General features: G+C 32.0%; 4 protein-coding genes across 7 annotated transcripts; 3 read left to right on the top strand and 1 right to left on the bottom strand.

Moving 5' to 3' along the window:
* Nucleotides 1-5,890: 5,890 nt before the first annotated feature.
* Nucleotides 5,891-29,503, top strand: LOC139491351 (uncharacterized). Its single transcript, XM_071278983.1, has 16 exons — nucleotides 5,891-6,189; nucleotides 7,921-8,109; nucleotides 9,080-9,241; nucleotides 9,840-9,927; nucleotides 10,644-10,761; nucleotides 11,262-11,394; nucleotides 11,980-12,123; nucleotides 12,579-12,776; nucleotides 14,581-14,706; nucleotides 15,442-15,639; nucleotides 16,031-16,192; nucleotides 17,244-17,455; nucleotides 18,737-18,863; nucleotides 20,795-20,959; nucleotides 22,487-22,672; nucleotides 24,059-29,503. The coding sequence occupies exons 2-16, from the start codon at nucleotides 7,929-7,931 to the stop codon at nucleotides 24,376-24,378; spliced, it is 2,520 nt and encodes an 839-aa protein (XP_071135084.1). The 5' UTR covers nucleotides 5,891-6,189; nucleotides 7,921-7,928; the 3' UTR covers nucleotides 24,379-29,503.
* A 2,077-nt stretch (nucleotides 29,504-31,580) lies between these two features.
* On the top strand, nucleotides 31,581-61,308 carry LOC139491370 (serine/arginine repetitive matrix protein 1-like). 3 transcript variants are annotated; one of them, XM_071279010.1, is made up of 16 exons: nucleotides 31,607-31,884; nucleotides 34,979-35,068; nucleotides 36,231-36,356; nucleotides 37,473-37,584; nucleotides 38,453-38,623; nucleotides 39,169-39,278; nucleotides 39,897-40,184; nucleotides 40,844-40,999; nucleotides 41,270-41,437; nucleotides 49,244-49,307; nucleotides 49,721-49,853; nucleotides 50,228-50,360; nucleotides 51,305-51,373; nucleotides 52,319-53,393; nucleotides 56,400-56,516; nucleotides 58,724-61,308. In XM_071279010.1, exons 4-16 carry the CDS (start codon nucleotides 37,576-37,578, stop codon nucleotides 58,835-58,837), a joined length of 2,607 nt encoding a protein of 868 aa, XP_071135111.1. In that variant the 5' UTR covers nucleotides 31,607-31,884; nucleotides 34,979-35,068; nucleotides 36,231-36,356; nucleotides 37,473-37,575; the 3' UTR covers nucleotides 58,838-61,308. The 3 variants fall into 3 exon arrangements, with proteins under 3 accessions (XP_071135110.1, XP_071135109.1, XP_071135111.1); XM_071279009.1 differs by lacking the exon at nucleotides 37,473-37,584 and having other exon boundaries at nucleotides 31,581-31,690; XM_071279008.1 differs by lacking the exon at nucleotides 37,473-37,584 and having other exon boundaries at nucleotides 31,590-31,884.
* Nucleotides 61,309-68,064: 6,756 nt separating this feature from the next.
* LOC139491350 (solute carrier family 35 member F2-like) lies at nucleotides 68,065-81,015 on the bottom strand. 2 transcript variants are annotated; one of them, XM_071278982.1, is made up of 9 exons: nucleotides 80,880-81,015; nucleotides 76,266-76,436; nucleotides 75,318-75,424; nucleotides 73,755-73,948; nucleotides 72,627-72,792; nucleotides 71,176-71,332; nucleotides 70,380-70,435; nucleotides 69,328-69,482; nucleotides 68,065-68,661 (listed from the first exon to the last, which is right to left on the bottom strand). In XM_071278982.1, the coding sequence occupies exons 2-9, from the start codon at nucleotides 76,433-76,435 to the stop codon at nucleotides 68,536-68,538; spliced, it is 1,131 nt and encodes a 376-aa protein (XP_071135083.1). In that variant the 5' UTR covers nucleotide 76,436; nucleotides 80,880-81,015; the 3' UTR covers nucleotides 68,065-68,535. The 2 variants fall into 2 exon arrangements, with proteins under 2 accessions (XP_071135083.1, XP_071135082.1); XM_071278981.1 differs by lacking the exon at nucleotides 80,880-81,015 and adding an exon at nucleotides 78,703-78,742 and having other exon boundaries at nucleotides 68,408-68,661.
* Nucleotides 81,016-83,195: 2,180 nt separating this feature from the next.
* Nucleotides 83,196-98,562, top strand: LOC139491349 (uncharacterized). Its single transcript, XM_071278980.1, has 2 exons — nucleotides 83,196-83,513; nucleotides 93,381-98,562. The coding sequence occupies exon 2, from the start codon at nucleotides 93,440-93,442 to the stop codon at nucleotides 98,219-98,221; it is 4,782 nt and encodes a 1,593-aa protein (XP_071135081.1). The 5' UTR covers nucleotides 83,196-83,513; nucleotides 93,381-93,439; the 3' UTR covers nucleotides 98,222-98,562.
* The last annotated feature ends 3,951 nt before the right edge of the window (nucleotides 98,563-102,513 follow it).

Raw genomic sequence — 102,513 nt, 5'->3', positions numbered from 1 at the left:
TAAAACTGAGGGAAGCGCATTAAGTATAAGAGGAGAACAACGACACAACAATAAAATGTAACACACAGAGAAACGAACTAAACATTAGACCAAAATCCGATGAGAATAACAAATATAACATCAAAACTAAATACATGAATTTGGGATAGAAAAGTACCGTGACACTTGTCAGATATATAGCGAATAAACGGATTTTTGTCACTGAATGCTTTCCAAGAACAGTTTTAAAATTCCGTCTCTATTGATATATAACTTAGTGAAAGGCTTTCTTAAAAAATCACAAGAAAATAAAAAGTGAACCAAATAATTATTATAATTTTATCGAAATCTCAGTTAAGACTTATAAACTTTTGTATAGATATGTACAGAAGAACATATACATATATGTGTTGATATGTCTCTGGCATATATTATTTGTTTCAGAGCCTATGACAAAAGCACTCGGAAAGAATAGTTAATTGGAAGATACAGAAACAAGAGGCTCTCAAGAGCCTGAATCGCTCACCTGGTAAACAATGCCTTATTGGACATATTGAACCATGCCAGGCAAACATGTACAGCTAACAATTCTTCAATATTACAAATATATATGACTTACTGTTTATAAATAAAGAAAATGAGACCAAAACACAAACACTTAAAACTTAGCAATGGACTGTGAAAATGAGGTCAAGTTCAAATAAAACCTGCGTAACCGACATATAGATCATAAAATATTTTCATACACCAAATATAGTTGACCTAATGCATAAAGTATTAAAAAAATAGACCAAAACTAAAAAAGTTAACTTTGACCACTGAATTATGAAATTTAAATAGAGTCAGATTTTATTATGAAATTTCCGGAAACGCCTGTTATAAATAAAGGAAAAGTAGTATACCGCTGTTCGAAACTCATAAATCGATAGAAAAAAAAAACAATCCGGGTTACAATCAAACTAAAACTGAGGGAAGCGCATTAAGTATAAGAGGAGAACAACGACACAACAATAAAATGTAACACACAGAGAAACGAACTAAACATTAGACCAAAATCCGATGAGAATAACAAATATAACATCAAAACTAAATACATGAATTTGGGATAGAAAAGTACCGTGACACTTGTCAGATATATAGCGAATAAACGGATTTTTGTCACTGAATGCTTTCCAAGAACAGTTTTAAAATTCCGTCTCTATTGATATATAACTTAGTGAAAGGCTTTCTTAAAAAATCACAAGAAAATAAAAAGTGAACCAAATAATTATTATAATTTTATCGAAATCTCAGTTAAGACTTATAAACTTTTGTATAGATATGTACAGAAGAACATATACATATATGTGTTGATAAGTCTCTGGCATATATTATTTGTTTCAGAGCCTATGACAAAAGCACTCGGAAAGAATAGTTAATTGGAAGATACAGAAACAAGAGGCTCTCAAGAGCCTGAATCGCTCACCTGGTAAACAATGCCTTATTGAACATATTGAACCATGCCAGGCAAACATGTACAGCTAACAATTCTTCAATATTACAAATATATATGACTTACTGTTTATAAATAAAGAAAATGAGACCAAAACACAAACACTTAAAACTTAGCAATGGACTGTGAAAATGAGGTCAAGTTCAAATAAAACCTGCGTAACCGACATATAGATCATAAAATATTTTCATACACCAAATATAGTTGACCTAATGCATAAAGTATTAAAAAAATAGACCAAAACTAAAAAAGTAAACTTTGACCACTGAATTATGAAAATGAGGTCAAGGTTAGATGACACCTGTCAGCTAGACATGTACACCTTACAATCATTCTATACACCAATTTTAGTTGACCTATTGCATATAGTATAAGAAAAACAGACCAAAACACAAAAACTTACCCCTATGTTCTATTTAAAGTAAGGGCGGCCATGTTTTTTGACGGATCAAAAATCGAAGCACACACTTTGTGCAGGATAATCTAAGGAACTATCATGCTAAGTTTCATCCAAATCCATTCAGTAGTTTCAGAGGAGAAGATTTTTTAAAGTTAGCAAATATGATGAACAAATTGTGAAAAATTGTCATTAAAGGACATTTACCCCTTAAGGGGTCAACTGACAATTTTGGTCATATTAACCTATTTGTAGATCTTACTTTGCTGATCATTTTTGCTGTTTACAGTTTATCTTTATCTATAATGATATTCAAGATAATGACCAAAAACTGCAAAATTTCCTTAAAATTACCAATTAAGTGGCAGCAACCCAACAATGGTTTGTTTGATTCGTCTGAAAATTTCAGGGCTGATAGATCTTGACCTAATGAACATTTTTACCCCATGTCAAATTTGCTCTAAATGCTTTCGTTTTTGAGATATAAGCCAAAAACTGCATTTGACTCCTATGTTCTATTTAAAGTAAGGGCGGCCATGTTTTTTGACGGATCAAAAATCGAAGCACACACTTTGTGCAGGATAATCTAAGGAACTATCATGCTAAGTTTCATCCAAATCCATTCAGTAGTTTCAGAGGAGAAGATTTTTTAAAGTTAGCAAATATGAAGAACAAATTGTGAAAAATTGTCATAAAGGACATTTACCCCTTAAGGGATCAATTGACAATTTTGGTCATATTAACCTATTTGTAGATCTTACTTTGCTGATCATTTTTGCTGTTTACAGTTTATCTTTATCTATAATGATATTCAAGATAATGACCAAAAACTGCAAAATTTCCTTAAAATTACCAATTAAGTGGCAGCAACCCAACAATGGTTTGTTTGATTCGTCTGAAAATTTCAGGGCTGATAGATCTTGACCTAATGAACATTTTTACCCCGTTTTAGATTTGCTCTAAATGCTTCCGTTTTTGAGATATAAGCCAAAAACTGCATTTGACCCCTAGGTTCTATTTTAAGTAACGGCGGCCATGTTTTTTGACGGATCAAAAATCGAAGCACACACTTTGTGCAGGATAATCTAAGGAACAATCATTTTAAGTTTCATTCAAATCTATTCAGTAGTTTCAGAGGAGAAGATGTTTGAAAAATTGTTAACGACGACAGACGACGACGACGACGGACGCCAAGTGATGAGAAAAGCTCACATGGCCTTTTAGGTCAGGTGAGCTAAAAAGGGGTGACAAAATCAGACCAATGTCTGCTTATTAATCTGTTCGTATATAGAAATAAGGAGACGTGATGTGATTGCCAATGAGACAACTGCATACATCAGAGTAAAAAACACGTTGATGTCAGCAACACTGTCTAGATAACCGTACCGTGACGGGTCTTTACTAACAACGAACAAAACCCATACCGTATAGTCAACTATAGAATGTCCTGCCATGGCAAATTGTGAAACAATCCAAACTAGGAAACCAAAAGCCTTTGTTTTGGAAAAATAAATAAAAAGTATGACACGCAGCCTTGAACGACTACAACGGAATAATACAGGCTCCTGACTTGGGACAGACACGTCCATATAAGGATAAGAGTGAAGGTTGGTGCCTACTAAAAAGGACCTGACATGTCAGTCAAAATGTGAAACAATTCAAACTACGGAAACAATAGCCTGTATTTTGAAAAAATATTTTACAAATAAAAAGTGTTTCCCGTTTCTCTTTATTTTATATAGATTAGACCGTTGTTGGTCCCGTTTGAATTGTTTTACATTAATCATTTTTGGGGCCCTTTATAGCTTACTGTTCATTGTGAACCAAGGCTCCGTGTAGAAGACCGTACTTTGACCTATAATGGTTTTTCTTTTACAAATTGTAACTTAGATGGTGGGTTGTCTCATTGGCACCCTGCCGCACCCATACTAAATCTTCTCACATCTATCTATTATTTTATATACAGAATGTGGCGAGGTTAAACATGTCTATGAGCGCTCACTCTTCTCTAACTTGGGACACCTAGTGGTGTAGTAGCAAAACGTCAGAAAACCTGAAAAGAAGCCTCACCAAATTAAAGTTTGAAATAACTTGATATATATTATTGACACGAAGCACCAAAAACAAAAATATATATACCGTGAGACAATAGACAGAAAGTACCGGTCCAAGAGTACATGTAGTTGCCGAAAAGGTATAGTTTTAACGATCAGTTACAGCTAAATGCATTGAGTGTGTAGGTAATATATATCTTTGGCTAGCTTTGTTGCTTGTTAGCTGAACCGTGAAGTCATTAAGGTTAACTATAAGACCGTCCTTTTGGAGTAGTCTACTCCTATACATACAGATAGATTGGTTATATGTCGGACCAATCTACTCTCTTAAAGGAGGGTAGCATACCTAACATGATAATGGCTTCACGGTTCAGCTAGCAAGCAAGCTATAACCAAATATCTTACCTTTACCTGCATACTGTATGCATTCTGCTGTAAAACTAACAGATAAATCATGCTCTCCCGACAAATTCCAATCAGGACCCATCCAACATCTATTAGTATTTGTTAGTAATATATATACAATATTACATTTTTTTTGCCATTGATTTTATCAACAAATGTGTGTACAATCTTACAATTCCAACAAACAAAAGACATGCACGATGTTATCAAATATGAAACAATTCAAACAATAACCCAAATGACCAGATTTCTGAAAATAAAAATAAAAAATAAACCAAAAACAAAAATTACAGACTGCCTTCACTTACTACAAATGAATTACAGGCTCCTGACTTGGGACAGACACATAACGAATGCGGTTATGTTATACTTGTTTATGGGCGCTCTATTCTTATTGATAAGGATATGTTACGACACAATATCAAATGAAAAAAAATGTAAAGACAAACAGTTGGTAGTAACTTTATTTATAATATTGGCACACAGCACAAAAAAGTAGTTGCTGAAAGGTATACTAGTAGTGCAAAGTCAATTACAACTAATATATAAATTATGCTCTCCCAGGAAAAAACCCGAATCAACCAGTTCAGGACACATCCAACGCATTTAGTAGTAAGACGTTATCTATATACAGTCTGAGAAAAGCATGACCTTATATGATAACAAAACGTAAGTACAAAGTACGTTTTACAGGATTAGGGACCATACATTTTATGACTGTAACAAAATGTAAAATCAATATTACTACCTGAAAAGCAATATCCATTGACAAACGAATATATCAATGAGATTGACGGGCATAAAGTTAACGTTACTTGTCTATTTATTCAAAAGACTGTGATACACCGTAATACCCGACCGTGCGAGGGTTGTTTAGACAGTCATGATCAATATCGTTAAAAACTTCCATCATCATCATCATCATCATCATCATCATTAGATAGTACTATTATACGCATTTTTAGAAGGTTTTCTTTATTATTGTCAAATAAGTTATGTTAAAAAAGTATCTATGCAAATCTTCGATTTCAATTTCTACTTCCACACAGAATTTTGCATTTATAAATATTTATAGTTCGAATAAAATACGCGCCAACATTTCTACGGTTTTATACAAATTTCTACAAAAAGTGTCAAAATGAAAAAAAATAATTTTCTACACTGACTAGATAAATAATTGGCTATTTGATTCTAAAATCTTCGAAATTTCATAAGACGTTTTAAAAAGTGCGTATACTCTTGAATGCTTTTGGAACAATTATCTTAATTGTATGGCAACTTGAAACACCTGCATCTTTTGGATGACTGTCATACAAGTATAACAGATCATGATTCATCAATCAATCAATCAATCAATCAATCAATCAATCAATCAATCAATCAATCAATCAAATAGTGTGAAAAAAATAGATTTTCTTGGATAGGGCTTCAAACATATATTTAAACCTCTTTAAGAAGCATGCATTCCTCTTCAAGCTAAGGGAAGACATGAACTCGACAGATGGAAATATAGAACAACAATTTGGAGTCTTACTCGGATTTGTCACTATACTTTTAGCATTACTTGTCCGGTTTCATTTACGAATTAGAATAGCTGTAACTAGTTCCGGTTACTTGCTTACTTCCGCTTGTTGTAGCAACAACAAAAATTCCTTGTTCTCGAATTTCATAGCCTATTTAAACTACAATGAACGTTTTAAATTCAATTTCAATAGTTCATTTATGGAAAAGTAAATAACAGCACAACAGCTGACAATGTCAACACGAGGATTTTTTATTAACTTTTGATTTTGTAACGGAACAGTGCACCTGCTGAGAGTTAAAAATAACTGACAGAAATTTTAGATTAAGCTTGATATTGTGTACGTTTTGAATATTTGAATAGTTAATTCATTACTTCTCACTTAATTTCTTTTCTTCTTGGCCAGTTCTAATTGCTGAAGGTTATCATGTTATCATAGCCAGTAACACAGTCACCAGTTCGTACAGAATGGCCATATCACTTTATTTGTGAATCTGCAACACTTCAAGAGTCGTGGGCACAAAATTTGACTATTTTTTTGTTTGTTGATAAATAACAAATATCTTAAACTAACTGTATGAAGTTTAAAGCTCCTACCTTTTAGTCTAAGGTACTCTCGTATTTGGAAGAAAAATGATATTTATTTATTTATCTGACCCTATTCAGAATCCAGCTACATGCAGGGAGTATAAAAACATTGTGTCTGCTGATCATATTCATTCACATTCCAGTCACGTCTCAGTCATTACAGCTGAACGGACGTGCTGGGCCAGCTCTCCTTTACCCGCTATCTTCGATGAGGGTTTACAGTTAGGTGAACAACGACATACTACTTTAGATGACAGAAACCAATCCATGCCGTACAGATAGACGTAGTAGTTGGCGTACCTGCGTTAACATGCACTCCAAAACCATTGTATCATGGGGAGTGTTATGCCGATTAACGTCCGAGGGCTGTATCCTAGGCTGTTGGATGATACGACCTTCATTTCACTGCCTCACGGCCTTGGTCCTGATAACGCTTCCTGTCATCTTTAGAACTACGTCCACCATTCATCTACCAGTACTCACTCATCGAGGTTAGCCGGCTGCCAAGCTGACCAAACTGGCCCTGAAAGCAGCCGTTGTGATGAAGTTAAATCCAAAATAGTAAACAAACCAAAATCAACTCACCAAAACCAAGATGGCGGCCTCCATTCTGCGTCCTTACTACCTGTTCCTGACCCACGGCAGAAATTATTCAAAAGCTCATCAATCGCCTTCGGGCACCGAGCCGACCGTGCAAGGGCTGTATAGCCAGTCAAGGTCGTTAAACACTTCCATTTGTTGTCTAGCAGACACAATGTACACATTTTTCTAGTTTTATACTCAAGTGATGATCTGAATTGTGATGCATAGAAAATTGTCCTGAAAATAGATTACCTTGAAAAGAAAGCTATCAAATAAGGAATAAAAAAAATCAGACATTCTGCTGATTCTCTTGAATATTTCAAATGATTTAAGAAATGATTAACTTTGTTAAGGTTGACATACAAGTGAAGTACCAAAAAAACCTGTATATAAATACAAATTACATTGTTTACAAGTTAAACAATTAAACTATACTTACATGTTCATACTGAAAACACAATGTTTGACCTGCTGATCTATATTTCATTAAGCCCACCATCTTTAAAATACATGTATCTTATATATTTTGTGAATGTTACAAATTAAGAACGTTACAGTAAGTCTTAAAAGAAAGAATGAACTGATTGTTATATTTTATATTTTTACATGGTGATGAACAACTTGTGAATGATTTTCAGTGCTATAGTAAATGTAATAACTAACTAGGAAACAGACCCAAAAGGTTCCTGCTATCATTTTAGCAGCCTTTGGAGCTGATGATGTATAAATTTAACTTTTTGATGTTCAAAAACATATACATGTATATATATTTATAATTATGGAGAATTGTACGGGTCTCTTAATATTATCTTGGTAAGCTTGTGATGTTAGTTGTCTGTTTGATGTTTTCACAACCTTTATTACATTTTTTAAAATCCATAAAGTTATTTTTATATTTCAGGTTAAAATATGGAAACTTCAGTGTTATATCGCTGCGCTGGTGACATAATTTACAATGATCAGGAACCAGTACCAGGTCACATTAGTGATGTACAGCTCAAGATGTACTCAGAGACCAGTAACTTTCTACAGTATCTCAAACCACTAACACCACAGAATCCTTACTTCTTTGGACAGATTAGATCATTGTGTAAGTACAATGTACATGTATGTGGACAGAATAGAAAGGAAATTATTCTTCTGGGTTTATTGCTCATGCTGTGTGGATGCAGTAGAAATTGTCCCCTTGCTTGTGGTGTATGTCCTTATATTCTATAATTATTGGCTGTTTGGCTGTGAGAGTCAGCTTTCACAAGAATATTGACTTGAATAGAGAGTTGTCTCATTGGCACTCATACCACATGATCTTCTTATTTCTATGACACAATATCTTATATAATTACTGCTTGTCAACTTTGAGTTTGATTGACTGAAAGGTGCTTACTTAATAACTTGGGGCAAACATTGCATATAAAAAAGAAGATGGGGTATGATTGCCAATAAAACAACTCTCCACAAGAGACCGAAATGACACAGAAATTAACAATTATAGGTCACCATATGGCCTTCAACAATGAACAAAGCCCATACTGCATGCATGTTATGCACAATTATCAGTTTGAAATGGAGGAAGTATGTTGAGAGTGATTATTTGAAGGCTGAAGTGTTCTCCCCAGATATTTTATTTATCATCCTGGTAAACATGAAAATTTGAAATACAAATGTACCATCTTGTTTCTAAAAATTGTAGCATCACATCCATAACATAATCTATAAGAAAAACCAATTCAGAGAGCATCACATCAAGAAATATAGCATCACATTACCATGATGCTAAAAGGCCCTGGGGAGAACACTGGGCTGAAATTGCAAGAAGTATTGTGAAAGCCAGAAAGGCAGATTTATTTTGAGTTCTTGGTGTCATTGGTTGCTTTACAATTTAAGTGTATAATCCACAATCTATTCATAAAAAAATGATTTCACCTGGATTGGAAAACAAATTGTTACCATGAATAAATTTAACAGAATCATCCTTACAAGTTTAATTCTTTAATAAAATGTGAGATTTAAAAGTTATTGTCAGTTTTATCTGTCACTGATTATTCCTATTTTTTTCATAGCAACCAAAAGTAAGGTTACAATAGGTATTGCTGGACCAGACATCAAAGATGATGCTCATCCAGGGAACTGGAACAACACTGTTGGTTACCATAGTGATACTGGAAAATGTTACACATCGCACAAAGAAATTGCTAATACATATGGAGAAAAGTTTGGTATAGGTATGTATGGCAATACAATGTTTTAAAATAATAATAATATGGTTTCAAAAAGTAAAATCACAAACATACTAAAATCCAAGGAAAATTCAAAATGGAATGTCCCTAATGAAATGGCAAAATCAAAAGCTCAAACACATCAAATGAATGGACAACAACTGTCATATTGCTGACTTGGTAGTTGGTTCAGGCATTTTCTTATGTAGAAAATGATGGATTACAGCTAGCTAAACCTCTCACTTGTTTGACAGTCATATAAAATTCAATGATATTTACAAAGATGTGTGAACAAAACAAACAGACATAATAGGTGACCATAAAAATTTCAAAAATAGGAAACTGGAAAAACACTTACCTACAAATTATCGATATGAAATTTAATGGTGAATTAATTAGTCAAGCTGTTAATTGGCCAAGTACACATCACTTTAGAATGTGTGATCTTCTTTCAAAGAATATGTACATATATTTTTCAATTTGGGGAACATATTTAGAAGTAAATCAAGAATTTGTTTTTAGAATTATGGATCAGCCTACAAATTCTGTCATCTATTGCTTAAGCAAGCTGCATGATTTGACTACAATTTTCTGTTTCTGACAGGTGATGTGTTTGGAGTATGTGTAACCTACTTTGGACAACAAATGTCAACAGTTACATTTGTGAAAAATGGAAAACCTGTAGCTACAAGGTAAGACAAATCTGATTAAATTTAAATATTTTAAAAAGAACATGAGTGCTAATGTAACAACTCTCCATCAAAGTCACAATGTATAAAAAGTTAGCAATTATATGTCCAAGTATGGCCTTCAACATGGAGTCTTGGCTCCTTTCTACTTTCTATTTTGAAGACCTTTTTGAATACTCAGATTTTGAATTGAAAATACTTCCTTATTTTTTTTTTAAAGGTTTCGCTGAAGTTAAAATACATTATCAGATCTACATTATCTGCGTCCTTTCTTTTTACTAGTGAGCAAACTTTCATTGATTTACAATGAAAACAGATAAATGCATGCAATATTTTATAAATTATTAGTATCATGGCAAAATATGATTTTATATGTCATTTATATAGATATTTGCTTATTTTAAACACGTTTTAAAGTACTGAATACTATGCATTACATATATATATATATATGTATATATATATATGAATATAAGGATATATCAATGAGTCAGCAATCAAACAACATAACATAACCAAAAAGCATAGTACATAAATTTCTGTTTATACATATATTTCCCATAGACTAAGTTTGGCTCAGACAATTTTTTTGTACAATTCATGCCCTTATTTTGACAAGCTATCAGTAAATATTGCAGCGACTGCTACCCTTTTCCTATAAATGAAATATATACATGTATATATATATATATATGATTTCTGTTATCATTTATATGCAGGTATCACTTTGAAACAGACCACAGTAAGTTCCTGCCTACAATAACACTTGAGAATGGACCAATAGATTTAGGGATCATGTGGCCCCAAGCAGTTTTTGGAAGTCCACAGTTTGATGAAGTATGTATTTTTTGTATTTTGATATTACTATTTTTGAATTTTAAGATTGATTGAATGATTGTTGGTGTTTAATGCCACTTTCAGTTTCAGCACTATTGGCTATATTGTTTTAAATGTTGACTTATAATTTCGTGGGTATATGTTAGCCGTTAATTTAAATGTTCAGCATAAGAAAATTTTACTATTGAATAGCATGCAGACTTTGGCAAAACCGTTAAATCAAATATATCTATAAACAATTTTTCTTTAATCCATGAAAATTATGGTACAATTGAATTTTTTCGAAAACCTGAAAATTTCAAGTAACCACAATAATACAATTATTCCATAAACTGAGAATTTTGGCACATCAATACCAAAAAAGTAAATGAATGCACAGTAACTTGGAATAAGTACAGTTACCTCTTAGGTCGTGTTTACTTATAAATTTCTCCTTATTGATTATTTTTTAAACTTGATAAGAAATAATTTACATGGTATCTTTTGTTTTATTTCTACAGAAAAATATGTTACATTGGATGTCTGACCCCTCAGTTAACTTTGATATGTCAAAGAGCATGTTTATACTGGACAAGGCTAAAGATAAAATTATTGCTACAGCACCAATACAGAGTCCTATGCCATTGTGTTCAGGTAATTTAAGAGTAAAAAAAAATATTCTTTTTTGAAATGTGACAATATTAACTACATTTGTGTAAAATAAGTTCTTATAAATGATGAATTTTGTTTCAGTGGCTATAGACATGTTTTTTAATAACACATTTTTTTTAACAGTAAAGGAAAGATTTTTGTAAAAGATTCTTGAATTTTGTAAATGTTAAGTTTTTTCAGCCTGCTTCTAAAGCTTTTTAAATATGTCAGGTTATGCAATTCAAATTGCTAAAATGACAAAAATTTAGATTAATTTACCTTAGATTTACCTTTGATAAATCTTAATTTCAGTGTCTTTCTATTTATTTATTAGTTCTATGCAATCATTTAACTGACTTTCATTAATAAACTTATATCAGATTATAAGGGGGGATAATTCTGTGATTCAATTGTGATTTTTTTTAATTTTTGCAAAACCTGTCCTGTTGCAATTTTGTCAATAATAAAAACATTGCTTAAAATACCAAATTTACAATACTTTTTGCATTTTTTAAAAGTAAATCATGGATGATAAGATTTTGTCTGTACCAGTAATTGAATGTACTTTAATAAACTTCTATTTGGCAGGTTTTTCTCATTTTGAGGTATATATCAAAGAAACCACTGATGGGGCTGCAGCATCTGTAGGGATTGGTGATTGTAGTCCTCTAAAGCCGTCACCAACCTGTGAAATATTACGGGACTTCATGACATGGACGGCTGATGGCAAAGGTTAGTTGAAATATAATCCTCCTCTTTCAACAGTGAAGGGTTAGTTAGAATTCTCTAATTTTTGTGCTATTTCCACATTTCCTGACCGGTGTGAGAAAAATATTACTTCTCACTAGTGAAAAATCTGTTCTTGGCAAATGATTGGTTTCAAATTTAATTGTGATGTTAAATTTTCTTGTTTTCTTCTGAATTTTCTTATTGTGACGTCATGAAAAAAGGCGACCATGCCTGATGACGTCACATCAAAAGTACACAACTTTCCTCAAATCTTGAAAAGGAAGGATAGAAATCATTAGAGAAACAGATTCCACCACTGTAACTTGTATATTACGATATTTCTCTACTTTCAACAGTTAAATTTTAATTACTACTTTGATAAATGATCCTTCATTTTTGACGTTTTATTTACTTATTTTATTTTGTAATAAACTAAAACTAAGCGTTAAAATTTTTAGTAAACAAAGTAGAAGAAAATGATCGAGTTGGTATGGGAGTACACTACCATCCAGATTCTAGAGATAATCCAGGATACAATGACAAAGAATCACAGTTGGTGTTGTGTTTTGTTACCAAAAATACTGTTACTATCTATGCAAAGATGATCATACAACCAGAGGGAGGCTTCTATCCTCTTGTGCTGTTGGACCAAAACTGTAAGAATATGCTTATTTAAAAAAATTATTTATCGTATTAATTGGTTTTAATTTTCTTTTTCTTGCAAATTAATAACTAACTAGTCTATTAAAAAATTTATATACCTGGTACTATTAATTAAGAAATTTGTGCTTTTTTTTTATTCTGTGAAAAATTTAGATTGGGACAGGGTATTAAAATGGAAAAGTCAACTGTTTTATGTTTTCTATACACAACAAAATTATCACAAAAATTTCACCAATCGTGATTTTTCTTTGTTTATTTGATATTATTTGATTAAGTACAAACATTTATTTCTTATGCAGCAAAAATACTGCAATCTGATTGGTTAATTACTCCGATGTAAATAACACCCCACCCTGGTTCACCCGGGATAAATATAAAATTTCAGATTTTTTTTTTTTTTTTGCCAAGAAAAAAAAAAAAAAATAAAAAAAAATAAATAATCAAAATAAAATGTTAAAAATAAAAAAAAAAAAAAAAAAAAATTCAAAAGATTTTAAATAAAAAAATATTCTATTGACAGCCGCTACTCTTCAACTACAGTACTGTTACAGTACAGATCTAATGCAGTATTTAAAAAATTTTTCCGGAAAACTCAAAGAACACAAAATTTTTCTGATTTTTTCCAAAAATTAAGTAAAAAGTATTTTACAATGCACGGCAACATAGACATTGAAAAAAACGTTACACAGTAAATTTTTCATTACCATTTTTTCAATTTTACATCCTGGTTTCAAAATGAGTAAAGGAAATGTTCATAAGAAATAAATTCGTTATCTTGGTGTAATCAGGGGTGTACGGAATTTTACACCGTTGTTGAAAATTCTGTACACCCCTGATTACACCAAGATAACTAATAGTATCAAAATAACCACTATGTAGGTAACCTGTTGAATAATCAGAATAGTCAAAATATTCTATTGACAGCCGCTACTCTTCAACTACAGTACTGTTACAGTACAGATCTAATGCAGTAAAAAAAAAGGTGATACTTCAGACATACAAAAAAGTATAAATTTGAAATGAAGTAAAATTCTGCAATACTTCATGAATGATTTGGTTCATACATTTTTATGCCCCACCTACGATAGTAGAGGGGCATTATGTATTCTGGTCTGTGGCTCCGTTCGTTTGTCTGTGGTTCCATTCGTCCGTCTGTGCGTCCGTTCGTTCAGGTTAAAGTTTTTGGTCAAGGTAGTTTTTGATGAAGCTGAAGTCCAATCAACTTGAAACTTAGTACACTTGTTGCTTATGATATGATCTTTCTAATTTCAAAGCCAAATTAGACTTTTGACTTCAATTTCACGGTCCACCGAACATAGAAAATGAAAGTGGAAGTTTCAGGTTAAAGTTTTTGGTCAAGGTAGTTTTTGATGAAATTGAAGTCCAATCAACTTGAAACTTAGTACATATGTTCCCTATAGTATAATCTTTTTAATTTTAATGCCAAATTAGATTATTACCCAATTTCACGGTCCATGGAACATGCAAAAGGATAGTGCGAGTGGGGCATCCGTGTACTTTGGACACATTCTTGTTATAGCTAAGTCTGATTTCATACTGAAAGGAATATTCCTTTACTTTTATGATTCCAATTTGTATAGAATCACATCAAAACAGCTTTTTTTTACATTAGTGTTTTATTTTTAACTATTTTGAAAAATCTATCATTTGTAATCCAAACCATTCAACAGTTACTCCTTTACAACATGTGAACTGTAGATTTGACTATGAATTTTAGCAAATGAAAATGGAAAAAAATGTTACTTAAAAATTGCATTAGAATATCCTTTATTTTAGGTCGAAAAGTTTCAGTAGATGTTGAGTCCAACAGAACTATAGAGGTGTATGATAATTTAGACAGAGTGTTCAAAGAGGCTGTAGAAGAGGCTACCAAACATATCATTGAAGATTGTATAAAGAGAGGTTTGTTGACAATAAAGTAAAGAAATTAAAAATTAAAAACTGCTCCTTTTTGCTTATAAAGGTTAAAGTAGATATATATGTAGAAAAGAGAAATTATTTTTGGCAGATAATACAATGCAACTCATCAGGTATTCTTCAAGGTCAAAAGTATTGAAGGATAAAATTGAGATTGGAAATGGGAAATGTGTCAAAGAGACAACAACCTGACCAAAGAGCGGGAAACTCCCAAAGATCACCAATGGGTCTTCAATAAAGCTAGAAAATCCTGCACCCAGAGTCATGCTTTAGCTGGTCCCTAAAAAAAATGTTGACCTATTCAGTGATAATTGATGCTTGAATACATATTACAGTTTAAACCTGTGATATTTATTAAAAAAACAAATACGGTAGTGGTAATTTATGTTTGAGAATAATTCAGCACTATTCGGACTCTCAATGAATCCAATACCATATAGTAATGTGTAAAAGGCTCTAGATGGAGAAAATCGGAAACAATTTTATATAGAAAACTAATTGCCTGATTTACAAAAAAACAAGAAATGATAAACAAATAAGGCATACAGAAAGTATCAACAACCATTTATGTAACCGTCTATTTTGAAGCAATTTGAATTCTGCTTTCATGTGAATAAATGATTTTTCATGAATTTTATTTACAAACTATATGTTATGAAAGCATAGAAAATGGAAAAATTAATTAAAAATAACTGAAAACAATGCTTTTTTTCGTTGCAGAAATTCATATAAAAATGTTCCGTAAGTCTGATGCTTTAGTTTTGGATGTTCCCAAAGAACCGTCAACAGACATTGACCTGAGTAAACTGTACTGTAGAATAACACTACCTGCCGAGACTATGGGAATTCATGCCATACAGTTTTGCAAGCCTCTAACAGAAGACAACTCTTACTTCTGTTTAGATATAAAAACTCTGAGTATGCAATTGTTGATTTTATTTGAAGTTGTAACTTGTTTTCAAATAGCTAGTTTTCTTAAATTTATTATCAATGACATCATTGAAAGTTTATGGATAAGTTTAAAGAAGAACATTTTTCCATCAAAACAGAGTTGGTTTAATTTTATTTGTTAATGTGTTATTTTAGTTTCGTTTTAACCTTCAAAATAAAAATGAACAAGAAAACAATGAACAATACTGAAGTTCCAAAATAATTTTTTTTTCAATCTGGTTGAGGGGGTCAAAATAGAAAAGTATGGTTGAAGTGTTACTTGAGAATTTACTTTTAGTCAACATTTTGCACCTCAATCATACTATTAAAAGAATAAATATATTTTTTAAACCAAATTAAACATAAAAATTATTTTCAGATGAGGATTCTGTTGTAACTACTGGCGTTGCCGATAGCAATTTTGACTTGAGTAAACATCCTGGTAAAACAGAAAACACAGTAGGCTGGATGTCACAAAATGGTCGCATGTTCTACAACACCAGATATGAAGGCAATGTAAATGGGCAAAGATATGAAGAAGGTATTTATAACATGAATGAAGGGGGTAGACCTTGGTTCAGGGAGATAACTCTTAAAATCAGTTATGCATTTGTAGAAGTCAAGTTTCATCAATGTATTTTAAGCATTTACCTGAAACAGATGGGAAATAATCTATGTAACCTAGAAGTTTAGACTATATCAATGGAATTGGTTGACACAAACATACTTATGATTTTAAGAGTTATTTTCCTTCAACTTAAGGCAATGCATTTATCAAAACTGAAACATTCTCTGGCTTGTATCCAAAACTGAAATAAAATTAAGAACTTCTACATTTTTTTGCTTTTTTTCAAATTTGAATCAATTCAAGAACCTAAACATATATTTGAGAAATCACTGGTTGCTTGTTCTGAAAACTTGAATAAATTCAAGAACCTAACTGTGTAGTTTAGATATTGGTATGTTCTTACATTTTGGGTCTTGTAAAAGTATTAATTCTTTAGTTTAAGCAATGTATGCCTTTTGCTACAAGAATTGGTCTATTGTAATCAAAAAGCTGAATAATATTTTAATTTTAAAGGGAGATAATATTTAAATTTTATGCAAGGGAGATAACTTGTTGACACTATTTATGAAACTGTTCTGAATTTAACTTTTTTATAGTGGGTCTCATTGGGGTCTAAGCGTGACTTGGGATTGCCGATTTTTGTAAGCATGACACGTGAAAGTCAAATTATTGTGAAAACGGGAAATGAAGTCTAGTGGGAAAATTACAAAAAAATGAGAATTGCTTACATACATAGTGTAAGCGAGATACGGAAATCATACAAAACAGTTAGCGGGATCCGGCATCAGAACCCCCCAATGAGACCCCCCTATAGAATAGTGATTATATACATGATATAACTTGAAGGAATACCTGAAGTAGTGATAGAAGGTAGTGATAGGGTAATTAACCAGTGGATCAGAAATTTGAATGAACTGCAAAAGGTTGAGTGAAACACTTAACAGTCATTTTACAGGAAATAGAAAGATTAAATCAAAGATTTCATGGACTTATCATACATTTCTTTGCATACTTTCAATTTCAGGTGATACAGTTGGACTAGATTGTTCAGTGTTTGAAAGTAGTCTTCCAGTAGTTTTGTTCTCAAAGAACTATCATCCTATAGGATTAAGATACCTGATGGCTAATGATCCAAGTCAATATTTTCCTACTATTGCCCTCTGTGGAAATGGTTATGAGGTTGTGGTTGATGTTTTCTGGCACACTAGACTATGTGTTGGACCTACATTTGAAATTGTGAGTTTGTGTATAAATTAGAATTGTGACCTGACTACCATTGTGTCCTATTATATAAATTCTGTTAAGTTTACAACCAAAATTGTAAGGCGGTTAGTTCTAAGATTACTCAGATGGATTTGTTTTTAAATACAGCACAATAGATTTATTCAATTCAACTGATTATTTGCTAGAAAATTTGTTAACATGTGTATAGTTTGCAGTGTTGAATTTACCTGTATTGTCTGTATTACAATGGATTTATGACTTACAAAATTTAAATGTAAATTGTGGAAAGTTAGAATGTACCAATAGTTTTAAATTGCTATTAAATTGTCAAATTTTTAATCATTGGAACCAAATCGTGGATTAAGACAAACTGGCATTTTTGTGATTACTTGATCTCTTGGTTTTGCTATAAATGTCTGCATATAACCTAATGCCGTTGTCACACATTGGCGTGAAGACTGGCGTGCACCAGACGTACAGAGAAAATTGACAAAGTCGGTATACAGTAGTTGCACGCCAGAGGAACACTAAGCTATTGTTAAACGTGCATTGCATAAGTTTGAAGTAAGTCAAAATGCAAGGGTATACCCTTGGTGAACTCCAGGAAAGTTTTATGCAACATAAAAATTTTCATCCAACTCAAGCGTTTGTCTAGCATATACCTGTACGCTACATGCAGGTAATACACATGCTACAAGCGTGTTGAAAAAACCCTACAAATAAGTTTGAAACACGTTTAGGGCACGTTATTTACGCTTCAAGATTGTTCGACTTTCACTTAAATGTATGGGGGTATGTTTGTAACAAACACTCCATAATAAAACGTCACAGACACATCGAAAGCATGGATTATCGTCCAAAATACGACAGAGATGCGGCTCATATATGTTCAAGAGCCTTTTTTTTCGTAGCGTGCATTCCATCTACATTACACAAACGCCAGGCATACACCAACATATGTTACTTGAACACCAAATAAACGCTGAGGTATGCTTCTCGTAAGCCCAATACAGGCTTGTGCACACGATACAGGTATGATTGACAGTTGAATGCATCCAAACTTACTAGCGTATTGAGGGTGTACATAATGTTTACCACGCCTGGCGTATGTCAGAGCTATACGCTGATGTGTTACACCGGTATTATAGAAAATGTGTAATTCATACTATCTGTACCCATGAAAATCAAAAATTAAAACCGGTTGGTACAATGTAATACACTCAAGGAAACAAAACTGTTTGCTAAACTATTAGGATTTAATTAGGATTTAATGGTTCTATATATTCTTTTTAGGATAATGTGAACTATTGGATTATCCCAGAAGGGTCAAAGGTTAATGAGAAAGAAAAGATGGTAACAATACCAGAACATACAGATGCAGAAGTCCTGCAGTGTCCATATCCACTCAGTGACGAAATAAGTAAGACTTTCTTGAGGGTCCTAATTGGGGTACCTTTATGCCAAATAACAATAAAAATTCTTGCCAAATGACGTTAATGGTATTTTTTGGTTCCTGACGATAAATGAAGACTTTCTTTTAGACGATATCATAATTGACTGATTTTGTCGTTATCGCCCAGGCAAAAATAATCAGGAATATAATGCCTACCCATGTTAAAACTACAATAAAGTATGGCTTGCATCAATTATTTCTTAAATGACTATTTTCATCAAAGTATTCCTTACTTCACTGATTTTGAGTATGATCAATTAAGCTTAAGTATTTATGTTGCCACTGAGTCAATCAATTGCATGCAGGAATGCAGGTCTACGGCATTGGTCTTGTTTTTTTTTATACGCCCGTCAAAATTTTGAAGGGACGTATTATGGTATACAAATGTCTGGTGTCCGTCCATCCGTCTGTCCGGCGTAAACATGTTGCACTGTATCTGAAAAACGATTCTTGATTATTGCTTAAAACTTTACACACTTCTTAGTTATATTGATCTCAATATCTGTATACTTTTTGATGTTGATTCAAAATTTCATTTTTGAGTTATTGAGTATTTTGTAAAAAAGGGGAGGGGGGGTTTACATGTCGCGCTGTATCTCAAAAACGATTTATGATTATTGCTTAAAACTTTACACACTTCTTTGTTATATTAATCTTAAGATCTTTATACTTTTTGGTGATGATTAAAAATTCAATTTTTGAGTTATTGAGTGTTGTGTAAAGAAGGGGGAGGGGTTTTTAACGTGTCGTGCCGTATCTTAAAAACGATTTATGACTATTGCTTAAAACTTTAAACACTTCTTTGTTATATTAATCTAAAGATCTGTATACTTTGTGGTGATGACTCAAAATTTATTTTTGAGTTATTGAGTATTTTGTAAAAAAGGGGATGGTTTTTTTTACATGTCGCGCCGTATCTCAAAAACAATTTATGATTATTGCTTTAAACTTTACACACTTCTTTGTTATATTAATCTAAAGATCTGTATACTTTTTGGTTTGATTCAAAATTTTATTTTAGTGATATTTAGTTTGTAAAAAAAAAACAGGGTGGGGGGTTTCACATGTCCCGCCGTGTCTCAAAAACAATAAATGGTTATTGCTTAAAATTTCTCAGAAACTATTTATGATTATTGCATAAAACTTCCACACAAGACGTCGGACGTATCATGCGCTCATGGCGCAGCTGTTTATTTAAGAATTGAATGCTTCTTTTTGTAAATTTATTGGGGTGTAAAAGCGTTGACCGAAGTACATTTTGTACGAAGCGCGAAAGTGCTTCATTCTAAAAATGTGCGCACGGTCAACGCTTTTACAACCCTATAAAGTTACAAAAAGAAGCATTCAATACTTATAATTACATTTTTTTAGCTATGATCATGAAAACACGAATTTTATATATTTTTTTATTTATTCACCTGTGCACTTTATTGTTGGACCACGTGTTATCATGAATAAAAAGTTGTATTGAGCAATGCAACTGCTTACGGAATAACACGTGATGTGCAGTTAGCCAATCAGAATAAAGTATTATAATGAAACATACATCTAATGTAATTATTAAGTTATGTGTTATCAGAAAGAGAGGTTGCATGATCTATTTTGCATATAATAATGGAAGAAAATGGTGCATTGATTTATGACTCAAATTCCCTTCATGAACCCAAAATATTTTTATTGAAAATCAACAATGCTTTTAGGTTAAATTCACCATTTTCTACTTTTATTTATAAAAGAAAATGTCTGTACAAAGTCTGGAATATGACAGTTATTGTCCATTTCATTTAATGTGTTTGAGATTTTAATTTTGCCATTTATTAGAGACTTTCAGTTTTGAATTTTCCAGTATTTTGGGGATTTTACTTTTTATGTATTAATGGTTATGTTTTTAATTACAGAATTCAACTATTTTGAGATACAGATTGTAGATAAATTTGGCTCCAATGCGGATGGAATACCACCACCTGGGATAGCTTTGTCATCTCCATGTTTTCAGGATATTAGTGTTACCATGTCATCTAACTTTAGACAAGATTTCATAAGATTTTTAGCAAAAGGAGAGGGTATGTAAAGGAAGAAAAAAAATTTATGCCTCATTTATTGGCATTATGTTTTCTGGTCTGTGCATCCATCTGTTCGTTCGTCTGTTCATCTGTCCGTCCCGCTTCAGGTTAAAGTTTTTGGTCTAGGTTAAAGGTTTTTGGTCAAGGTAGTTTTTGATGAAGTTAAAGTCCAATCAATTTGAAACTTAGTATACATGTTCCATGTTATATGATCTTTCTAAGTTTAATGCCAAATTAGAGATTTTCTCCCATTTTTACTGTCCACTGAACATGAAAAATGATAGTGCGGATGGGGCATCTGTGAACTGGGGACACATTCTTGATTATGATTAATTACTGTAGATAAAAAAATTAATGTGTATCATTGAAAGTTAACATAAACAAAATCTTTTAACATGACAAACTCATTAAAGATGACAGGCTTACAGTTTTGTACTCCAAACATGCATTTAGTTTACAAATTTCCATTTTCACTGATGTAGTGCAATTTTTATTAGGGGCCATTTCATGGACAAATTTCCATTTGTTGTTGTCTCTTTGACATATCCCCCATTTCCATTCTTAATTTTATTATTCCTTTGTTTAGAATTTACATAATAATAAGAAAAATATTTCTTTTTAACATAATACAATTTGAAACAAGTCACAATTTTTTTTCAAATCTGTTGTTTCCACCTTATTTCTTAGCTTATTGAAATCAATATCGGTGTATCAGTCTAGTACAACGCAGGGTTTATATCAACATCCGTGTGACAGGTTCTTGACCTGTTATGCATATATTTGCATTTTAATTTTAACAAAAGTAATGTAAACGAATGCAAACATAGCATTCGTTTAACATATTTTTCAGAAAATTATTTTATAAACAATCGGATATTTTTTGTGAACAAGAGCTTCTCTCATATTTTGCATAGGTTCATTAGTAAAATTAAAATGTTTGCAGGTCATCATCAATAGGTGAGGCAGAAGTTTTACAACAAAAGTTTTGTTACAATAATGTATTAGTAGTAGAGGATTTGTATCAACATGGCAATCAAAATACAATAATGGTCAACTAAACTGAAGAAAAATAATCAGTTTTAAGGATTTTTGGTACTCTTTTTCAAAATAACAAGATTTTTAAAAGATTGTCACAAATTGATAGTATATATATATATAAAGGAACTTAAAAAGTAGAAAAAAATAAAGTTTGGGTGCTTATGTTTTCAAGATAGAAGCCATAGAAATTTATTGAAAATTTGGTTGGAAATTGTTCTCTCAAGATTTTACATAAATTTAACATTGACACCTTTTTTCTTTCAAAAGATTTTCAAATATGACTTTTTAAACTAAATGTTATAAAATTATGAAAAGAAAAGTAGGGGTTAGAGGCCATTTTTTTTTAAGGCAATACATTGATAAAACCAGAGGATTTCCAAAAAAATTCTGGCCAAAATTCAAAAAGGAAAAGGAGCAAACATCCTTTATACTAATTAAAATTTCAAAAGGCAATTCTGACTAATATAGTTTCTTTGTTTTGAATTTTAGCTGAATCATCCGTGTCAGTTGGAGATACACTAGGCTGGGGAATCATTGTACCAAAAAGTGAACAAGAAAAGAAAGAAAATAGACTTGTGATCTGCTATCTGTGTATAAACAGGAACATAGCCCTTACAAGAGTGTCATATGAACCACCAGGGGGATTTTATGCAACAGTTTTACTTTACCCAGGAGGTAGGTTTTATGCTGTGCCATATAATATATCTAAAAGTTATGATTTCCCATTATATAGCTATAGGTTTTATTCAGTGTCTTACTGTGTCTGTTGTAGTATGTAGTACAAACTTATAAATGAGGGGAGGGGGGGGGGCTGACCTTTTTCGGGACATCAGGATCAGGTGTTTTTTAAGCTCAGGATTTCGTGATTGACCCTTTCAGGTATTATAGTCCAATACAGTTCTAACGCCTGAGGGATATCCGGATTAAGATCGCTTATCACTTGTTCCTGAGCTTGTACAGGTAGATCGACAAACTGGACAGGAGAACACTTTCTGAAGATTTATCAAATTATTCAACTAAGTTTCCTCAAATGCTAATGATGATTTAGATTAAATAAATAACTTTATAATCCAGTTACAAAGAAAACAGTTGAACAAGTCGAACACTTGCTTTTATATTGACTTACGCAATCAGCATCCCCCTTTTTTGAGAAGTACAAAATAAGACGTAAAACATTGACATTATTTCATCGCAAATAATTTGAATACTATTGTAACGATAATATAGAATTACTTAAAAAGTTAAAAAGTAAATACTTAAAAATATTTACTTTTCACCCAAAGAAATAACGTATTGTAATTCCAAATTCATTTAGTAGTTTACAATCAAATTGATACATCCGCCTTTCCGGTTACATTCAGACTTGAATGATGCATGTTGCATAGCATCAACTTGCTAGATTAAGTCATTTAAAACCTTTTCATTTGTCAATGATTGCCCTAAGAATCTTTTCAACTTTTACATAACCCATACAAATCGTTTTGTTGTTGCTGCAAATCAGCAAAACCGATAATTGGTTCATTATCAGACTTCTAAATTTGACAGTGTCCGTGAAAAATAAGCTCCATATGATAACCCACATAACAATTACAAAAAATAGCAAGAAATCTATATGGGAATCTTAATGACAGCTTTTGGTCATTCTCAACTAAGGGGGATCATGAAGGCTTGGCATTTGAATGGTTACAAATGACAATTAATGAAAACATTGATACTTCAATAATGAAATAGTTTAAATAAGCAATGTATCAGTCTGTTTACCATTCCTTACATGGAGGGATGGAATACTTTCGATCACGCTACACTTTACGGCGTAGACACGGTTTGTGATTGTGAAAGTTCCTCCATCATTCAATTTTCATCCATGGAGATCCCTGTATATTGACAACATTTTTACTGGTAAATTACATTTTTGTAGTTCTTTTGTATTGAAGTTTACTAAATTTATTGCACAATGAAGTCAATTCTTATTTATACAATTTTATAATAAACTGTAAAGTTGTTAGTTGAAGGTTCCTGTGAAAGAAAAGGAGTAAAATGTATTATTTTTATTACTTGCAGTAAACAGAGCGAAGATAGGGAGGATTCGATATATTCATACTCATCCAATCACAGAGGATAAGATTAAAATATTACTCAAAGAGGCTAAAGACATAATAGCATTAGAAGAAGCTGCAAAACTTGAAGGTAATGATGCCTTAGACGTGATAGAAGACAAAAATTCTTTGTTCCGTCAACTTCCAGGAATCATTGATGAAACAGACGAGAAATCGAACAAACAAAAGATGGAAAATGTTGCTTTTACCGCTAATGCAATTGATAAACAGAAAAAGAAAATGAAACCAGGAGAAAATGAATCCAAAGCTTGTGTAATATTATAGAAAAGAGTGCAATGTTGATTTGTTGACAGTGACTTGTACATTTTACCTACACATACATACACAGATGTATAAATAGTGCAATTGGGTGCGGGATATTTTTGCTATTGCCAAAATTGTCTTTAGTGCTTTCTATTTTGATATTGTTGTTATTGTTAAAAATATGTCAAAAACTTGTCATGTAAGACTTGTCATGTAAGACTTGTTATGTAAGACTTGTCATGTAAGACTTGTCATGTAAGGCTTGTCATGTAAGGCTTGTCATGTAAGGCTTGTCATGTAAGGCTTGTTATGTAAGACTTGTCATGTAAGACTTGTCATGTAAACTTGTCATGTCAGCCATAAATTGTAAAGGAGTATTCATGATTATCAATTCAATTAGAATGTGGAATTCGAATGTGCTCATAGTTGAAAAAAAGTGCCAAATATTTTTGATGTGTAATGTTCGTTTGATTTTGTCAGATATTAGTTAGAACTATTTTCATTTAAATATCACATTTTGTGGCATATCTGAAATATCTATATTACAATCAAGGTAGATAACTTGTTTACTCACCCCATCCCAACTATTTGAAGTTAATGTGATTTCTTTGGTTCTCTAGGTTAGTCTTCTGGAGTTACTATAGAACTCATTAAACTCTATATAATCCTCATATACGGTAGTATGTTTGTGTGTGCCAGTAGTCGTTGAATTGAACTGTCTTTTTATATTTGTGTTCATTTTAAGAATTTTGAATTTACACCAAATCATATGTCATCATTTTTATATACAGTCCAAGACATGTCTATACTCAGGGTTATTTAGAGCTTGCTGCAAAGTTTTGATGTTTGTCCATTAGGGAGCTACCATTTGATTTTTATGTATGAAATTTAAAAAAAAAGGCAGGACAGGAGTTTGAGCATAAAAAGAAAGGTTGGATGAGCAACTTGGCAAAAAAAAATGGCAGGATGACAATTTATGTAAAACAGTCAGGATAAGCTAATAAAAAAGGCAGGACCGAATAGAGTGAAAAATAAAAAGGCAGGACAGAGATTACAAGTTACAACTTTACAAAAAATCAGGACAATTTTTTTTATCCAAAACCCCAATAGTAGCACCATTATTGACAGCCATATTACATTAAAAAACTCCATTTTTATAACCAGACATACACTGTGAATTAAGAAATTATTGCAAGGTTTTTATTAATGCAAAGGTGAGGTTTTGAAATAATAAATACTCGCATTCTGATATTTCATACATAGATCTGTATGCAGATTTTCTATAAATCTTGATAATCAATCTCTCATTTTTGTCCATTCTTCAAAAATCGCAAACATAAATGCACACAATGATTTCTTAATTTACAGTTTTGTGTATTTGAAACACACAAACTCATAAAAGATCATTTTAAAACTTGCAGGGAACTAGATAACACATGTAAGATTTTGTTAGAACTAATTCATATAGTTTGTTTAGTATCGGTATTTAAAAGCATCTGACAGTAAAAAATTGTCATTTTTAATTTAGACTAATTCTTTCCATCCAATATCATAAATTTATTTACATTAAGGTTATTTGAAATTTATTGAAATACATTTTTTGTTTGTCAAAAATGGATACATGTTTTAGTGTTAACGGTGAAAAATTGTTAATGGGGTAGGATGAAAAATGAATAAACTATATGGTGTAGTGTGTGTGGTCAAAAATTAAAAAAATGGTGTAGTGTGAATGGTAAAAATTAATAAGTTATATGGTGTATGTTGTGAAAAATTAATAAATGGTAAAGTATGTGTGGTGATAATAGTGATGTAGTGTGTGCATGAAAAAAAAAGGTGAAGTGTATGCATGGGAATGCTATTATTAAAGTTGACAGTTACATAACAATGAGTGCAATGAAACTTAAAGGTAATTCTCCAGTTCAGAATCTAATGCATTCTGGGTAATATTTTCAAAAGTGTTCACCAAAAAGTTTTGATTGGTTTAAAATGTTCTAAACAATGGAAATTCAACCAATGACGTAACTTTATTTTCATTTTGGTGTACAAACAATTAGATTACCCATAGTCCTTTAGATTCTGAAAAGGAGAATTATAAATAGTTAAATTAAGTACTATTATTTGAAAAAATTATTTCAGCATTATTCGTCATCATGCAGCATGTTAAAACCTATCCAGCTTCTCAATCACAACTACTGGTTCTGTTAAAACAAAATCCACTCACTTTCAAGATCTGTAAATTCAGAAACTATTACATGCATTTATAATTGTAATTTTATCATTTAAGACTAAGTTACGATTTGAATTTTTGCAATATTGATGAAAATCCTGTTTAATGCATATATAAAAAATTTGCGTGTTTAACTTATTGCGATTATTACCCTGCTGCATTTTTGCAATAATAAAATCATTGCAATAATTTCTGAATTTACAGTATTGATAATTGTGATTTGTTTCACAAAATCCAAGAATATTGGTTAACAATAAATATAAATGAAATCACAGTATGTAATATACTGTGTGGTTTATTGGATATATAATTAGTTATCAAAGGTACCAGAATTATAATTTAGTACGCCAGACACGCGTTTCCTCTACATAAGACTCATCAGTGACGTTCATATCAAAATATTTATAAAGCCAAACAAGTACAAAATTGAAGAGCATTTAGGATCCAAAATTCCAAAAAGTTGTGCCAAATACGCCTGTTAATACGGCTAAGGTAATCTATGCCTGGGATAAGAAAATCCTTAGTTTTTTCGAAAAATTCAAAGTTTTGTAAACAGGAAATTTAAAAAAAATGACCACATTATTGATATTCATGCAACACGGAAATGTTGACTACTGGACTGGTGATACCCTTGTCCACCAGCAGTGGCATCGATCCAGTGGTGTGTAAATAGTTATCAAAGGTATCAGGATTATATAATTCAGTGATGTGGTTGAGTAGATGGACAGGTTATTGTGTTTGTTATTATTCTAAATGTTGTAAATGTTTATATAAGTTTTTTTATTGATGCAAATTACTTTGTTGTTATTTTGGTTGTTTTTTTTAAATTATTATTGAAGTTCAGATGTTCAGGGACGAAGATAAGTTTTGACAAATACTTTTTAAATAATAATTATCAAAACGTTAGTTTTTGATGAAAATGTGTCAGGAAAAATACATGAAAATATTGTTTTTAATCAAAATATGAAAGAGTGTAGACTGTGCTTCCCCTATTGTAATGCATTGAATTGGCTAGAACTGTTGAATTGTGAGTTTTTGGAAACCAAAATACTTCCTCTCATTTTAAACGACAAACGTGATGTATTCTAATCTACAAATTTCAAAAGATAATTTATCTAGGAATCATCAGTTTGGTGTTGATTTGGTGAGTTTAATTTTAATTTAACAATATATTAAAGTTACTGTCCAATAAATATTGTGATTATTTACTTTAATTTGAATGGATTTATTTATTTTGATCATATATTTTGATATTAGAAAATCATATTTGCTCAAAACTAACTATACCAAATACAAAATAATTAACAATAGTAGAAAATAAGTTATGTCTTCCAAGGCATTGGTATCATCAGAGTTATCTCCCCATAAGCATCATTTATTATCAGGTTAACCTGCTTGTATATCTCTGTTTACACATATTTCTTGAATAATAATTAACGAATTTGTGATGTATTTTTTTTTCATTGAAAATTCTAAAAGTACTTCTATTTTAAAAAAGGCATAATACTAGTTGTTAAAGTTTAAACATGATCTTTAAACAAGGAGTTATAGTTTTTTTTTTTTATCTTTGTCTGTTTATTTAATTTCCCAGGCAAAATTTTAATGATGTCTTCCAAATATCTTGCCTTGTGATGATAATTTAAAGTTAGTGCTTATTGTTTAAAGAGATGATTTTGAAATAAGAAAAATGTATCAGGTCTCAGCATTAATAGATGTTTAAGTATGATTATGATTAATTTAATCTTGATTTTCATGAAACAAACAGTCACTTATTCACAAATATGTTTTTTTTTAATAATATTGATTAAGATTTAGAGTCAAAAGACAAGCATCTACTACTGATCAATTATTACACGATATATAGAGATCAAGAGTTGTGTAATATACAAATTTATCACTTACAATTTTGCACAAAAGTTCAAACATGTAAATTAAATGAATATAAGTATAAACTCTTTGAATGCACCAAATAATCTGTTTTTGTTAATGTTTTAAGTGCACAATGGGCCAAGGTTTTTGATAAATTTAACACAGTGCAACTTTGTTTTCATTGAACATTCAAACAGTATCTCAGATGACAAACACAATTACTTTAAAAAGAAAATGCTTTTTACAAAACAGCATGAATTTTTGAGTTTTTGTGTGGAAATAATTAGCAGAAAGTCAATATAATGGTAGTAGGTAAGAGTTAAATGAAATTGAAACAGAATTTCCCATTCTACTGAAAACAAAGTTGTTCTGTACTGTAAAGTATTTAAGTTATTATTTTGGTTATTGGGATTAAAATTTTGAATTTACATATATATGCATTTTTCCTGAATTCCAGTTTTTGTTGAAGAAATTGAAATCAATATTGCTCAGGTGAATATTAAAAAAAAATCACTTGATGTTAAAATGTACTCTAACCTCCTTAATTGAAACAAACCTGCTTCATATAAAAAAAAAATGTTTAAGGTGGTACCCAACACCTTCACTCAAATTAATTTGGCTTGTTTAATTTTCATAAAACTTTGACAAAGTATTTACTTTGTAACTTTGACTAAAATATAAAAATTTCCAAAAATTTGAACCAACCATTTTATCAGAAAAATTACACTTTTATATAGCAGTTTGCCAAACAATTTTCATCATTGAGAAGCTTGATATTCCCTAAACAAAACAATGTACCGTAATTAAAACGTTTAGCTGATTTGACAGTGTTATCTCCCTGTAGTGTTAGGTACCTCCTTAGGAAAGACCATTTATGTTTTTGAAATTAAAACTGACTCAATGAAAAAAAGATGAGAAATAAAAAATGAAAAACTAAAAGCAGTAGATCTTTTATAAAGTTAATATTACTGTGATAATAATGATCTCTTTTAATTGTTCATGTGATTATATATTTTTATACACTATTGTTAATAAAAAAAATGCATGATTTGTTTATGTTGTTATTGAGCCAAATTCCTTGAATTGATGTAACTGACCATAGATGAACTCTAGTCGCTCCACCTAAAAAACAAAACACAATACATTCAACACAAAGTGACAAAACACAAAACAAATGATATATATATGGAAGTGTTTAACGACCTTGACTGGCTTTTCAGCCCATGCACGGTCGGTAAAAAACAAATGAAACAATACATTGTTTGCCCATTTAATTTTCTATTTTTTGGGATATTTTAGCACCCTGTTATAATAGTTATAGTCACAGATAATTTCAAGGCTAATTGATACAATTTATGTAGTAAGGTGTGAGGCTAATGTCAGTTTCTTAATTAATATAAATGAAGCAATAGGTCACTTACATTTACCTCAATAATATAATCATTTCCAATTTGCCATTTTTGAAACTAAAGACCTATGGGTAAAGCGATTATTCTTGAGATTTTGGTGTAAGAACAATGGATTTTGGCCAATGACTCAATGTTATTTTATTCCTAAACCAATTGAAATATTTTGGTGTACATTTCACCTCCAATGCACTAGATTCTGAAATGGTGAATTCTGCAGAGTAAGGGTACCAGTATTATATTTTTAAGGCTGTTTTTCAGTCAGTTGAACATGTTTCTAGGTGATTATTAAGCTGGAAAACCATACATATATAGGATTTAAATCTAAAAAGGGTGTATATGTGTTCATATTTATTGAGAGAAGGTTCAAACTGTGATTCTGATGTCAAGTAATGTTTCAGATATTAAAAATATATCCAAATTACTTTTGGAAAGTTCTATGTTTTCAAATTATAAATAATGGTAATTTGAGAACATTCATTTTGTTGGAAAATAAAAAACAAACTTTTATATAAGGACATAATGGAAATGTTTTACTTGGATCACATTTAAAGAAAAGATTATGACTTGATTTGGGTTCAATATTTTCAACTCTAATCAAGGTCACAGACACTAAAAAAGAAAAGCAAACTTAAGTTACATAAAACATATTTATGAAGAAAACAGAAAAATAAAAAAGCGCTATTGTTGGTGCCTTTTCAAGGACATATTTTATAATTACAATATAGTTTAATACTTATAACATAATTAACAGATAATAATGGTTCATTCGAATTATATTAAACATGTTAAAATTAATTAAGACATATGTGTGATAGTTCTAGATCATAGTATGGTACAGTCTGAAAAAATATGTACAGGAAGACAAAATTATTTTAAAAGCTCTTGTTCAATGCTCATAATCATATTACACTTGAATCATTTTTATTATTATGGTAGAATCTATATCTTCATGTGTCTTATGTGAGGATTGAATTGGGGTACCTTCATGACAAATAATGGTGAAATTGAGGTTAACAGTAACTTTTGGTGCATGACGATTAAATTTACACTATAGACGATAAAAAAAATATGGACACGCCGAGTTACCTTTATTTTAAAAAAAAATAATGGTAAAAGATTGTTATTTGAGACCTGTGACGAATGATTATAAGGATATTGTATAAATCACAGTGAGATTTTTACCAATTTGACGCTAATGGTAGCCAAAAAGGCTGTTTGACACGTACCAGATATGTCTGTTTCTAGCTAGAGATTAACAAATCAAAATTCATTCTTATTACATCATTAGATGTAATTATTGAACAATATTATGAATGTTCACAAGATGAAAAAAGAATAATAAAGGTATATTTCCAAAATATGTTAGTTTTTAATATGTTATTGAATACAAAACTGTATTCCACTGTAAAAAAAAGATTGTGAAATGTGATTTTTTTAGATAAAATTCCTGTACAAGAAATCAAGTCCTCATAATTCCAGATTGAAGGTTTTCATTACAATTTTACCAATCTACCCTAATTTACCATTGCTTTATTTAATTTTAACTGAGTTAACGATATATTTCATTAATGAGGACCCTTGTATTATACTTCTTCTTCTTCTTCTTCCGAATACGGGAGTAGACTCCTAGGTAGGAGTGTAAAACTTCCCGGACAAAATATATTAATGGACCATACTCGGAAATTGTAGTACGTATTTTATATATATGTTTTTGGACGCTTTAAAGTACTTCCGTAAACAATGCACTCTGGGATAAAGTTGCGTCCATCTTGTTGAACACTGAAACGTGCACCAAAGTTTAAACATGACAGACGCCGGCTTTTTCAAGGTCTCGACTTAGCACCAAGAACTGTTTTAAGCTTCATTCAATCATCAGCGTATATGCACACATCTAAAGTCAAGGGGGTTAATCTTACACATTGAGCTTGCTACAAACAACCAGACGGTAGCTGCCGATCGACCAACTAGCGACACAAAATATAGAAAAAAATGTCACTGCCATTTACTTCTTCGTCATACAAGGTCAGAATAAAAACCACCCAGATATTATTTATCAAAAATTAATAGGACTGTTTGCATATTTACCTGAAAATGCCAAGTACTTATCACTGATTTCTAAAACGAAAGTAAACATGGTAAACTGAAAATAAATCACAGAAACAGATCTAATATTATAAACTTTGCATACATTTCTTGATTGTATTGGAAAGCTAGTAAATATTCCCATAGTCCTGCTTTATTTTCAAGGTAAATCCATTCTTTTAAAATTCTGCATCGAGCGATTTTCTGAATTGCGACAATTTGGAATCCCTAAGAAAGATCTATAGTCGCCGTCAGCTGAAATTCGTAGCGGTTATCGGTAAAAATAATCTAAACTATCAATCGCGTTCACTCAAGATATAGTTTTTCATATTCCATTCATAAATCGCATAAAGAAAAACCACTACTGACCTACCTTTTAAGTGATCACACTGTAATAATCCTGACCTTCACATTTTCCAGAATATTTTCCATTGTAATTCCGCCATCTTCGTTTCTATGAGGATCATTTGTTTACATATGACATTCGTCACTGTACGCAGATTCCTGAAATGTTCCTTTCATTGATGTGATAAGGTTTCCCGCGCTTTATGCAAATTTTATGAAATTGAACTCCACGGAAACACTTCCGGTAAAAACAATGGCTGATTTCACCATTCAAAATCGTCTATGAAAAAGTGAAGGTCAGGATTATTACAGTGTGATCACTTAAAAGGTAGGTCAGTAGTGGTTTTTCTTTATGCGATTTATGAATGGAATGTGAAAAACTATATCTTGAGTGAACGCGATTGATAGTTTAGATTATTTTTACCGATAACCGCTACGAATTTCAGCTGACGGCGACTATAGGGACAAATTATTGCAAAGGCATTTTAAAGGCTTCTGATAGGCGGATATGTTTTCTAATCAATTCTTTTTAAGTGTAAAAGCTGCTGGTTCAAAGTGAAAAAAAGTTTCTTGACAATGCATCAAACCTTAGGGTTCATCTGTAGGAATAAAAATATGTGTGACGGGATTGCTTCCCTTAGAACATTTGGTAGATACTTAGTCAGCCGTAAGCGGTTGAGCTAAGGAAGTACTTCTTTAGCTCAGTCAGTGTACACGCTGCCTTATAACACAGAGGTCTCGGTGGATACAAGCAATTTTGTAATGAAATTCGTGCTCTCCGGTTACATTGGCGCCCAACTAAAAAACCCACGGTAGTTAGAGAGGAATTCTAGCTAGGGTATGCTTGTGTGAGAGTCATAATGGTATGATGACTCTTGAGGTGGGGGAAGTGTGACTGGATTGCTTCCCTTAGAACATTTGGTAGATACTTAGTCAGCCGTAAGCGGTTGAGCTAAGGAAGTACTTCTTTAGCTCAGTCGGTTTATGCGCTGCCTTGTAACACAGAGGTTCCGGGTTCGAGTCCCTGTGGAGACAAGCAATTTTGTAATGAAATTCGTGCTCTCCGGTTACAAATGGTTGTTATTACACCCCAAAATCTACTATGAGTACAGAAAAACAAAAGTATTTAGGAAAGTTTTTAGACAGCACAGTCTTCACGATGAACTGTTAAATCTACAGGCCCAGAGCTCAATTTTTGAAAATTTTTATTTAGATTCTGTTGGCCTGTATATACATGTATGATTTTTACAGCCCCGAGAGCAATTTTACAATCCTAATAACTATATTAATGCCTCTGGGAGCTATTGGCTAATGATCGATAATCTCTTTACCTTAATTCACACCCGGCTATTAATCACAAGCTCTAAACTAATATTATACAAAGAAATTAAAATTCTATACCAACTGTCTTCATTATTCAATTACATCAATTGTCAATTATTATTTAAAATTAATTAAAATTTGATTTAATTTACGTAGAAAAAAGTATTTTTTCACTACTAACACACATGCTTTGTTTACTATGTAATACGCATGCTTGAAATTCTCTTCTGCAGATTAGACACAAAATTGTAAATTTAAAATGATTTCATGCTAAATAAAGCAAGTACAACTATTTTCATTAATATTCTTACACTATTAAAGGTATTTGATATTAAAAAGCCAATGATATCCTGTGAATTTGATAAACAAAACTAATCCCAGAAATGAGTGCAGAATTGTTTGTTTAAGTATTGTCGCATTACTTCCGGTTTGAATTTCAACTTCAGAATTGAAAGAAACGTAAGCGATGACTGAGAAAATTATGGTTTGAGTCATTAAAATCGTTTTATTTTTAAAGTGCAGCCTTCCCTTAACTGCTCTTGATTGATTTTACGAAAAAAGATAGAATAAATCATGAAGTAAATGCGATGCAACAGTGAAATGAGTTTGTTGATGCAAAGAGTATGAGCATACTCATGCAGTAATGAGATTTTGACAATCTGTTTTTGAAAAGGGACATCAACTTTTAAGTTATATGAAAATGACCAAAATTAGGTAAAAAAAATTCTGTATCCTTGGTTGAACATGTTGAAATATTATGTTTGTTAAATTCTAGGACCAAACAGCTTCAATTTTTTTTTACAGCCAATGAATATGAACATGATGAAGATTCAAAACAAGGATCATACAAAGTTATTGCGTTTTGTATTTTAATTTATCAGTCTATACATTTTTATGTAGTTTACAATCTGACAGAACTTTTACATGCAATATATGGGATGTCACAAGTCATTTACCTCTAGTAAAAACGGAAACCTGAATAAACCAGCTTACTGTCCAAACCAATCCTTTTTCATAGTCCCGTAGCCGGCCGGTTTATACAGTTTTACTGTATATTGAATTAATGATAATGATTCAAGAGTATCAAAAATAGATGATGCAATTAATCACAGGATAGGCGAACGTTAATGTAAATTGTACAGATGAATAAAAAATTTGTTTAACCCAAAGAATGTGTTTACATATAAGTTTGAAATGGTTTGGTCCACTAGTTGAATTTATGAACTTAAGATGTTAAAACAAATTGTTTTTAAAAATCTACAGAAGATTGCAGTTGTACAACATTTGTTACGCTTGGTCTCATCAATGTTTAATTAACCATGGAATAAAGAAGTATTAATGGAAGGGTTTTTTTTTTTTACTTCAGGGCACAAGTGCCGACCAGGATAACAGATTCTCTGACAAGAAGAAGAAGTTAATGAAACAGATGAGATTTGCTGATGCTCTAGAATCTAAGGTACATATTTCGTTTACTTGAGTTCCTGATGAAGGTATGGTAGTGAGCGAATTTTGAAATTGTACTTGTTTTATTCAATGACACTGAAACAGCCATATATTGCAGTTTCATGTAATTTTTGATGGTACACCTTTTGTTGATTTCGAAGATATGTACTTCCAAGTTCGTAGACCATTTAAATTGTTGTTAGCATAAATAGATTAAACCTATTAAATCCACAGGTCATGTAAAATATAACCTAGAATATGACAGACCCAGAAAGAAGTCTGTTTCATGTATATATTTTGAACAATAACTATTAAACATTGTTAAGGTGGTACTTAACACCTTTAATTAAATTAATTTGGCTCGTTTAATTTCATAAAATTTTGTCAAAGTATTTACTTTAACCCTTTGACAAAAAATATATAATTTTCAAAAAAATTGAACCAACCGTTTTATCAGAAAAATTACACTGGTCATCATGGTCATATAGCAGTTTGACAAACACTAAATTTGATCATTGAGAAGCTTAATAAGCCCTTAACAACACAACATAATTAAAACGTTTAGCTGATTTTACAGAGTTATCTCCCTGTAGTGTTAGGTACCACCTTAAGAGTTCATAATTTTTATTGATATAATAAAAACTACCAACCTAACATGTATCGTTTAAGTTGTATTTCGTCCTATTTCATTATATTATGACACAAAAAATTACATGCATCCTGGACTCATCAAAATCTTTTGGGACTCACCATTTCTAAAAGTGATGAGTCCCAGGACTCACCATGAGAAATTCCTAGTGAGAACCCTGACTTCATTGATGAGTTTATCCCAAAACTCCTGTCTATAGATTGAATGGTCTTAACCAAGCAAACTTCTTAAACTCCACCCAGTCAAGTGAAATAAATCTTGTAATAAATCCAGTGTATTCTCTCAAAAATAAGGACTTTTTTGTAAGCAGATGAGATGTTACATGTTTACTGTACTGGAAAATGTAACTTAAATATTAACATTTATTTTCAGGTTGATATGTCAAACTCCACCCAGTCAAGTGAAATAAATCTAGTAATAAATCCAGTGTATTCTCTCAAAAATAAGGACTTTTTTGTAAGCAGATGAGATGTTAAATGTTTACTGTACTGGAAAATGTAACTTAAATATTAACATTTATTTTCAGGTTGATATGTCAAAAATAAATGTAGACAGCATAAAACCATGGATTGCAAAAAGAGTTACAGAATTATTAGGCATTGAGGATGATGTTGTAGTTGAATTTGTTTACAATCAGCTGGAAGAATCTAGGGTAATTTTTGCATACTGATAATTTCGAAATGGCTTTACTACTTAAACAATTTGTTTTGATTTCATTTGTCTATGTTAGAATTAATAATTGGTAGGTAAGGTAAATGTTCTAATTAGGTGATAAAGCCACAGGGTCTTTGTTTTGTCTGTATTTTTTCTTATTTATACTGTATGCAATATGTAGTTTTTGAAATTTTTCCGTAGTCAGAGTACAATAAGTTTTCATGTTATGTATGTAAATCTTTGTAACATGTTTTTAAGCTCACCTGGCTGAATGCTCTGCTTTCATTTGGCATCCATTGTTGATAAGACTTAACCTTCAACCATTGATAATGTTTTCTTTATTTAACCCTCATTTTATGAAAATTTGACCTTTTGGCTTCTGTGAACAGATCTTGTTTTTGACGGACTGAATTATACGATTACTTTTGACAGAAAAAACATAGACCATTAAGTGATGATATGTAGAGAATTTATTTCATAGTTCATTTAATTTGTTCGTATTTATCTTTTTCCCCTCAACATTTAATATCCACACATCTTAAAGATGTCATATGAACTTCCTTGACATATAGCATAAATTACCTATTAAGTTATTTAAAAAAAATTGAGAAACTGATGTTGTTTTATACCCCACCTACGATAGAAGAGGGGCATTATGTTTTCTGGTCTGTGCGTTCGTTTGTCTGTCCGTCTGTCCCACTTCAGGTTAAAGTTTTTGGTCAAGGTACTTTTTGATGAAGTTTAAGTCCAATCAACTTGAAACTTAGTACACATGTTCCTTATGATATGATCTTTCTAATTCTAATGCCAAATTATAATTTTTATCCCAATTTCACGGTCCACTGAAAATAGAAAATGATAGTGCGAGTGGGGCATTTGTGTACTGGGGACAAATTCTTGTTTTTATTAAATGGGCTCACAAGGAGAATAGTAGAATAGAAAAATAAGTGGTGAGCGACAGTCTTAGTAATCAAATGCTGTTATGAGACTTTTCTGTATGCTTCCTATCTGCTACTTGAATAACTGCATATAGAAAGTTTGTAGAAACATTTAATTAAGGTACAAGATAGTGTTTTATCAGTAATCTAAGATAAGTTTGTAAATTTTTATTCAGTGTTAGTCACCAACAAAGAAAACTGAATCACAATGCAAATATCATTTATGGAAATCTCTTTAATATTCCAAACAAGTTCTTAGTTTCTTGGACAATAGAAAAAATGCAAATTGTAAGTAATTTCTAATATATTTTATTAATACAAGAAAAACTACACTTATTTCTGTAAAAAGATATTCTGGTTAAAAAAGTATTGTTTTTGTTGATTGTCTTTTCATGGAAAGTTTAACTTATATTTTGATGTTTCCTCTCTTAACAATCAGCGATGATCATATAATTACCTCCCTTCAAGTCCAAGAATTAAAGGGCTACGACACATAAATCTTAAGGAGGCAAAGACTGCACGCCGATGGCAAATCGGTTTGTATTGAATAGTTCAAGTTAAGTATACCTATCATTCCAAATTATGTTTGTATTGTAATGTAACAAGTGTTCTACGCGGGAAATCTCGTTGATTGTGCTAAAGAAATTGAGGATAACAATGAATGAGGTTGTTTATAAAGTCGTCAAAATTAACAATTTTTCTTTCCATGTTTCTTGTGTTACATTGTCAAACTATTCATATTGTTATTTCTAATACTTATTTTATTATGATTAAAGGATGTTATCGTGTTGGAAATGAAAGAAAAATGAGTAAAAAAATGGATTTGAGGTAGTCGGAATGATATATGCACGAAAGATGTATACCTTTAAAACATTTATGCCATTTAAACAAAATGTATTCATGGTTAATGTTGTGTGTATCGTTATTTGTGTCTAAGGCAATTTAACAACAATTTGATGACTCATATTGCGCTGTATTGTATTCATTGAACCAAGTTACGATTTACGATTGCATGTAAAAGTTTGAGGTCTTTATAATCTTATTTAACAAATCACTCTACAAGTTCTTCATTTTATTTTTCTATGTTAAGATTTCATGGCATTAAATACGAAAAAGCATGCTTCATTGGTTTTCTTCCCAATTTGTCTCGCTGCAGCATCCAGATCCAAAAGAAATACAGATCAACTTGACTGGTTTCCTGAACCCTAGAAATGCCCGTATATTCTTGGGTGAGCTATGGGAGCTGTTGGCCAGCGCACAGGCTCATGTGAGTGGTATACCTGAACAGTTCATTGAACAAAAGAAAGAAGAAATAAAGAAAAGACAGGTGAGTTTTCAGTTATAAAAGATCATTATTAATTTTGCTTTTCATGCACTCCATATATGTGATTGTTCAGGGTTATTTTGGATTCATAATATTTGTTGGATACCAATTTTTGTGGGTATGAGAAAGCACTAATTTATTGTTCAACGAATTACACATTTTCTAAAGGAATGAATGCAGACCAAAACCAGGAAATTAAATATCAACGAATATGCAAGTTTTCCTCAAACCACGAAAATTGGTACCCACGAAAAATAAATGAATCCAGAGTATATGGACTCTACTGTATATTTAAATTGTCTAGTTTAAAACCTGAAAGTAAAACTACTTTATAGATTGTATCTATGCAGTCTTTTACAATTGGTGCTGTTAATATCATATTCAAGAAAGTTAAGAGAAATATAAAGTTTTGTAGATTTTGTAAAGAGGCAATGTCTGTGTGTATTGTAATTTATATTCAGTGAAAGCTTAACTATTTTATACATTGAAAAAAGTGCAATGATTCTCTTTCAGTACATTAATTTTGAAAATTACATTTTTAACCACAGATAGAGCAAGAAAGAATCCAGGCTAATCTGAAAAAGCATGAAGAACAGATCAGAGAACAATTAAGTAGAGAAAGGAAGGAACAAGAAAGGAGAGATAGAGGCTCCCCAAGGTAAGAAAAAGCATAATGTCACAGTTTTAAATTACTTTTGCTTAAGGGTTAGTTGAACAGGGTGAATGCTAGTAAATAAAGGAGATAACTTTCTTTGATTTAAGACTGTTTCTCAACTGTTGCCATCCTTAACAGAGATTGACAGCTGAAAATCTGACTATATGTACTTCCCTGACATATAGCATAGATTTCTTATTTAAGTTGTATCAAAAGAATAAATCTGGTGAGCGACAGTCTCATGCACTCCAAAGATGTAATGAGGGTTTCCTTTATGCTTCCTGTCTGCTTCCTATCTGTATCTAAGAAGTTGTTGAAAAAGTTTGAACTATTAAAGTGGGAGTAGGGGAAGACAGGGGTCATGTGTGTTCTATTCAAATTTATTAAAGAATGTTTTCAATGTTTGTTAGCAAGTGGGTTAGCCTTCCTTTATCCAAGGCGAGTGTTAACATCATGAGGTATTTTGCTCAGCAAAAATACTTATAATATAATTTTACTCCAAATGGTATTTTAGTTTATGCTTGTTTTCAATGATAAGTGTTGAAATAAAGTTGAAAAATTTCTTTTTGGTGGTTTTGATAAGATCGCAATACCTTTTAATTTATGTTTATGTTCAAACAGAAGGTCAAGAAGTAGATCAAGAGAAAGAAGACGAGACAGAAGGAGTAGATCAAAAGAGAGAAAAAGAAGTAGATCTAAAGACAAAGATTCAGCCAAGGATAAAGCCAAGTCTGATGATGAGCAGATTGACGAGGAAGGTGAAAAACCTAAAGACACCAATAAAGAAGAATCAGATGTGAAAGAAAAAGAAAATGGCACCGATGTGGAAGCTGGGGATACAGAGAAAAAAGAAGAAAAGTCTGGTTCACAGTCACCAGAAAAAAAGGAAGATGATAAAGATGAGAAAGAGTAGGTTTTTATACAACCGCAAACAAATTTTGGGGTCGTATATTGGTATCATGTCATATTCGTCCGTAGCCATTTTGTTTCCAGACAATAACTTTAGCTTTAGTGTATTAATCTCTGTGAAGTTTTACCAACAGTTTAAATATCACAAAATGAAGGTCTGGATTGTTCTAGGGGGTTATGGTCCCAACCGTTTAGGAATTTGGGGCCAAAAAGGGGCCCAAAACAAGTATTTTCTAGTTGAGGACAACAACTTGTTTATAAGTATTTTGATTGTTTTGAAATTATACCATTTGATTGCTTTGATATTATACCATCGCATATTATGCAAAGATTCACCTATTATAACTGCAGCAATTCATTAGTGCAATGGTACTTTTGCAAATGTTGATAAGTTGTGCAATTTTTATGATAACTTATTTTGTGCTGATTTATATTTCAGAAGGAATTCTCTATCTAAAATAAATTTGATTTTGATATTACAAAAAATATATGACATTTATGATTGGGGAAAAAAGATTAATTTGACTGTTTTATCTGAAATATGGTTTAAGAAGATTATTCAAACATTTTTTTTCAATATACAAATTCGTCTCTTCTTATACCATTATTACATGCTAAATATTTGTTGTTACAGTTAAAAGTGTTATGTATGATTGTAGAGAGAGTGATGAAAAGAAAAATGAAAAAGATGAGGAAGATGAAAAGAAAACAGATGACAAAAGGAAAAGGTCAAGATCTAGGTCACCAAGCCATGATCGACAAAGGAGAAGTAGATCTAGATCAGATTATCGTAGGAGACGACGGTCAAGGTCAGGGTAAGCAAAATTTTTCATGGAATCTTTCTTTTCTTAGATTAAGTGAAATCTTTACATTTTATGGGTGTGAAAAAGCCAGTCTCTCAAAGTGACATTGTTTCTTTATACATTGCTTCTTTCAAATTACTGAAGTTTTCAGGTCCATTTTATAATGCTATATAATTTTAATATGGTGGATCTGGTTAAAAAAAAATAATTAAAAATTATGAAATTATCACCATGAGAACAATGTATGTTATCACTAATATAGCTCACATTTATGTTTTATAGGTCAAGAAAAAGATCCTATGCAAGGAGATCCAGGTCAAGAGAAAGATATAAAATACCATCAAGGAGAGGTGATCCAAGACGGAGATCAAGGTCACCAAGATATAGGCGATCAAGAAGTCCTAAAAGATCTAAGAGAGAACAGTCACCACCAAATCGTAGACCTAAGAGGTATTTAGACACCCTAAATAATAGGCAGGCAGAAAACTTGATTTGAAGTGGTATGCATCTATCATAATTAAAAGGGGAAAGAACATCACACAGAAAGCTAGATAAGGGTGACAACATGTGTGCTCTTCTGGCACCCTCTCGATAAAAAAAAAGTTGGAAGCGAGTCATTTATGTGCACGCTTTAACTTATGAAAACTGTAACAGCACAGCAAACAAGGTTAAGAATATTCATCATTTGATAATGATGTAAATATATGATCAGATCATATGTTTTCGTATGTCATATGAATTTGTATTGTGCATGCTTTTTCAATGGAAATTGTGATGTCACAATGAATTCTAAATAGAACGAAAACCCTTATGATGATAAATTATGGAACGCCAACACTGTCTTATTATGCCCATTTTTAATTATATGTTGTGCATTTACCTTTATATGATGTGCATTTACCTTTATATGATGTGCATTTACCTTTATAGGATGTGCACTTGTCATCATATGATGTGCAAACATACTTATATGATACGCATATATACTTATATGATGTGCAAATATACTTATATGATGTGCAAATGTACTTATATGATTTGTAAACATTCTTATGTGATGTGAAAATATACTTATATTATGTTGAAAGATCCTTATATGATGAGCAAATATACTTATATTATGTTGAAAGATCCTTATATGATGTGCAAATATACTTATATTATGTTGAAAGATCCTTATATGATGTGCAAATATACTTATATGCTGTGCAAATATACTTATATGCTGTGCAAATATACTTATATAATGTGTACATATCATTATATGATGTGCAGTTTCCCTTATATTACGTGCAAACATCTTTATATGATGTGGTTGTGTCATTATATTATGTGCTTGTAATCTTATATTATGTGGTTAGGTTTACTTCATTATATGATGTCGAAACGTCATTATATGATGTGCTTTCATCGTCGTTATGGTCAATGAACATGATTACGATTAGAATGATTACTGTCTACGTCATAACTGATTCCGATCTGCTTCTGCGGAGTAACCGTTACTACTAATTAGGATCAAATATGTTGCTACCGTTTGGAAAATGGTTGAGACTTGAGATAAACCTTGTCATGTTAGTACCTCGTTTTAAGATGCAAAAAAATCACATCTGATATTGTTGGAAAATTGTAAAAATATATATGAATTGCAAAGTTTTGTTTAAATCGCAAATCTTTAATAATAAACATACGGAGTCTACAATACGGTTAAGGTTATTGAATTGAATAAATAATTCTTTTATGTCATGCTATATGATCGTTTTAACGAGGGAAGGCATTATATTTGTCAATTTCGGTATACCTAACGTTAGCAATTTTTCTATAAGAAGATAATACACGAAGTTAGTATTTTCATTTATGTAAATATTGCCATTCTAATCATGTTAGCTGTTCGAGTTTCTTATCATATATTCTCAAGATAGACACAAACAATTGGGAATAAATCGGACTCTGATAGAGTAATGGCTCATATAAGGAACCGGTCATTTGTATCCAAAAAAAAGAGGGGATAGGAAAAGCGGCATTCAATTTTATATAGTTATAAATTTGCCGCGGTATAATGTTATGGCGAATTCTTCGTCAACCGTAGGCATCAATCTTTACGCCTCGTTTCGCTCATCTGAATTGCTAAAACCTGAAAATTTAGTTTCAGCAATTTCTTCTAGCAGAGAATTTTTCATCTGATGCTATTATTGAATGAAGGTGTGGTAAATATTAATGAAACCACAAACGGCAAATCCAAACTAATATAAAAAAAGAAGATGTGGTATGATTGCCAATGAGACAACTATCCACAAAGACCAAAATGACACTAACATTAACAACTATAGGTCACCGTACGGCCTTCAACAATGAGCAAAGCCCATACCGCATAGTCAGCTATAAAAGGGCCCGATAAGAAAATGTAAAACAATTCAAACGAGAAAACTAACGGCCTTATTTATGTAAAAAAAATGAACGAAAAACAAATATGTAACACAAAAACAAACGACAACCACTGAATTACAGGCTTCTGACTTGGGACAGGCACATACATAAATAATGTGGCGGGGTTAAACATGTTAGCGGGATCCAAACCCTCCCCCTAACCTGGGACAGTGGTATAACAGTGCAACATAAGAATAAATTACAAATGTAGTTCCCCGAAGTCGCAAACAATTTTCATACTTCAGTACTTTGATTATATATGTTCTTGTCTATACCTTGCAAGAAAAGGTTTCTCTATTATTAGTTATCAAGATAATAGCCAATAAAACAACAAAACTCTGAAAAGCCAAAACAACCCAAAAAGTACCTTTACTATAGAGTTTATTCAGACACATTGCACTATTTTTATTTTTTTTTTAAATCTATTATGTTTCCAGGATAAACGCTAAATATTAAAAGCCGCTGCCGTAAATCTTCACTTTGAAAAATTCAAAACACCACTCTCTATATGTAAGAGAACAACAGGTCTCAGTAAAAAATAAATGAATGCAGTGTTTTAAGTTCATTTAGACACCAGATTAAAAACGCTCAATTCTCTGGTTTTGTTGGATTGATACACACCTTCAAAAATGAAGGCTGAAATGTCATTGGCTGATGTAATATATACAAGGACAGAAAATAAAATGACGTGTTGTCAGATACTTGTATCCAAAGCTGAAACAGATGATCTGTACATTATATATTAATAAATAAATGTGTTAGACACCGAATCTAGTTTGGGGGAAGGAGCACGTGTATTTCCTTTTTCGAAATTAAAAAAAAACAACAAAAAACATGTTTTTTTTTTTTTTTAAGTTTCATCATTGTTTTATTTTTTCATCATTTTAAATAGAAACAAACTATTTCGCTTCCCTTCTGAAATAGATAAAATCTCTTTCAAGAAATTTAGAATCCAACATTTACAAAACAACTTGCCCCCCCCCCCCCCCCCCCCTCACATAAAAATATCAATGGTCGGTAAGTTAGCCCTGTTTAATTGAGTCTAGAGGTGAATACTAGTATATGAGCGGCTTCCCACGAAACCTTTTATATTGCGGGTTACTGCATGTCTAGTGATGGTACTTTCGTCGTAGCATGTTCGCCTTGAGTGAGAGAGGTTGTGGGTTCGAACCCCGTCGGGTCAAAACCAAAGACTTTAAAATTCTTATTTACATGCTGCTTCCCAGCTAATTATATAAGCACGCGGGATTAAGGATTAAGAGCAAAAGCTGGTCGGCTCGGAATCAGAAAAATGTGTCCGGGTAAGGTGATATACATGTCTTCCTTCGGAATGCTACCTTTTGAACTAGCATGTTAAAAAATCCGGCTCAGGGTGTCGGTCTAGTACAACACAGGGTTAATATTCAAACCACATTAACATGTTCTTGTACGAATATGCATATATCAATTTGCTGCTGGACCTCAAGAATCCACCCATAATCATCTATAGTTGACACTGTGAAATATATGCACAAAAACATGATAAAAAGCTGCACGTTAATGTAATACACCGAGTTCAGGTTCATTCCATATCTCCTTTAATCCATTTCGGGTGAAAGTGATGGGCGCTCGGTGGTCGAGTGGTTACATTGTCATTTCGTGGCCTTTTATAGCTGAATAAGAATAAGAATAAGAATAAGAATATTTTATTATTCCAATCAAGGGCCCTTGATGGGCAGCATAACATGTACACATAGAACAATACATCATGATTTGTAACAGAAAAACATTTTTATGCGGTATGGGCTTTGATCATTGTTGTAGGCCGTACGGTGACCTGTACTTGTTAATTTCTGTGTCAATTTGACCTCTTGTGGAGAGTTGTCTCTTAAGCAGTCATACCACATCTTCTTTTTTATAAGTAGTCGAACTGCTGTATCACTAGCATGTCAACACTTAGGTGTGCGATTTTAAATCCCACACGTGGCAGGTAAGCTCGATTCCAATCTTAATTGACCAGAATTGTATGTTTTCCAAACGAAGGTCAGGGGGTCTCTCCGGGCACTTCTGATTTCTCCACCAATATAAACTCACCGCCACGAAATAGCATGAAAGTGTTGAAAGTGGCACTAAATAACAGTCATGACTCAATCAATCATCCATACTGGTATACTTATGGCCTCTAAATCTATATAATAGCAATGTCAATGTATGACATCAGTATACAGAGATAAAAATAATAACTATTTACAGTATATACAAAACAAGAGAGAGAGGTTTCAAAATTACTAAGCCAGCTGAAGGACAAACGCACGTGTTTATATATTTGTTTTATAAACAAACAAGCTGAAGTTGACATTTTACAGAAATCTTATACATCCTTCCTGTTTTCAAGTTTTCGTACATGGCTTAAAGCCTTATCGGATAAATGTTTTTTGTCATATTGAAATTTCCCGTTTTAGTAACAACAATTCCCAAATAGTTATATTGTTTTATCATCTCAATGTTAGTATCATTGTAAGAAAATCGGAGATTTTTTGGCTTCCGTCCAAAAAAAAAACCTCACCAAGACTGAATTTTGACAACTTTCCTTTCGAGTTCCAAGCCTTACAATAATCATGGAAAGCATTGAGTTGAGCCTGCAGGTCCTGTGCTGTTTCAGCCAACAACACCGTGTCATCTGCAAACAATATAACAAAACACTTAAGATATATTTCTAATTTTCTTTCCAGATCTTCTGGTATAGTTCTGTTAAGTCATGTAATATTTCTAGTCACTAAGAAATTATTTTAGTCAATCAAAAGTAAATAAAATAGGAAAGGTGATAAGTTTTCTCCTTGTCGAACACCATTGTCACAAGCAAGCAAAGTATTCCGAATTATAATTACTATCGTGTATCATCGGTACAGCGGATATAGCTTTGTAGGTACTTCGAAGCATGAAAAACTATATACCGTACATTCATTTAACTATGCACCGTACAGAAGGATTCATGTGGTCAGCTATACACAACGCTTCTTGTCGGAATAAAATATCGAAAAATAACATATGTACAAAATATTTTAATGCCAATTATTGAAACAGCTATACTTATTACGCACAAACAGTGGCCTTCTATCAGAAAAAGAGTTGCAATGAATATAGAATCATATCGGATGAGACGAGCGCCAACTTTTTTGACAAGTATTTGCACATGTTTTTAGTAAGGATTCTTGTTTTGGGCAAATAGTGAGACTTCTCTAATCACCAACCTAAGACCAAATCATTTCTTAAAACAACAAATATGTTTAGATTGAAGTACACAATGATATAATGTAAACAAAACAAAGATTTTCGTACCGTGTCAGAAGAAAAATCGATCATGACCCCTTGGTTAGTATCTATATCCGCTGTACCGATGATACAAGGAGACGCCAGCGAGTGGGCAAGTGTTGAAACAAAGAGTGATGACACAGTAATAAGGTGGACACAGTAATGACAAAGTTAATGCTTTTTATTCTATTTTTTTTAAAGAGACGAAAAAGAGGAACAAAATGCAAAAGACGGGCGTCACCCCATTCATCTCGGTTGGAAAATAAAAATATTAAATACCCTAAATTGGAAAAAGTGTGGCAGAGTGTGATTTTCAGTGGTTTTTTCCCCCTTTTAACTCAATAACTATATCGTCTACGTAAAATCCGTTGCCATTACCGAAAAGGATCAAAATAAGTACCACAAAGGTAAAATCCGATCTAATCGGACAAAAAATTAATTCTAAAACACTTCATCAGGAATCAACCTCTTATATCTCAGAAATCGTTGACGTTACTCCAAATCTGTTGACATACTAGTACTAATGTTTCAGAATTTTATTAGCAATTAAAAAAATCTCCATTAAAATAAGTTGAAAATAAACAATCTGTATATGCCAATATGTGCTCATTGTTGAAGACCGTATGGTGACCTATAGTTATTAGTTTCTGTGTAATTTGGTCTGTTGTGGAGAGTTGTCTCATTAGCAAAGATACCACTTTTTCATTTTTTATAATTTCCCACATACATGACATAGCCATTTCGCATTTTGTGGGCACTACGTCGACTAAGCTTGCAGTCTTCGAAATTGGGTATTTTCTCACATAATTGGCGTTTTCTGTGGAAAAAAGATTGGTTCAAAGACAAATTAAAAGTCCTATCACACATATTTCCGATTTAGTATGGTTTTAGAGGAGTTGCGGCTCAATGAAATCGGTCTACTCCTTTAGTAGCATAGATTATATGATATACTAGATGTAATATCATTGTACATATTCAATACTACATTATACATCTTACCCTTTACAGATTAATATTATTCAACAACATTTAATAAAACAAACCATCTCGCCATAGTATGCATCAGTAGATAATTTTAAAGCTTTTGTTATGAAATAATTTTGAAACAGACTGTGATTTCAATGGTGTCTTTTGCAATGAATAGAAATAAGCAGATGTGGTATGAGAGCCACTGAGACAACTCTCCATCCAAGTCATTATTTGTAAGAGGAAACACTTATAGGTCATAGAACGACCTTCAACACGGAGCCTATGCTTAAACCGAATAGCAAGTTATAAAAGGCTCTTATTTGTTATCATTTTCTCCACAGCCAGAGATTTCTTCAACTAGCTCCTGTATTAACTGATTTTAATTTTCAACCGAAATGTTTGAAACGTTAATTTTGTTAATTTTCTTTGTCTCATTTTCCCTTTAAATTGCACTTTCGCTAGCGATAGACACATATTTGAGCCGGGTTAATAGTTTACAGAAGCAGATCGGAATCAGTTATGACGTAGACAGTAATCATTCTAATCGTAATCATGTTCATTGACCATAACGACGATGAAAGCACATCATATAATGACGTTTCGACATCATATAATGAAGTAAACATAACCACATAATATAAGATTACAAGCACATAATATAATGACACAACCACATCATATAAAGATGTTTGCACGTAATATAAGGGAAACTGCACATCATATAAGGATATGTACACACCATATAAGGATCTTTGCACATCATATTAGTATATTTGCACATCATATAAGGATCTTTGCACATAATATAAGTACATTTGCACATCATGTAATAATGTTTGCACATCATATAAGAATATTTGCACATCATATAAGTTTATTTGCACATCATATGAGTATATATGCACATCATATAAGTATGTTTGCACATACTATAATGATGTTTGCACATCATATAAGGATATTTGCACATCATATAAGGATATTTGCACATCATATAAAGGTGTTTGCACATCATATAATGACAAGTGCACATCATATAAAGGTAAAAGCACAGCATATAAAGGTAAATGCACATCATATAAAGGTAAATGCACATCATATAAAGGTAAATGCACATCATATAATGAAAATGGTCATAACAAGACAGTGTTGGCGTTCCATAATAAATAGTTAAAATATCAAAACATGATCTTCAATACTTCTTCTAATAATATTATTTAGCAAATGGCAGATAAAACACATTTTCTATGGAAAAGTTACATGTAAGAAGATGTGGAATGAGTGCCAATGAGACAACTCTCCATTCAAGTCACAATATGTAAAAAGTGAACAATTATAGGTCAAAGTACTGCCTTCAACACAGAGCCTTGGCTCACAGAAAACAGCAAGCTATAAAGGGCCACAAAATGACTAGTTTAAAACAATTAAAATAGGAAAACCAATGGTCTAATCTACATAAAGAAACAAGAAAAGAGAAACACTTATAAACTACATAAACAAACGGCAACCACTGACCGACCAATATATTTTTTTAGAAATAGTAATTAAATTTTTACATTATCTCTTTTATAGCTCTTCGAGTAGTGGATCAGATAGTTCTGATTCAGATGATAGCAATGCAGATAAAAGACCTGTGGTAAGAATTTCTGTTAAACAATATTTTAAATATCAAGTTAGATAAAAATTGTACTAAAATAATCTTGAAATAGTAGAAGTGCAAATGTATGAAAGACCTTTCTCAATTTTTGAAATCTGTTTAGTTTGTGCACATTTCAGTTGAAAAAAGTAAAGCATATGTTTTAACATGCTTTTTAGCATGTCATGTCTTATCATGACATGATTTTCTGATTTTGAAAGTTAACAATTTTGTTAAAATTTATAAACAAATTTTCAGTGAAAGTTTTGATTTATGATTTTTTCCCTAGGAGCTTCCAAGTAAGGATTCAAGAATGAAATATGTTTGGAGATTGATTTAATTTTTAATGTTTAAAGAATGATAAAATATACCGGACGCCTTGCTTACACGAGTTGTTTTTGTATCCTTTTCAGACAGAGAATAGTACTCAGGATTCGCCAGAGAAGACGGGTGTCCAGGCTAAGAGAAACTATCGTAAGCATGAGGAAAGTGGCGATTCTGACTCGTCGTCAGGTTCTTCTTCTTCCTCTTCAAGGGGGTCTGTTGGTAAGTTTTACCTATGGATTGCATTTTTCCCCTTAAACAAGTTGAGCAGCACACCTCATTTAAACTGAAGTTTTATAAAAAGTATCTTATTGAGTAGAAATGTTAATATTAAAATAGAAGTCCCTTAATTTGTTCAGTAATACACTGAAAATATGGATATTATTGTAATGTTTTTATTAGTCCGAAAATCATATTAGGATATTGTCACAAAAAACAAAACTTGTATTTTCATTGTAAAATTAAATAGCTTGATAGTATGTTGAAGTTCCGAACATTTTTGAATGACATGATTATTGTTTATTTTTTAGTTGTTACATTTCAAACGGTGTTATTTGAATTTCACAATAAAAAAATGGCTTTTGTCTTTTTTACAGGACGTAAACCACCTCCAAGAAGAGAAAGGCGATCCCCCCCACCTAGATGGGAACCACCAAGATATAACAGATATAATGACAGAGGTGACAGAGGCGACAGAGGGGGAAGATACTTCCCTGATCAAAGACAAAGGTACTATTTGTAATCTTTTTAAAAATTCACCACTTGTTCGTTTTATTATGCCTGTATTGTACACTGAAATCAATATTGAAATATCAATTATTAATGTGCGCTTATATAATTATTTGCTTTGTTAATCACCAATATGCACCATTTTTTTGCAAACCAATGTTTCTTTACAATGTTTACAAAAATGCAATTTCTGTATTTTATAACTTCTACCAATCTAGGCACACCTCCAGAGACTGTTAATTAGTAAATACCAATCTAGGCACACCTCCAGAGACTGTTAATTTGTAAATGTTTTAATTTTCAACTATTAAAGTGAAAACAAATTTAAAAGCATAAATGTATAACGCACACTCCATCATTTTCACTGAAACTAAACATTTATTGCTGTTTAAAATCACAAGTCAATGACCAGCTGAAAGAACCAAAAATCCACAAAAACACATTGACAACTAAACACTGACCAGCCAGTTTAAAATTTCAGAAAAGTTCATCTAAATATATATATACAAAAATTGATATCATCCATTTTATATCAATCAATATCTAAAGATACCACATTTCGAATACTAAAATTAAATCAACAACCACATGAACACATATCTAAAATTAGGATAGAGTGAAGCAATCCACAGCTTTTTAGAAAGCTCAAACTTGTTATGCATATTAACTTGACGCTAGTCATTTGTCAATCATGCATCATCATTGTCAATATCATCAAATTAACTTACATTTGAGGGATAGAATACATGTATTTTAAAGACAAGTTACTATTTTGTTTAGAAAACTTGAGTGTCTAATGAGTTCAATTTCTCATTGTTAAAATTTATTCGAGAAAATAAGCTTTTGATTTAACTTTTCAGGATTGAAATGTCAGTGTTTAAGTTTTTATGTTGAAATTTCTTCCTCAGGAAACAACTTTAAAGTTTCTTTTTATTATCTTTCAGATATTCTGATCCTAGGAGAAGTCCACCACGTCATTACAGTCCTCCACGGTTCAGGAGATCCCCTCCAAGGTATGATTCACATCAAGGTCTCTAGCTCTTTTTGTCATGTTTTCTAGTGTAGATCAGAGTTATACAACAGAAAGCAGAATATCATTCTGTTAGATTAAATCTTATCTCATGTAGAAACTTAAACAAAAATATATATATCTCTATCTCCCCTTCCCTTCACAGAGAAAAAAACCAATAATGCAAGCATTCAACAATTGCTTCTTGAATGTACAGCTAACCTAATACCCAACATTTAAGATGATAAACAATGATGGCTAACTATTGACTGCCTGAAAAGTGGATTTAACTGAATCAACAGAAATGAAATTTCAAAATTTTGTAAACAAATGTTCTTGCAAGCAGTCAGTTCTAAATATTCTTTATCAATTCTGTTATGTCCCAGTCAAAGGCAACAGGGGGATTTAGTGTTACCTTTGACCATCTTTCTGTCGGTCCCATTTTCATTGTATCATTCTAACATAAGTTTGACTCATCCAAATTTTATGAAACTAATTATACACAATGATAAGAACCACCAAACAAGCACACAAGAGTTCAAGTTAGGTTTTTAGGAGTCATTTACTGCTCTAGAGTTTTTAACTTTTTAACTTGGAAAATTTGAAGCTTGTGATAGAGGGATTAGTGTGCTCAGAAACATTCTTGATTCCTGCGAACCTATAAAAAAATGACAATTTTTGTGCTGAAAATATCTTTTCTTTGATGCTTGGGATAATTGAAATAATGATTTGTAGTTTAAATTCAGCTGTTGAAATTTCAGATATATCTCTGTTGTAGTAATCTGAAAAATATTATCAATATCATATCCATACAAATATTGTTATAAAAATGGAAATATTTGCAAATACCTGGTTTCGTATAAATTTGTTTAAAACAATATTTTATTTTTGTAATTTTTTATGCAGAGGAACATTAAGAGTTTTATAAAAAAAATGTTGTTTATTTTAGGAGGATGCGAAGGAGATCAGGGTCTGAATCTCCACCACCCCCCAGGCGAAGAATGTCTCCTCCAGATTTCTATAGGAGGAGGTCTCCAGGAAATTTTGAACGCAGACGTCCTTCAAGGGGTTCTCAATCTCCTCCACCAAGGAGACGTTCCCCACCTCCGCCAGCTAGACGCTTCAGAGAGGAATCTCCTGACTTCAGACCAAGGAGAAAAAGAGATGAAGTTAAACGTCCTTCACCTTCTGATTCTGAAGAAGAACAAGAACCTGAAAAAAATAATAAAGTTCCCAAAAAAATGAACATGTCTGATAGTAAAAAGCAGTCTGAATCAGAATCTGAATCTGACTCTGGTTCTGAAAATGAATCATCAGGCGAAGATTCCCCGGCTGCTAAGGACAGTCGTCCACAACAAAAGAAAGATTCACCACAGAGAAAACCTCAGCCTCCAAGAAGAGGACGTGAATCTTTTGAACAGTCTCCCCCTCCGAAAAGAAATAGACAATCAGAGGATCGGCTGTCACCTCGTAGACCTAAGCGTGATTCTGAATCCTCTTTTGACTCTCGACAGAAACGAGGAAATGACACGAGGCAGAGACAGCATTCAGAATCTTCTCTGGAAAAGTTAGCAGATATAAGAGACTCGAGAGAAAATAAGTTACGTCAAAGAGATAGACGATCACCTCCTCCTCCCTCTCATAGACATAGATCACCATCACCCCGCAATAGAAAACCATCATCTTCACCTGCACAGTCTAGAAAACATAAACATGCCAGCCCTAGTAGTTCATCTGAGGGTTCACAATCACCTCCGCCATCGAAAAAATTGTCCAATGATTCAATACGTCATCCAACGCCACAAAAACGTGGTCGTGGCGATGTCAGTCCAGATTATGTGACTGGTTCTAAACGATCACGATCATCACCTAGTCCTGATAAGAGACAACCTGCTGAAGAGGAATATCATCGAGTTGTGTCTGTAAAACGAAGTCCAGTTCGAGAGAGAGAAAATTCAAAGCCAGATGAAGAAAGGAGAGAAAAGGTCAAAGTGAAGAAAGATGTTTCTCAAAGTGATTCAGAGGTATGATTATTAATAATAAAAAGTAATCATATTAGTTCAGCTGCAAACTAACTTGTTTCCCATAGAAACACTTAAAAAATTCTGTTAAGAGTTTATGGGAATGATCTCTGCTTTACAAGGTGGAACAACTTTTTTTCAGAATTGATAATAGAATCAGGCAAAAATGACTGACATTTCCAACCAGCTTTTAAAAACTCCTGAATCTGTGGTTGCTTCAATAGGTTATAATGCATTTGCAACACAAAAGTTCATATGTGCAAAAGCTTAAAAAAATATTTCTTGAATTTATTAAAAAGTATCCAACAAATTTTTTAGACATGAGTAAAGCTTTGATTTTATTATGTCCTTAATTTGGCAAACTTCTACAGTCAAACAAAAAGAAGAGGAAGTCCTGGAATCTGGACAATAATATTCAACTAATCTGAGTTTTAACTTTAACATCCTAGTTATACGACCGCAAATTTTGAAAAAATTTTCGTCGTATATTGCTATCACGTTGGCGTCGGCATCGTCGTCGTCGTCCGAATACTTTTAGTTTTCGCACTCTAACTTTAGTAAAAGTGAAAAGAAATCTATGAAATTTTAACACAAGGTTTATGACCACAAAAGGAAGGTTGGGATTGATTTTGGGAGTTTTGGTCCCAACATTTTAGGAATTAGGGGCCAAAAAGGGCCTAAATAAGCATTTTCTTGGTTTTCGCACTATAACTTTAGTTTAAGTTAATAGAAACTTATGAAATGTTGACACAAGGTTTATGACCACAAAAGAAAGGTTGGGATTGATTTTGGAAGTTTTGGTTCCAACAGTTTAGGAATTAGGGGCCAAAAAAGGGCCCAAATAAGCATTATTCTTGGTTTTCGCACAATAACTTTAGTATAAGTGAATAGATATCTATAAAATTTCAACACAAGGTGTATGACCATAAAAGGAAGGTTGGTATTGATTTTTGGAGTTTTGGTCCTAACAGTTTAGGAATAAGGGGCCCAAAGGGTCCAAAATTAAACTTTGTTTGATTTCATCAAAAATTAAATAATTGGGGTTCTTTGATATGCTGAATCTAACTGTGTATGTAGATTCTTAATTTTTGGTCCCGTTTTCAAATTGGTCTACATTAAAGTCCAAAGGGTCCAAAATTGAACTTAGTTTGATTTTAACAAAAATTGAATCCTTGGGGTTCTTTGATATGCTGAATCTGAACGTGTACTTAGATTATTGATTATTGGTCCAGTTTTCAAGTTGGTCCAGTTCGGGGTCCAAAATTAAACTTGTTTTGATTTCATCAAAAAATGAATAATTGGGGTTCTTTGATATGCCAAATCTAACTGTGTTAGTAGATTCTTAATTTTTGGTCCCGTTTTCAAATTGGTCTTCATTAAGGTCCAAAGGGTCCAAAATTAAACTAAGTTTGATTTTAACAAAAATTAAATTCTTGGGCTTCTTTGATATGCTGAATCTAAACGTGTACTTAGATTTTTGATTATGGGCCCAGTTTTCAAGTTGGTCCAAACAGGATTCAAAATTATTATATTAAGTATTGTGCAATAGCAAGAAATTTTCAATTGCACAGTATTCAGCAATAGCAAGAAATCTTCAATTGTACAGTATTGTGCAATAGCAAGAAATTTTCAATTGCACAGTATGGTTCAATAGCAAGAAATCTTCAATTGACAGTATTGCGCAATAGCAAGAAATATCTTATTGCACAATATTGTGAAATAGCAATCAATTTTCAGTTATTTGGAGTTATCTTTCTTTGTCCAGAATAGATATTTGTGCAGTAGCAAGATATTTTCAATATTCTTTGAAAATTTGAGTTATCTTTCTTTGTCCAGAATAGTAGTTGAATCAACTTAAATCATTGTTTTATACAATATACAATGTATTTTCACTTTTACTACCAACTGATAAATTAAAACAATCTTTACCATTCAGTGATAAAAAGCACTTTTTTTACATTTTAATATTTTATGATGTATTTAAATGAGCAGTTATTGTTGCAAACTCCATTAGAAATTTGAATTGAGATCAGTTTTGGAAGAAGGAAAAGGGGGATGTGAAAACAAAATTGGGGGGGGGGGGGGGGGGGGGGGGTCAATTTTTCTCATTTCATATTTCATAAATAAAAAGAAAATTTCTTCAAACATTTTTTTGAGATGATTAATATTCAACAGCATAGCGAATTTTTATTTTTTAAGTTCATTAGACTACATTCATTCTGTGTCACCAACCTATGCTGTGTCAACTATTTAATCACAATCCAAATTTAGAGCTGAATCCAGCTTGAATGTTGTGTCCATACTTTCCCCAACCATTCAGGGTTCAACCTCTGCGGTCGTATAAAGCTGCGCCCTGCGGAGCATCTGGTTTGTGGTTGTTGTCATAATTTAGAATGCATGAAATACTGTCAATAACACACAAAAACAGATAAAAATAAAAACAATCCATAAATATTTACCAATGTGAGTCACAATAATTTATTGCAAAAAAAACAAGTCCTAAAAGAATACTGATAAGGGTCGTCAGCTTTGCATTCAATTATTGTAAATTTTTCATAGCTTTCTTACTCCTTTTAATTCTTGCAAATAATATACCTTGTTTATGGATTCATTGGAGGTAAATTTTCATTTATAAACAGGAATTTTAACCAGTACATAGTAAATCTGAGTTTCAACACATCAATGTTCGACTGTATTAATCTTTTATTGGTCATGAAAGACCGAATCGCTTTTGTCTATTCAAATCGCTATAAATTGCACTCTAAACAAATTTAAAAAAAATGATGATTAACCATTTTATTTTATGAAATCTTAACATGATCTAATCGATGCAAAAATATGTGTATTGACATTATTTAGAGCTTTCGAAATCACTTCTAGAATATTTTTTAAAAGGGATGTTTATTATTGATTTATTCAAGAACTACAATGTAGAAAAAGTATATAAATGAATATAACTTGTTGATTGTTTTAAAAGAAACATAACATTGAAGAGTTTTTGTTTTGTAGGATTCAGAATCAGATGCAGCCCATAAGAAGAAAAAGAAGAAAGAAAAGAAAAAGCACAAGAAGCATAAGAAACATAAGAAACACAAGCATAAGAAAGACAAGGGACAAGGAGATGAGGTAAGAATATCTGTTGCCAAATGGGGAGCAGGATCTGCTTATCCTACTGGAGCACCTAAGATCACCTCTAGTTAAGTCTCCCAAACAAAGTTTGGAGACTTATTGGTTTTGCTCAGGTTTTTTTATTCTTCTTCTTCCGCCACTTTAAAAAATGAACTTGTCCGCAGCGTTTCTCCAAAACCGCTTGTCATATTGACTTAGGATTTCATAAAAGGGTAGACTAATATGTCTAGGTGAGCCATCAATCTTTCGTTTGTGCATTGGGGTCTTTTAAGGGGTATATTGGGGGGTAGAAAGGAGGGAGGGGTTTACTATAGAACCCTATGGGATTTTATTTTCAAAAATTTTCAAATGAATATAACTTAAAAACTGTAAGTGATAGATACATGCAGTCTTCAGAAATGATTAAAGGACCATCAAACAAATCACATGTACTATAGGGGGAGTCCATGGGGGGTCATCCCCATCCCCTTCAATTTGAGAATATGCATTTATCTTGTAAACCGTCCAGATCCCCACCCCTAAACCATATATATTCTTGTAGGGGACAATTAAACAAATGAAATAAAATAAAAGGGAAGTCCCTAGGGGGTCACCCCAACCCCCTCTTGTTTGAAAACTTGTAAACGGTCAACATCCCCACCCCTAAACCATAAATATTCTTGTATGGGACAATAAAACAAATCACATGAAATTAAATGTAAGTTCCTGTGGGTCACCCCCACCCCGCTCAATTTGAGAATGTACTATTATCTTGTAAACGGTTCAGATCCCCACCCCTAAACCATATATATTCTTGTAGGGGACAATAAAACAAATGAAATAAAATAAAAGGGAAGTCCCTAGGGGGTCACCCCACTCCCTCTTGTTTGAAAACTTGTAAACGGTCAACATCCCCACCCCTAAACCATATATATTCTTGTATGGGACAATAAAACAAATCACATGAAATTAAATGTAAGTTCCTTTGGGTCACCCCCACCCCGCTCAATTTGAGAATGTACTATTATCTTGTAAACGGTTCAGATCCCCACCCCTAAACCATATATATTCTTGTAGGAGACAATTAATCAAATGAAATAAAAGGGAAGTCCCTAGGGGGTCACCCCACCCCCTCTTGGTTGAAAACTTGTAAACGATCAACATCCCCACCCCTAAACCATATATATTCTTGTATGGGACAATAAAGCTAATCAAATGAAATTAAAGGGAAGTGCCTGTGGTCGTCCCTACCCCTTTCAATTTGAGAATGTGCTATTATCTTGTAGAGCCAAATAAATTCTTGTATGGGACAAAAATTCAAATCAAATGAACATGGGACCATATGAATGGAGAGTTATTGGAGCTTTGTTTGGGAGACTTCGTAACAGCATCCTGTTACAATTACTTCTTGTTTTTAGTGGGGTTGGTGTTGCTTAGTCTTTAGTTTTCTGTGTTGTGTACTGTTGTTTTTCTGTTACTTTTTTCCCATGGTGTTGTCTGTTTTGATCTATGAGTTTGAATGTACCTCTGGTATCTCTTGCCCTTCTTTAATAGCAGATATCATGTCATGATTGGCCCCTTTTCATGCCTTGCTACATGTATAAGATTGGAAGTCAATTAACCAAATTTAGTATTTACTGACCTCATAATTTTTTGAGACATCTTTTGGAAAAATGGAACTACATCACCATTTTGTCAATAGAAACAAAACTATTGAAAAAAATGGGCACTCAGAAATAATATAAAGCCCCATTTGTTATCATTTACAAATCCTATTGTATTTTTGAAAAGGCTTGATTGAACAGTTTTCAAGAATAGCAGGGAAACAACTGGAAAGTCAATCATACTACCTTAAGTTTTTAATTGAAGATCCTATTAAAAAAAATGTATGATATATGACAGAATTACGGTCTTGTTAACATATTTTTTAGAACTGTGGTCTTTCGACTCTTATAAGGAGTTATTGTGACCGTATAAATTGAATCAATGCAAGAATTGCACACACCGGTAAACAATTTTATATGTATGAAAGATGAGTCTTCAATGATCTTCAATGATCTTCAACAACTTTCTGTTTGTCCTTAATTTCAATCAAAAGTTACTGATGAGTCTTCTGTATTTGAAACAGATGTTAGTGGGACAAAATTTGATCCCGGTATCTATGATGTGTTTATTTCTACGGTTATGTCAATATTTTCATCTTAATGTTTGTATATATATTTCAGAAGTCTGGCAGTGAAGACGATGACGATAATCCAGAAGAACTAGAGCGTAAATTGAGAGAAAAGGCATTAATGTCAATGAAAAATAAGGCAGCTCGGTCTAGTAATTCCCCTTAGTACTTTTGTATATATGAACATTGAATTGTAAAAATGAAATTTATAAAAAAAAAAACTTTTTTAGATTATGGTTCAAAATATTGTGTATAAATATGTGAACAGGTAAATGATAAATAACAAACTTGCGTTTAAAATTTATAACCTATAGATTTTTTTATATCAATATGCAGTTCCAAAATAATATATTTCTTTCTGAAACTGTTGTAATTACATTTTAACCTAAGTGTTCATTGATTTTCAAATGGTCAATTCAGTTCTAATTTTTCTTAGAAACACTCGTAACTGTTTTATGGTTTTTTTTGGTAATAAATTTATATTGTTCTTGCCTGCTTTAGTAGACTATTTTTATTGTGCTGAATTCAAAATTTTATATAAGTTTTGTTTTGATTTTTTTTTGCATAAAGTAAACACAATACGACACTTGCAAGAACATTGGTTTACACCTAAATGATTTTGGTTGTAAGACATGCACATTAATTTTTTTCTCTTGTTTCTTCCATTTAACTGTATTTTATGGAGAGATTATACAGACAAAATGGTGGGGAAAAAAATGGTTGCATTTATAAATAAAACTCATTAGAATATACAGACAACTAGCAAGATCCAAAAAATAAATTGAGAACACTTGAATCATAACCAGTTCACATTTTAAAATTTTATAAATTGTTTCTCATTGGAAAAATGTTTAAACTACAGTCCACCGAAGAAAATTTTGATACATATATATATATATAGTACCAACAAAACCAACTTGGAATAATGTCTATCTAAAAGGGCAGATAGTTGTATTTAGATTCTGTAAATTCAGAAATTATTGCGTGCATTTATGCATTTATTATGTGATTTTGTCATTTTAGAGTAAAATGCAATTTACATTTTTGCGATATTGAAAAAAATACTTTAAAATTCATATAACAAATTAAGAAATGCGAGTTTGAATTATTGTGATTATATCCCTGTCACATTTTTAGCTATAATAAAAACCTCTCAATAATTTCTGAAATTACAGTAGCAATTTTAAAAATTGTGTTATTGAATTCCATGAATTATGTAGTAAATCCCTCTCTGTTTGATATTACTTGGCATCAGAATTGATTTAATTTTTGATGTACAAGTTGAATGTTGCATAGTATTTCTAGTATTTCAATTTTATAAGTTGTCAAGCCATCTGTTATGGTAGTGTGTATGTTGATTTTTAAAAGTATGATTTTGCATAAATATTGTATACAGATGCACATCATGAATCTACCATGTTGAATAATGTCAATTAAATTAAGTATAGTGCTGGAATGTTAAATAATGAAGTTAATTTAAATATGATTTTTACTATATTTAAACTCCCTTAATGTGAAAATAGATATTTTCCTTATCCAAGATGCTGATGAGAGACTAGTAATTTTCTCCTTGTAGTCTAAGGGCAAAAGAATGTATAATGAGAAATTATCTTAGTTAATAGGGAAATGTTTTCATGGTTATCTTGAAAAATTTGTTTTGTGGGGTTTTATTAATTTGTGGTTTCAGACTTTTCCCATAGCAAATTTATGGTATATGTGTGCTGTTAAATATTAAAAGCATGACTCATTTAACAAAAAAAATAAAATCATAAAATGACATTGTGTCAGTATTTGTTATCTCCCCTTAACTTTCTCAATTTTAGCATAATTACTTTAAATAATGTCACTTTGGTTTCCTTCTCCTGTCTGTTAGTTCAATAGTTCAAGAAATAGTCAATTCAATGGAAATTGTAAAATGAAATAGTGTGCAGATAATTGAACAATTTCTATTTATAGCATATTTATTCAAATGAACAATTTCTATTTATAGCATATTTATTCAAATGGTGTTTATGTTCAATAAACCAAGAATGAAACAGAAATAACCATTTAAGTTATGGTTGCAAATGCTACATCCATTTTGGATATGGTAATATTGACCTGATTCTGAAAATGGACAGTACTTCAGTCAATTAATCTTCTAATCAGTTGAGATTCAAAAATAATATTGAAGGAACTTAATGGTAATTTTAACAAATTGTACCAAACATTAACTGGATACTGTAGGTGCATAAATATTTCAGTTGGCATGGCACCGGCAGATATTACAAAGACTACCAGTTATGATTAAGACATTTATAATGGCAGTCTTTTTATGTTGAACTAGTTGCCATTTTTCTAGGTTCCAAGTACAGAAAAAAAGAGGAAATATTAATTATTCAATCAGATTGTTATCTTTTAAATATTTAGAAAATATTGTCTTTATCTATTTATAATTCACCTATGTAGATATATGTATCTTTGTCATCTTCACTTTTCATTAATTGTTTTTTTTTTCATTTGATTTTGTATTTTCACATCATGCTGTTACTATGAGACTTGCTTGTTTTTGAACCGTTAGCTTGTTAATTATAAATTAATTGAGCCAACTTCTGTATATGATTATGTACTTGAGTACAATAAAGCTTATACAAGTAACTGTTTGTTAATTATTTATAGCATGTAAAAACACAGTGGTCTTTTAAAGTAGTTCTACAACTGAAATGCTAGCCAGTCAACACTGAGGTTGCAAGTTTGAATCCCCTACGTGTAGGTCACTTCGACTCCGATCTTAATTGACTAGCTTTGTCAGATTTCCTACTGAAGGTTGTGGTTTTCTCTGGGCACTTCGTCATCCTTCAATTAAAACCGGTAGCCATGAAATAGCCCAAAAGAGGCACTTGAAAGTGGCGTTAAAACACCAATAATCAATCGTCAACCAATAAAACAGAGAATTATGTCAGAGTACTTTCAGAAACTACTTTTCAAGACGTTTTCCGTTTATTTCTGAGAGAGGAAAGTAAATAGAAATTCAAATATTGCAAAATGAAAAAATTATCCCAAGAACCAGAAAATGAATGCACTCTTAAAAGGGCAACATTATGGATGCCACTAGAAGAGCAGTTGAGATCATCCCCAAGTGTTGGTGGGGTTCCTGTTGCTCAGTTTAGTTTTTAACTTGATTTACTAAGTAAAAATTGGCTATTGATTTGGGGATGTACAGTGGGAGGCAGCGAAATGGCATTTCCAGTTGTTTCCGTGCATTTACTCATGAACCATTCAACCAAAAAGTTTGAAAATTTAATATGTTGTTACTGACAACAAAATGGAGGTCAAGTTCAATAATGACGATTTTGACTTTGAATGTTCAGGAGTTGTGGTTCTTGAAAGATTGAAAAATGGAGTTTCCACTCATTTAGTTGCATTTACTCATGGACCATTCAACCAAAGCTTTTAAAATTTAAATTTTAAAATGTTGTTACTGTTCACAAAATGGAGGTAAAGTTTGATAGTAACTTTAACCATTTAGGAGTGAACATTGCTCAATGAATCATGAAAGGTCAGATGAACCCTGCTTGTCAACATGCTAATGAAATAATTTCACACACCAAATATACTTTACTTATTGCTAAAAGTATCTGAGAAACAGAGAACCATGGATTAAATAACATTCACCAATGAACAATGAAATAAGGTCAAGGTAAGATGAACCCTGCTAGACAAGACGTTCACTTTACAATCATTTAATACACCAAATATAGTTGACCTGTTGCTTATATTATCTGATAGACTAACAGAAACACAACAACTTGATTCACAAATGAAACATGAAAATAAGGTCAAGGTTAGATAACCTGCCATACAGACATGTTCACATTGCAATCATTCCATACACCAAATTTAGTTGACCTGGAGTTTATAATAGTAATTCATAAACTGACAAAACCACCAAAAATTTACATTTATCAATGAACACAGAAATTGCAATCATACCATACACCAAAATAGTGGTTGTATTGCTGGTAGTATCTGAGAAACAGACCAAACAATAAAAATTTGACATTGTCCAATGAACCAGTAAAAAAAAACAGGTCACGGTCAGACACATGTACTCCTTAATAACTATTGTACCACACACGAAATACAGCTGCTCTGTTGTTTAGTATCTGAAAAATAGAGGAAATCACAAAAACTTTCACCTTACAATAATTTAACTATTGCTTGATTCTGAAGTATGGACTTAATTAAGGTGAAGTGCACGTGGACGTAATTAACTACTCCACAGAACCTGAAACACTGATCCATGAAATGAGGTTGAGGTCAGATCAACCCTGCCTGACAGACATGTAAACAAAAATATAGTTATACCATTACTCATTTTAAAATCTGAGATTCTTGAGATTTTTTCACATAATATGAATCATGATTTTTGCATTAAAAACTAAAAATGTTAAATGAAGGAATGTTTTATTCACTATATTTCAACATTATGTAAAAAAAATTTACCAGTACCTAGATTATGGCAAATTTGTGACAAGCACACATTATTATACAACTAGCAATTTTAATAAACAGTTTCATCATTTTATTTTAAAAAAAAATCACAATGATTACATTATTGCACATTCTTAGTAACCTTTGAAATCTTCCTACACATACTGTAAATACAGAAATTATAGTGAAAATGCAACATTTGGTCTCTTATGGAGAGTTGTCTCATTGGCAATCATACCAAAGGGTAGTAATGGGGGTAACCTTCATGAAGAATAACGGAAAATTCTTGCCTTATGATCTTTGCAGTAATTTTTGGTGCATGCTTATAAAATTTACACTTTCTTTTAGGCGATAAAAAATCTGACCGATTTTGACATATCACCTTAAGATTTTTCCAAAAATGACGCTAACAATAATTATTTGAGATCTCTGACGAGTCAGGATAACAATATTTCGACAAATTATATTAAAATATTACCAATTTAATGCTAATGGTAGACGAAAATGACCGTTTGATGTCTGATAGTAAAGAGCATTACTACCCTCATACCACATGTTCTTATTTTTATATCATTTTATTAATTTCAGTGGGGATTTTACTTCTCAAAATTTGTTTGCAATCACATTTATCGGACCAAACAATTATCTATGATTCCCAATAATAACCTTTGTTAGTCTTGTATTATTTGAATTTTAGTTTCTTGTGTACAATTTGGAAATTAGTAGGGTGTTCATTATCACTGGACTAGTATATATTTGTTTAGGGGCCAGCTGAAAGACACCTCCGGGTGCGGGAATTTCTCGCTACATTGAAGACCTGTTGGTGACCCTCTGCTGTTGTTTTTTATTTGGTCGGGTTGTTGTCTCTTTGACACATTCCCCATTTACATTCTCAATTTTATTAACTGCACTCAATATTTCTAAATTTACAGTACACTACAGTTATTTGTTCTTATATTGACTAACTATTATGTGGGCAATATTATGTATGTGAAGGGCTCATTTTCATTAACTATTTTTACAATTAAAAAAAAAAACATAACAAAATACACACATTAAATTTTGAATTTTTAGACTAGGATTCTAGTTACTATATCATACATGTACTATATAATTCCATAATAAGACAACTGTCAAAATCATGCTAAAAATGCATGGGTAGAAAACTATCCAATGCACATTAAAAATATATCAATAGAAAATAATCCAATGAAATGTCCAATGCATATTAAAAATACAGCGGTAGAAAACTGTCAAATGCATGCTAAAAATATGTTGGTAGAAACCGGTCCTATGCATTTAAAAATATGTTCCAGATAAACACTTCATATATTCTACCAAAGGTATTATTCATTTCAGCAAAATTGAATTCAAAGTTTCCCAACATAGTTTAGAATAAAATACATATTTAAAAGCAGAAGCCAGCAAAAGCAGATAAGAGTAGAAATTCTAGCATCTCTTTTTTCACATTAATACCTGGCTCCTGACCCATATTATATATGTACATTTGTATCATAAAAAAGGTACTTGGAAATTCGAGTAAATTGTCTTAAAATAGAAAAAAATAATATAATGCAATAAAGGCAACAGTAGTATACCACTGTTAACCAGGTGCTCCGCAGGGCGCAGCTTTATACGACCGCAGAGGTCGAACCCTGAACAGTTGGGGCAAGTATGGACAAAACATTCAAGCATGATACAGCTCTGAATTTGGATTGTGATCAAATTTTTGACATTACATGGTTTTTTTTTACACAAAACAAATGCCAAGATTTTACAAATCAATTAAAGATTTCTTCTTCAAACTTTTTAAATCTAAAATTAAATAGTTGACACAGCATAGGTTTCTGACACAGAATGAATGTGGTCTAATGAACTTAAAAGGTTTTTTTTGCCTTTGAGCAAATCACTATGCTGTTGAATATTAATCCTCTCAAAAAAATGTTTGAAGAAATTTTCTTTTTATTTATGAAATCTGAAATGAGAAAAATTTACCCCCCCCCCCCTTTTTTTTTCACATCCCCGTTTCCCTTTTTCAAAACTGATATCAATTCAAATTTCTAATGGAGTTTGCAACAATAACTACTCATTTAAATACATCATAAAATATTAAGATGTAAAAAAACTGCTTGTTATCACTGAATGGTAAAGATTATTTAAATTTATCAGTTGGTAGTAAAAAGTGTATATACATTGTATATTGTATATAACAAAGATTTAAGTTGATTCTGGACAAAGAAAGATAACTCCAATTAAAAAAAAATCTTGCTATTGCACAATATTGTGCAATAGGATATTTCTTGCTTACTATTCTGGACAAAGAAAGATAACTCTAATTAAAAAAAAATTTGCTATTTCACAATATTGTGCAATTAGATATTTCTTGCCATTGCACAATACTGTGCAATTGAAAAGACTTGCTATTGCACAATACTTAATATAATAATTTTAGATCCTGATTTGGACCAACTTGAAAACTGGGCCCATAATCAAAAATCTAAGTACATGTTTAGATTCAGCATATCAAAGAGGCCCAAGAATTCAATTTTTGTTAAAATCAAACTTAGTTTAATTTTGGACCCTTTGGACTTTAATGTAGAATTTGAAATTTGAAAACAGGACCAAAAATGAAGAATCTACATACACAGTTAGATTTGGCATATCAAAGAACCCCAAGGATTCAATTTTTGATGAAATCAAACAAAGTTTAATTTTGGACCCTTTGGACCTTAATGTAGACCAATTTGAAAACTGGACCAAAAAACTTCAATAATCAAGAATCTAAGTACATTTTTAGATTCAACATATCAAAGAACCCAACCGATTCATTTTTTGTCAAAATCAAACTAAGTTTAATTTTGGACCCTTTGGACCTTAATGTAGACCAATTTGAAAACGGGACCAAAAGTTGAGAATCTACATATACAGTTAGATTCGGCATATCAAAGAACCCCAATTATTCAATTTTGATGAAATCAAACAAAGTTTAATTTTGGACCCTTTGGGCCCCTTTTTCCTAAACTGTTGGGACCAAAACTCCCAAAATCAATACCAACCTTCCTTTTATGGTCATAAGCCTTGTGTTTAAATTTCATAGATTTGTATTTACTTATACTAACATTATAGTGCAAAAACCAAGAAAAATGCTTATTTGGGTCCCTTTTTGGCCCCTAATTCCTAAACTGTTGGGTCCTAAACTCCCAAAATCAATACCAACCTTCCTTTTGTGGTCATAAACATTGTGTTTAAATTTCATAGATTTCTATTTACTTAACCTAAGGTTATTGTGCAAAAACCAAGAAAAATGCTTATTTGGGCCCTTTATTGGCCCCTTATTCCTAAACTATTGAAACCAAAACTCCCAAAATCAATCCCAATCTTTCTTTTGTGGTCATAAACCTTGTGTCAAAATTTCATAGATTTCTATTAACTTAAACTAAAGTTATGGTGCGAAAACCAAGAAAATGCTTATTTGGGCCCTTTTTGGCCCCTTATTCCTAAAATGTTGGGACCAAAACTCCCAAAATCAATACCAACCTTCCTTTTATGGTCATAAACCTTGTGTTAAAATTTCATAGATTTCTATTCACTTTTACTAAAGTTAGAGTGCGAAAACTAAAAGTATTCGGACGCCGGACGACGACGACGACGACGACGACGACGACGACGACGACGACGACGACGACGACGACGACGACGACGCCGACGCCAACGTGATAGCAATATACGACGAAAATTTTTTCAAAATTTGCGGTCGTATAAAAAGTCATAAAGTGATGAAGAGAAAACAAATACAGGTTACAAACTAAAACCAATGGAAACATATAAACTATAGAGGATAACAACTGAAACATTTTAAAATTGCAAAAACAAACACAAACAAATAACCTAAAAATTTGTAAAATGTTGACAAGCTAGCTTACAAAAATATTTTATACAGGAATGTTTACAGTAACAAACAATAGTCTATGTATAACATAGATTATATAATAACAAAAACAAAACAAGAATGTGTTCAAAGTACACGGATGCCCCACTTGCACTATCATTTTCCATGTTCAATGGACCGTGAAATCGGGTAAAAATCTAATTTGGCATTAAAATTAGAAGGATTATACTATAGGACACGTGTGTACTAAGTTTCAAGTTGATTGGACTTCAGCTTCATCAAAAACTACCTTGACCAAAAACTTAACCTGAAACTCCCACTTTCATTTTCTATGTTCAGTGGACTGTGAAATTGGGGTCAAAAGTCTAATTTGGCTTTAAAATCAGAAAGATCATATCATAAGCAACAAGTGTACTAAGTTTCAAGTTGATTGGACTTCAGCTTCATCAAAAACTACCTTGACCAAAAACTTTAACCTGAAACTCCCACTTTCATTTTCTATGTTCAGTGGACCGTGAAATTGGGGTCAAAAGTCTAATTTGGCTTTAAAATCAGAAAGATCATATCATAAGCAACAAGTGTACTAAGTTTCAAGTTGATTGGACTTCAGCTTCATCAAAAACTACCTTGACCAAAAACTTTAACCTGAAACTCCCACTTTCATTTTCTATGTTCAGTGGACTGTGAAATTGGGGTCAAAAGTCTAATTTGGCTTTAAAATCAGAAAGATCATATCATAAGCAACAAGTGTACTAAGTTTCAAGTTGATTAGACTTCAGCTTCATCAAAAACTACCTTGACCAAAAACTTTAACCTGAAGCAGGACGAACGGACGGACGAACGAACGGAGTCACAGACCAGAAAACATAATGCCCCTCTACTATCGTAGGTGGGGCATAAAAACATACAGGTAATCCTTTCTCAATACCTTTTGAAATAACTATACCAAATATCAGTACACAGGAACTAGAAAACTCATTGTACAATGCCTTCTTTCATAAATGCATATTTCCAGAAATATTAATTTAATATTTTTTGGCAAGTTATTGCTTCTAATTATTTACTGATGTACTTCTTTATTTATGCTTAACAAATAAAGCAGCAGGTCTTTGGTCATATTATAATACTGTTAACATATATACATATAATTAATAAATTATAAAGAATCTTAAAATTTACTTCAGAAAAATTGCCTGAAAATATATTAAAAATATTCTCACTTTCATCTATTCCAAAAAAAAAACCACTATTTTTTACTTTTCCAAAGTAAGTGTTAAAGCATAAACATTATAAACCTTAAATACAAAGGAATAATGAGACAGCAAAAATAAAAACAATTTACACTTTTTTTATAACATTTTCAATAATGCATGACCCTTTGGGCCAAATGGCAGTAAATACTTTTGATCATCTTTCAAAAAGTGTTATACAGCGCTCATTATTGTGAATTTTGTATTAAATAGTAAACATACAAAATTAACAATAACATCCAAATAATAATATCATTGTGTAACTGGTTCCTTGTTTGTCATCTCTGGTTCATTTATTTTTCTTTCTGGTTCCTTTGTGGCATAAATAGCTACTCCAAGTAAAATCACTGCAAACGATCCAAAATATAAACCATGGAACTGAAGCAGAAAAAGAAATCATTAAATGCTGATTATAAATAAATATAAAGGCTTTTTCAAAAGTAACAAAAATAGAAAATAAACTTACAAATAAACTTGATATGATGTGATACATTGTATCTGTGCTTATATCAAATGGTGTAATCAATAAATCCTTTCAAGTTCGAGGTTTTAAAATGTTGCGAATAAAATTACCTTTAAAAAACAATAAATTTTCAGAGCAACAGGATTACAAAAAGCAAAGAAACATATTTTACATGTAAATGCATTATCTAATGGCTGTGGCAAGATGATATAACTGTTTATTCCATATTGATAGAACTTTCATAGGTTTTTTTTTATGAATTGGATTTTGAATAAAAAAGCATATTCACCTGCAGAAAAAGTATGTTCACAGCACAAAACGTCACATGCTTTATGTGTATTATTTTGGTAAAAAAACATTTGATGTACATTTCGTTTTAGTAAATATTTTCTATAAAATACATTTCTTGGAATATGGAATAAAACAATTACTGTCTTTTGTTTCGGTTAACATGTATTGGCCTCAGTGAATATCCGTTTTTCAAAAGTCAATAAAACCACACATTCACCTCATCAAAAGACAGTAATTGTATAATATTAAACTTGCTAATATTGATCAATATTATGTCTCCTTGACCTTACCTGATATTTAAAAAGGAACAGTCCTAAGAGCAATGTATAAAAGTCAGCTGTTAGGAGTGAAATGTTGACTGTTGTGGCACTGGTCTGTTGTATAACTATAGTCATACATGTATACAAGGCAAACTGACATATTGTAAAACCAACAAAACATATAACTGAAAAATACCAAAGGAAATTACTATTATTACAGTAAAATCTGGCAAAACATAATTAATTATAAATTGGAACAACAATTTTATAAATTTTTTGTTTGGGTTATTTTAAGAAATCAGATGATTGAGAGCCCAACATGTTTATTCTTGTTTTATGGCTTTTAAATATTGTCTCCAGTATTTTCACACAAATGAAAAATAATGCAAACGGAATGTAAAAATAAAAAGAAAGACTTGGGGTAATGAAAAGAATTACTATTTTTTTCAAAATGTCTATTAAATATAAGATGAGGTTAGTATGCTTTTTTTATTTTATTTTTTTTATCATAGCTTACTGATGAGCTGAAAGAGTGAAACATGTAAATGTGTGAAATTAACCCCTATATTGAGCTTGACCAAAATCCTAATAAGGGAGACTGGATTTTCTTTATAGAAATAAAACATTGGACAGTAGTGTGACATCACAAACAAAAGGACAAAGTTGAATACTGTGGATTTATTTATTTTCGTTGGTACCAATTTTCGTTGTTTGGGGAAAACTTTCATGGATATTTAACTTCGTGGTTTTGGCAAAGTGTGCATACATTCCTTTAACAAATTTGTAATTCGTTGAACATTTAAATTCATGGTTCCCCTGTACCAACGCAATCCATGAAATTGGTAACCAACGAATATTGATGAATTCACTATCTTCAGTATTGTTTTCAAAAAGTGGTGGGTAACAATTCTGCATGTGCTTTCTGGACTTGGAATTTCATAAGTTTTAATCAAAGTTTTGTGTTGTCTCTTCTTCAATGAACAAAGTTTAAGGAACAATATATTGTGGCATGGCAATTGATTTAAAAAAAAACCTGATTAAATATATTTTTTAAAATACTGATTAAATATATAAATAATTACCAATTTCTGCTGAATAAAAATCCACACTTTCAACTTCATGCCTTTCAAATACTGCACTACAATATTAAATGAAGGTCATAATTTGTCACATAAAATATTGCCTAATGATCAATTTATGTTGTGTTATACGTTGTCCTGGAAAATGTTTATATAATAATATCATGCTGTATATGTATATATATATTTTGTATATATAACTGCTGATAGGTTTTTGGTTGGGTTTGTTTTGTATGGTCTTTAGATTTGCATGTACCAGTAATGTTTCAGAACTTGTCTTGTTTTTGTTTTTTTTTGTTTTTGCCATGACATTGCAAGTTTACCTTTGACTTATCATTTTTGAAAATTCCACAAGCATATAGCAAAATCCTATGAACCTTACTCTTGTTTTAAGAGAAAAAAGTGTAGGACACATAAACAGTTCTTGGAGATGATTATAAATTCTTACATTCTAATTTGATTTTTCCTGTATATTTTTTGTAAACTGAAACTCAGTGGTATGCATTTAATTGCACCTGTCCTAAGTCAGGAACCTAACATTCAGTAGTTATCATTTGTTGATGTGGATCTCGTTTCTCGTTTTTATATAAATTAGACAATTGATTTTCCAGTTTGAATGGTTTTACACTAGTCATTTTTGGGGCCCTTTATAGCTTACTGTTCAGCCCCTGTGTTAATGACTGTACTTTGACCTATAATGGTTTTTCTTTTACAAATTGTGACTTGGATGAAGAGTTGTCTCATTGGCACTCATACAGCATCATCTTATATTTATTTAAATTCAGTGAAGTGAACTTACAACTGGACTCCATTTATAAGACTTCCAAACAATCCAAGCATAGCCAGAAACTCCGTTCTATCAAAGTTCTTCACAACAAATTCTTCTGCCACATTTGACACACCATATAAAAAAGCACCACCCGCACAAAAAATATCACCAAGAACTTTGTTGGAAGCTGAAATCACAAATTAAAATTGTAATATTAAAATTTTAAATCAAATACTTTGGCTTTTGTTCAAATTCAATGTTTTCTTATTTTACGTTGCTTTTCATAATTTAAAAAAAAACTAAAATATCAAATATTGGCACAAAATATCATGTGACCACTTTTTAGCTTTCTTTCTGCACTTTATTAGAGACAAAGTTAATTTTTTTATTTCTAGTTGGGATAATTGAGAAATGTAATACAAAATGTAATTTAAAAATTATCTCCCTTTGTGTAATTCTTGTTTGGAAGTTAAAGGATTATCTCCCTGTAATCAAAAACAATTCATTTGATCTCCCTTTATTTACAAATTTATTTATATAAATATGCACTACATCTATTTTAAAAGCAAGTTTTTATATAATAACATGCAAGGAGGTTCAAATAACAAGAAATGTCAACTATAAGAATTGATTAACCTGAGCTGTATTTGGCATAACCTAATCTTTGATCCGCAATGCTCTGATATCAATTATGTACCAATTTATTTGGCCTTTTCCATTTTTTGATTTAAGTGTCACTGATGAGTATTTTGAGGAGAAATGTGTGTCTTGGTATAAAAAATAAGCTTTTTTTTTTTTTTTATTTTTTATTTTTTTTTTTATCTTTGATGAGTTTTTTAAACAGTCAATAAAATTTATATTATCCAAGGTATGACAACAATTTTTTTCAGTAATCCAAAAAAAAATTAATGACAAAATCGTGTTCAAATACACTGTGAATTCATTGTTATTCTTTGGATATCAATAAAGTTAATTTAGTGGGTACAGAAGAACCACAAATTTAAATATTCAATTAATTACAAATTTTTCATAAGAATGTTTGCAGATGTTATCAAAAGAATGAACTTACATATCGACGAAAATTTGTACCCACAAAAATAAATGAATCCACAGTATATGAAAAAAAAACTTTTTTTTTTCTTGAAAAAAAAAATAAATGTGGCCATACCTTGCATGGTGGTTCATAATTATAAAACAATATTAAAATGCAGGTCTTTTGTCACTTGGCTTACAATCTATATTTGACTTAATTCTGCTCTAGTTTATGTTCGAATTATATCAAGATTTGATTGTCTTTTGCCCAGAACAGAATGTAAAAGGCAGCTATGTAAGATCTTTGTTATGCATGGAAACACTGATTTTCTTATTGTAATCAGATTGCTGACTATTTCTCTTATGAATAAGATCCAGGGAAAATTATTTTTAAATCATTCTTTTATACATTTTATATACAACAGCAATACATTTAACCAGTATTATACCTCCATCATTATCTTTGTTATTCCCCGTTAATGAATCTGTCAAAACAAGCGCTATCAGTCCTAGGAAACACGTCACTACACCTACGCCATTCACAAAGTGGTATCTCACACGCAACACAAAATACGACAACAACAGTACAGTAACAATACTAAAACAGTCTAACAACTGAAATATATATAAGAAAGAGTACACAGTTTATATCTTATCTTTATAAATAAACAATATTAGGTCAATGTCAGAAAAATATAAACTTTTTTGTATGAGGCTGAGAAACTGGGAAAGGGCGGGGTTCTACCGAGCCCTTCCCCAGTTTTGTGCCAATTAAAAACTCAAGAGAGAATATTTTCCCGCCAAAATTTGAATGGCTAATATCTCGCAAACAAGCACATTGACCTATATATTTTTTTTGGTCTTTTGATTCCTTTATTAATCCCCTATCAATATAAAGTAGTGTCTTGAAAAGTTAATTATTTGAAACTGAGAAGCTCCCTTAACAATGACACAATTCCTGCACCTTGCAAAAGTGATGTAATTTTCTTGACAAATATAGCATTATTTTGTAACTTGAATATCTGAGCATATATTTCATTGATAATTTCTGGAAATGTTAATTGATAGGGTCTCTAGAATGTTATCGTCAATGCATTTTTTTTTGTGTATCTCAAAAGTAATGTAATCATAAGAATTTAACACTTCTTTTCATAATCTTATAGGGCGTTGATTGTACATTTTTAAAATTAAGGGCTTCAGGTAAGTTTCGTTCAATGCTTTTACACCCAAATAAAAAATAAAATTGCAAAAGAGAGATGTACTTTACCTGGCCCCTAAACAATAATTCATACTAGAGGTATACTTATTGGTTATGCTGCAGAGGAAATTTTAAAATCCTACATAACATATGAATACTGTAAATTCAGAAATTATTGCATGCATTTAATATTGCAATGCTATTTTGTCATTTTAGACTAAAATGCAATTTTATTTTTTGTGATATTGAGAAAAATCCTGTTTAAATCATATAAAAAAAATAAAATGCATGTTTTAATTATTGCAAATATTTCCCTATGGCATTTTTCACAATTATAATAACATCGTAATATTTCTTAATTTACAGTATAATACATTACCTGAACACTAGTGACAGTTGTATAGGAGTATGCTTTCACGACTAGATAATTTGCTTCAACATCAGCTAATGAAATGATGAAATACTTCCATCCAGAGGTCTTCAAAATGTATACTAAAGATCTATCTCCACGGCGACAGGCAAGACTTACAGTAAATATCAGGCATAATAAAACATAATTCAGAAATGACTGGGCTGAAAATAGATATATAAACAGTTTTAATTAAGGTCACTCTGCTTTTTTTTTTTATATAATTTTCTGATCCAAAGGAAGAAAATCAAGACATTAAAAGTGTATTTTTCACTTGTCATCTATTGGGATTTTATTTTTTTTAAATATTTTGAGAGGGTTAATTGCATTTATACTGAATTAGTAAATGATTTTGATTTTTTAATATTTCTTATACAGTTTATTTTATTTTTAGAACAGTACTTTCCATTCATTTTATATTTTGCCAATTCTAAATTTAGAAACATCTAATTATAATTTATTTTTCAAATGCTCATTTCTTTCAATGAGCACACAAGTTTATAAGTTTTCCCATAATTAGTTTTACACTCTATTAAACACCATTTCATTTGTGATTTTTTTTACTTTTCAGAAGCAAACAGTATTTTACTGTCATGACCATTAATTGCAAACCAAATAAAACTCTTCCACAGAGCCATCTCCTTTAAACTTTTGTCTGTTCAATTGTCCCATTTAATAAATAACATAGCTATTGTTCTCTGTTTAGTTTTTTATTCTTGTGAATTGCTTTAGTGCATTTTCATCTACTAAAAAGATAATTTTTGCTTCAGGTATTAAGCAATGAGGGATAGATATTTTGTAGAAGAAATTTATAAGTCCCAGTAAATTAACTACACAGAGTTCAATAGCTGTTGTATCTATTTAATAGGACAATTGAATTGACATAAAATTAAATACCTTGACCAAGATGAGATGACTCTGTAGAATTCAAGTGGTTCACAATAATTCTTTTGATTCAATTACCATTAATGAGGCTCGTTTAAATTATACAGCATTTAAGGGGGTAGACCTTGGTTCAGGGAGATAACTCTTTACATCAGTTATGTGTTTGTAAAAGTAAAGTTTCATCAATGTATTTTAAGCATTTACCTGAAATAGATTGGAAATAATCTATGTAACTTATTTAGCTAGAAGCTTAGAATATATTTTTGAAAATGGTTGACACAAACATACTTTGATTTTAAGAGTCATTTCCCTTAACCTAGGTCTACCTCCTTAAATACTCCTTTATAGAAGAACAAGAATGTGTCCCCAGTACACGGATGCCCAATCCGCACTATCATTTTCTATGTTCAGTGGACCGTGAAAATGGGGGGAAATCCCTAATTTGGCATTAAAATTAGAAAGATCATATCTTAGGGAACATGTGTACTATGTTTCAAGTTGATTGAACTTCAACTTCATCAAAAACTACCTCGACCAAAAACTTTAACCTGAAGCAGGACAGACAGACGAACGGACGACGGAACAGACTGACGCACAGACCAGAAAACAGAATGCCAATAAATGGAACATAAAAACATCCTGACTGACCTGTAGGAGTGTGGACCCCTTTACGAGACAACAGTCCACTAGTCACAGCTGTTCCACATAATAACAAGGAAATGAACTGTCCAAGTAATACACATTTCCAAAAATATCTGAAAAATTAAATATTACAAATTAGTTCTGTATAATTTTTACAAATATGGTTGTTAAGAAACACAAATGTAGATACTTTGATATAGTTTTAAATCATGTCAGCTCTATTTTATTATTCAACAGGGTAGTTTAAAAAAACCAACTGTTGATTTCTGTGATAAAGAACTGTTTTTTTAGGAAAATATTAACAATTTTGTGAAATAAATGATACTGATGTATCTGGTAGGCTATACATGAATGATGATACATTTGGGAACAACCTTAGCAGCCTCACATAATTCATTTACTGTAAATTCAGAAATTATTGCAAGGTTTTTATTTTTGCGAAGAGTTATAAACGCAATAATTTCAACTCGCATTTAAAACATTTTATATGAATTAAACATGATTTTTCTCAAAATCGTAAAAATTAAAATCGCATTAAAGTCAAAATGTCAAAATCGCAATAATAAATGCACACAATAATTTCTGAATTTACAGTAAATTGATCATTATTGGAGAACTTGGTGTTAAATGTTGATCCTAGCTTGTCTCTATTGAATCTATGGATGGAAAGTGGCCTGTATGCAATAAATATGTTCTTGCCATTTGTTATAGAAATTCTATAGACATGAAAGATAATCAGGACAATTTATCTGTGTTATATATACAGGGAGATAACTCATGCATATCTACCTTTCCTTAAATTGCTATGTGTTTGAGGTTTTGTTCATTGTTGAAGGCTGCACCATTACCTATAGTGTCTTACTCCTACTTTATTGGTTTTTAGTGTCAAATTGTCTCAATGGCAATTGTACCACTTCTTCTTATCTATACATTTAACTCACTAACACCACATACTTTGTTGACAAAATGCTTTTTATCTTTATGCAGACAAAGGTATAAACTTGTGAACACAGATTTTGTTTCTTGGAGTCGGGATCATTTATTGATATTTCTGAAGCACCGATTGTGAGCTCATGATGAGGAAGGAGAGGTTCTGTATCTGTTTCCTGAACATCACTGGACATTCTGAAATAAGACAGGAAAGCACATGTAATTTCAAAAATATGACAGGAAAGCACAAGTTATTTTCAGAAATATGACAGTAAAGCACATGTAATTTCAGAAATATGACAGGAAAGCACAGGTTGTTTTCAGAAATATGACAGGAAAGCACATGTAATTTTCAGAAATAAGACAGGAAAGCATATTTTTTTTTATGTAATTTTCAGAAATATGACAGGAAAGCACATGTAATATTCAGAAATATTTTAAGGCCATAGTGAGGTTAAAAATGTGTTTTTCAGACACCCTTTTTCAATACATTACAGTTTATATCTATGTATGATAAAATTCAAAATTCCTAAAAAATTTCCAATTTAGTGGCAGCAACCCAACAATGGGTGGTTCAATTTGTCTGAAAAGGAGTAGGTCCGGTAAGGACCGATTTTGGCCTCAAATTTCAGGTTCATCTGACGAAAGATTTTGACCACTTTTTAAACACTTGAGTGTCTATTTTATTTGAATTAATTAGTTTATGTGAAAGATTTTAACAGATTTAGTCATTAAAAACGATCCGATTCAAGCTCAAATATGAAAAATCTACCTAATATGCCGAAAAATGTCACTTTTCAGGTGGTTTTTGGTAAAAATGAAAGTGGCCACATCCGTGTTCATCCTCAACCTTTATATATGTTATGTATTATCATAAAATCCAACTTACATTTCAATATAAAGGATGAACACGAATGCGGCCACTTTCGTTTTACACGAAAACCGTCTAAAATTTAACTAAAATGCTAGAATTATGAGGATTTCAGTAATTTAGCATGACTTAATGGTGCTAGTACCGGATATATGTGCATTGTATTGTCAAAAACAGCCCATATTTATGTAGCAGAAGCATTCTACTGTCCAATAAATAACTTAAGGTTTACATTTTAACAATTTTGTAAAACTGCTATATTTTGGGGCCAAAAAGGGGTCTTACTGAACCTACTCCTTTCGGGGCTGATAGATCTTGACCATTTAAACAATTCTACCCCTGTCAGGTTTTCTCTAATAGCTTTAGTTTGTGATATATAAACCAAAAACTGCATTTGACCCCTATGTTCTATTTTTAGCCATGGCGGCCATGTTTATCAATGGATTAAAACTTCACATACAATTTATAAACCAGATACCCTAAAGAACATTTGTTAAAGTTTGAAGGTATTTGGCCCTGTAGTTTCAGTGAAGATTTTTTAAATAGCTTACGATGACAGACGACGACGGACACCAAGTGATGGCAAAAGCTAACATGGGGCAAAGGGGCCCCTGTCAGCTAAAAATACAAATTGACACAAATCAAAACTTTTAGAGGCTATAAAAAATAAAAGAAATATATGTCTGAGGTCATGAAAGCCTCCTCTTTTCAAAAGTGATTGGGTCTGAGGAAAAGATGGAATGACAGAAGACAAAAGTGAGAAAGACAAAAGGTCAAAGGTATCACTTAATGCCTGTGACCAGTATATTTCTGATGCCAGGAATGTGGAATTCTTATAACTCTTATATTTCAGTATTAAGTAAAGATATTTAGCATTATCTTAACTTTATAAATAATTAATATAATTCTTAACAATATTAGATAGACCTGTTTAAAGTAAATTATTATGTAATCCCCTGAGGGTTAAATGACAATATAGAATTAAGGATTAGAGAAGTGCTATATACAAAAGTGATTACTTATACTTTTTCAGATAGATTAGGTTATGTCATTTGGTAAAATAGACCAATTAGCATTTATCATCTAAACTACATGTACAAATATTGAGTATTAAATGTATTTGTAAATTGAATAATGAAAAACAAAATATATATTAGTTGACCATAGTAAGGCATGTTAAGAGGGTAGTAATGCCCTTGACCCTTTGGCATCAACCAGTATGTTTTCTGCTTCCGTTTGCATCAAATTGGTTACAATTTTATTGTTTCGTCAAAATATTCTTATTGTGATTCATCATTGAAGAGGTCGGAAAATAATAATCATGATAATTGTCACTGTTCTTTTGGAAAATATTTAATGTGATTGGACAAAATCAGTCCATTTTTCTATCGTCATGCACCAAAAACGACCATTAACGTCATTTGGCAAGAACTTTTACCATAATTCGTTATGAAAGTAACACCAATACAACCCTCACAGAATTTAGCTAGGGACAGGCACATAAGGAATAGACTATTAAACATTTAAAAACGACTTAATCAGATCGATATTTCAGTCTGATGTCTTAGGGCCAAATGTTGTCATATTTACCTGAATATAAACATGTATGTGCAATGACAGTAAATATCTTGAAAACCAAAGTTTATATTTTCATCACTGTAAAATATACATAGGTTTATATATTATACCCTTTGACTTAGATCTTCACCAACTTTACTATACAAATCCTTGTGTAAAACATGAAAGAATTCAAACAGTTGTATATTACCGTCCTTCCTACAAGATTGCAGATAGCTATTTCTGGTTGATAACAGAGACATATATGTAGTACTCAAATCTATGGTAGGTTCCAAATCTATGGCAGATTCCTAATCTATGGCAAATGTGACGTCATGACATCCCACATCAGCTCGGTATTGCGCATAGCACATTATTTCATCGCTTAAAAGACATCTTTTTATTTGGAAAAAAATGTTTGGTGACAATTTAAATGAAAAAGGTATCCGTTGATTTTTTTCTTTCACTTAATAAACTTTGACAGCGATAGACACTTGAATATGCGGTACTGAAAAAAAAACATGCCCTTGCTTGTTCATCACGGGTTTTGGCCGGTACAGCATATTACGCCCCACTTCTTAACAATATGTATGTCATATCTTCCTTTAAACCATCTACAAATTGTTGTCGAGTGAAAAACCTCCGTCTGCAATTGTGTTCAAATCTATGAGCTGTGCAATGTTTGTGGCAGTGAAAATGTAATATTACTTTATTCTATTGTGAGGCAATTTAAAGATCTGCCATAGATTTGGAGAAAACAAAAATCTGACATAGATTTGAGTTGTTTGGCATTTAAAACGTCACATTTGCCATAGATTTGGAGTCCACCATAGATTTGAGTCCTACATATATGTATATACTTCTCTGCTGATATTAAACAAGTATAAAGTCAGTTATCTATACTATTAAACGAGAAGACCTCATTTTGTGTGTCGCCTCTCTTCCTTCCACAAAAAAATAATCATCATGCCTCTGTGTTCTTTAGGTAACATGCATAGTCGCATTTGTCATCCATTCTTATGATTACTTAGATTGAGTTATTTTGGGAGAAAAACGACAAAATAGGAGTCCGGATATTGTTTCCATTATCAGACTGACTTTTAGTGATAGATAAGACTTCCGGTTTTAAACATGCACAAGAACAATCAATCGTATAATAGATTACAAAAATGAAAAATAAATAAGCCAATCAGAGCGTTCTCCATATCATGGGTTTTAGATCGCAAGAACCACAACTATTATACCTCCTTAGAGACAATTATGTTTTCGCGTTTATCCACCTTTAAACTACGATTATACTACTATAATATACAGAGACTTTCTGTATTCTGTCTACTTTTTTCTGAAATATTTACTATCTAAGGGGTCATACCAGTTGCATATATATTGAAATAAGTAAAACATGTGGAAAAAAGAATGTGTCTTTAGATATCGGGATATGAATTTCGTTAACATACGCACCTCGGGATTTCATGTTTTTAAGCCTGGGATTTCGGGATCAGGACCCCTAAGACCACCCCTCAAATGAGCCTTAGTCGTTTATACGAGAATCAAATAGCACTAATGGGTTAATTGTGCTAGAAGCACATTTTATTAGAATAATAATGGTCTATAAGCAGTTTCATTTATTTCATGTTTGAAGCGGTGGAAATTTTTACTCTAATTTGACTTTTACCAAAAAATGCATTGTAGCAAAGGGAAAGAATAATTGTGGTTAAGGCCAGAAACACGAAAAATAATTGAATTTAACAGACAGGAATCACATAACAGACTTTGCAAAAAAGGGAGAGGGCTTTTGATACCTTATATGAAATTCTCCAGTCATAATATCTTTTACAAATTCATCCTACAACAGTTTACAAGCTATATATATGCCCGCGATTATTAAACAAAAACTTCCCATTTTCTTTGTTTAAATCTAGATTGTGTCTTTATTTCTGTATTCTTTAAAGAACATGTTTATCCATTATTTAAAAATTTACCCAGTTTCCGTGTTTATGTACAAGCAGCTTTTTCTTTCATTGACATTGTTTTGCTCATTTTCTTTTTTCTTTTTTTTTTGTCAATTCTCAATCATCAATGTTTACATTTTATTCCCCATTCCGGGCCCTCTGAATATATCCTTACACAAAATATTTGTGTACAATGATGGATGTTATGCGCAGGATACATAGTAACGAGAAAGTTTAATCAATCTTAAATACAGTTACCTCTATCAGTGATTAAAAATACCACGTTCTTTTCCAACTGATCATTTTCTCTGACTTCATGTGGCTATGACCTAGTTTTCCTACTTTCTCTTTCCCTTTCGTTAATTTTTAAAAACACTTCGGTGACGGGCAACATTCCGTGAATATAAATCCAGAATACGACACGCACCAGTTTCAGAAACATGGACGTGCCTGTCTCAAGTGGTGCCTGTGCTGCTGCAAGAGGGTCTGGATGGGGAATTAAGTTTTCAAATTCTTAATTATTCAAATTAAACTTTGTTCAAGGAATTATCACAGTATAATTTATAGTTAAAAGGAACGGAAATCAATCCCGTGGAGCGATAATTGATGTCTGTTTTGCTCGGAAGTTTGATAAATAGTACAAAGTATCATAACGGAGGTCCATTTCCCGTTGTATTTATCGGTCATCTAAATTCGAAGGGTCATCTTCCCCCAGGAGATATAAACAAGAAATTGTATATTTTCAAAATATACAATTCCTTGATATATTTAAAAGGAGGATACACACTAATTTAAGATAAGTAGAAATTACTCTTCCGGCGTGTAAAAGGAAATTCATATAGGTGCCATTTCGACATATGTTGGTTCAGAGACATATAATACACTAATGTATTATATGTCTCTGGTTTGTTTAGATCAGATATTTTAAAATTATTACAGCCGATTTCAATGAGTATGTAGCTAAAGGTAATATCTAGGTTATAGGTAAACTACTCTCCTTTTTAGAGTAGACTAGTCCGACAGATAAACAATGTATCTGTCTTTAGGACTGGGCTACTTCGAAAGGAGGGTAGTTAGCTTTAAGCTACATACTCATTGAAGTCGGCTGTAAATTCATCTTAATATTTCCTCATTCATGCAGTTTTAAATAATTAACCATTATATCATACTTTATCAATTTGATTCAAATATTTTCAGAACTATAACGTAATCAGCCGTATGTACACAGGAAATAGTATAATTAATAATATATATATATATATAAAGATTTTAAATTTTTTAAACGCAAGCTCATTAAAAAAAAACTACATTTAAATCGAACCTTGTTTTACGAAAATAACTTTGTATGGTATCGATACTTTATCATTCTTTATATATCCTTTAATTGGTATTCTTTTAATCATAAAAGACAATTAGATATTTAGCAACCTAGCTTGATAATCCTTGATGTACAGAAAACAATGAAAACTAGAGGCTCTAAGGAGCCTGTGTCTCTCACCTGATATTTTTATTTACAATTGATGCATGAAATAATGCAACTGTTAAACTTTTTGCTTAAGTCATATTAGTTTCAGAGATATAAGTCAACAACTGTATTCCCCCTATGTTCTATTTTAAGCCATGCCTGTCATGTTGATTGGCAGGCGGGGTCATCGGACACATTTTTAAAACTAGATACACTAATGCTGATTGAAGCCAAGTTTGGTAAAATTTGTCTCAGTTGATTCAGGAAAAGACTATTGTGAAAGATCACAACAAATTACGAAAATTTGTTAAAATTTACTTTAAATGACTATTACTCCTGACCTTAAGCTGGGCCGGAACAGTATACCTAATATGTATGTTCCTGCCTTAAGCTTATGGGGTCAATTGAACATTTTGGTGATGTTTGACTTATTTGAAGATCTTACTTTGCTGAACATTATTGCTGTTCAAGTTTATCTCTATTTATAATAATATTCAAGATAATAACCAAAAACTGCAAAATTTCCTTTAAAATACCAATTCAGGGGCAGCAACTCAAAAAGGTCTTGTCTTATTCGTCTGAAAATCATTTCAGGGGCAGACAGATCTTGACCTGATAAACAATTTGACACCAAACGCTTTGCTCTAAATGCTTTGGTTTCGGAGATATTATAAGCCAACATCTACATTTTACTCCTATGCTCTATTTTTAGCCATGGTTGCCATCTTGGTTGGGTTCCCGGGTCATCGGAAACATTTTTAAAAACAAGATACCCCAATGATGATTGTGGCCAAGTTTGGTTAAATTTGACCTGAGACTACTATAACACTGTGTTATAGTAATCTCAGATTTGACTCAGTAGTTTCAGGAGACGATTTTTGTAAAAGTGAACGACGGACGACGGACTCCAAATGATTAGTCCAGGTGAGCTAAAAAGGACGATTCAATTGCAATTGAATTTTCTGTTTCTAAGTTAGATAAAACAAAATTGCAATATACCTATATCGATTATTTAGTTTGAATAACCCGCCACGGAAACACCTCACTGCAGGTTAAAAATATCTTCCAATGAAAAAAACCCAGTTCATTATTGACGATTCATCACAAGTGCATAATATGTACATGAACGTGGTTTATTTTGATTCTTCAACATTGTATAAACTTTATAATACGATAGAAATTTAAAAAAAAAACCACTTATGTTTTATAATTAATCATATATTATATAAACAAAATTAAAGTAAACATGCGGTAAACTATGAAACAGTTAACTGATTTATTCTCCGCGTTCGAAACTGCTGTAAACAAACGTATAAATGACCACGATCGTCTTTGTTTCAAAATGATCAAAAATGGAGTCATGTACTCTTAGCAGCTTAGCGAGGACAGAATAAAGGGACAGAAAGGTTTACAATTGCTTGATATAGGTAAGTTTTGTTTGTTTTCCTTAGAACATAAGTAGGTTGAATGATTAACAATTATAGATTTTATGAAATCTTTAAACATGTTAAACGAATCGTAAGGCGCACTAGGTAAACAATGTCATACTCTAACAACTTTACAACACCTGGTACAGTACACAACTTTTATATTAAGACATATATGAGCATATGTTGCATAGAATTACACGTACACGACAAATGAAATACTTAGCTAAGTTTTATAAGTTTATAAACAGCTAAAAGGTATTTGGATATATGCAGCGCTTGAACTATTGACGTCATTCAACAGTCGCTTTTCCATTGTGGCGTCAGTTATTTTCTATTGTGACGTCAACATTGTAAGGGAAGCTTTGTGATGTCCTAGGCCTGTAATAAGAAAGACAAGAAAAAAATAGCGATTATAAAGTTTAAAACGGTGATAATTAAGGTATATATTTACAGGGATAGAACTTTAAGACTTTGGCAATGGTAGCCCACAGCTTAAATTTTGTAGTCCATATATAGTCCTATATACAAGAATAGCAGAAATTTCAGTAGCCCACACCAAATTTTAGGGGCCATTGGCCTGTGGGCCCCTGCTAATTTCGTACCCTGTATTACATTGTAATATAACAATATACACTTTTGCAAATAACTATCACATATCTGCACAGGGAAAGCGGCTGTCCGTACTGCCCAATATGGCAGATGGCCGTATCGGTAAGATTTTATATTTTCCAAATACTTTTGATCGAAAGCATTGTTGAAAGAGAACATTATTGCATGTCTGTGTGATATATAGAACAACACGAATATCAGGTTTTCTGGAGATAAAATGGTTTTATACGACTTTTAAAAAAAAACGAGGAGCTGTACGTAACTCAGTTTAAGAATGAAAATAGAACGGCTGTTCGTAACGGATTTTACGACTGTGCGTAACTTTCTTATAATTTTATCGATTTGTCAAAAGTTTACCACTATAATTTCTAACAATTTATCAATTTAATGGTCATACTGCACTGTTTACAAAATACACAAAAGCCGTTGAATACAGATACAAAAAAAATAATATGTAACATGTGTAAGTAAGTTTCCGGTCATGGATATAATTTCATTCCGTGACAAAATTGCTGATCAAAATATGACTAAGTGTCTTTTTGGACAAAAGAAACGCTACATTTATAAATACAAAAACAAACCTGTTGTTTTCATGCATTTTTTTTACTATTTTTTTCATTACTTTCATGCAATCCCAATTTGCAAGTAACAATGAAGATTTTCTTTATCGGGATGCATCAAATATAGCTCTATATCTACGTTTCTTTTGTCATGTGCCTAAGAATATTTGGGATGTTCATTGTCGGAGTTTCATAGAATAAAATACAACACATGCAGAATTATTTATAATTCATTTCTTAATGAAAAATTAGCAAATGAATAAATAGTGATTCCGTATCTTGAGAATTTTATTTTCATTTAATTTTTATTCAAAAGTTAACTATATATTTAAAAAAAGGTTTACATGACATATATAGCGTCAAATAAATATGACGAATACTTTTGTATATACATTTTTATACTGCACTCGTTCTATTTGAGCAGTCAAAACGCGTTGACTGTATACTTCAATGTCATATACAGTCACTGACTCGATATCACTTTTCCTCATGAATATTTAAATAGAAGTTGCCGAAATTATATTAAATTATTCATACGACCTCTTCAACCTTTTCTTGTTTCCAATGTATACAACGATGCGGGGAACGACTCAAACTTTTTTCTTTTACAATTTTTGGAAAAAAATATTTCACTTGTTAGAATTTTTTGTTTGCAACCTATAAATCATTATGTTTTATGCTTAATGCTGATATTTTAGTACATACTCAAACGAATTCGTTCACCATCGATTTCGAGTTTCAACAGGTCGTGTTGTATGTTTCTCCGCCTGCATGATATGAGGCCTTATTAAGGGGGATTTTTCACAATATTTAAATCAAATAAACAACATTAACACATTAAACAACAATTGAAAATGGTTTTTTTTAGATTGCAGTATAAAGACAATAAAAGTGCATTGACTTGACATATCAACGATATAAGGATGAGGCCCGAAACGGGAAATAAGATCGACAAAGCCTCGCATTTCCCCGTTTCTAAGCTAAGCTTCATCTTTATATCGTTGATATGTCAAGTCAATGCACTATTATTGTTTATCTATACGTCTATTAGGGAGCTACCATTTGATTTTTATAGGGAGGCTAGGATGAAATTTGAAAAAAATAGGCAGGACAGGAGTTTTGATTAAAAAAAATGGCAGGATGAGACACTTTGCAAAAAAATAAGCCAGGATAAAAGAGGGACGAAAGATACCAAAGGGACAGTCAAACTCATAAATCTAAAACAAACTGACAACGCCATGGCTCAAAATGAAAAAGACAAACAGAAAAACAATAGTACACATGACACAACATAGAAAACTAAAGAATAAACAACACGAACCCAACCAAAAACTAGGGGTGATCTCAGGTGCTCCGGAAGGGTAAGCAGATCCTGCTCCACATGTGGCACCCGTCGTGTTGCTTATGTGATTACAAATCCGGTAAATAGTCTAATTCGGTAGGTCACATTCATGAAAGGGAAGGGGATTGTAGTTACGACGTAAGGAACATATCCGATATCATTTGTGAAACGGTTATTCCATAACGGTCAACCAACTCGTGATGGCGTCCGTAAAATTTACGAAGGGATGATTTCAACTTCACCATTTGGAACTCTTGGTTTCATAGCTTCCTTGTGAGCAGTAACCCTCTATCAAGAAAATCATGATAGGAAATACAAGCACGGGAATATCGTATCAATTGGGAGATATATACCCCGTATGCAGGTGCTGCTGGAATGTTGCTACATAGAAATGGAAAGTTCACAATTGGAAAGCTGAAATCATCTCTTTTGTCATTTTGTCGTAAAGTTTTGTTTTCAACCGACCCTCATTGTCAATTTCTAGATGTAAGTCAAGATATGAAGCCGACTTAACTGTATCTGTAGTATCCTTTATCTCCAATTCGATGGGATAGATGCGTTCCACATAGTCACCAAATTTTGAATTGTTTAGTGAAAGAACGTCATCTACATAGCGGAAAGTAGAGTTAAAGGATATTGCTAACTTCTTATCTTTCTTCCTAAGAAGTTCCTGCATGAAGTCAGCCTCATAATAATAAAGAAACAAGTCGGCAAGTAGAGGGGCACAGTTTGGATAACAATTTATGTAAAAGAAAAGTCAGGATAAACTAAAAAAATAAAAAGGCAGGACCGAATAGAGTGAAAAATAAAAAGGCAGGACAGAGATTACAAATAAAAAAAATGCAGGACAATATTTTTCATTCTAGCCCCCCCCCCCCCCCCCCCCCATAAAAATCAAATGGTAGCTCCCTTAGAACGGTGGTGTTTTCTTGTATATTTATGAAGTGCCATCCGTATTAACTGTCTGATATCTATTCATTGCTCTGTTTTTTCTTTTTGTTATCTGTCAGATAAGATAACAATACAACGTTTTGTTGATGTAGTAAAATTACAACTTTTTAAATTTTATGTTCCAAAATACAAGTCATCCAAACAAACTTCAAACCTAAGGGAATATTTCAACATAATAAGAAGCTTTCCAAAACAAAATTTGAAAAATGAGAAAATGGGGTGAAAAGGGGGGGGGGGGTGTCAAAACGGGGGCTTATCGTACCTTGTCCTTTGGTATTATGCATAAGCAGAAGATGTTTTATTTCTGTTTAATTGACATTAATTAAACAATAACGAACAGAAACATCAGTAGTCTAGTATACATGCAAAGGGAATAAATAAAAAATAGATGCATTTGTGTTTGTTAAATTGTTTCTGTTAAGATTGTAACACGATGATGACTGTTGTACCCATATTTTGACCATTTTATTTATTACAGATATAGGAAGATGTGGTGTGCCAATGAGACAACTCTCCATCCAAATAAAAATTTATAAAAGTACACCATTATAGGTCGATGTACGGCCTTCAACACGGAGCCTTGGCTCACACCGAACAAAAAGCTATAAAGGGCCCCAAAATTACTAGTGTTAAACCATTTAAACGGAAAACCCTGTTTTATTATGTCTGTTTAGTTCACGCATCAGTGTAGTTATATAACGGAATTTGTTGACGCTGTCAAACAAAGTGGGAGGTTTAGCGCTATAAAACCAGGTTTAATCCACCATTTTCTACATTTGAAAATGCCTGTACCAAGTCAGGAATATGACAGTTGTTGTCCTTGCGGTTTTTATGTGTTTTGTCATTTGATTTTGCCATGATTAGGGACATTCCGATTTGATTTTCCTCCGAGTTCAGTATTTTTTTTATTTTACTTTTTTTTTAACACCACGAACTACACACATATATAAACATAGTTCAACAGTATATCACTCCTTCTCGGGTACATCCCAATATGAAAAAGTTTCTATTAAAAATAAATTGGCAATGTATTGGATATTTAATATTCATCGCTCATTCATTCTGTTTAATAAATACTTTACTATCAATAGTTCATAATAATTCTCCGTCATCATATACATTAAGGGCATACGATACAGTTACAGGGGAGGTAATGCCGTTGCTAACGTTAAAATGTTATTTTCGCGACGTCATACTGAGGCATATTGGGAAAATATTCATTTATCGACATTTTTTTTCTCTGATTATTTAAGGAATGACTGTTATATACTGAGTGCCAATGAAAACGCAACACTTGGTTTTTCAAAAATAAAATTTATATAAGAAATGATAATCTCTCAAAATAAATTGTTCTTGAAAATTAACTATTTTAACAATAGATCGATATCAAACAAAAATGTTTAATTTGTCATCTTTCGGGCGCAATAGGTAAACGAAACATCCAATGTCGAATCATCAACTAACAGTCCTAACAAAAAATGTTACAACCCCGTGGTGCGGCGCAATCTCGACAGCGCCGTGGAATTGATCATCCCGGACGTTTAATGTGATCCCGATGAATGTTATTCCACTTGTCCCGCAAAGCAAACTCAAGCTGACATTATGATATTGGAGGTGGTTTTCATCGTCTAAAACATGTCAAATCTGATGCAAAATTTGGTCGATCGGACCAAAATCCGGCGAAAAGCATGACTTTTAGCCAATGCGGGTGCCAAATGTCTACGTAACCTCCATTGACGTTTTTTGTACATAATGAATGATTTTTGGTCTACATAATTCGATATTTACGCCAGACGGCCGTTTAAATGTCACTAAGGAAAGACTGTGGTGCTCTTAAACAATTTCTGCGCAAATGGTGCTTTCAACTGAATTGCTCCAAAGGTTCTACCGTGACCACCATTGAACTCTTTGACATTTGGACAGCCATCATAGTCGATATCGGATATGTGAAAGACCAAATGTATCGGTCTTGCTGAGCGTTTCTTGCTTTTTGTACCCTGGGATGTGGCTTATCGTTTAATGATCCATTTTGGTTGAATTTGTGGATGATTTGGGTTGTTGTAGAGGCTACAACTTCAGTCTTCTCGTAATTGTATGCTGTGAAAGGCTTCATTGGATTATGCCCAAAACTGCATGTCGCTGGTTGTCGGAAAGTCCTGGCATTTACTCAGATGTTTATTGCAGTTTCCTAACAATCAGGGCGGGAAAATTCATGACATTAGCCAAGCTTTAAATGACAAAATTGTGAAAATGGTGCGTATGTTGAAAAGCGGTGAACTCGGTTTTTGTTCGTTCAAAATAACCCTTACTTCGCATTTGTTCCAAAAATCACTCAACCGTAAAGTTGTCGAAAATTTTCTTAAAAGTCATTTTCAACCAACTATACAAAGTTCTAATATAAATAAAATAAAAATGATAAGATTTTTTGGAAAAACAAAAGTGTTGCGTTTTCATTGGCACTCAGTATATATTTACTGTCTATGAAGAAATAACATAAAAATGTGGTGCACACTGAATAAACCGAATAGCGTGTTATTTTAAAGTTCGCACCCTATTTGTTTTTATGTTTGAATTTTTTTCGAATAGACAGATACAATATTACAGTTATTGCTTATAATTTAATTCTAAATTCCATTTTTAAACCAGAGTAAACCATGAAAAAACGTTAATGACGTCACGGTCACATGACTAAATTATGTCTATGAGCTGATAAACAAAACGACGGCAGCAAATCAGAATACGCGTTACATCCAAAATTAAATTGGCGTTTTTAACTTTTTTTGATTTGAGCGTCACTGATGAGTCTCTTAATTGTAGACGAAACGCGTGTCTGGCGTATATACAAAATTTAGTCCTGGTATCTATGATGAGTTTATTATACTGATTCAACTTGAAAAAGAGTACACAGACCCCTCTTTTTAAAATGGCTTTAGGTTTGATTACATATGAAGATTATTTGTACCAATTTTAATGAAAAAGCCAACATTGAAATTCTTTTTTATTTGATAAATACATCTCAAAAAGTGCAGTGTTTTTCCTACAATCCTTAAGTTTTGTTAAGAACTGAATATTTCCAAAGAACTGTTGAACATATTAAGAGCATATTATATAAAGAAAATTTTGTATAATGTTCCTACAATATATATCCGCTTGTGTTTATCTGTTGAAACTAAGTGTAAAAAAGTGTGTCCAAAGGATATAAAGGTAAAAAAAACCCTAAATTTTGAGGAAAAGGCTAAAAGTTTGACCCCTTTAAGGGCATACGATACAGTTTTGATCCCATATTGAAATTTTGCTGACAATTTGCATATAGTCGTTTTTTGCCGGGTTACACTAAAGACCTGAAAGTGGACCTGAAAAGACCTGAAAAGACCTGAAAGTCTACGACTAAAATTTTTCAAATTGCAATAACTTTTTAATTATTGGATGGAATTTCTTCAAGTTGGAAGTTTATTAATTGTAAATATCCATATTTCATTAAAATCTTAAATATTTTTAATCAAAAACATTTTTTTGAATCTAAAAGTTGGACCTGAACGGAGAAATGAAAAGACCTGAAGGGACCTGAAAATCTATGGTCGGACTAATTCTAACTTCATTAATTTTTTTAAGACTCAATGGTTATCTTTCAACTTTAAATTTTGTGAAACAAAAAGTTCAGTATAATGATAATATTAAAAAAAAATATTGAAAAAATATCGTTGAGGTGTCAAAACTCGGACCTGAACGGAAAATTGAATAACATAAATTTGCTTGAAAAGACTGTGGTCAGATTTATTGAAGTTCTTTAACTGTTTTCAATCAATCTCCTTGAAATAAGAATTTTGTTTATATCGGAAAGGTAAAATATATCATTAAAATGATAAAGAATTTTATCGAAATTTAAAAAAATAATGGTTGAGTTACAAAATTCAGACCTTGTCGGGGAAATAAAAGACATGAATGGATCATAGGGGACTACCTAGATGTATTTAAACTCGCACAACATTGTTTTTTCTATTTGTTTTCATTTTAGACAAAAGTCTATTGAAGAGAACGACTGAATCGGACATTATATTTATACAGGAACATATTTGAATACAAAATACCTTTTTGATGATGAAAAAAAAGAAGATTGCCCGTTCAAATTATTCAAACCAGAGACATATAATATATCTCTGTTCAAACTAATTCAACTTGTTTAAACTGCATTAATATATATTAAAGCAGGTCTTAAACTTAAAAATGAAAATAATAGTATTGCTTCCCTTGTAAACTATATGTAATTTAAAGACGTGTACGGATCGTCGATTGGAATGTTTTAATTGCGTGAACGTGTGCCGCTTTTAATTCAAACCCTGTATTGATATTAGGTGATAATTGGATCATTAGTCTAAATAAACATTTCACTTTAATCTTTTAATTGGATTATCACCATATCTTGTTACACGAACTATGCATTTATTTATAGATTTTTACTCAATTTTATAGTATTTCATATTTCATAGTTAACATACATGTATATCTTTTTTAACTTAAGAATTATTTATATCTTAAGCTACTTGTCCCATTTTGAATATAACTTTTATGAGATTATTTACAAGTTTAAATAGTATATTTTTGTATATGTTTTGGTTTTAAGGATCAGTGTCTCATAAGTAATTTTTTGGCTGGATATTGATTGTTGTTTGTGTGTATAGGAATATTGTGTGAATGCCTTGTTTCAATCAATATTTGACACTATAATAAACAATTTTATTCTTTATTCTCTTCTGTCAATTAAAAATTACAAGGAAGATGGGGTGTGATCCCATTGAGACCATAGAGACAAATCTCCACAAGAGGCAAAATGACATCGAACATGTTAACAACCATATTTTTCGTCTTTGCAATGAATTGGATAGTTAGAAAAATCATTGGTCTATGTTTATTATTTTTCGTTTAAAAAAAATATTAGCGGAATTTTAGGCTCATTCAGATTTTTAATTTTCCGTTCAAGTCCGAGTTTTGACACACCAACGATATTTTTTCAATATTTTTCTTTTAAATTATCATTACATTGAACCCTTTGTTTCACAAAATCAAAAGTTGAAAGAAATCCACTGAATATTAAAAAAAGTTATTGAAGTTAGAATTAGTCCGACCATAGATTTTCAGGTCCCTTCAGGTCTTTTCATTTCTCCGTTCAGGTCCAACTTTTAGCATAAAAAATTTCCTTTTAATTTAAAACATTTAAATTCTAATTAAATATGGATATTAACAATTAATAGAATTCCAATTTGAAGAAACTCCATCCAACAATAAAAAAAGTTATTGCAATTTGAATAATTTTAATCGTATATTTTCAGGTCTTTTCAGGTCTTTTCAGGTCTTTTCAGGTCCACTTTCATGTCTTTAGTGTAACCAATTTTTGCCTGATTAAATCAGGTCCAAATTTTATATATTTTCTAAAAATTCGGATTTGTTGACGTGTTTTTCCTGACTAAAATACATAACATTTTTTGGTTTTAAAAGATAATCATAAGCTATTTTTTGTTAAATTATTTGCAAATTCTGTTTTATAAAAATGTCCTTTAAATCTGTGCAATTATTTTTTCAAAAAACTCATATTTTTCAAATGTTCACGAAAAAAAACCCGTCATTTTTTGCTGTATATATTTATCTTTAGAAAAATTGCACTATTAACGTTTTCATGAAAACTGACTCACATTATCTTCTTACATAATCAAATCAAATGGCATTTTAAAAAAGAGGGCTCCATGAACTCGTTTTTAAGTAAGATAAGTTTGAATGAGAAAAATCAGTCGAAAACTGAATCTTTTCCCTATAAATCATAGTTTGACGTCGCGAAAATAACACAATTTACGTTAGGAACGTCATAACCTCCTCTGTAACTGTATAGATTGCCCTTTATCTTATAAGTAGCACATGAAGGTATATATTTTTATTACATATTTGAATTGCTGAAGAATAGCTTGTATGCAAATAAACTCATAATAGATACCAGGATTGAAATTTTATATTTACGCCAAAACACGCGTTTCGTCTACAAAAGACTCATCAGTGACGCTCAAATAAAAAAAATGTTAAAAAGGCCAAATAAAGTTCGAAGTTGAAGAGCATTGAGGACCAAAAATTCCTAAAAGTCTTGCCAAAATACAGCTAAGGTAATCTATTCCTCAGGTAGAAAAGCCTTCGTATTTCAAAAAATATTGTTTGTTACCTTTGATAACTATTGTTAACAGTCAATTTATAATTATGAACATATCAATGATAACTCAAGTCAACACAGAAGTGATGACTAATGGGCTGGTGATACTATCGGGGAATTAAAACTTTGCTAAAAAAATATCATAATTGGACTAAAACTGTATCATATGCCCTTAAATCTATGCGTTAACTGATGTGCTCTTAACATTTCAGGTGAAAAGACATCTTTGGCATTGGAAAGATACAGAGTTGGAATAAAAAAGGACTTAAACATGGATTCAATAAACGGAAATGCAATCAATATAAAAGAAGAAACTGTCGATCATAGTTACGATTTAGGACATGGCATTACTTCAGAATTGACCAATAATTCAAATAGTGAGATAATAAGACCTTTGCATCTTTTTTCTCATCATGATGCACGTAATCTCGCGCGATCTAACGATATATTAAACAATGCATCTAAATTATCAATAACTACTGGTAATTATTTTAATCAAGAAGATATGGTTAAAATCAAAATCAAAACTGAACAAAATAGTGATGCTATGTGTAGAAATCTAGAACAGGAGAGCATCTTTAACAATGATCAAAACATTAAAATTGACAAAATTTCAAATACAAATGCAGCAAAAAAATCTACTGATGATACACAAACTGATACGAAAACGACAGATTCGTTTCAGGATCTTTCCGTATCTGGAGTTGATGGGCAAAACGAAAATTCCACTGGTTCAACATCTAACGTATTTCTGGAGTTTTGGGAGGTCGACAAATCAGAAATGTCATGCAATATTGTGAAGGAATCATCAGAGCTCATTGGACACAAAGTGAATAAAAATGAGATCAGCCATGAAACAAAACAGAAAGAAAATGTAACATCAGCATCGGACATTTTGAAAAATAGACGGACAAATTTAAAACAAAACCCTCCAAAAAGTACAAGTGCACAATATTTGATTAAGGAAAACACAGGAAATAATGAAAGCAGTTTTAAAGGGTCCGATAAAATATCGTCGACACCTGACAAATGTACTTCGGAAACTTTGAAAAATACAACTGAGAAGCTCTTGTCAGAAAAGGCACTGCCGTCAATTCTTAAACATCGACGGAAAGTCAATATAATTTATAAAAACATATCGGAACCAACTCAAACAAAGGTACCGAAGGGTAGTTTTGCCCCAATGAAAATAAAAGCAATCACGAAAGAAGATCAACGGATTTTTCCAGGTGGTTTAGGAAAAGTTCAAAATTACCGGGAAACTGATAGTTTATTAATAGATAAAGCTAATAGAGGGGCTGTCAATCAAGAAGTGAACCAACAAACTGCATCGGATCCTTTTGTCCCTGAAGGAATTGTGCTGTACTCAGAAAGTTTCGATCATGCCACTCCAAGGATAGTACAACAAAATGATATGAGATCAAAAGGTTTCAAACCAATGACGAAAGTAGAACAACAGATTTTACAAAAAGGTATAGCAATAGTTCAAAATGACCAAATGACTAATAAGGTATTGTTGGATAACGTGAGTAGAAGTGCTGTCAACCAAGAAATGAGCACACAAATGTCATCGGATTCTTCTTTTCCATGTCATGCACGAATCGAAATGTACTCAAAAAGTTTTGATCGTGATACTCCAAGTATAGTACAACACAATGATATAAGATCAAAAGGCCCTAAACCAATCACGAAAGTAGAACAACGGCCACTACAAAATGGTTTAGGAAAAAGTCAAAATGACCAAAAAACTAATGAGGCAGTATTGGCCAATGCTAATAAAAGGGCTAACAACAAAGCAGTGAGCCAACAAACTTCATCGTATTCTTCTGTCCCATGCCATGAACGAACCGCAATGTACTCAGAAAGTTCTGATCATGATACTCCATTGATATATCAAAATAAGGATTTAAGATCGAAATATTTCAATCTAATCACGAAAGTAGAAAAACGGAATTTACAAAATCGTTTGGAAATAACTAAACAGGTTTTATTAGACAACGGCAATATACATGCTGTCAACCAAGAAGTGAGTCAACCCACTTCATCGGATTCTTTCGTACCGTCTCCCGAACGAATCGAAATGTACTCAGAAAGTTTTGATCACGATACTCCTAGAATAGTACAACAAAATGATATAGGATCAAACAAATTTAAAAGCAATCGAATTTTATATGTCGAAAATAAAACATTAAAGAAGGATATTGGAGACAAAAATAAAAGAAAGGATTTACAAATTGCTCGTTCAGAATTTGTAAACTTACCACCTCGGATACCTGATTATAAAAAGAAAGTCCTCGTGAGTATACTTCCTAAACCAGGTTCAAATATCTTGCCCGAAAATGCACCAGCTAATGCTAACAAAACAACTCTACCTATTCAAAATTTACCAGAAGCACCTGCAACTAACTTGTTGAGTCCAATAAACAATCCTTTCCAGCAGGCCAATATAGACAAACACACTGCAAACCAAGATGCAAATCAGTCTCCATTACCATTTTTACCGTCTGCTTTATCACACAGCTCACTTCAGAATTGCATAGTTCTTATGGACCAAAACCAATCATGTAGTGTGATACCTGACAATTCATTAACAACAATGCAGCCGATTACGTATATTCCATTGATTGTTCCGCTTGAGTCCGTACCATTCGCAACATCTTTAACACCGTTACCTCTAGGCAGTATACCATTTCCAGTATCGTCAAGTCACTCAAATACTGTACCAATTTCTAACGAAAATTTACAACAGATAGCAGTTGAACAAAGGTTGAATACGGCATCAGATGTTATGGTAGTAAATCGTTCACCTGTTAACCCAACTATACATGATGTTGCAGTCCGAGAGTCTTCCACTCAATCTTCATTATTTAAAGCAGGCACGAATACACCAGAAGAAAATATTGGCGATTTAAGCGTATGTGAAATAGTGGGAACTCCACAACACACAAACTGCGAAACACTACAAAAGATAAAAAATAATGGTATACAAGAACAGCTGTTACGACCAAAGATAAATTGGAAAAATCTGAGGCGTTCAAAATATTTAGGGAATACAGGGAGACCGTATAAACCAATAGAAGGTATAAGCAGAGTACGCGTAGACGAAACAATGGGAACTGTGCAACAGATAAACTATGAAACACAACAAAAGGCAAATAAAAATCGTATACAAGAGCCTCGACCGAAGATAAATTGGAAAAATCTAAGGCGTCCTAAATATTTAGGGAATACGAGAATGCGGAAAACGCCTTTTTTAAATCGTATTCCAGGAAAGAAACGAAAGTACACAATAACAAACCCGCTTGTTTTAGAAAGGTTAAGGAGATGTTGTGCTGATAGGTATAAGACTCCGATGCCCTCCGATGTTATACTTGATGGGTCTGAGGTTGAGTCCCCGGACTTAAATATTGTGGTAGAATCAGTGTATTCATTATCTCATGAAACTGACAGGGCAAAAGACGACCTTTTACATAGTAAATGGTTTTTGAAAAGACAACATTCATATTTTATGAATAAGTTTAAACGAAAAATGAAATTGTTTGGCATTAGTAATCGTAAAGAATTTACAGACCCAAAACTAAGTGCTCCATGTTTAGTTGTCCTGGATTCCTTACCAAACTGTCAGGAAAGAACATTAAGAAAGTGTCGACAGACAAGAAAGATATATACAAAGAAAATAGAGGCTTGCACGCACCAATGCCGCGATAAAGTAGTATCCGATTTTTGCTATAAAATATCCAAAGGAAAGATAATTAAGCATTACAAACAAGAAATGGAACGAGACGAAAAGGATAAATATTTGAACCAGATATATGATTGCGATAAAAAAGGATCGATAAATCTTGATATTTCGACACATGAGATTATGATGTTATTAAAAACAGCTTTGGTCGTAAATATGGTTCATAACTCAACAGGGCAAACGAAAACACCCCTACCAACAGATATCAAGGCCTTGATTCAGATGTTTCCGCGAATAGTGGATGCAAATGATAATGCATTCTGGCAAGTCAAAATCGCGAATAATTCAATATTGATAAATGCTACAGAATTAGAGAGTGATAATTTATCGGCGATTGTTAATGAGAAATTAAGACAAGATCGCCAAATAGAATCTTTGCGAAATGAATCAAATACGCAACCACCAGATTCAATTTTTAATTTATCGGATGATTCATCTGTAATCTTATCAGAATCGTCTGATGAAGAAGACGAAATTTTGATGAAATTTGATAAAGGCGAAGAATGTGAAAAGAGGAACGACAATGATGATAATGACCCCACTACCTTAATTACAAAGTATACATACCACAGAAGAAGTACGAGTCCCTGGTCAGACGTGTCTGATGTTGATGATCGCAACTTAACAGTAGAAACAGCTGCTAACATCTATTCCTCATGTTCAGATGAACACGTGGATTTGTCTGCAATTTCAAATAGTAAAGAACATACCGTACCAAGAGCAATACATGCAGAGAAACGTAGAAATAGTGTTCAATCTGTCACCCTAACCAGAAAACGAAAGAGAGATCCTTTAAATGATAAGGAAATGTGTAAAAATGACGCGAACTGCACACTTCCGTCTTATTCTGGAGAAGACTTTTCGGATGATATATCCAATGTTAAGACCTCTAATACCGAAAGCATTATGCAACACTTGCAATGGAAGGACCTACTTTCCGACAGCATGCAGCACTATCTTACAATTGAAAAAGTTGTCCCGAAGCTAATAGAATTTAAAAGCAGTCTTAACGGAATGTTAAATAAAATTTCGTATAAACGTAAGAAGAAAAAAACAGTAAGAGAGCCATCATATCAGAATCAAATTGATAGCTCAGATATAGACATTGAAATAGTTAATGACGAGACTGACAATCGCACAGGTAAACGCTTGTCCGCGCATGATATAGGTACACACAAGGACTTAACTGATCGGTTGATCACGGATATCTTCCAAGAATCACGTACAATGAATTTAAAATGTTCAACCGAAAGCAATTTGGAGACGATCAGTCTAGAAGATGACAATGATAGTGAAAAAGATGACAAGTAAACTATTGTTAATATCACAGTTACAATTGATACGATTATTTCATCAAAGAAAAGTCACTACTTCAAATAGTTCTTGTATTTGTTTAACGCAAGAAAAATACTTATGCAGGAGATATGTTACCGTAGGAGCAACTATCTTGTGTTACCGAAAAAAATGGGAAGTTTGGTTTGAGTAAGATTGAACGATGTTTTACATTTTTTTTTATCAATTATCAAAATTGATTTTTATGTCAGAAAAACATTCAATGACACAATTGTCTTTTATGGATATGTTTATTTGTGACTTTATCTCAGCATTATTTTAACAACTTATTTTGTTAGTAAAGATGGGAAAAACTCGAATACTTTTCTTCAATTATGATCCATGGGTTCTAGTAAAAAGTGTTATCCAACATATGTTCAGAAGACCATGCTGGTTTTACTCATTGTTGAAGGCCGTATGTTGACCTATAGTTGTTAAAAACTACATGTATGTCATTTGATCACGTTTTGAGAGTTCTTTTTTAATGTCAGATTTGCTCTAAATGCTTTAGTTTTTGAGATATACTGTGGATTCATTTATTCGTTGGTATTAATTTTCGTGGATCGATGAAAACTTGCATTTTCGTGGATATTTGAATTCATGGTTTTGCCAATCTCTGCATCAAAAACCTATTAAACATTTTTTTTAACTCATTGAACATCTGAATTCGTAATTTAAGTGCAACCACGTAACCCACGAAAATTGGCATTCAACGGAAAAATAATAAATCCACAGTAAGCCAAAAATTGCATTTGACCCCCATGTTTTATTTTTAGCCATGGCGGCCATTATTTTTTGACGAAACAGAATATAAAACACAAGCTTTCATTTGAATGCCATAAGGATCATCGATTAAGCTAAAGTATGCTTCGAATTGAATTGGTTCGCATCAACTCAAAGAGGAGACCTATTATGATATTCTGCTATTGATCCCTCAACCGCCATGCAATTTATACTCAGTCAAAATGTCAAAATCTGGAATAGTTTACCATCGGTAAAATTACAGATCTGACGACGTTACTGATATCTAAAGTTAAGAAAAATCAAGCTCCTGTGATTTCTTGTTAGGTTCAGTAGTTTTCAGGAAGACGATATTTGAAGTAGTTTACAACATACGGACGACGAACGACGACGGACACCAAGTAATGGCAACATCTTACATTTCCTTTGCAAAGGTGAGTTAGAAAAGCAGTTGTGACGAGACACGAACTAACGGCAACCACTAAAAGAGGGGCGAAAGATACCAGAGGAACAAACTGATAATGCCATGGCTAAAAATTAAAAAGACAAACAGACTTATAATAGTTCTCATGCCACAACATAGACAACTAAAGCCTCAGCAACACGAACCCCACAAAAAACGGGGTGTGGGTTGTGCTCCGGAATGGTAAGCAGATCTTTCTCCACATGTGCACCCGTCGTGTTGCTCATGTTAGGAAATACAAGCTCGGGAATATCGTACCAATAGGTGAGATAAATACTCCGTATGCAGGCGCTACAGGCTCCTGACTTGGGGCAGACACAGAAATGTGGCATTGTTTAACATTTTTGAAGGAGCGAGCCTACTCCTAATCCAGAGCAGTGGTGTAATAGTAAAACATAAAACCAAGACCGAACTACATAATTTATATGTTTCATTAAAAAGTAAACCAAAGATGAAGAACTGGAATTTCCTTCGTTGTACTGGATACAAAAAATACAAACATATCCTTATTTTTTTTATATTGATGGGTCTCCCAAGTGATCCATGAAAACGTTGTAATAACTATTAACAACAATTTTAACGTAAATCAAAACCGTTTCCGAGTTTCTGTAAACACAGGAGAGATATCACGGTAGGTATAGTGTCCGGCTAGGATCGTGTTTTTTCGAGTGATTTGATCGGGCTTTTTCGAGTGTGACCACTTTTTTCGAGTGATTATGATCAAAAATGTAAACAAACAGACCTCCTTTTTGACAAAACGTGATATAGATGCTTACGCTTGAGTTTAACATACAATAATAAACAAGGTGTGTCAGTATTAGAAATAAAAATATATTATCAATCCGATATAATTTTTTTTTAAAGTTGAATTTACCTTTAAAATGCCTTTATTCCAAAAAAACAGAATAAAGCCAATTTCATACACATACCAATCCAAATGTCGATGGAAATGCATACACGGATTACTTATATATTTAGATAGACAGGCACTTAACAAAAAATCTTGTTATTGCATTGAAAACGACATTTTTAGACTAAATTCATTTCTATGTGTTCGGGTTTTTTCGAGAGCAGTCCGGGCTTTTTCGAGTGTGTCCGTTTTTTATCGAGTGATTATAAAAATTTCCTATAGCTTAAAACGATAAATGTCAGTGTATTAACGTTTAAAAACAATAAAACATAGCTCAAATTATGTAATTTTTAAGACACGAAACCAGTGCATTCATCAGTTTGATACTGGTGTATTACGATTAAACTTTATAAACAAGTATTGTTCATTGCATATATTGTTGTTTGTCACTTCTTATAAATAACATGTTTATTATATATATTCATGATGCCAACAATCTAGTGTAAGCATAGACAATTTGGATTGAGACGTGCGTACATATAGTGTGTTTAGCTGATAAACTATTCATTTCATTGATAACTGTCTTAAGTTTATAATTATGAAATTTAATTCACATTTAATTGTAAATGAGAATGAAAAGGGTCGGATTTAGGGTGTATATGTTTTTTTTTTTTTTATGATTTTATTTTGTGGAAGGGGGCAGTCTTCTTTCGTTAGAATAATTCTTATTAAATAACATTTTTCTAATTCTTCTCTGCTGTCCAATAGGTTTCTTACTACGTTTTTTGGTCAACAGCTGCGCCATGAACGCACGCTACGCCCGTAGCGTTTTCAAAGAATACATTTCATTCTTTTATGGGTTTGGCTTATTAATTATATCTTGCACGAATAAACATTTCTCGTATCACACTGCACAGAGTATGATGCGAAAAATTGATACGAAAATATGCGGTAATTTGATTTGCTTATTCAGAATCAATGACATTACGGCATCTCATAGGCTATTCGTTAGGTCATCGCTGACCTTCAAAGGTTACGACGATGTATATTTCGTGTGAAAAATACTACACATAGGAATCGCGTCATTTTTTATTCAACACAATGAGAGTATTGACCATATGAAGCAAATAGGTTTAACAACTTGTGAGAATTGGATACCGTTTGATATCAACTCTCTTTATTTGATTCAAATAGAATATTGAAATTAAATAACTAAAGTTGATATCAAGCGATATCCGTTCTCACTTGTTATGAAACCTATAAATAATTTCTCATTGTCATCTATTAAAAATTTATGAAAAACCTAAAGGGAGGTTACCTTAATTCACCAAAGTTTCGCGAAAACTTCTGAAAGCACTTTAAAATTATTGTCTGTAAACCTGTAAAATCACCCCTTTTTAGCTTATCTGGCCCAATAAATGTCAAGTGAGATTTCCCCATCACTTGACGTTCGTCACTGTCAGTCTTCGTCGTCCGTTAACTTTTACAAAAACATATTTCCTCTGAATCTACTGGACCATGTTCATTATAGACAAAGATAACTGTAAACAGCAAGAATGTTCAGTAAAGTAGGAATTACAAGCAAGTCACCATCACCAAAACAGAATTGTGTCATGCATTCTATTCGAATTCTTGTCTTCAATGTTGAAGAGTGCCCTTTGAACAATATGCACTGCAGCACATAAACTAAGGTGAGCGACACAGGCTCTTTAGAGCCTCTAGTTTGTTTATTAAAATTCAATAACTCGAAAACGTAAAATCTAAAATTATAAAATCCGAAAAGGAGGATACCTTAATAGATATTTTAACATTTCTCCGAAAATTAATATATATTGGTTACAACGTTTTTGATTTATTTTCCGACTTGCTGACGACGGACGGACAACGGTATACCATAATACTTCCCGTATAAAAACACTGGGGTTGACCACGAAAAATATTATTAGCTGTGACAACAAAGGACCATGAAATGCATGCAGTTGAAAAGATTATTAGTCCCTCAGATTAGTCCCCTGCACTATGTTCTAAAAACCTTTTTACAAAAGAACCAATAAGTTATGGTAGAATGTTTTCCGAACAGAATATTGATTGAAAAAGGTTAATTTTGATCACCGCAGTAATATGGTTTTGTGATTGTTGGGAAGGTATACTATTGTCCTTCACTTGATTACAGTTATAAACTAGAAAGAGTGTTTTTTGAAGTCAAGAATACCTTTT

The sequence above is a fragment of the Mytilus edulis genome, chromosome 10 (genome assembly GCF_963676685.1).
Source record: "Mytilus edulis chromosome 10, xbMytEdul2.2, whole genome shotgun sequence".
Lineage (NCBI taxonomy): Eukaryota > Metazoa > Mollusca > Bivalvia > Mytilida > Mytilidae > Mytilus > Mytilus edulis.
Note: the sequence above shows the minus strand (reverse complement) of the source record. Positions and strands in the feature narration are given on the sequence as shown.

Bases quoted from the DNA above. Each gene is read 5' to 3' on its own strand.
- LOC139491370 (XM_071279008.1), top strand. From the start codon at position 31,852: ATGTCACTGCCATTTACTTCTTCGTCATACAAG. The intron at 39,279-39,896 runs GTAAGAAAAAGC...ATGTTCAAACAG, and splicing joins AGAGATAGAGGCTCCCCAAG to AAGGTCAAGAAGTAGATCAA. The intron at 56,517-58,723 runs GTAAGAATATCT...TATATATTTCAG, and splicing joins ACAAGGGACAAGGAGATGAG to AAGTCTGGCAGTGAAGACGA.
- LOC139491351 (XM_071278983.1), top strand. From the start codon at position 7,929: ATGGAAACTTCAGTGTTATATCGCTGCGCTGGTGACATAATTTACAAT. The intron at 15,640-16,030 runs GTATGCAATTGT...AATTATTTTCAG, and splicing joins TTTAGATATAAAAACTCTGA to ATGAGGATTCTGTTGTAACT. The intron at 20,960-22,486 runs GTATGTAAAGGA...TTTGAATTTTAG, and splicing joins ATTTTTAGCAAAAGGAGAGG to CTGAATCATCCGTGTCAGTT.
- LOC139491349 (XM_071278980.1), top strand. From the start codon at position 93,440: ATGGATTCAATAAACGGAAATGCAATCAATATAAAAGAAGAAACTGTC.
- LOC139491350 (XM_071278981.1), bottom strand. The intron at 75,425-76,265 runs GTATGTGGTGTT...TTAATTTTTCAG, and splicing joins AAAAGCATTTTGTCAACAAA to ATATTTTTGGAAATGTGTAT. The intron at 70,436-71,175 runs GTAAGTTCACTT...TTAATATTGTAG, and splicing joins CTTATAAATGGAGTCCAGTT to TGCAGTATTTGAAAGGCATG.